The sequence below is a fragment of the Rattus rattus genome, chromosome 2 (assembly GCF_011064425.1).
Source record: "Rattus rattus isolate New Zealand chromosome 2, Rrattus_CSIRO_v1, whole genome shotgun sequence".
Lineage (NCBI taxonomy): Eukaryota > Metazoa > Chordata > Mammalia > Rodentia > Muridae > Rattus > Rattus rattus.
In genome coordinates, this window is record NC_046155.1 from 62,516,146 (window position 1) to 62,638,041 (window position 121,896).

The 121,896-nt window shown below is 50.6% G+C and overlaps 2 protein-coding genes across 3 annotated transcripts; both read right to left on the reverse strand.

The window, feature by feature from the left end:
* Positions 1-64,839: 64,839 nt before the first annotated feature.
* On the reverse strand, positions 64,840-84,349 carry Pwwp2b (PWWP domain containing 2B). Of its 2 annotated transcripts, none has more exons than XM_032892359.1 (3): positions 83,864-84,349; positions 75,943-77,641; positions 64,840-66,205 (listed from the first exon to the last, which is right to left on the reverse strand). In XM_032892359.1, exons 1-2 carry the CDS (start codon positions 83,986-83,988, stop codon positions 75,961-75,963), a joined length of 1,806 nt encoding a protein of 601 aa, XP_032748250.1. In that variant the 5' UTR covers positions 83,989-84,349; the 3' UTR covers positions 64,840-66,205; positions 75,943-75,960. The 2 variants fall into 2 exon arrangements, with proteins under 2 accessions (XP_032748250.1, XP_032748251.1); XM_032892360.1 differs by having other exon boundaries at positions 76,248-77,641; positions 83,864-84,348.
* Positions 84,350-90,482: 6,133 nt separating this feature from the next.
* On the reverse strand, positions 90,483-121,150 carry Lrrc27 (leucine rich repeat containing 27). The gene is made up of 11 exons (XM_032892361.1): positions 120,982-121,150; positions 119,177-119,434; positions 115,775-115,905; positions 112,241-112,299; positions 109,212-109,364; positions 106,545-106,908; positions 104,834-104,980; positions 102,767-102,860; positions 96,176-96,294; positions 94,773-94,896; positions 90,483-90,801 (listed from the first exon to the last, which is right to left on the reverse strand). Exons 2-11 carry the CDS (start codon positions 119,384-119,386, stop codon positions 90,655-90,657), a joined length of 1,548 nt encoding a protein of 515 aa, XP_032748252.1. The 5' UTR covers positions 119,387-119,434; positions 120,982-121,150; the 3' UTR covers positions 90,483-90,654.
* Between the last annotated feature and the right edge of the window lie 746 nt (positions 121,151-121,896).

The following is a 121,896-nucleotide window of genomic DNA, read 5'->3' on the forward strand; positions in this document are numbered from 1 at the left end:
TTAGGAGGTTTGGTCTTGTTGGAAGAGATATGTCACTGGGGCGGGCTTTGAGGTTTCCAAAGACTCAGGCCACTCTCAGTGTGCCCTCTCTCTCTGCCCTCTGCTGTGGATCTGCTAAGCTCTTACATACTGCTCCAGCGCCATGCCTGACTGCCTCCATGCTCCCCACAGCGATGGTCAAGAACTCTCTCTGGAGCCCCATTAAACTCTTCTATAAGTTGCCTTTGTCATGGTATCTTACAGCTATAGAAAAGTAACCAGGACAATGATAGTCATCACATCTAGTCTGAGGAAATAGCCACAAAGCACCACGTACCTCTGACAGGGCTTGCCACGGGCACTTCCTGACGCTCAATGTATGCTCCATGTTAAAATGTTCAGTTGTCCAGTACCATCCTTTGTAGAAGTTGTTTTAGGATTTAATTGCTATGAAGAGTCACCATGACCACAGCAACTCCTATAAAGGACAGCATTTCATTGGGGCTGGCTTACAGTTCAGAGATTATTGTCATGGTGAGGAAACATGGTAGCATGCAGGTAGACATGTGCTGAAGAGGTAGCTGAGAGTTTTGAATCCACAGGCATCAGGAATAAACAGTGAGCCAGTAGGCCTGGCTTGAGCTTGTGAAACCTCAAAGCCCACCCTACAATGACACACTTCCTCCAACAAGGTCATACTTCCCAATAGGGCTAGTCCCTGTGAGCCTATGGGGGCCATTTTTATTCCAACCATCACAGTGGTTTCCAGGTTGCAATTAGCCCTGAATTCTCTCTGTTCTCCAGTTTGCATCTGTCACTTTGCCTCTCCTGATTGGAGGTCTATTGTGGGGGATGTGTTTCTACTTGGACTAATTAAGGACTACATAGATATGTTTTACTGTGTAATAATCTGACTCTCAATGGTGACTTTGGGACAATAGCACTTTCCTCCTATCTATGGGTCAACTATGAGACACTGACCCTCTAATAGTCTTAGTCTGCCCGGTAGACTTAGACTTTTCAAAACCTACTTTAATAAGGGTTCACAAATGCTTCAACCCCCTTCCTAGTCCACCATCCAAAGGTAGGGGGAAAAGATGGTAAATAGGACAGGGGGATGTGGACCTATTTAGAAGTAGTTCTTTGGGGCGATTCCAGTCTCCCTGTCAGGATACCCCCAGTCCAGTTCAAAGGACGCCACCAAACATGAAACACAATTCAGCAGAAACAGCCAGGCCTCTGCCAAATCAGCATAAGTCAGCGGAAGCAGCCGGAACCAGCCAGAAAGTCAAGAGAAGTTCTCTGTCGTGCCTCTCTCAACAAAGCGAAGATCAGCAAAGACGCGAGACCAACGAAGCACTGCGCGGCTATCTATGCAAACACCCTGTCACTGTCTGTTGGGTCCCACTTAAACTCTCTCCAAGCATCATGTGTCCTCTCAAGGGTCTTGCTTCAGGAAAATACCACACGAGTCTGCATCACCTGACACAACCAGAAATTTCCACTTCACTGTCCTTAGTTCCGGGACCCCATCTGAGGAAGCGGCAGCCTCCCTCCTTGGCATAGGGGCAGGGAACCATCACGTGTAGCATCCCTGGGGACCTCTGCTTGGAACTAACCCAATCCCCTGGCTGATGTGAATCATTCTTGTCACTGGGCTATGACGTGGTTTTTGTGCCAGGATGACAGACTAATTCTTAGGTAGCCCCATGCCAGGACTGCATTCTGGGGTTGTGGACAAAGGGCAGAGCCTGCAGCACAGCACGGCTGTCTACTGGGGCTGTGGTAGCAACTACCATTTATTCAATGTAGTCATGGGATTTTGCATGGCCATGCACCTATCCCTGTTGTAAAGTGTGTGTTCCCTGAAGATGAACTTTAGGGGCCATGGATGGTTCTGCCTCCACCACTCGTGACAGTTCCCTGCGAGATAATCATTCTTCTGCCGTTGACACTCTTCTATGCTTCTCCGCTGACACTGGTTTGTAGCCGTGAGCACTCCTCTCTCCTCCACTTTGAGAGCACAGGCTTCTCCCATAGGGGCCTGGATTTCTTCCTTACCTGGGATTCAAAGGCTGGCTCTCGAGTTTGGTCTTCTCAGGTTGAACCTGTCTTGCAAACAAACTGAGAGGGGTGAGTACTAGAAAAGCAGGCTCAAGGGTGTCCTCTACACCACTGGGAGTGACATTATGTATGGAGAAACAATCCAGTGCAGGGACTCTCATTTTTCACTTGTTTGCAGAATTGTAAATGCATACAGTAGAACTATTAAAAACAGATGTGGACAACATTAAGTATTTTTTTTTCTGTGAAAGGAGTCACAGAATCATCCCAGTGGAATGTCATTTGTGACATATATAAAATAAAAGGGCCTCTTCCTTCACATGTGTTGTGTGTCAGGAAATGCAGAGAATATGATGAGAACCAAGACTTCTGGAAGTGGCTGGATTCTTCAAACAGACCACCCTTCCCTGGGCACTGACAGCCGGGACAGCTTAACATCTGGACACAGATCTGGAGATGGGTAGGCAGATAGCTACAGGACTCAGGGACCACCCAGGAGCAAGCAACCATGGCGTGAGTGTGTGTATGTGTGTGTGTGTGTGTGTATGTGTGTGTGTGTGTGTGTGTGCATCCTGTTGGCACCAGGATCATTGCCTTACCTCTTGTTATCACCATGCGAGGAAGCCCCATTTAAGCACATTCTATGTCCACCTGTGACCTGAGTTCTGTAAGTCGTGGCAAATGGCAACTCCATCCACATTGGCCAAGAAAGAGAACAAACGGCTGAAGGCCGTGACTCTCATTTGGATGTAAGGGGCCTCCGTTCTGTGGGATGAGGAGGCCAAGAAGGATGCCACTGTGAGGCTGGTTGCAACTCCACACCACACAGCACAGCAGGTTTCTACTCAGCACGGTTTTCTCACGGGAGTTTATCTTCTATCTCAAAGAGGCCATGCCAATCAAGCTTGTATTTTCCCTTGTGTGGGTGTGGGTGGGGCAGAGTCCTCCTCTTCTCTAGTAGCCATACCAAAAGCTCTCCTATGATCCATGCAGATGGGGCTTCCCAGCTCTCTCATTCTACCCTTGGGCTGGTATCCTAACAAGGGTCCCATTGATTCACCAGATGTGCCACCCTGGTTTGGCCATTGGCATTCTTTGAGAGTCCCAGGAAGGCTTCCCTAGAACCTTCAGAAGGACCAAGGCCTTGTAACACCTTGATCTAAGCCTTCTGGCTTCTAGACCCATGATTTAGTAAGTCTAATAAGTGTTATCCTAATGCCCTCAGACTGTGTCTGCCATGTAGGCTGGGGACATTGATGTACAGTTTCACAGGATGTTGGCCTGAAGTTCAGTGAGTCTTTCTGGAGACTTTGTGACAGAGGAAGAAGAAAACAAAGGCTTCGGCTCCTATAGCATCATGCAACCCACTTGGGGTTGCCCTATCTGAATGCTCAGGGTCAAATTTGCAGGACTCTAAGACAATGGGGGTTCACAGGGACAGATAGCTACTTCCAGCTGAGAGGATTCTACCTAATCAACTTTTGAATGTCTTGGGCCCCACTGTTACCCTCAAATCTCCTCATGAAGTTGGGCCTGCCCCAGTATAGGTCTGTTTGATGCTAGATCCTCTACAGCTCTACGAGGATTTAATATGTGTGTTAGCCTTTGTCACTGCTGTGACTAAAATATCTGACATAAGCAATGTAATTATGTTGGCTCACAGATCTGGAGGGCTTACTTAGCCCATGGTCATTTGCTTCTGTGAGCGTGGGCAGGTCATCACAGCACTGGGAGTAGGTGGTGATTCTCTACCTCTTGGCAAACAGGAATCAGAAAGAAGACATACAGGAATGTGCTGGGTAATATATAGCTCTCCAGGACACAATATTAGTGACCTAACTCCTTCAGTGGGGCCCCAACTCCTAAAGTTCCCACCATGTCCCAAAATAGAACCACCAGCGTGGACCAAGTAGTTAATATATGAACATGAAGGGAACAATTTCTGGTAACCCTAATGATATATTTAGTGGAGGGCTGCTGTAACTGAAGTATGTCAAGTGAGCAGGACAGCTATGTCCATGCCCTGAGTATTGCAGCCCTTTCCTAGTCCCCGACTTCTCCTTGAGATGCTTTAGATAAGCTATAAGGCCCTGGGACCAGCTTTGATACCCAAGGGTCAAAGGAGGGCAGAGCGTGCTTTGGGGGACACCTCTCCAGATCTTTTCCTGCTCCTCCAGAGCTGCATGACCACAGCAGAGGATTGTGTTAAGAGATCTGAGAAGCTGGACAAGGGAGGCTTTGGGATGGTGGAGTTGCCAGAGCTCAAAACCCTGGAGGAAAAGAGCAGAATACAAATGGATCTCAGTAAGTTTCCTCAACATCTCCCATGCAATGAGGGCTGGTAGGCTGCGCCTGCAGGGTGGGTAGCTGGTGGGCACTCCTATTTCCACAACTTGGCCTGGAGGACAGAACCCTCTCCTGCTTTACCTTTGGGCCCACTGGTCTCCTTAAGAGGTGCTATGGGAGACAGGTGCGTGACCTGCTTTCTGGTTCCCTCATTTTCGTCTCACCCTTCACTGCCCAGCTTCAGGGTGCAGAATACTCGTATTCCCAGCTCCATGGGTGTGGTCTGGGGATCACCTCACACCCTTATCTCTACTTTTGGGTCCAGAAACTGAGTGGGCTGCCAAGGAGGCTCCATCAGCTCCTTGTTAAAGAAGCAAGAAGCAAGACATCTCCAGCCCCAGTTGCCACTTTGGCAGAGGGAAGCATGCCAGGAACTGTACAAATTAGGCCTAAATATAGCCAGGGCCTTGGTATGTGGTGTGCTCCCAAGATGTAGGTAGCAATGAGCAGACTGCTCTCCCATGACCTCCTCCCAAGATGCCTTTCAGTTAGTGAGGGTGTGCCCTCAATGTGGCCTTGGTCCCTTGGCAGCCTGCACAGCCTACATTTTTGCTTCTCTACTTCACAGTGCTCTGGGTATGGGGAGCTGGATAGGCCTGTCCTGCAGCCCACAGAAATCCAGATGTCTTTTGGTGGCTTCTGTCTGGAGGCCTCTGTAAAGTGGGTGATCCTTACTTCTAAGCCTTCTAAGTCTTTCTGCTGGTGCCCCAGAGGACTCGAGATCAGGACAGGGCAGGGGGAAATCTCTCTGTAACTGTGCAATAGTCTATTACTGCTATCTGAGGGGACCACTGAGTCAAGAGGCAAGGATGGGCAAAGAAAGAGCTTTATTAGCAACAAGCCAACATCTGGGAAGACTGCAGCTTCGCTGCTGCTCAAAGGGATTTACATCTGGTGTTTGTTGTAGTTGAACTTTGGCCAGCACTCTTCCAAATGTGACCCTTTACCATGATGATGACAGGAGGGTTTTAGGAAGGGAGGGTCTATATGTTCCTACAGAACTTCAGTGTGTAGTTAATCTGTAAAAGACAGACTTCAGGGTCTGAGGTGAGGCCAAGCCAGAAAAAGAACTTGCTTTGCAATCATGAAGGCCAGAACCAATCCCAAGAACCCATGAGTGGTGCTTTGAATAAGATGTCCCCCGCAGTCTCTTTTGAATGCCTGGTCCCAGTTCATGGTGCTGTTTGGGGAGGTTTTGGAAGAACAGCATTGGTGGAGGAAGTGTGTCATTGAGGAGTGGGCTCTGAGAGTAAAAAGCCTTCCCATATCAAGTTCTCTCTCTCTCCCTCTCTCTCCCTCTCCCTCCCTCTCTCTTCCTCTCTCTCTCTCTCTCTCTCTCTCTCTCTCTCCCTCTCTCCCTCTCTCTCCCTCTCTCTCCCTCCCTCTCTCTCTCCTCTCTCCTCTCTCTCTCTCTCTCTCTCTCTCTCTCTCTCTCTCTCTTTCCCTCCCTCTCTCTCCCCTCCCCCCCCTCACCCTCTCCTCCCCTCTCTCCTCCCCTCCCTTCCCTTCCTTCCCTCCCTCTCTCCCCTCCTCCTCCCCTCCCTCCCCCTCCCCCTCCCCCTTCCCTCTCCCCTCTCTGCTTTGTGCTTTGGCTCAAAAGTGAAATTGCAGTCCTGCTCCAGCTGCCATGTCTGCCTGCTGCCTCTGCTCTGCCATTATGGACTCAGCCCTCTGGAACCATAAGCCAAAATAAACTCCACACATTGCCTGAGTCATGATGTTTTAGCACAGGTACAGAGAAGTAGTTAATACACCATGTAAGAAAAAGGCAGTGTTGGTGTCATGTACTTGTAACCGCAGAGCTGGGGAAGTAGAGATGGGCAGATCCTTAGGGTTGTTGGCCAGCCAACCTAGTCTAACTGGTTAGCTACAGTCTAGTGGGAGATACTGTATCAGAAAAAAGTGAACAGCACCTGTAACAACAAAGTTGTCAATTGTCTTCTGGTTTCCACATGCCTGTGTTCCCTCTCTCTCCCTCCCCCTCTCCCTCTTCCTCTCTCTCTCTTTTTCCTTCTTCCTCTCCCTTTCCCCTTTCCTCCTCCTCCTCCTTCCTCCTCTCTCCCCTTCCCCTTCTCGCTCTCTGTTTCCCTTCTTCCCTCCCTCCCTCCTTCCTGTCTCTGTCTCTGTCTGTCTTTCTCTGTCTCTCTCTCTGTGTGTCTTCCCACCTCCTGTCTCTGTCTCTGTCTCTCGCTCTTGTGCAATCACACACATCAATAGACAAATAGGGGGTAGCTAGTCCCACTGAAGCAGCACAGGCAGGAATGAGGAGAAACTTCTGAGAATTGTATAGAAGAGAACTCCATGTGCAATCACTCCCAGCCATCTCTGTGGGCACACGTCAGCCACAGGAGCAGGATGGCCTCAAAATGTAGGGACCCAGGTGAGTTTCTTGCAGCTCATGAAGCTTCATGAAGCTTCATAAATCTATGGGTCCAGTGGGGGTCAGGATTCCTATGTGGCCTTTGTTCCTCTTCCTGGAGCCCTCAGCCACTAGGGGGAGAAGGTAAACCATGCAGGACCGGAACCACTGAAGCATTGTGCTGATACTCCAGGCTGAAAAAGAATGGGCTCCAAGTAGGCTGAAGGCCATAGATAAAAGAGGACACAAAAGGGAGCCTAGGGGAGCTTGGTGTCAGCTCCAATTCTCCAAAAGGCTGGGTATAGCCTTGGGGAGTATGTCCCAAGGTACAGGGTTTTCAGGGTGACTGGAGGTGGAGCAACCATTAGGGTATGACATGAGGAGATGCTGGACGCAGCTCAAAGGATCAAGCAGAGAAAGATGACAAGAACAGGACACTAGTGAGGGCTGGCCATCAACCTGAGGGCCATCAAGAAGGACCCTGCACCATCTTCTAGTGTACACTCACATCCTCAACCCTCGGTGCCTCAAACAGAAGTGTGACTGGATAGGAACGGAGGTACCCATCCCCACAAGGCAGTGGATGCACGGTAGTGAGGGTCTCTGAGTGTCCTCAGGCTGCCACTCTACCCATCTCTCTGTTCTGTGCGTGTCAGGTGGGACGAGCTCATCCTTGGATGACAAGAGGGAGTGATGGCAGCCTCGCTCCAAGGCCTTTCCAGCTAAGCACCTAAGCAGCCACTCTGACTAATACTGGGTTAAGCCCCGGATTTGGGAACTTATCATGAGCAGGGTGGCTGACAGTCGTAAAGGTTGCTGCTGATTAATTCTTACCCAGCAAAATGCCACAGGCTGTCAGACACCAGCTCCTCTGCCTGCAGTCGTAAATAGCTTATTGATCACCAGCAGGAGCTCACAGAAATCTAAAGAGCATCCTCAAAGGGCCAGACCATAGGAGCAGCAGGCAGCCAGGATGGGAGCAATAGTATCCCAGCTCAGACTCCTGGGCTGAGGAGGAGACTCAGGTGCTCCATTCTGGGACCTGGATTCCCAGGACACAGTCTAAGTGGAGGTAGGTATAACAGGGGAAATGGGATACTTTGAACCCAGGTGATTGATCTGTGATTGATGCCACAGGTCAGCAAACATGGTGCTCCTCTCAGAGCCAGGCTCTCAGTTGCACCTGGAAGAGAGACTTCCCTTTCCTAGTTTTTAAGAAGGACATAGGCCAGCAGCATCTACATGAGGAAGGCCGACAGGTGTTGGGACGGCCAGGGGGCTGAGCCATATTCAGATTAAGTGTGAAAGCAAAGGCTATAAGTGACCCCTATGCGGTGGGTCAGGCCTCTGTCTCCAGATGATCAATCAGGAGACGCACGAGCGTGCACACAACACATTCCCATACCGCAACATGCATGCTCGTGGGACACATTCACATATGCCAGTACACACAGGCACACAATGTATTCTCACACCTATCCTACACATACACAGTCACACTTGTTCACACGTATGTGTACATGTAGCTATACAAGTATGTAATATCCATACACACGCATGTGCCCAAAAGAAACTTACCTGGAACCAGAGAAAAGATTCTCTTTCATGTGAGACAGAGGATATAACAATAAAAATGATGATGAAAAATGAGATATTTTCTAGTAGAGAAATATTTTTTTAAAGGGCTGCTTTGTGATTTCATTAAAGATCAAGAAAAACTGGACTCGGGGCACAAAAAGGGTAAACAAAATGTTATAAAATTTTTTGTTGGTTTTTGTTGTTGTTGTTGTTGTTTTCTGTGTGTGTGTGTGTGTGTGTGTGTGTGTGTGTGTGTGTGTGTGTTTCAGAGAGTCTGTCTACAAGTCAGGTAAGGATGAAGAGTTTGACAGGAGAGATTACAGAGACTCAAGTACTCTGGAGGAAGGACATCTGTAGGGATGTGGAATTGAGGAGTCTATTCCTGGTCTCCAGTGTTGGCAGCTGAGAAATGACACCAGAGGGAAGACATTAGAGAAAGGCACACATTGAAAACTGACATACTTATAGCAGGTCTTGAAATAAATAAAGTACGGAAATGGCTTAAACAATTGGTTATTAAAAATAATTTAATATAAAAAAGCAGTTCTTAAAAACAAGTCGAACATGTGCTACACTGTCGCATTTGCTCATCTCAAAGGGGAGAGGACAGCCTGAGGGACGGTGCATGCCTGCCATCCTGGCGGTCAGCAGGCCAGCCCAGGAAAACTGAGAGTTCAAGTCCCACCTGAACTGTCTGGTAAGAACCGCCCCCAAGGGGAGGAGCCAATCTTCTAGGAAAAGATCATTTTTCTATAACCCTCTCAAGGAGAAACCTGAAATGTTAGCAGACAAGAACTGTGGAATGACCAAATAATTACTTCCACACACCGTACCAAAGCAAAGTTCTATGAGCTGAACGTTTAAAACTTCGAAAGAACAAACAGTTCTAAGTGTCAAAGACAATTGGTGAAAATCTTCCCATGGAAGTATTTGAGTCCAAATATAAACTCAATACTAAAAACTGACAAAATTTAATTTTAAATGACAATACAACCTCATTTGTGAACTCGGATATAAGAATTCAAATTCTTTTTTTTTTTCTTTTTTTTTTTTTTTTTTTTTTCGGAGCTGGGGACCCGAACCCAGGGCCTTGCGTTTGCTAGGCAAGCGCTCTACCACTGAGCTAAATCCCCAACCCCAAGAATTCAAATTCTTAATGCATTCGACCCAATCGCGATCTTAAATTAGCAATCCATCAAAGGAATGGACTTACTCCTTAAGGGCAATGATGAACTAATGTTATAAAATCTAACTTCATCATGTTAACAGGCTGAATGAGATATATGGTCATGTGATTATCAATAAATAAAGTCAAAGACATTCGATAGGTCAGTTAGCAGCAGGCCATGGTGGCCCACGCCTTTAGTCCCAGCACTGAGGAGGTCCATAGAGACAGGCAGATCACGGAGTTCATGGACAGCCTGGCTTACACAGTGACTTCTAAGACAGCCAAGACCACACAGTGAGATCCTGTCTCCAAAAACAAACAAGCAAACAAACAAGAAGTCAACAAAAGGCAAATTTTATTTTATTTTTTTTTACCATATGTAGAATCCGTTGTTGTTTTGATTTTTGAGACAGGGTCGCTCTCCACATAGCCCTGGCTGTCAAGGAACACTCTATGTAGACCAGGCTGGCCTTGAACTCAGAGAGATCAGCCTGCTTCTGTCTCCCAAGTGCTAGGATTAAAGGTGAGCCATCACACCCCACATGTTTAATTTATTATTATTATTATTATTATTATTATTATTACTGTTGTTATTATTGCTATTGCTATTGTTATTATTATACTCCTGTGCACCCAGGTGAGTGTGTGCACATGTGTGCCATGTCGGGCTTGCTCAGGTCAGAGAACAGCTTTCGGGAGGTGGCTCCTTCCTTTCACCTCCATGTGGGTTCTAGGGATAGAACTCAAATCTTCAGGCTCATCTGCCAAGCCCTTCGCCTCTGAGCCATGTCAAGGGCTCCCACTTGACTTGTTCGGAATTGAAGTTTTGCAATTCTGAAGACTTCAACTCTCCACTAAAATTTCCCATCTTCCCACTTAACTTGAACGTCTTTTCTTCAGCTTCAATAAGATATTTCTGTCGGTTGTGTTAAGAGTCTGATATCTAGACGTGTGCTGGCCCTACTTCTGTGTCTCTTTTCCCTTAACGATCGGTCATGATGACTCGTTCCTAATCACCTCTACCGCATCCGGTGATCATTTATAGTGTTTTACATTGTGAATGGAGAAACAGTGAGAGCCGGGTGGCATTATGCTTCCCAGTGAGAGTCCCCCTTGTTCTTAAGGAAAGGAGGGGTCGGGGTCCATCATATTAGAGCAATCAAGGGCAGAGCCTGATAGAAGCAGATGACTGTGTCTACAGCCTGTGTCAGCTCAAGGCCTTCTGAGATGAGGAGGAAGGGCTGCGGCGACCCATCTCTGCCTTACGGAGAGTCCCACAGCACGCTCTCCAGCTTCCCTCTCTGGTTTTGTTATCTGCGGATCTCTTGGCAGAGATAGGGATTTGGGACAACCAAGAAGCATCCTCCCCGACAGACAGACAGGTAGGAGATGTCCTTCTGCCCTGGGATATCTTACTAGGCCCCAACTTCCAGAGCAGTGACGCTTGCTAATGTCCTTAGGAAAGCCAGGACTGTACTGGAGCCTTAGGCTCCCAGGTTAGCGGTTCGGCTAGAGGAAGCACTGGGAGTTCTAGGGGTTTCTCTTTCTTGAAGAGAATCCTTGCTAAGCCAAACTGGCGCTTAGCTAGTACAGGAGGGTGAGTTATGGGTAAGTGGATGTTAGGTGGCAGTGGTGGTGACACTGTGGTGACGCATTAGGATAGGATCCTTTAACTTCTGCTGTGGGCATAGCTCTCGGGTACCTTGTGGGGTATTATTTTTACATTTCATATATATCTGGAAGCAGTGGCCAACCTTGTCTACTGTACCTTATTTTGCAGGGAAGTTCTGTGTGCTTCTTTACCTATCTGGTCACTCATTGATCCTCTGGCTCCCTCCTTAACATCAAACTTGTTTCTCCTTGGCTCTGCCTTTCCTGCTTGGTTCTCCTGGGTCTATGTTTCATGCCGCTTGCTTAGCTTAGCAAGGTGAAGAATTCTGGCTTAATTTATTTTTTTTTTTTTTACTTCAGGATTTTAAAGATTTTACAACTCCTAAGTTTTAGATCAATTTAAATTATAGTTTAGCGGTGCGTCCGGTGGTCAACAGGCTCTTGTGTTGACCTCATGCAGAGTAGGTTTGGTAATGGAAGGACTGAAGGAAAAGGGAAATTGGAAAGGAGGGAGGGCAGGCCTTTTCTTTCTTGACACCCGTGTCCCTACCAGACCACTTGGGATATGCTGGCCTTTGAGTACAGACTGCAGCCTACAAGAGAGTCTCCCTGAACAGTCCATACTGAGAAGCCCCTCTGCTTCCAGAGCTTCCCTGGCTCCCTCAGGGGAAGCTCCAGTGTCACCTCATGTTCTCACCCAACCTGGGGATCAATTCTGTGCCCCTGCCTTCTATAGGCCAGCCTATACTGAGGGGTAGCCCCTTACTATCTGCAATACAAGATGCCTTCCACCAGAATTCTGCTGTACAGGAATGTGCAGAGGCTATCTCTGTGGTAGTTATTTAGACAATTATGGGATAGTTCATTATGTCTTTCCCAAGTATTCATATAAATCAATTCGAGGAGGAATAGAGGACAATAAAAGAAAAAACGATGCTCCAAGGGGAAAGTATGTTCATAGACCCTGTAGCACCCAGCTGCATCCTCAACACTTGCTTTCTGAGTCTCAGCCTTACCACACAGCCCAGGTTGGCCTTGAACTCACAATCTTCTTGCTTCAGGCTCCCAAGTGCTGGGATTATCCTGCTCCACACAGCCTGATACAAACTTCAAAGCATAAGCCTAAAGAGGAATCATCAAAGAAAAATACGGATGCATTTAAGTGGTCGTGGCTTTTCACACAGAAAGACATTCAGAAACTCCTTCCGTAAATTAACAGCTAAGAGACAAAGAGGAGGGAGGATCTGTGACAGATGTAAAGCTCTGAAACCAAGAAAAAGACAAATGTCCCAGGGGAAAGCAGAAGGAACAGGAGGAGGCAACAGAAATGAAATGTCACTCTCTGGTCACAGAGCCACTAAGGTGAAACCAGTTATAGCTGGTCACAGTCCTCCCTTCCTCAGCTGAGCCTTCCTGAGCAGTTCTCTGGCCCTGCCAGTTGCCCCTTTGCTGAGGCCTCTTGGACTCTCCCGTTTGACTGTGCCCAGATTTTCCAAAAGACTCATTAACATAGTTTCCGAGGCAGACAGGCAGTTTCCCTTGGCGACAAACTCTGCAGAGCACAGGGACCTGCTGGAAGTCAGAACACGGGTGTATGTTTGCAGTAGGCTGCCCCGGGGCCTGGTGAGACTTGGACATCCTACAGCCCTCTGGATTCATCCTGGACTGAGCCTCTCCGCCTTGCAAGGATTCCCCTCTCTGGCACTGTGGCCTTCCTCACAGATGTCAGTTAATAGCTCTTTCTGCCTCAGGGCTTAGCAGTAGCCCTGCTTGTGCAGTTCAGTCGGGTTGCCCACTACCAACTCTGCACAATCGCACTTCATTCAGGCATTCTTCTCTATGCATGGGCGGGCAACAGGTTCGCTGGAAACCTGCCTGGCTCTCTCTGAAAGCCTGCGCCGTCGCAGTGGGAATCTGCGATGGTGGCTGATCTTGCCTGTCACAGTTTGGTCAGCAGGAGCATTAGAGTGGTTTCGGGGACTCTGCCAATTCCCATCACCCTCATGTATGAGGCAAGCGTGATTTAGCCGGGAGGAGGCTTGATCAGAAAATAGACTCAAGGAAGGTGTGTTAGTTAGGGTTTCTGTTGCTGTGAAGAGACACCATGATGCTCTTATAAAGGGAAACATTTAACTGGGGCTGGCTTATAGTTCAGAGATTTACTGCAAGATCGTTATGGTGGAAGCATGGCGGAAGCATGGCGGAAGCATGGCGGAAGCATGGCGGAAGCATGGCGGAAGCATGGCGGTACGCAGGCAGATATGGTAGCTGAGAGTTCTACATCCAGCTCTGAGGGTAGCAGGAAGAGAGAGTGATACTGGGCCAGGCTCGAGTTCCTGAAACTTCAAAGTGATTCACTTCCCCCAACAAGGCCACACCCCTGACAAGGTCACGCCTTCTAATAGTGCCACTCCCTATGGGGGCCATTTTCATTTAAACCACCACAGAAAGGCCACAAGGTCAAGGACAGGCCAGAGCTCAGAGCTAGTATATTGCTTTAGCTCTGAAAAGAAATTTTGAGGGGTTCTGTGGTTTTCTTTTATTTTGCAGATTTCCTATACCCTCAACAAGTCGGTGTTTCATTAAATAAGTCAGGAAACATTATCTCATGGGAAAACTTTAAAGCACAGCATGTTTCCATCTGAGCAAATGTCTAACAAACAAAGAAGTCAGAGATTAGCCTGACGTAGGCAGACTGAGGGAACTCTCTGCACCCCAGGGCTTGCTGATCCTAGGCCAGCAGGGGAGCTAACCTCACCTCAGGTGGGTAATAGGACAGATGTAGACAACTCCTGACTGAGAGGTCACAAATAGGAGTATCAGGACGCAGGACAAGGTGCCAAATCTGCAGAACTGTCTGAGACACTTGTGGTTCCAAGAGAGCCCCACCTGCCCAGCCACACTACCAGCCCTATTTGTGAGACAGGAAGAAGTCCAGGGGATACGGGGCTGGTCTGAGATCAGAAGGCTCCGAGAAGACCCGTCTTCACAAAGCTGCAAGGTTGTTGCCTCTTCCACACAGTGAAGCATCTGCACGAGGTGCCCTCCAGAGCTCCCTTCCCCTCATTGATTTTCTTCTCTTCCTCCTTCCCTTCTTTTGTCTTAGACACACCACAGGATAGGTGTCACAGATGACCATGGGCACGCTTGTGTGGGGGATGAAATGTGAACACCAGTGCTTTCAGGACAGACCAAAAGGGCCCATTTTTCCCTGGGAGTCCTGGGGCGAGACTTAAGCATTGTTAAGGTAATATAAATACCGCTATCACTGTTCCTGTTGATATGAGATCTTTGTTGTACACACTCCCCTCCATGTTTATTTTTCCTCTAAATAAACTTTAGGAGTCAGGGGATGGGGTCTAACTAGTCCTTTCTTAGTGCCCTTGCCGACGTGAGCAGAGGACTATCAGCCAAGTGGCCAGCTAGACTGCCCCCATGCCGCCCCAGATGTTTTGAATACTGCCGGGAGGAAGCCACTCAGTAATTGCAGCTGCCAGAGCACAATGCCAGTTCCTGAAGGCTCAGCCCCAGCTACAACCATTTCCAGCATTTTACCATCACAAGCCTCAGAAAACTCCAGATGCCTCTTCAGCCTTTTCCACCCAGACCAACAAGGGAGCACTGTTGGTTAATTTTATGTCAACGTGACACGAGCTAGATTCATTTGGGAAGAGAGACTCTCAATTGATAAAATATCTCTACAAAGCCTGCCTGTAGTCAAGTCTTTACTGTGTTTTTCTTCATTAGCCATTGATGTGTGTGAGACCAGCTCACTGAGAGCAGTGCCACTCCTAAGAAAATAGTCCTGGGTGATATTTAAAAAAATAAAAATAAAAAAAGCAGTCTTCGAGCCAGTAAGCATCATTCTTCCAAGGCCTTTACATCAGTTCCTGCCTCCAGGTTCCAGCCTTGAGTTCCTGCCCTGACTTCCTCTGGTGATGCATTGTAAAAAGGAAGAAAAATAAGCCCTCCACTCTTGTGGTAGTTTGAATGAAAATGGCCACCATCGATTGATAGGGAGTGGTACTATTTGAAAGGATTGGGACCTGTGGCCTTGTTGAAGCACATGTGGCCTTGTTACAGGAAGTGTGTCACTGGGGGTGGGCTTTGAGGTTTTAAAGGCTTAAACCAGGCCCAATGGCCCACTCTCTCTCCCTGCTGCCTGTGGATCCAGATGTAGAACTCTCAGCCACCTCCTCTGCACCATATCTGCCTGTGCCACCGTGCTTCTCATCTTGATGGCAATGGACTAAACCTCTGAAGGTAAGCCAGCCCCAATTAAACGCCTTCCCTTGTAAGAGCTGCCATGGTCGCAGCAACTCTTCACAGCAGTAGTAATGTTAACTAAGACAGAAATTGGTACCAGGAGTAGGCTGTTGTTGTGACAGACCTGACTGTGTGCTTTGGGGAGGATTGTGGTGACGTTTGAACACTAGACTGTAACAACCATTGAGTTCTCAGAGACCAGTGGGCTGTTCTGTGGGAGCTTGAAAGAGAAGCACATTGAAAACAATGCAGATAGTGGACGTCTGCTGTCTGAAGTTGTAGAAGGAAATAAAGGCTCTACTGGGGCCATTTGAGGGGGAATTTGAATTAATTATCTGGGGGTCTGGTAAGCTAGAGCTGTGATTAACAAGAGACCAGAATCGCTAAGGTGAAATCTGCTTTTCAGGGATAATTGATGCTGGTTAGCTGGAGCTAAGAGGTTAGCGTTGATTAAGAAGACACAGGCATCACTGAGAATATTTTGGAAACATTTCCTCAGGATTAGCACACAGAAGCTGTGGTCCAAAAGGGCTCAAGTTGGTTGGTACTTTGTGCTAGCAGCTGAACTTGGTAACGTGTAAGAGTTTCTCAGGTATAATTTTGAAGGCAAAAAGGGCTGTTGCAAGAAGCTGAGACTTGGCATAATGAGAGGCCAGGAGAGGTCACTGGTAAAGGTGCAGCATCAGTTACAATAGAAACGCCGGGATTTAAAAGGTCGTAGAAGTTGAAGCTTTACACCATGTAGCAGGGGCAGGGTTCCTGAAGAGAGTCCAGGGAAGGCTACTAGTGAAAGTGCGGCCCACTTGCAATGGAGACGTCAGCATTTTGGAGATACCAATACCATGGGATGACCACCAAAGACAGCTGTGAAGAACCAGCGTGAACCTGTGAAACAAGCTATGTATGCTGTAGATGCCAGAGAGGTGGAGCTGACCAGGTTGTTTGGAGCCCAGAAGACTTATTTTTCCTTGTTTTGAAACAGGGTCTCACTATGTAGGCTTGACTGTCCAGGAGTTTACTCTGCTGACCTGGTTGACCTTAAACCTGCCTCAGCTTCCAGAGTACTAGAATTTAAAGTATGTATCACCACATCCAACAACTATTTGAATTGTTAAACAACACTGAGAATTTAAAAGGTCATAGCATTTTACATTGTGATATTAATATTAACATATCTTGGGGACAAATGAAAAAGGAAAGGTTATGGCTTAATAGTGATGTGTTTGCATGTCAGGATGAATAGAAGTCAACTGTGTTGGCTAGTTTTATGTCAACTGGACAGAGTCTAGGTTCACTTTGAAAGAGGGACTCTTGGTTAAGAAAAATACTGTCAAAAATCTGCCTGTAGGCAAGCCTTTAGTGCATTTTCTTGATTAATTGATTAATTGGACCCATCTTACTAGGGCAGTACCACTTCTGGGCAGGTGGTTTTGGGTGGTATAAGAAAGCAGGCTGAGCAAGTCATGAAATGCAAGCCAGTAAGCACAGTTTCCCCATGGCCTCTACTCTCTTGCATCCAGGTTCCTCTCTTGAGCTCTTGCCCTGACTTCCTTTAATGATTGACTGTGATGTAGAAGTGTAAGGAAAACAATCTCTTCCCGTACCAAGTTGCTATTGGTCATTGTGTTTTATCAAAGCAACAGAAACCCTAAGACAAGTACTAACTTACCTTGGTGATCCAGCAGAAGCTTTATGACTAATGTAATCACAGTCCTTCATTGTCATAATGGACTACTATGATTGGTATAAGAGCAGTTTCTCATTTTGCATGAGGAGTTGTGTCCTTCATTTGCATAAGGGACTGATATGGATTGGTGTAGGCATGGTTTCTTATTTGAATGAGGGGCTATCATATGATTGGTGTGAATGGAGCCCTTCATTTGCATAAGGGACTACTGTAATTGGAATAAGTGCAGTTCTTTATTTGCATGAGGGACTGTGCCCTGATTGGTATAAACTTCATCCTTGGCTTGTGCTTGCTGTGATTGGAGTAGACACCCTTTCCACACCCCCTTTCTGTTTATAATAAACAAATGTTTGGCTCACTTTGTGAGCCAGCTTAAGGACACCCTCTTATGCTGCACTCTGGTGCTGCAATAGTAAGCCCTCCCACCCCCCAAGAAACAAAGCTTCTCTCAGCTTCTCATTTCTTGCCTACTTTTGATCTCTATCATTAACAGAATGGGCTGAGCTGGTAACATGAGGAAAGGAAGGTGTCAGTACAGGTGGGATAGCAATGGGGACAATGGCAATGGAAGGGCATCTAAAGACTTCTAGAGAGCAGCTAGGGCAGAAGTGACAGAGACAACAAAGGCTTTGAGAAGACAAAACTGTGGGCCCTGGTCACAGCGAGCTCCAGGATCTCTGTTACATGACTTTTTCTGGGTCACAATAGACCAAAGAAAAAGATTGTGTCCGTGTCCCACTCAGTGAACTAATAACTTTATTAGGGTAATTTAATGGAGCACTAGAAACTCAAAAGCAGCTGAATCACTGAGAAATTCCATGGGCAGTTAATGGACAGAAAGTCAGCTATGCCTCTAGAAGTGCCCCAGTCAATCTTATTTAGTAACAACCAGGGTGGAGGAGCCTTCATAGTGGAGGCCGTGTGGTTCTCATGAGCTTTGTGAGTGCTGTAAGGCCTGTAAGTCTCTGGACCTCCGTCCGCATCCCTTCCAGGAGAGTTAACTCTCTCCTTCAGGTTTCATGTGGGTCATCATAGTTGCTCTTCTTCAAGACAGAGATGAAGGAAACAGCTTCACTTCAGTCTCAGACCCTCGAGGCCATGGAGCTGTAACAGGACCCTAATAAGGACTGAGAAGTACTATACTCGCTTCTGTCAAGGGCTGAGGATTCCAACACTCTCAGCCTGAAAGCTGTGGCACTTACCACTGAAGGACTGAGGATCCCAGCACCTGAGATTTGTGTGAAATCCCTAACATTCGAAGGTATAGCTTGCTACTGCTTGCTGTTGTCTGCTACTGCTGCCCACTACTGCTGGAAACCAAGGATGGACGTAGCTGCCAAACGCTGGGGCCACTGGTAGTCAAAGCCCAAAGTGACAAGCCTTTTGCATGGCTTTCTGAAGCCTGGAACCATAGGAACGGAGCTCTCAGAGCTTAGAGCTTTAATGCTCTGGATCTGCCAATTCACCCCCAACCTCTTGGGCATACGATAGGACAGGCTTCCTGGAAATAGTGTCTCCTCACCTATCCACCCACAATTCCTAGCTAGGTGGAGCAAAGGGATGCCAATCATCTTGTTAGTAATACCTTTGCTGAGATAGTCAGCTGTCTTCACCACCCATGCCAAGCCCTGCACCCCAGGGTAGCACTCATCATGGACCTCAAGTCCTGCTCTTGGGCTCTGCACCCCAATGAGACCCAGGTACCTCCTGCAACAGTCATTCTCCCTGCTTTGGAAGTTTTCTTGGCATGTTGCCTCTCCTGTCTGGATCTCCCCTGGTTAGGCACCTCTTTGCAAAATAGGCTCTTTTTGCCATGAGCCCAAGAAATGGGAGAGGGTTTTGTTCCCAAGGACCCCATACCCTATATATTAATTCATGGCCATCCCAGTAGGGTATTCCCACATTTAAAGACTTGAGTGTATGCAGGCTGCTGCAGATCACCTTCCTGGGGAGAGGCCAGTGCGGCCCTGTTCTTCTCTTGCTCCCAGCCAGGAAACTACTTGGCGTGGAAGCCACAGGCAAGCTAGACTGCTGCTGTCCAGCCTTGGCGGGCAAGTGTCTTCCTGGGCCGCTGGGAGCACGATAATGAGATGTTGTGTAATTGCATTGCTCTCCTCTGTGGGCAGCGTGCTCAGCCTTCCCATTTAATTGTGAGTGTATTTCCAGAAGTGTATCTGGGGCACGGTGGCCTGCGGGGAGGGCTGGGCTGTGGGAGGGGCTGGCCCCCAGGGTCTTTCCCCACTTTCAGCAAGTTTGTCTAAGCCTGAATGTAGCAGACGTGGGCCAGGCAGAGATCAGCTTTTGGAGACTCAGTGTGGAATAGGTAACCAGCCCAGCGATGAGCCTCCGACAGGACTACCCCTTCCTTCCAAAGCCAGAGGAGCAGCAGGTCAGAAGTCTCACCTCCCTGCTCGCCTCGGTTCTGAGGCAAATCAGTGAGGGCTGGATCTATCAGGTTGTCGCCTGGGGTTGGTCAGGCTGTGTCCCTGCCTTGTCTCTACTTGAAAGAAGCTCTGAGTTCAGGGACTGATACAGGCCTCTGACAGGCTAGAGGTGGGTTTGAATACCTGAAGATAGGTGAGCAGCAAAGGAGTGTCTCTGCCTAACATACCAATGTCCCACGGAGCTGGACTGCCCTCTGGTTCTGTGACCCTAAGTACACTTGGAGGAGCTGATGTGAACTGCACAAAGCCCCAGTCGGGCCTGTCTGGATGTGTGCAGAGAGTGAAGGATCTTGTCCAGGACATGCAGTGGAGTCTATGCAGAACTGGGCAGGGTAGGGATGGAATGTCTGCATTACTCAAAGGCGATGGCTCTATGGTGAAGTCAAGTGTGTTCTCTCCCTGTGCACTCATTCCATTCCTGTTGGGGAAAGTGCCCTCTGTCCTTTGAGTACCCCACCACTATATAGACCACCAGTTGGCATGGGGCAGTGACTAGCAAAAGCCGTACCTCTGGGATAGGGCTCTTCCACCCTTGCTCTTGAGTCTTCAAGGCGAGGCTTTCTAGGATGGTCTCTACTGTCTAGGGACAGCCCCTTACCTGGAAGGAAGGAGAATAGATATGACTTGACAGAGCTAAATCTGGTGCCAAAGCCAAGCCCCTGGATGGCATTTCTAAGAGGAGCTGATGAGGTAGTCACCCTGGTGATGGGCGCAGTGGCCTCAGTTAGCCAGGAGTCAATTGGAAGGTCTTTTATAACAGTAGGTGCTGGCTTAGTATATACTCCAACCTTCATTCACAAATTTTATGCCTTAGCACTGTTTTTTATCTCTAATTAAATATGGGAGGTGGGAACCTCCAGTTCTCTAGTGAGAGGCCTTAGAGGTCTTAGTTAGATCCTTGTGTGGAGTCAAGAGAGACTTTAAGGCCAGACAAGGCACTCTGAGCAGAAAATTGGGGGGGGGGTTCCTGAGTTGGGGTACAGCATGAGCATCGTCTCTATAACCTGAGTAGTGACCTGCTGAGGCTTTAGGCGGTCTGATGCTCAAATAGGAAAGATGTTTGCTGAAGGAGAGGGCGGCTTGGATCTAACTTTTGTCACTGCAGTACACCCCAACTCACCCGCTGTGGTCCCCCTTAGGACCCTACTACCTAACCTACCCTTTCTCGGATTGGGTCTCCTGAAGTAGGGGGTTGGTAGGCATGGTCCTGTGACCCCTAAGTCTCAGGTCACCTCTTCCCACCTCTCAAAAGACACCTGCACAGTCAGGCCTAACCACTGCCTGGATACAGCCCCCACATCCTTCCTGTGTGGTCCAGCAGCCTTGACTTCTCCAAATGAGGATGAAGTGGGGAAAGCACGCCTGACCTCATACAGGCTTTCTCAGGGTCACAGAAAGGAATCCTCACCTGCACACTGGGAGGCTTCAGCATGGACAGCTCAGGTTTATTTGTAACACTAGCTGGGGCAGCTTCCTGCTGCCATGGATGACAAGGACGCCCTGAATTAGCTAGGCCCCTCCGACATCACTGGCACAGCTCACGTGATCCCTGCTTCGCCTCATGTGGATAGCAGCATCCAGTAACTAGGGCTTATGATCTTCAGGGTCACCTACAGGGAGTCCCACTAGGCCTTTCTCTTATCCTGAGTACACAAACGAGGATGCCGAGGGGGGATCTGTGGGGCTGCTTGTTCTTAGCTGGAACAGTGCAGCTGAGAGAAGCTGGATTGTTCTTGCTGACACTGAGCAGAGCTTAGAGGCCACGCAGGGGCTGTGATTCTAGGGGTGGACAATGCTGGCATGAGTCTGGAGACTTTAAAGGCACAGGACTTCCATTGGCAATGAGCCTCCTGAGAGAGTGTCCTGGACATGAGGCCATTAATGAGCCTTGCAGATGGAGAGTGAAGGGTGATGTAAGAGGGGAGGGGCGCTTACTGCATGGTGGTCTGAGGACAGTGCCTGAGACAAAGGGCAGGGCAGGATGCTGCCGCCATTGCACTCGGTATCTGCTCTGACAGAAAGAAGCCTGGGAACCCGCAGGGCCTTTACAGCTCTATTTGCTGGCTTGCTTATTTTGAAACTGTTGCTTATTGTAGACTAGACTGGCATCGAACTCACAGACATCCACCTGCCTCTGCATCCCGAGTGCTGGGATTGAAGGCTTATACCACCACACCCAGCCCCAAGATCTGCTTCTGCTTAACTTAGCCTCATTGCACGCCCCCAAAGCCTTTTGGTCTGATAGGAATGGGTAGGCTGTAGGAGCACATAGAGAGTCTCTACAACCAAGAGCATGCTGTCTTACGCCTATAATCCTAGCACTTGGGTGGCAGAGCCAGGAAGATCCCAAGTTCCAGGCAGCCTGGGCTATATATAGCAAGTTCTAGGCCAGCCTGGGCTATATAGCAAGTTCTAGGTCAGCCTAAACTACATACAAAGACCTGACTCAAAAACACAGGGAGAGGAGTGGGCATGGTAGCACATGCCTTTAACTCCAGGCTTGGGGAGATACGCAAATTTCTTTGCGTTTGAAGCTAGCCTGGCCTATATAGAGAGTTTCAGGATATCCCAGGCTATAACATGAAACCCTGTCTCAAAAGCAGCATTCACATATCATAGAGAGAGGCACGGGATTGGGGGGGGGGGATAGGGATAGGGAGAGGGTGGAAGGAAGGAAGGAAGGAAGGAAGGAAGGAAGGAAGAAAGGAAGAAAGGAAGAAAGGAAGGAGAGGCTCTGCTCTGATCTAAACCATGTCTGGCAAGGGACTGGGGACTGAGGCTCCCAGGTTTCTACATATAGCCTTTCCAGGCCAAGCCTGTACACAGGGACCTGGGCTGGTGCCAGGAAGGAGGCAGCTTAAAGTCCTGGGCTAGTGGTTCCCTGTGCTGCCATGGGTGGAGATTCTCTGGGCTTAGGATCCTCATGGTCTCTTTCATTTCTCAGAGGAAGAGCAAGGAGGTCCTGAGAGGTCAGTATGGCTCGGAGCCCCAGCCAGCAAGTTGGTGTGACTTAGGTCCTGCCTGGGGAGTGGGAGGGGCCTGCCTTGGCCTGCAGAGCATCTTGGAAGCTTCTGGGCTGGGGCAGGCCCAGGCTCCTTTAGACTCCTGGCCAGAGAAGAAAACCAGATGGGCTGACTCAGGCCAAGCCTGGCCGCTTCCTTTCCCACCACTAGGGCCAACAGAGAGTGCTCTCCTAAGACAGTGACCTCAGCAGTCATACCGACTCCAGGAGGCCTGTGCCCAGGGACTGAAGTAGGGACATACATCCCATCCATCCTGTTATGGAGGTGGGGATAACCCTCTAAGCCTCAGGTCCCCTGATGTAGCAGTGGGCTTTCTGAGACACAGGCTGAGAGGGAGGAGCCAGGAGACCAAGGCCAGCTTAATCATTTCGAGGAGCTAGTTGACTAGACTATGGCGATTGGTTTCCCTTTCTTCCCCGGCAGTATTGACCTAATGGTCTGGATTAAGTCACAGATTAAAAGTTCCTCTAACTGGTTGCCCCAAGACTGTCCCAGACCCACTTGTGTGTGTTCCCTGGTTCTGCTTTCCCGTGACTGGTTGTTCCCACACCCTTCAGGCAGAGTAGACAGTGCAGAGTTTCTTTGGACATTTGCTGGAGGACAAGGGCCATTCCTGGGCCAACCTCAAGATGGCTCTGTTCCGTACAGTGAGGCCAGCTCCCCTCCTTCTGGGAGTTTCCAGGCTTGGAAGAACATGCTGGCTTTCAACTCGGCCAGAGAACATGAGGAGTTGGCTGGGGCTGCAACAGTCCTTCCAAAAACGTAGGCAGGGCTGGGCAGGGCAGCCCAGTGTGGCTCCTTGGTGGCCTCCAGGAGGATGCAGGAGTATCAGGAGTGTCATTTTTCCAAACATGGACAATGCCAGACCTGTCAGGTCCACATCAGCCCTGTCAAGCCTGCACCTGGGCCTCTCACACCTGAAGAAAGGTGCTGCCTCTCTGATAATCTGTTGTCCCACAGACCTTGGGAGTATGGGGACAATATAAACTGCCCTGAAGGAGACACTGTACTCTTGTTCCAGTGGAGGTAGGCTATGGAGCTGGGGTGTCCCTGGGACTGTAGAGGACTCTAGAAGCACCAGTCTGTGGGTCAGGTTCTCCAGACTATGCCTACCTGCTTGTAAATGCCCACAAGCCCACTCTGGTCACTTGGGTGTCCTTACCCTTATGGTGCATAGCCAACAGGACCAGAATTTTGTTATTTAAGCAGGAGAAGGATGTTGGGGGAAGAGACAGCCAACAGATCCCCTCTACAGCCAAGGCTGGGGAGATGAGCAAAAGGAAGAAGATAAAGGGAACAAGACAGACTGGAGCACAGGGCTACCAAACTGGTGACCAGGGAATCCCACCGGGTATCACATGGTGTGTGGTGCTGGTTGCTTTGCTGAGGTGATAGGGTCCTGGGAGATGTGTCTTTGACAGCACTTAGCTTAAGGCTGTCAGCCATGAGAGGTCCAGGGTTAGTAGCCCCTGCAGTTCTTTCTGGCTACTACCAGAGAGGGGGCCAGTGACCAATACTTGTCCCATTGCCTACCACTGGAATATGACCTGGACATTCTTGATAACTTCACACCTGTCAGGGGAAAGCCCCAGAAGTAACTAGGCAAAAGCCAAACAAACAAAACCTAGTACTGTCATTCATTCTTGACAACCCCATACTTATCAGGGGAAAGCCACAGAAGTAACTAGGCAAAACAAAAAACAAAAAAAAATCTAGCACTGTCAGTATTTAGAATCCTCTCAGGACCAGGACACTCTCCCAAGGACAGGATATCTTCCTCAGGGCCAGAATACCCTCTCAGGGATAAGACATCTCCCAGGGTTAGGATATCTTCTTAGAGACATGACGAAACCACCCCAGGGTATAGTGCTTACATTCCTGTCTCCAGCCAGGTCTCTAGATGCTCTCAGTCCCACTGTCTTTCCCAAGACCCCTCTCTAGTGATAGACAACAAAGTAGGGAGGGAGGAGGAGACCGAGAGAAGGGAGCAGCTTCCCTTCCCCTGTGGAATAGTGTATGCCTAACATGCTTCCCCAGATAGGTCTAACACAAAAAGAGGAATCCTAGGTTGTCACACATAGCAGCCCTCCATTAGGGAGCTTCCTGAGCCATGGTCCCCAGTAGGAGCCTTGAACAGTGCTGACTCATGATACTTCCTGCTCAGCTTACCCTGGTACTAGGTCAAGAAATGGTTCAGACTTTGCCCATGAATTCTAGTATCTACCCAAGGGTGCCAATGCCTATTCTCAAGAGGGCACCAGGCTGTTTCCCAGGCCCTTAAGTCCCCGCCAGTCAGTGACTCCTCAAGTGCCACTGGCCACTCAGAATGTTCACCATTGGTGGGAGGAACCCCACTGACTGCTTATGTCATTTTACGCTATTGTATCCTGGAGACCCAGCCTGCTCCCAGGCACTAGGAGGTATTTAGTGAGAGCTACTCCTTTGTTTTGACAATTCCTTCCCTGGAGAGATGTAACAGCATCAACCTTCTCCTCATAAGGTCCCAATGACAAACCAAAGTTCACCCTGGGGAGCCAATCAGTTTATTGGGATTACTTAAGAGTAGGGATGAGGGCTTACTGGCCAGAGTGTGGATAACCCTAAAGAGATGCATCAGAAAATCAGTCCCCAGCATAAATGATGACTTCCCCATAGCCACATAAATAAAGGCCCTTTCAGATAGCTTTCTCCAGCCTGTATGCTCTACTGCCTCCCAGCTATTAGGCTAGAAGGAGCACGGAGTCTCAGGTAAGGGTCCACTTACCCTCCCCACACCCTCCTTTCATGAGGAAATATCAGCAATCAACTAGTGGGGTTGTGGCAGTCTCTTGTAAGCAAGGAAACACCTGATGAATGGTAGTGGCTGTTTTGCTGGGAGGATAGCATTCGACAGCACCCTCCTGTCCTCACAAGTGCCCATGTTCACTGCCTACATACATCTGCACAGGTGCCCATCACCCCACCTGTACAGGTGCCTATTCCCCTGACTACACAGGTGTCCATTTTCCTGTATGCACCTGGCTTCCCCACATGCACAGGTGTCATACTCTTCCTCTTTCCTCTTCTCCTGAGTCTTCTTTTCTCCTTCATAGGTTCTTCTCTGGCTGAATCTTATTCCTGCTCCGTTGGTTCTGTTTTGTCCCAAAGCCTTCCCACTATTACTTCCTTATTTGGGGAGCTCATACCCACAGCACAGCCTTCTGAGAATCTTTGGGTCTCCTACCAGGTCTCCACACTGGAACGTGGCTCCTGAGGCCCGTGGAGCTCAATCATGCTCTGACTAATTTAGAAACAACCTAATGAACCTAATTCTCAGCTCTCCCCGGAGAAGCACTGCCATCTGTCCTGGTTTTGGAGGCTGCCTCCCCATCCCTTTAGAAAAAGCTAAGTAACCTGATTTCACCTATCCTAAAGAAGGCATGGGATGTATACACTCAAGGACCATGCAGGGGAGTGAGGGCCACAGGGTGAACTGTGTGAGACAGCTGTACCTGGGCAGGGGTCAAGAGGCAGGGCCATGCAAGACTTTCTACAGCAAAAAGAGGAAAGTGATTCAGAGTTTTTGAGGTCCTCGGGCCAAAAGATCCACTCTACCCACATGCATTGCCACAAGAGTCCAGAAGCCAGTTTGGTGTGAGGTGCTCCATCCATCCACCCACCCATCCACCTAGTCATCTTACATCTACCCATCCACCCATCTATCTACCCAACCATCTGTTCATATCTGTTCACTCATACGTACATTCCATATATACATCCGCCCTTACACCCATCCATCCATCACCCATTCTGTCTATCCATCCATCTACCCACCCATCCATCCATCCATCTTCCTACTCATCCATCCATCCACCTGGTATCATTCAGCTCTCTCACAAGCAGCAAAACAATTGCTAGAGACTGAGGTAGCTGGGGAGCCTGGAGAGGGGAGAAGGCATGGCTGCCACCAGGAAGTAAGGAGGGAGACAAGAGAGCTAACCAGAAATGGGGACCAAAAATGGAGAATCCAGTGGGACAGGGAGAAGAAAAGTCAGTGGGATAAGAGGAGAAGCTGAGTGCTGAACTGGCCTTGGGTATGGACCCAGATCCTAGAGTCATTGGCCTTTCAGTGAAACAATTGTACTTCCTATCTGTGGATCAAGGAGAGACACATGGAACCCTGTATGTTTAAGGCCAGCAGAACCTCTCAAGTGTGGAGGGCCAGGGCTCTAGGAGCCATTATTTCTCTTAGCACTCTTAGGTGCACCTCCTAGGTTCAAAGTGGGAGACATAAGAGAGCTACAGCTGTGGTCAAGTACAGCTCAGGGACCCCTCACTGGCCCCAGGGAAGGTAGAGTCCATTTAGATCCACAGTCCAGCCAGCCAAGGGAAAAGGCATCAGAAGTTAGCCTTGCGTCTCTCCTCTGAAGGCAGGCACAGCCACTGTCCCAAATATGTAGCTCTCACTTCAAGTGAGCTCTCATGCCACCTGGGAGGACCCTATGGACATTCACTCTCACTTTTTTGTTTTGTTTTGTTTTGTTTTGTTTTGTTTTGTTTGGGACATGATTTCTTTGTGTATAGCCATGGCTGTCCTGGAATTCGAACTCAAGAGACCTGCCTGCCTCTGCCTTTACCTCGGCTTCCTGAACTCTGGGATGAAGGGTGAGTGCCACCACTGCCCAGCCATTGATTTCACTTCTGAAGACACTATGCAAGAGGAGGGACATGGGTTGGTGAGACGCCTCAGAGGGCACTTGCTGCCAAACCAGGTAACCTGAGTTAGATCGCTGGGACCCACATGATGGGAAGAGAAAACAGACTCCCACAAGTTATTCTCTGACTTGCGAGTGTGTGTGTGTGTGTGTGTGTGTGTGTGTGTGTGTGTGTGTGTGTGTGTGTTTGTGTGTGTGTGTGTTTTCAAAATATTTAGGACCCAGGTCCATCTTTAGTCCCAGCACTCTGGAGGTAGAAACAGGCAGATCTCTAAGGTTTCAGGCCAGCTGGAACAGTGTATTGAGACCTTGTCTTTAAAGAAGAGTGGGGGGACTGGGTGTGGTGGCTCGCACTTGGAAAACAGAGGTGAGTGGATCTCTATGAGTTCAAGGCCAGCCTGGTCTACATAGTGAATTTCTTGACAGACAAAACTATGTAAGGAGATCCTGTCTCAAAAAATAAAAAAAAGGGAGATAGAGAGATAGCTCAGCGGTTAAGAGCACTAATTGCTCTTCCAGAGGTCCTGAGTTCAAATCCCAGCAACCACATGGTGGCTCACAACCATCTGTAATGGGGTCCAATGCGCTCTTCTGGTGTGTCTGAAGACAGTAACAGTGTACTCACATAAAATACATATAAAAAACATAATAATAAAAAAATCAAATCAAAACAACAAAACTCCAAAAGGAATAGATAGGTGATAGATATCTAGAATAGATAGATAGAGATGATAGATAGATAGATAGATAGATAGATAGATAGATAGATAATAGACAGACAGACAGACAGCAGACAGCAGACAGCAGACCGGAGCACTAAGCAGGCTGCACATTGCCAGCCTGTGGTCATCGGTCACTATGTATTTCCGAGATCAGACGGTCTCTTTGTGGTCACATGGGCAACAGCAAGGGGGCTGAGGACAATGGGACATAGCTTTGCGGCTGCACCACTCTGAGCCAAACCAAGCCGGTATAAAGAGCACACACAGCCTGTCAGTTCCAGGACTGCCTCAGAGAGTGTCGGAACCCAACACTTAGCTCATTCCCAGTTCTGTGACTACAGAAGCACCTGCCCTCGGGTGAGAAATGTCTGGGAGAAAGTTTCTGGGGTTACCCCAGGTCATGCATACATTTGACTGTAAACTTCAGAGTACCAGTCATGAGTTTCTGCGGGCTTGCTGCCAGAGGGGGCTTTTTGGAGCTGCAGCCTGTGCTGCTGCTGGTTCAGGGCCAGTTCCTTAGAGCATCAGGTATTCTGGAGCTGCTCACACAAGTGTGGGGTGCCCTCTGCTGGCAGAGATGAACATGGCAGTAGCCTGAGACGGCAAGGCTTTAGAACACTGCCTCAGCAGGGGCTTGGCTGGGCTAAACTAGGATTGAGGCTGCTAACTCCGTGAGCTGGGGGCATTCTCTGTGACCCACTGGAGTGTCTGTCTTGGTCTAATGATGTCATTTAGACCTGCCATCTCAAGCTACTCCTCTGGGCACTCCAACACCACCATCGCCCCATCTGTTGGCTCTGGGCTCATGTATCTAAGGTGGGTTACAGAAGGGCAAGCTTTTCAGGAGCTCCTTGGCATTTCCCCTGAGAAGAATCTTGGCATTCATGGTTGAGTCAACCATGCGATTCTGATCTCACCCCACTTATCACCAGCCTGTGCCCACAGCCCACAGGCAGTCAGGGACGTATACACAGTAGGAGCTACATTCCCCATTTGTTCACGAGCAATGATGTTCTGAGCTGCCAATCAGTGGGTCCTCTGGACTAGCTAAATCACAGACTGACCCAGGCACTAGCATATGCTGGATGGATGCTCAGGCTACCTAGGGTCAAGGAGTCTCTGCTTCCTGAGGCTTCGCCTGGGCAAGTCCTTATGTGAGTTCCCATCATTCCCTGCAGCTGAAGCTAGAGACTGTATTTGTAGCTAATTCATAGCTCATTCTTGCAGACTTCTGTCGCCTATGACAGGTCTCATTGGACTCTTCTGGGTTTGGATGGTCCCTCCTTCCCGAGTGGGCAGTGTCCTTGCTCAGACGCTACGAATAGCTAGACATTCCTCAGGTTGTCCTCTGTGGAGGCTCAGAACAGATAAAGGGGGAAGTGACAAACAAGGCCATGTTAAAAGGCCACCACTGAAACCTTGTCTGCAAGGACTGCAGAGCACTGCCACCTCCTCCCTATCCCTGTCCAAAAACGAGTGGCTGAGCCTGGGGGAGAAACTGGAGCTGGGGCCCAGCAGGGGATGCAGCCCGAGCAAGGTTACAGGTGAGGCCTTCAGCCTGAGATGGGCAGCATCCTGCTTGCTACCAGGTAGCACATCCAGCTTTCTCCTGTGTAATGGTTAGTGTTAATTGTTAATTTGATACAATGTAGAAGCCACTGGGAGGAGAGTTTTAGTAAGAAGTTAACCCGTAGGTATGGGCATGCCTGTGAGAGATTTTCTTTTTTGAACTGAGTCAATTGAAGAGGGAAGACTATGGTGGTATGAATGAGAATGGCCCCCATAGGCCCCTAGGGAGCGGATGCTATTTGGAGGCATAACCTTGTTGGAGTAGTCTGGCCTTGTTGGAGGAAATTGGTTGGGCTTTGTGATTTCTAATGTTCAAGCCAGACCCACTCTCTTTTCCTGCTGCCTGCAGACCCAATTATAGAACTCCCAGCTACCTCTCCAGCCTGTGTCTGCCTGTTCTGCCATGCTACCTTGCTGAGACCTAAGCAATGCTCTCTTCTAACCATGACCTACCCTAACAATCAGACACAGCAGCCTGGTGTGCTTGGCTAAGCCCCTTGGCTGAGAGGAACCTATCATTGCCCAGACACTGGGGGGTCCCTGAGGCTATCTGGTTCATGTCCTCATGAAATGCTTTTGTTATCTGACTACAGGGAGTATGCCTGACAGTGGTTCTGTGCTAGGGAGTGAAAGGTGAGGGTTGACCTTACAGATCTGCTCCCTGGTCACGAGAGGGGCCTTTGCACTTAGAGGCTAACAGTTTCCAATCCGTTGTGCTGATAAGATAGCCTGACAAAAGCAACTTGTGGGAGCAAGGGTTTATTTGGTTCCCAATTCTAGGTTACAGTTCATCAAGTCTGTGAATGTCACAGCAGCAAACACTTGACAGAGCTGGTCGCCTTACATCAGCAGTCAGAAGACAGTAATAGGTGCGTGTGTGCGTGCGTGCATGCGTGTGTGCTAGAACCCAGCTTCCTAGCACCTTTGTGTATATTCCAGGACCCTGTCCACGAAATGGTGCTGTCCACATTCAAGTTAGGTCCTTGTCTTAGTTAGGGGTTTCTATTGCTGTGAAGAAAAACCATGATTTGCTCTTCCAGAGGTCCTGAGTTCAATTCCCAGCAACCAAATGGTGGCTCACAACCATCTGTATTGGGATCCAATGCTCTCTTCTGGTGTGTCTGAAGACAGCTACAGTGTACTCACATAAAATAAAATAAATCATGGCAACTCTTTTTTTTAATTGTCTTCAGAGTTCTATAAAGCAATGGGATTTGAACTCAGGACCTCTGGGAGAGCAACCAGTGCTCTTAACCACTGAGCCATCTCTCCAGCCCCATGGCAACTCTTTTTAAAGGAAAACAAAGGTTTTGTACTGGGCATGGTAGCACATGCCTTTAGTCCTAACACTTAAAAGGTAGAGGCAGATGGATCTCTGAATTTGAGACTAGCTTGGTCTACATAATAAGTTCTGGAATACAGTGAACGTGATTGTTGGGGGGAGGGTGGTAATGGGGGGAGGATGGGGAGGGGAACACCCATAAAGAAGGGGAGGGGGAGGGGTTAGGGGGATGTTGGCCCGGAAACCGGGAAAGGGAATAACACTCGAAATGTAAATAAGAAATACTCAAGTTAATAAAAAAAAATTAAAAAAAAAAGTTCTGGGATAGTCAAAGCTACAAAGTGAGACCCTGTCTCAAAAACAAAAATGGGGGTGGAGTGAGGTGAAGTTGTGGGGGGTGGGGGTGCTGGAGCTTACTCTTTATCTTGGACAAAGTATGCGTCTGTTTCCCTTCAGTCACAAGGATACCCCCACCTTCCTACTAAGGGTTACTAGAAAGTCCAACCCACTTATTTGAGCTTGAAACAAAAGAGGCAAGATAGGGGCTTATCAGTCTCTACCCATGCCCACAGATAAATCACTTAAGGGACAGGGCCCTGTGAAAGCACTGACCAGTCCACCCGTGGGCCAAGAAGCTGAGGAGCTCAGCAGACTAGGGCTATAGACAGGCACAGTAACAGAGGCCCTAGCTCTGACATGGGCGCTCAGGGCCACAGGACCCTGGAACAAATGACAGGAGGCACTTGGGACCCAGTTGGCAGTGGGCTGGACCTGGATCCTGGACAGCTTCCTTAGTACAGGGTCTTGGTACAGAAAGCCGCCACCATGACTTGTCTGAGCAGGCTGGGCACTTCACGTGGCTCATCCATGTGCACTGCCACCTCTGAGCCTGGCTGTCACCCTGCCAAGCATCAGGGTTGCTATGGAAATGAAGATGTCACCTCGTTCCTCTCTCAGGACCTGCACACCCTGTGCCAGGGACTCAATGTGAGATGTTTGCTACAACTCAGCTTCTTTGTAAACACCCTCATCCCCTGGATGACTGCATTGACCTAGGATGTCCTGGCATCAGAGCCAAGGGCTGCAGCCCCAGAGGTAGCCCATCTGCCCTAGCTCCCTCCCTGGAAGTGTGATCCCTCATAGTCATGCCCTCATGACTATGTCACTCCAGTTCTGCGTTCCAAGGGAGGCCCCAGGACTGTTCTCTGGGACTCTGCATCTAGGAGGAGGTACCCCCACAGGACTGTATGGGCTAGAGCTAGGCCACTCCTAGTGAGTCTGCACAGCTAGGAGAGACACGGAAGCCTCAGCAGCCATGGTGCTACCACTCCCCAGGCCCCACCCTGTAGCACAATGGAGTCGCTCTGAATTATCCTGGTGGAGCACCCTGGAAACCAGGGCTAGAGAACTGACCCACCACCATCACCCAAGCATCTAACACTCCATATCCATCTGGCCTCTGGCATTGTGTCTCTGCCTATGCCCATGTCCTTGAGATTCTATGCCGTCTTAGTCTTTGAGGTTGACACTCTCTGCTTTATAAAGGTTCTTAAGCTCAGCCCGAAAAGTTCCAAAATATGTACATTTATCATGAAATCAAATCCACATGCAGCCCCTACACCTTTGCCTGGCTCTTGCCTCATAACACTGGTCACAGGCTGTCCCTTCTGTTTGTCCATGGCTCCTCTACCTGGTGCCTCTCCAACTTCACCCACTGCTGTCCAGAACCTTACCTCAGGGGTTGTTCAGGACAACTTTATCCCTTTTCTAAACCAAGCAGATACGTGTGCACCCTTGTCGGTGCCCACTTTTCTTAGATATTTAATCCGAGAAGAAGCGATTGTATTCCTCTCGGACCTGCCAGCCCTGAGCCTAGATTCCCCTCTCTGGATCTATGCAATGCTGTGAACTGTCAGCAGGTGGCGCCACTGTACTGTTGGGTCCCTTCCTGAGGCAGGCTAAGGGAAGACCACCCAAGGTGGCACAGCCTCCTCCTGCCGGTGGCCCAACCCTGGGAAGTTCTGAAGGCTGAAATGCTCCTGAGGTGGGGAGCAGCTGAGAGTTATTCAGGACTCTGCTGTTTTGAGGCGGTACCTAGAGATAGTGTTAATACCATCCTGGGGGCACCAAAGGGGGAAAGGAGGCAGAACAGGTTTGTTGTGGCCTGCTCAAAATCTAGTTTCTTAAAGTGACCCAGCAGAACCCAAGATTCTAGCTCTCCCTACCCTCCATGCCACACTCCAAATCTCAGTCCCAAGTAGACTGGCCATAGGCAGTACAGAGAGCACTGGACGTTTTCCCTGAGGATTCTGCCCTCCTCCTTAGTGGTTTTGCTTAGGGGGCATTAGGGGAGGTGTGGGAAACATCCAAGTTCTTAGACGGAAGCCCCAGTCCTCAGACCAGCTAGGCTGAGGGAATCAAGGGGTGGGAATCAGCCTTGGGCACGAGTGGCCAGGCCTGTTGGGGTCAAGGGGACATGTTAAGCTGCTATCACCAGAATGGTCAGTCAGGGCCATCAAACCTCTAGCCCCTTCTTCCTGCTACATGGCTTTCCAGAGGCCTTCAATTTTGGAAGCCAGAGCTTCATGCAGATCAAGGCCAGGGAATCTGCCTCTCTTTGGAAGATTCCTGGGAATATGGAGGGGGTGTGTGCCTGGCTACTGCAGGCAGCTGGGTATAGGGGTTGTTGGGTGGTATAAGGGAGCCAGGTTCAGTGTGAACAAGGGGCGCGTGAGGAGACTGCAAAATGTCTTCATCTTTCTGCAAGAAGCCAGCAGATGGTGCCCACCCCTTCAGGCTCTGCTGACCACGTAGAGACTACAGAGTTAGGTAGTCTCCTGTGTCAGGCAAGCCAACCCCTGTGCCTCTGGGGATCCGCCCTTTGGGCTCTAAACTGAGTCTTCCTCCCCATCCCCAGGGTCAAGGCAGTCCTGGTAGCCACCGCCAGGAGACTCCGGGAAGCAGTGTTCTGCAGGGCCCTTCCCTCCCTTGCTGCTGACTGATGGGGCTCCTGGATTTCTGCGAAGGGTTGCAGCTCATTGCGTCCCAGCATACTCCCGAGTGTCACCTGCCAGGAGCTGGGTACCCCTGTGAATGTGGGTCAGATTCTGTTAAGTGGACCTACTGTGCCTCTACTCTCTCCATAGCCCCCTTTTGGGAGGGGGGCATCCCAGCTCCAGGTGGGCCACACCTCCCCAGATTCCCTGAGCATGCCTGCTACATATCAGTGCATTCTCTTATGACCATGAAAAGGGCAGCTTGTCACCCACATGTGCTGACTGGAAGTCAAAGTCAGATGTGAATATTTCATGGATGGTAACATAAATAATGCACTTAAGCGGAAGGATAATGTAAATATTTTATACATTGGAGTGCAGTTGAATTTAAAAAAATAAAAACCAGTCCATGTTATTGACATAGCCTGCAGGTCACATGGGAGGCAGTGGTAGCCTGGGGCATTTCTCAGGCACAGGTCTGTGTTGAGGGTACACATCTGTACTTTCTGCTCTCCTGGGGTTACGGTTCAGTCCCTACCTGCTGCCTCCCCCATCCCCACCCCGATTCCACTGTGCTCAAAGGCCCACAGGATCTGCATTCTGGTGTCTCATGTACTTGAGGCCTCAGCAGCTGGCCCTCTGAATGGAGATGGCTCCTCGCAGCCATGCTAGGAAAGGCCCAGGTAAAGCAATGGAGTCCCCTAGACCAACACTCCGGGCCCCTTGCTGTAAGGGAGCAAGTAGAGGCCCGATGCCCAGAAGACAAAGCAAACACTCCAGGGCTGACGGCCTATCCCTTTCTGGCCTGTTTCATTTTTCTCTCCTAAAAAGGCATTTAAAAAAATATTTTTAGAGTTTTTGAATAATGTACATTTTAGTTTATTAACATCTGTAATAGAAGCCTAAGACACACCCCTTAGTACCAGAAGAATTTGGGCAAGGCCTAGGGCAGACAGTTCTTTCCACTTGAGTGGAGCTTAGAGGAAGAACACAGCAGCCACATCTGGGAAGGGAATCTCATTCTGCTTCTCTCTGGGCTTTCCTTGCTGTGTTTGAGGGCTCTTTAGACCAGTGTCTGAGGGCTAGCTTTCCTAATGACCACCTCCCTCAACTACCACCACCCTGCCCCTTAGAGCAGGAGCCAGTGTTGCTGCTAATGTATTTTAATTAGGATTTTTGACAGGCCATTTGTTTCCTGCCTTTGCCTGAGCAGACCCTTAGGCTTCTCCGGTTGCACCCCCTCTAAAACGTGAAGGGCTATAGAGGTAGCTCTTGCAAGGCAGTCCAGGGTCCTGAGAATGGGTGGGTGGGTGCCAGGTGAGCCTCCCCAACATCCCTATGTTGAGAGCAAGAGTGGTCCTAAGTCACTGCAGCCTCCCTGGGCTACATTCCTGAAACTCAGACTAAAGCCACCTGTTCATACAGGCCCAAACCGGCTTTTCCGGCTGCCTACCTCTCAGCTTCTGCCAGCTTCTAGCCTCTGGCCTCTGGTATGTAGGAGGCCAGGAGGAGGTTGCTGTGGGGCCTAGCACTGGACTTGGAGAGAAACTGGAAACGTGCTTCTTGTCTGAGGTTTGTGTAAGAACAGGAACCTACAAACCCTCCAATGCCTGGGCCTTCCAGGCCAGGAGATGGAAGTGTTGATTCAGAAGGGGGGAGGGGAGAGGGTGGGGAGGACAAGGAGGGAATGGGAGGAGTGCAGAACTGGCACTCACCGAGGCCGCGCATGTATACTTAGCCCTCTGCCTCTCATATCTCCTGCAGGGAAAGGTGCCAGAGGGGTAGAACCCAGCGGCTCATGCTAAGGCTACATCCAATACCAGCCCAAGGCTCCCAGAAGCTCAGGCCTAAGCCTGGATCTGCGACATAGATGATAGGTAGGGACAGCCAAGTTCCTCAGTGTCCTGTGGGGTCCCAGTAGCCATCCCTGAGGCTTGGGGTCTGGACTACCGTCATTCTGGCAAAACCAGTAACAACCCACTAGAAAAATGCTAGAGTCAGACTCACTGGCGCCTGCTTCCAAGCTCAGGAGGGTCTTTCAAGAGGTACCTGGAAGATTCCCACAGCGAGCTCCCAGGGCTAGGCTGTGCTTCTGAGGGGACATTACTCAGGGTTCAGGTGCCTCTCCCCAGAACACCTCATCATCTTGTCTATTAATGATCCAGAGTCCCTGAGGAGCAACCTGGATGGCCTTGCTCAGAAGGCAGTAGAGAATCCAGTCTCCCTCCCCCTGTATTCTCTCCCCATCTCTTCCCCTACCCTCCTGACTGCTCTCCTTCCTCCTCCTCTGCCAGCTCCTCCCCCTGCCTACACTTCCTGTCTCTTCCCAGTGAGTCAGCAGAGAGCTGACAGCCCACTGCAATCCCTCTCTAGCTATCCTTCTCTTCCAGAATGTTCCATGCTTAAGGCCTCCTCTGCACTCAGTCAGGTGTGGACCCTGACTACCCTGACCCTGACCCTGCTTTATCTACGGAGGCAGACCAAGTTCTTTTTTACCCTTGGCCTGCCTTCTACTGCTGCTGGATCCAAGGGTGACTGGGCTTTACCTGAGTACTTTGGAGGGTCCTTCTTCCCATGGGCCGTCATATCAGGGGGCTGTGTTGGGAGGGGCTTGATGCTCATAGGTGGGGGTAGGGGACTAGGATGCTGCAGTCAAAGCCAGGGTTTACCATAAGCTCATCAGTTAGTGGCTTCTACCTTGGGCCCCTCCGGAGAAGTTTCTAGAATCCCAGGCCTCTTCTACAGAGTACAGGTGTCTGTGGCCCACAACTGAGGCTGTAGTCCCTCATTCTGGGCCTGGACCCACCATATTGTATTTTACCCAAAAGGTCGGCCCTAGGAAGGCTGCAGCCAATGCATTAAGGTTAATTCCTGGTGTATGCGTGAGGTATCCCCAGATGACTCTAAGACACCGTGACCAGCCTCTTGCTCTCAGCCTTTCATGAGATCACCCAGGCTTCTGGGATATGGACAGAGGCTAGAGCGGCTGTGTTTACTCAGCTAAAACATTGTGTCCAGGAAGCACTGACAGCCAGTGGGGGAGGGACGTTTCAGGTCCCTTTGACCACTCTCCCTCTCCCCAAGTCTCAGCCATGGATATTTGAGGTAGAGACAACGGCTTTCTTTGTGGCAGTCAAGTAGGCTCCTCATTGACTCCTGCTGCAGTGCTGATAATGGCGGGGTTGTAGGGCAAGTAATACCATACAGTAATATGGTAGTAAGTGGCTAAGAGGATAGAGGGCTAGCTGGGAGAGGGACAGGAGGCAAGGAATGCATGGGGCATGAGGAGTGAGAGGAACTTGGGGCCTTGGGCCTAGAAGCTGTGACAGAGCCAGGCCTCTCTTGCCTCTTGGGGGATAACCAGGACTAACCACTCAGCTCAGCTCAGGGACTTCGAGGCTCCAGAGCTCCACTACTGATTCGGCTGGGCTCCCAACAGCTCATAAATATTCATTAAAAAATTAAAGCTCCATTAAAGAGCTAACTGGTTGCTGGTACTCGCAAATTATTTTTTGTGCAAAAAGGATTGAGGAGGCCCCTTCTGGTGTTGGCAATCTTAGGCCCTGAGTACCCAAGACTATCCGATGAGAATGGGAAACCCAGAGACATACAGATCAAATGCTAAGAGCTGAGGACCTTTTGCTCCAGGCTTTAGAAGCCAGAGCTCTGTGGCTCTAGGTACTCAAGCCATAGGCTCATCATTCTGGGCATTAAGCACTAGCCCCCCTGCACTTGGCATCCATTGTCATTCTAGGCTTCTGTGGTGGTTTGAATATCCCGCTCTTAGGAGGTGTGGGTTGGAGTAGGTATGGCCTTGTTTGAGAAAGTGTATCATTGTGGGCATGGGCTTTAAGACCCTCATACTAGCTCCCTGGAAGCCAGTCTTCTCCTGTCTGCCTTTGGGTGAAATTGTAGAATCCTCAGCTCCTCCAGTCTTACATCTGCCAGGACGCTGCCACGCTCCCATTTTGATGATAATGGACTGAACCTCTGAACCTGTAAGCCAGCCCCACTTAAATGTCCCTTTTTAAGAGTTGCCTTGGTCATGGTGTCTGTTCACAGCAATAAACCCTAACCAAGAGAGCTACCATAACCAGAGAGCAGTATCTACAGGCAGCGTTTGCCAGTGTTGCAGCTCCTGCCTGGAAAGGGTGTTAAGTTGTTCAGTTCCTACAGTGACTAGCAGCTTGGAGTAGCCTGGGGTAGCTATACCTATGGCTTGGCATTTCCAGGCTCTGAAACCTTTGTCATTTTCACCACTTCTACTCCTTGCCCTGGGCCACTCTTTGGCCTTCTTGCCACCTCTGCTGCCACGCAACTGCCACCTTCACCCACTGTCATTCCTACCGTCTCTGCTTTGTTACTTGCTCAGCCTGTTCTACAAGTGGCGGTGATCGAAAGTGGGCAAGAAAAGACTGCTTTAGAGAAAGCTTTCAAAGGATCTAATGTTGCAATACGCAGGGCAGCCTAGGAGAATGCCTTGGTGCTGGCTGGGGCAGTAAGCTGAACAGAAAGGGGTGCAGGGATCTTATGCAAATTAAATATTATGTTTACATAGTATTTGCAGTCCTATTGCTGGGCCAGAAGGAAAATGGATTCTAGAGTTTACTGAGGCTTGTAACAAGCAAAAGTCTAGAACAAGCTCTTTGGAATAGTTTTGACCAGATGACTACCTTCTTGGACTGTTGTGGTGCTTTTTGGGGATAAGTAGCTGGGGTTGCAGTACAACTTCCTTGGGTATCTATGAAGCATTCAGAGCATCTAGTGAGAGCTGTCTCCATGGCTGTCAAAGAGGGACTGCTTGTCTGACTGTTTTCAGCTCAAAACAGCCAGGTCCTAGGTGAAAGACCAATAACTTTTAGTTATGTTTTTAACACCACCAAAGTCCCTATATCTTAGCTTTAAAGGAAAAATATTAAACATTAAAAGGGGTGCTTGAGAGCTGGGGCTGTAACTCAGTAGAGCCATGACCTAATAGGCACACAGCTCTGGGTTAAGTTCCCAGCACTACACAAAATTGGGTATGGTGGCTCATACCTATAAAACTGATAAGGAGAGGTAAATGTAGCTCCATGAGAGTTCAAGGCTGGGGTTGGGGATTTAGCTCAGTGGTAGAGCGCTTGCCTAGCAAGCACAAGGCCCTGGGTTCAGTCCCCAGCTGGGGGGGGGGGTGTCCAAGGTTATCCTCTGATGCACAGAGTTCAAGGCCAGCCCGAACTCTGTGAGACACTATCTCAAAAACAAAACGAAACAGCAACAAAAGAGTGGGTGTGTGCTTAGTCACCAGGAAGCAACACTGTTTGAGAAGGATTAGGAAGTGTGGAGCGGCTGTGGCCTTTTTGGAGGAGCTGTGTCACTGGGGTTAGGCTGGGCTTTGAGGTTTCAAAAAAAGCTCCCCATGCCTCTCCTTCCCTCTCTCTCTCTCTCTCTCTCTCTCTCTCTCTCTCTCTCTCTCTCTCTCTCTCTCTCTCTCTGCTTCCAGACCAGGATATAGCTTTCAGATACTGTTCCAGCACAATGCTTGCCACCATGTTCCCTATGATAATGAGCCCTCTGAAACTGTAAGCCAGCCGCCAATTAAATGCTTTCTTTTATAAGAGTTGCCTTGGTCGTGGTGTCTCTTCCCAGTAATAGAACATGGTGCTCACAATAAAAATCCATCATTAATGTCAGTATTTTTATGGTATTTTTAACAGTGCTCTGCTCTTTGCTAAGAACTCATTGGAAGAGTTGAACCATTATATCTGTCTCACTAGGATAATGTCCTCTCTCCTTGGTGGCTCCCCTTGAGTGCCCATGTGAATTTGAGATCGGCGCCTAGGACTTTGTGGAGAAATGCCACAGAAACAAACGAACCCTGAAGAAATGGGCTGCAGGTGAACATGCCAGCCCTGCTGGACAAGCATCCTGGGAGCAGCTGTGCAGCCTTGCACCATCCCCCAAGTCTCTCTTAGGACTCCAGAGCAGTTCTGGGCCTTCCTTATCTCTTTAAACATCTTATCTTACGTACAACTGCGAGACAAGGCCCTTCCTGTCCCAGACTACCCTGTCCTAGCATACATTCCAGTCCCTTTCTGACGTCCCTACTCTCTGCCTCCTCCAGCTCTGCTGTTCTTGCCAGCACTGAAGGGCATGTCTGGATAGAGCCTCGGCAGCTCATCTCTAGAGACATTTATTTGGTTGTAACAGTTATAACAGTTCTTTTGGGTTAAAAATGTACATGTGTGCATGTGTGTGTGTGAGTATGTTCGTACACACACGTGCGTACACACACACACACACACACACACACACACACACACACGAGTATGCGCGTGTTATGCCTGCACACTTTCCTGAGGAGTCTTGATCAGGGTGAACTAGAATAGTTTCTACATGTGCCAGGCATCAAGGGTGGCTCAGGTCACGTTTTCCACTGGTGCTTTGTGATTGCTTTATAAGAAAGAGGCTTGGGTTCTTTTTTTAAATAAGAAAATAGGTCTTATAAAGAAACCTAGAACGAGGAAGAATGGGGTTTATGTTTCATTTTAAATTCGCCTTCTTCCCTAAGCTTCTGACAGCATTTGATGGTTTCCTTGGTTTTTGCTTTTGACATGTAGTCTAGGCTAGCCTCACGGTCGTGCTCCTCCTTCCTCAGCCTCCTTAATGCTGGGAATGAAGGCAGGCACCGATGTGCCCAGATTAGTGCCCCGTTTAAGTTATTCCAATGAACGTTCTCACCTCCAGGCCACAGTTTCTAGATGTCACTCTCTCATTCCCTTGCCTGTGCTTTCTGTGACCCCTGAGATTTAGTCGTCTGCTGCTTGACATTGTCCGGATTCAGCTTCGCTGGCACTACAGTGGGCATCGATAGTCACACCCAGCCACCAAGGTGTGAACAGGGAGCAGGAACAACATAATCCAGGGAGGGGAGAGAAATAGAAATGAATTCGGTCTCTAATTTAAAGTGGGGTGCCCGAGCCAGGCACTGGTGGTGGTCCCAGCACTCGGGAGGAAGAGACGGAGGCAGGCAGACCTCTGAGTTTGAAGGCAGCCTGGTGTATAGAGAGAGTCCTGGGACAGCCAGGGCTACACAGAAGAAAACAAACAAACAAACACAAACAAAAAACCCTGTTTCCAGAATAAAACAAAACTCAGGAATGAAGTGGAGTACCCGTAGATAACAAGAGAACTGGGGTCACAGAGTGAGCCCAGAGCCAGGTTCTGCAGCTCTGCAGTTGAGCATGCACTGCTCAGAGGTAGACGCTGCTGCTGCTGAGGCCCAGGGGCATCTCAGCCGTTCTCCCCTTAACTTTCCGTGCTATTTGGGTTCTCATACTACTGTATCTTGAGCCTTCACTGCCTCCTCGGTGACTGTGTGGTAAAGTCTGGGTCTTCAGCTTGGCGCTCCAGTGAGATGGGGGAGTTTTTGGAGAAGGGACCTGCTAGATGTAGAGTGGGGGAGTGTGTCTTTGAAGGGGCTATTAGCATGCTAGTCCCTTCCTCTCACTCTCGTTCTTAGCACCTATAGAGTAGGCAGGGGTCTCTACCACACACACCAGGTATAATGTTCTCTGCTCACAAAGCCACAGAGCTAACTCACTGTGAACTGAAGCCCCTGACCAGAGTAAACCTTTCCTCCCTTCATGGCCTCCCGAGTTTTGACTAACCAAGTACTAGCTAGCACATTTTGGTTTGTTTCTGTTTTTTGAGGAAAAATTAATATTAGATCATGAAACTTTCTTTCCTTTCAGCACTCATACCACAGACTGACAGAGCAACACCCTGGGGGCATTCCTGACACCCTACACTTGCTGTTTCCACTGTACCCTAGCCTGAAGTATTCTCTGGGGATAGGATGTCTTCAGGGATACAAAGGTACCTGGTACAGATGCTCGCTTGGAGTTGGAGCTGGCACTGAGCATCACTGAGCAGCCAGTATGAGGACCATGAAGGGTGGAGATGGCAGAGGACGGAGAGGAGTCCTAAGAGCAAGGACCAACACTTCGGGAGGGTCCAAAGAGCATGGAGTGGATGTTCCAGAGAAGACAGTAAGCCTGGATCCACAGAGGGGCAGGCACAGCATCCAGGCCTCTTAGCTACTCTCATGTCACCGTGTGCTGTAGCTAAGCCTGCTTCTTCCTCCAAACCCCATGCTCCCAGCAATAAAACTCAGACATAAAATATCTTGGGCATATAGCTAGGCTCTACTCTGACTAGATCATAACGAAAACAACCCAATTATTTTAACCTATATTCTGCCATGTAGCTGGTTACCCGTGCTCAGGTGCCCTGTGTCCATCTCTTCACCCTTTCAGTGACACTGTCACCTGCTCTCCCAGAATTCTTCCTCCTCCCGGATGTCCCACTTCTATTTCCTGCCTAAGCCACAGGCTATAGGCTTTTTAATTGACCTGTGATGTATCCATACAATACGCAAAATATTCTCTCTACAACTGTGACTGAAGTGTCTATAGGAATGAGTTAAAGGGGGAAAGCCTTAATCTGGAATGTGGTTTCTCAGGGTTCATTCAGCCCCGTGCACTTGGGCAGTCCATTGTGGTGGTGGGAGTGTGTGTACAGGAGAAGGTTGTTTACCCCAAGGCAGACATGAAACAAAGGATGGGAGAAATTATAGCTGATCAGGGGCCAGCTATAATTTCAAAGGCATAGCCCCCAGTAATTTGTTTCCCCCAATTAGGTCTACCTACTAAAGTTTGTAGGAACTCTCAAAACAGCACCATCAGCTGGGAATCCAGCGTTCCAAGTGTTCAGCACACAAGCCAGACAGTGCTCTTCTGGAACCTCTTGTCTAGAATAGAGTGGTGGGTTCTTCAGCAATCGGAGCTTTCAGTGGGTGTCTGACTGTGCCACCTGCCAAGGAGAGCAGCATTGTGGGATTCAGCCGAGCCGTCCCTGTGCTGTGATGACAGTCTCACCCCATCAAGGCCACAACAACTGGACAGGCATGGAGGAGCCTGTGTGGGAGGAGGCAGTCTTGGCTGTGGTGCTGGTTGGCTGATCACAGTCTCTCAGGATTGTTGCGGGGGAAGAGCCTGTTCTAGACCTTGAGCTCAGTAACTGTAACAGCAGTGTGAACAGTGCAGAAGTCGCTGCAGTTTGCTCTGTATGGGCGAGGCTGGGAGGGGCAGCCCTGAGTTTCCTCTGGATGGATCCTGTGTCTGCTCGCTATGTGGGGCTAGGGGTGGTATATTAGTCAGGGATTTTGGGGAGAACAGAATTTATAGGCTGGCATCAAGCTAGTCCAACAATGGCTGTCTATCAGCAGAAGGTCCAAGAATCTAGAAGTTGTACAGGCTCAGTGGGACTTCAGTAGAATCCTCATTAAGTAGCCTCTAATGCCAGTAAAGGAATGGACATGCTATAGAGAGCAAGCAAACAGAGAGCAAGCTTCCTTCTTCCACGTCTTTTATATAAGGGCCAGTAGAAGGTGTAGCCCAGATCAAAGGTGGATCTTTCCACCTCAAAGATCCAGGTTAGAAGTGGGTCTCCCCATTTTAAATGCTTTAATCAAGAAAAAATTCCTCACAGGTGTGCCCGGCTACTTGGGTTTTAATTTATGCCAGATTGAGTCAAGTTGACATCCAAGAATAACCATCACAAGGAGTGGAGTTACAGATATTCTGGGTGTCTGGGAAAGGGGAGTGTTTCTCCAAGATCATGTTGCACAGACCAACGAACAATTAGAGAGCCAGCCTGGCTCTTAGTCCCAGCCCCTAGCCTATCCCCAACAGAAATTCTAGGGACAAAGTCCAGCTCTTCTTAGGTCGTGAAGCAAGGGTCTTAAGACCTAGCATGTGGCAGGTGAAGAAGGACTAGGTGTCTGTCTACCAATTCCATAGGATCATCATGTCCAGAAAACCAGGACCCCTTCCCTTCCTGCATCTGGGTCCTACCCAGAGCCCTATCCTTTATCATCCCCTCCCAACTCTCCTCTTGTTAACTTCTTGCATCTCTGATAGACTCTTTTCCACTTTGCTTTGCATCTGACCTCTGGTCTCTTGGCAAGACTAGCAGGTCTTTATGGGGAGAGACAGCACCACACAGGAAGTCGCCACCTCAATACTGACATACCCAGTGTCACCTAGAGCATAAAGTGTGTGTTGGGCTGATCAAACAACATGGTGCCCAGGAGAGATGGGTGTGCTCCTCATCTTGCTGGAAGCTATCTTGCCTCTCCTTTGTATTATTGAGCCCTGAAAATGGGTAGAGTAAGAGTGCATACTCCCCATTCCATTGTCCCCAGAGAGCAAAAGCTCATGGGTACCCTTTGTGTTACCATATATGATGGTTTGTATATACTTGGCCCAGGGAGTGGCACTATTAGAAGGTTCAGCCCTATAGGAGTAGGTGCGTCACTGTGAGTTTGGGCTATAAGACCCTCATCCTAGCTGCCTGGAAGTCAGTCTTCTGCTAGCAGCCTTCAGATGAAGATGTAGAAACCTCAGCTCCTCCTGCACCATGCCTGCCTGGATGCTGCCATGTTCCTGCCTTGATGATAATGGACTGAACCTCTGAACCTGCAAGCCAGCCCCAATTAAATGTTGTCTTTATAAGAGTTGCCTTGGTCATGGTGTCTGTTCATAGCAGTACAACCCTGACTAAGACAGGACCACAGGATGAGAATGAATGAATAACCATTGAACATGCTCCTAATAGAACCCAACAAGCCAAGTGTGGACTCAGGACCATTGCAGGTCAAGAAGCCCCACAAACGTGTTCTCTGACCTTACCTACTGTCCTAGCCATGGGACCCATAACCCTACCTGGTCTTTCCAACTCTCTGGGCCCCAAAGTGCTCTGGGGACCAACTAGGAAGCTGCAGTGGATGGACTAGACAGCACCTTCCCATGGCCTGAACGTCTACCCAAGTCCTTCGCCCATTTTTAAGACATTGGTTGAGTTTGAGGAGTTTCCATGCAGTCTGAGTTGTTTGCTTGGAAGTCTAAGATGCATGAGAAACTGTAAAGTGATTGTTCACAACCAGCTTCTGCAGATTGTGCCTGCAGACCTCACTGCCACCTACAGTCTGAGGATACCAGCTTCCTTCTTGGTTCCTGATGCCGGGTCAGGCTAGCACTCAAACAAGCAATGAAGAAAATCTAAGGCTTCTAAGGGTCAAAGTGACTCAAAAGTTACTAAGCTGTCCTGACAGCAGAACCCAAGGCCTGAGTTAGTCAAACCACCACATACCCCCTCAACCTCTAAGCTTCCTAAAATAAATAATTTTGTCCCAAAGTAGAATAAATATACAAAGGCATCCTATAAATAAATAAGAAAATGTAAGCATCAGTTTTTTTGGTTTTGTTTTTTAATGGACGGGCGAGGAGGAGACAGTCAAATGGCTCAGTCAACACCAGGCCTTATTTCCTAAGTAGCCACAGCTGTGCACAGTGAGGTACTTAACCAAGTCTTGTGGGAAAAGAATGATGTACAGCCTCCTGCAAACAGAACTTGTCTTCTGCCTGCTACCATACTGCCAGTTACCAGCCGGAGAGCATCAAAGTCCAGTGACATGGAACCGAGGCCACACTGTTGCCAGCAAGCTCTGACCAGGACAGGGCATGTCCTGCTTGACCATGTACTTGCACATGTGTCCTTCCCCTGAACCTCCTCTCATATTGGCTGTCCTGCTGTCAGACCCTCATGGTGGTCTGAGCCCTTCCTCTAGTCCTGCCATCCTCTACCCTTGCTGTTCTGGAACTCACTCTGTAGAGCAGGCTGGCCTTGAACTCATAGCAATCCACTTGCCTCTGCCTCCCGAGTGCTGGGATTAAAGGTGTGCACCACCATTGTTCAGCTCCCTTTACCTTTCTTTCATTTGTGTGTCTCCCAGCTGTTTCTCAGGGCTGGCTTCTTGGAGAGTCGATACCCGGATATGCACATGTATGTGAACATTTGTGGCGCACATACACACTTATGCACATCCTGCCCTGGGCAGAAGCAGGGCTGGTGGAGAATGTGTGCATAGGAAGGAATGGTCTGCATAGGAAGCGCAGGCAAATTCTCAAAGCCTGGCCCCTGCCTCCCTGGAACCCGAGACTCCCTGGATGAGAGGGTGTCCAAGGAAAGAGCCACAGCCTGGAATAAACTGTTCACCGGGAGACCACTTAAAAAATGGGATTGCTTTGAATATTTTATTCAAAAATGAAAGCCATCTAAATTTCCAGCCACTGAAGTTGGATTATGTAACTCTCTGCACCCACACAGTGGAATGTCAAGGTCACTCAAAAGGACCAGGGTAAGTATCAGCTACTGTGGGAAGATGCCTCCCATGTGGCATTTGGGGATAGAGTGGGCTGAGAGAGAGATACCAACGCACACACAACAGTTGGCTCCTTAAACTAATTCACACCTCTTTTGCAATGGGCCAAAGTCTCAGGGAACTCAAGTCACGTGCCAGCACCTGGTGGCCACTAAGTAAGGGAGCTCGAAGCCTCCACTCTGCTCCCCTGCTCCTGAAAGAGAAGGAAGGAGGGGGAGTGGCGAGGCTTAAAAGGACAAGCACTAGGCGTGGGAGGATCAGGGAAATCGTTTTTACTTAACTGACATTTCCCTGTGATTTTTCCCACTGAGCGTATGTCACTCTTAATGTTCCAGAAGAGGAAGGGAAATGTCATGGCTCTCGTTGCAACACCATGTCTGCTATCTCCTTTGTGCTTGGGAGAGAACATTCCCTGCAAGTGTATCTTCCCAGAGCATCTATGTGTCCTAGCTCTCCACGTGCTACTTTACGCTGGAGCCTTAGAAATGACTTCACCTGGAGCCAGGAAGTACCTAGGACACCCTCTCTGAGGGACACACTCCAGCAGTGTGTGCCATCGGTGGATGACTTAGTACAAAATAACCCAATGGCCCACTGGGACCTACTTAGTGTAAGGTCGGCCTAAATAGTCCTGTTTGTGTAAACAAACCTCAATGCTTGAAGTAAAATGATGTTGTATTCAGATATGTTTCAGCTACCACACACACACACACACACACACACACACACACACACACACACACACACACACACACACACACACACACACACACACATACACACACACACACACACACACACACACACACACACACACACACACACACACACACACACACACACACACACACACACACACACACACACACACACACACACACACACACACACACACACACACACACACACACACACACACACACACACACACACACACACACACACACACACACACACACACACACACACACACACACACACACACACACACACACACACACACACACACACACACACACACACACACACACACACACACACACACCCTGTGTGTCCCCAAAAGATGTATGCCAAAGTGATTAACTGATTTAATCTCTAGTGAGTTGGATGCAGATAATTTTACTTTTCTTTTTCTTTTTTCTTTTTTCTTTTTTTCGGAGCTGGGGACCGAACTCAGGGCCTTGCGCTTCCTAGGCAAGCGCTCTACCACTGAGCTAAATCCCCAACCCCAATTTTACTTTTTTTTTAGAATGTTTCCTTATATTTCTTGCTTTTTAAAAAGGATTTATTTTTACTTATATATAAGTGTGTGTGTCTGTGTGTGTGTGTGTGTGTGTGTGTGTGTGTGTGTGTGTGTGTGTGCTAGATTAGGTCCCTGAAGCTTGGAGTTACAGGTAGCTATTAGCCATTGTGATGGTTTGTATATGCTTGGCCCAGGGAGTGGCACTATTAGGAGGTGTGGCCTTGTTGGAGTGGGTGTGTCACTGTGAATGTGGTTTTTAATACCCTCCTCCTAGCTGCCTGGAAGTCTTCTCTTGTCTTCCTTTGGATGAAGATGCAGAACTCTCCACTCTTCCAGCCGCACATGTGTCTGTCTGGATGCTGCCATGCTCCTGCCTTGATGATAATGGACTGAACCTCTGAACCTGTAAGCCAGCCCCTATTAAATGTTGTTCTTTATGAGTTGATTTGGTCATGGTGTCTTCACAGCAGTAAAACCCTAACTAAGACAGCCACTCAATATGGGGCCTGGGAACTAAGCTCAGGACCTCTAAAGAGCAGAAAGTGCTGTTAAGTGCCCATAGTTTATAATGAGAACAGAGCAACCCAAGGAAAGTGAAGGAAAGGCTGGTGTTGCTGAAGACCAGCTTGGGCCTGCACTTCTGGGAACAGGGTGCTTCATGGCTGCAATCACTGACTGTAAAGGTTAGCTTGACAGGATCGAGAATCCTGTGGGAAACTATCCTCTGGAAACACCTGTGAGAGATTATCTAGATTGCCTGCCTCTGAGCGTGACTATAAAGAAATGGCCTAGGTTATGTCAATTGAGGCGAGGAGCCCCACCTTCACTGTGGGCAAAACCATTCCATGGGCTGCCGTCCTACCCTACAGGAAAGGGGAGCATTGAGCTGAGCATTCCCATGAGTCTGCTTCTCATCTGTGGATACCATGTGACCAGTGGCCTCACATTCCTGCTGCCATTACATCTCCGCCATGATGGACTGTTCCTTCAAACGGTAACTGAAACAAACGCTTCCTCCCTTCCGAAGCGCTGGAGGAATTTAAGACAGGAACTTCTGTCACGGCAATGAGTAAATTGATACACTGAAGGATGCTCCGGGCTCCAGGACGAGGTCTGGCATTTCCTGTGTGGCTCCAGGCAGAACTGATACTGAGACAAGCAAGCTAGCTGCACACCCAGAGCTCCAGCACTACACACAGAGCTCATTACCCATTAGGGCACGATGTCTCTCTGCAGGAGGAGTCTGGTGTATGGATAAGGTGAGTAGAGGTCACAGGTCCATCCTAAACTTCTCTACCCTGTCCTGCTGGCTGGTACACCCTAATGTCCCTGTGGTGCTCAGAGAGGGGCAACTGGGTGTCTGGTCCTATACTTGGGGCTCCCTGGATACCACCCACCTGCTCCGTCCCCGGGCTATGGCTGAGACATGGCACACTCTGACTTGTAGAGCAAGCAAGGGTTTCAGGAACAAACAGGATGTCTGCTGGCCTTGGTCCCCCTCAAAAGGCTGCCCTGACCCTAGCTGCTCCTTTAGGGTTGAATTAGGATAACATTCTTACCCATTTTCTCTGTTCTTAGAGGACCTGGACACGTGGTCTGTACTTTGAGGTGAGAGGTAAGTAGAGGAGCATTAAAGGTTGCGACAGACCCTCGGCTCCTGTGGGCTGTTCACTGGGATCCAAACCCCTGAGGGCCATTGCTCTCTGTCACAGTCCAGGCTAAATAAAAGGGCTCCTGGATCCTTGCTTTTGATTTGCATGCCATGGAGTCTCCTGCCCAGGCCATGTTTAGCAACTGCCCAATGTCAGCTGGCTGAGTAGATGCTCTAGTGCTCGGGAAGCCCTGATAGGGAAGAGCTAGTTTTGGAAGCAGCACCTAACCCCTCTCAGTGGATCTCTGAGGTCTGCCTGGCTTTGCTGTTGGGCCTTACTAGGCCTTCCCTCTTAAAGGGGCTCTGCAGTGCTCTCTAGACTAGCATTTGGCTAAATCCTGAGCACGGCGATCCCAGGAAATGAACCCTCCTGGTTTCTGCTGCAGATTGACTAATAGTGTCCTCTAAATCCACATTACAGCTTAACCCCTCAGGAAGAACGGGAGGACATTCTGTAGAGGCTGAATGCGTTCCTCACTGCATGAGGACCCAGTGAGACCATGCTCTTTGGAACCAATAGCAGCCTCACCAGACTCCAGGTCAGCTGAGGCTCAACTGTAAACTTCCCAGGTTAGAGAAAAAATAGTTCTAGGGGCTGGAGCAATGGTTCAGTGGCCAAGAGCATGCACTGTTCTTCCTGAGGATCTGAGTTCAATTCCCAGCATTCACAGCAGGTGCCTGTAACCCCAGCTCCAGGGGGCTCTGACACCTCTGACTTACGTGGGCACTTGCATTCATGTGCTTAATACCCATAAACACACATACACATGATTAAAATAACAAAAATAAATCTGGAAAAATCTACTGTTCATCAGTTTTCAGTTCTAATGTTTACCACAAAAGCCTGCTCAGGTTGGCATGGAGGGGGCAGCCATTCCACCCACCCCTGGCTACACATGATCAGGCCTACCTCCTGTTTACTCAAGGTGCCCACGCTGGGACATGGTCCAGACACTGCTCTAGCCCCCCTACCCTACGGGGTACCACCAGGTATCCATTTCAAGAGAAGCCTCTTCTTTCCAGCAGACACAACCTTTAGTATATCCTGTGTCTATCAGGTATCCAGGATGTCCAGACGCAGTGCACAGAGATCAGGCTTTGGAACATAAAGATCTCTAGAGCAATGGTGGGAATGTTCAATAAGTCCCTGGGGTGATATTCCCGGAGACAGGGTTCCCTCATGGAAGCTAGAAGCTGGAGGCAGGGTCCTGGCTGAGCTCAGCAGGAGGATCCTCCCTGCTCTGTCCTCTAAGTTCTGTCTGGAGCAAGTAGGCAGCAGACAGGTGCAGGGGTTTACGAAGGGCACCAGACACTCATGTTACCCACATGTCCCTACCCCTAGCCAGATGGCCGCACAGAATAAGAGCAGTTTATACTTGTCAATGTTGAGTTGACTTCCATTTTGTCTGTAGTCCAATATTCACTTAAAGGAGAAAATGGGTGTTGTTTTAAATGTTATGCATTTAAGTCTACCCCCACCCATCTTTTTGAGACAGGCTCTCTCCCTTTGGAGCCCAGGCCCTTGTGGAACTCCCTCTGTAGTCCAGGCTAGGCACAATTCTGCCTCTGCCTTTTGACTGCTGGGGTTACTAGTGTGTGTCACCACACCCAGCTTAACTATGCAAATCCTGCATGCTGTAGTCCTTCCCTTTGCTCCCAAAGCAGACATACGCCGATCAACAAAGAGGAAATGCTATATATTGAATCAAACATTCAGATTTACCTCAGGGTGATGTGAAAATAGGGTGGTGGGGGAGGGGAGAACGGGCTGGCAGTGGGAGGAGCGAGGGCCGATGGGACTGATCTTGCCCTGCCTGCTGTTCTCCCCGCTTGCCACTCTTTCTGGCTGGGGTCCAGCCTTCTACTAGCTGGGGGCAGGGAATGCATTTCCTTCTCCGCTGGGCCCACATGTGCTGACTGGACAAAGGGCTGCATGTGACTCCGTCTGTGGAGATACCCTAAAACCCTCACAGCGGCCCAGGCTAGGCCCAAGTGTGATCTGTGGGAGGAGACCATTGGTAGCAGTGAAGGCTGGGGTCCCTGAGCTTCTGTTTTCCCTTCTGTCTTCCACCATGTGCCTGGAGTGCCAGGTACTTGCTCAGCTCTTTTTCCTGGGGCCTGGCCTACAGAGATCTTGGCACCACTGCCTTCCCTAGCTGAGCCTAGGACAGAGATGTTTACCAGACACCTGGATACGGGGTCTTTCAACAGTGAGGGATGCTTGGCTTTGCTCGGTCAGCTTTTGCCCCTCTGCAGCCTCCTCTTCCAAGGACCCTCTCGGTGGCTCTGTCACTGTCTATACCATAGTCCCTGCTTGTGATGCTTGACCCCATCTGGATCCTGGTCTTTTCCCACCCATTCCCCAGGCTGTCTGAGGACTGGCTCTGGGCTCACTCACACTGTCCTACCTTTTCAGTGTTCACATTTTCTAGTGCAGAGGATGTGACTGGGGAGGAGAAAGAGGAGACCTGTCTCCCTGAGGCAGTATCAGCTGCAACCTCCTCTCCCTCCCTCCTCCCGCCTCCCTCCTCCCAGGCCCCACACTGATTCCAGCTCAGGCATCCTAGAAGGAGCCTCCCCCAGGAAGTCCTCCCTGGCGGTGGCTCCTCCTTCATGCCTACACTGTCCCTGCATCCTGTTCTCACCGAGGGAGGTGGCACTCAGGGAGAGGGGCTGGTCTGAAGACACTATTGTTTCTTGCTGCCAGCTCGCAAGCCCTGGAGAGTGGTAGGACCCTCTCAGCCAGGTCTGGGCTTGCCTTTAGTGACCCTGCGCTGTGGGCCTCCGTTGTTGTTTGCTGAAGGCTCGGGGGCAGGAATGGTGCGTTGCTGGGTGGATAGAAAGCTTGGCTCTGGGCCCAAGAGGCTGTTGTCAGGAAGTCTCAGGCCTGCAGAGAGAACATAAGAGTACCTCAGAAGCCAGTACCCTGTGTATACGTACACAGCTGCTCAAATACATGCATACACACAGATGCACACACACACACACACACACACACACACACAGGTACATACACCCACATGGCTTTACAGGCATACTGAAGCCCCAGTACACACACGCTCACATGCAGAGGCTTGCAGCACACAGACCCAAGACCCTGAGGCATGCGCCCGATGAAGACCCCCAAGTACAGAACTCAGTGTGGGAATTCTTCACCCACCATATCACACACTCACACGAAGATTCTTGTGGACACACTCTCCTCTTCTCGTCGCACAGACACACACCTTCCCTCTGGAGCATCCCAGCCTTCACCCACCGCAGCAGCCCCAAGGGACACAGGCGTGTAGGTCTGGCAGCTAGCTGCAGTTTCCTAGGAAACGCTGTCACCGCCATGTCATCAGAGAGCCTGGGGAGGCCTGGGGAGGCCTGGGGAGGCCTGGGGCATGTGCTGAATAAGCCCAGCACCTATCTGGAGCTTGAGCTCAGGAGGGTGTGCCAGATGAAGAGGGGATACTCACTCAAGGACAAGCGTCACTCCGTTAAGCCCCTGTGCTAGAACCTGAAGGAGAAGAAAGCTGGCGTGGGTACCTTTTTTATATCTCCTTGTCTCCTCTCAGGTCTGCAAAGCCCACAGAGTGCTTTTGTTCATGGACATGTGTTTTCCTGGAGATACAAAATGCCATGAGAATGAGGAGCCGTAGAAAGGGAACCCTAGAGGCCAGCTTTCCCAGAGGAAACAGGATGACAGTGGAGCTGTGAGACTCCGTACAGACAGAGAGGAACAAAAGCCTCGCTGAGGGCCCTGACCACAGCCTCTTTCTCAGTTTTGCCCCTGAACAACCTTGAGTGTTGGTTCATATGTTGATGGAGCAGAGGTAGGGCCAGGAAGATGAGAGAGAAACTTAGGAATCTTGACAGGATGCCCACTCTATCCCCCACGGCTTCCAGAGCATGTCAGGGGCTGTCATTGGGGCTCTCTGTGGAGCATAGGGGTGGCGCCTGGGAGGCCTGGACACTGGGGCAGAGTGGAATGGTCAGAATGCTAATCATGGCAGGCTGGAGTGGATGTGTGGCAGACCCCGCCCTTCCCACCAGAGGAGTCTTTGATCATCTCTAGGGCATCCTTAGGCCAAGAGCTGTGGATAGACTGTGAGTCACCAGAAATGGGGGCATTTATCTGCAGAATCCCACCTCTCTTTCTTTCTTGCACTAGCGGCCAACCCCTGGCTCTGCTGGCCCTGAGTTCCAGGTTCTGCAGGAGGCAGGGAGTGTATGTGCTCCTTGGAGGGAAGAGGTTAAAGCTACAAGAGTAGAAAAGGCAGGATGGATGGACAGGGTAGGAGAGGACAGAAGACCTGGGAAGGCAGAAAGTAGAGGCCCTGGGCAGCTTCACACTCTGAGACAACACCAAGATCAAGGCTGCCCAGTGCAGGCAGGCCTCTCTCTCAAGACCACCTGCCTTGTCTCACTCCTTCTTTTCTCGGGGTCTGTACGTCCATTCACACAGCACACACACTTCCCTAGGTGGGGGATTCCATCAACAGGAGCCAGCCCCAGGCCCCACCCACCTCATCTACCCGGCTTGCCCACAGTAATGACAGTGACTATAGCAATCGTGCTGGTGTGAAGGTCGTGGTCCTGATGGTGTGAGGACGAAGGCATGGTGATGGTTAGTTAGGTTATGATGGTGGTTGAGTTGAAGATGATGGTAGGTAGCAAAGGTGACAGTGACGATGATGGTGGTGGTAAAGTTGAAAGCTCTAATGGAGACGGTGAAGGGGATGACGGTGTGGATGACAGAGGTGATGGTGGCGAGGATGATGAAGGTGTTAATGATGGTTCTGATGATAGTGGTGAAGATGAAGATAGTGATGATGTTGATGATGGTGGTACACCTCCGACCGACTTCTTAGGCCCCCAGCACGCAGCCACCAGTGACCCTCGTTGCTTGCTGGATGCCCGGGGTCCCTGGGGTCAATCTCTCCTGAGCTCTCAGCCACTGACTCTGACTCATGGGAAGACAGTGAAATGTAACCATCCTGTCTGCTGTGTGAGGAGGCATGAATCACACACCCCTCCCCCATTTCCACGGAGCTTAATCAGCTTCTCCTAAGCAATCTGCTTTCTCTCAGGGCAGATGACTGGAGTCCCAGCCACTGCGCAGACGTCACAAGCCCACCTGCTGCTAATGAAGGTACAGCTTCAAAACAGCTTGTTGGTAGGTTTTCTTTCGGTTTGTTGTTGTTTTGTTTATTATTTTTGTTTGTTTGTTTGGTTTGGTTTTGGGGGGACTTTTTGGGGGGTTTTTTTTGTCTTTTTGTTTTTTGGGGGGACAGGGTTTCTCTGTGTAGCCCTGGCTATCGTTGACCTCCTTCTGTAGAACATGCTGGCCTCAAACTCAGATACCTACCTGCCTCTGTCTCCTGAGTCCTGGGATTAAAGTTGTGTGTCTTCACCACCCAGCCACGTGTTTGATTTTTAAAACACATTTTTTAAAAATCCCTGTTAGCATTTTTTTTCCTGATTTGAAATATTCCACGTCTGTAGAGTAGAGACGTCATTCCTAAGGACTAGGAACTTGGACCAAAAAAAAAAAAATCTAACTTTTCTATGCTCACCGATTTCTGACTCAAACAACCATTTCCTTCTCTTGAGAATATTAGCAGCCATGGGACTTCATTTCTAGGGGAACATATGTGTTCACCTCACTTCACAGTTGTCTGGAGAATGTTACGGGTTGCCTGCCCTCACTCCAGCCTCAGGGCCGCAGGGATGGCTCTGTTGCAATGGCATTTTATATCCGGTGCACCCTGGAGCACACAAATTCCTTTTCCCCATACCTGTGCTGTCGATGTCTTGGTAAATGTGCTACTATAACTGCAGCCCTTTGTGGCCTTGCGTGTCTGTTCTCCTGGAGCAGTGGGTTGCAGAATTTGTGTACAAAGGCTTCTACAGGAGGCTGCAGTGGGAGACCTGGCAGTGTGAATTGACTATGGCCAAACCCATAGAATATGCAGCCCCAAGAGCCCACTCTTATGTGGCATGGGGAGGTCTGTTGGTCGCATTGCCCACTCTGGCTCAGCCAGACAAGTCACCCCACGGCCAGAAGTGAAGGGCAGAGGAACCACAGACAATATGCGGGACTCTCCAACTATGAGTTGACTTTCTGTAAATCAAAATCTACTCTAAGAAGTCACGTGTCTTTCCTTCTCTCTTTCTTTGCATTTATTAATTGTGAAATCAAAAGAGCCAATGCCTGCCAAAGCACCCAGCCACCCACATCACCTGGGAGCAATGCAAGAGTCTGGGAAAGAGGCTGTGGGTCAGGCCAGCAACTCTGCCACCAGTTGGCTTGCAGGCCTGCGCCTGCCAGAACAGGGTTGCTCTGTGTCTCTCCGTTCGAGGAGTAGGGCTGGAAACCACAGGGCCTCTGCCGATGGGAAGTCATTACCAGTTAAAACCACGGCATAGTGAATGCACGGAAGGAACTGTCACGCTACCCAACCCCACGTGCGCGTGCAGAATCAGCCGGCAGCCCTGCTCTTTGACACACCTGCCGTGCTCCATCCCCAGCCCCGGGGATCTAAAATTACTTCCTAGCATCAGTGTTTCCCATTCTGAGTGTACACGTGCTCCAGTTTCAGCCACTGCAATCACAGTAATTAAACCAAAAAGCTCAACTCTGGGAAGAGGCAAGGTATTTCCAATTTTGGCATTGATAACATAATTTAACATCTGTTCAACATTCTAGCCCGTGTGCTAGAGGGGGCTGGGGGAGTATAACACTTTTCAACTCCCAGTAAACGCTAATCCAACCACAAAACCCCAGAGAGGGCAATACATTTTCCTGTGAGAGATCAGCTGTGCGGGGGGGCTGTGGAAGCAGAGCTTGATGGGTTTTGTTTTTTTTTTCCTTCCATATTTTAGAATCCCAGAACCAAACGCAGCTCAACAATCAGGCTAAGTGATTAGTCTGCTTTAGCGCTGATCTGATTGAAGCTAGACTTTAGCACATTAAACATTTTGGAGGAAAACATGCAATATGTGAGGAGGGCGCTGCCAAGCCGAGAAGAGGCCTGTCGTTTGTAGGAACGCTGCCAGTTAGCAGGCGCTCTAGGGAACCGCATGTAAGACAGGAGACTTGCGACCAGTCAGTCGCCAGGCTGAGAGCAGCGCCCACCGTGCCCACCTTCTGCAGGACCCAAAACACATGTGATCAAATTCCAGGAGAGAGAAGACGCCTCAGGGTCCGGGTGGACTGTGCTGAGTACAGTAGATACCATGTGCTCCGACTGCCAGCCTCAGATCCACTGCTGAGGCCGGGAGTGTGTGGATCGACCTGAAGCTTCAGGCACAGGAGGAGGCTCAGGGCCAGGGAGGCCATGACTCTGAATCAGGAGTTCCTTCCTGTGAGCTACTCCAGTGGTTCTCGCCATCGTGAACCCAGAACAGGGTGAAGTGGGCTCCTGCCTCACCCCTTGGGCTAAGGCATGCTGGACACAAGTCTGCAGCAGGGACATCTGGAGTATCTGGCTGGGTCCCCCACCAGGGTTACCCTCCCTAGTGACTACTCTTAGCAGCTAGTCTGGTGGCATGGGCTGGATGACTCCAAGTCTGAACAGGAGAGAGGAAGCCCAGGTGAGGCCTTGGAGCTAAAGTACACACAGTCTTTCCCTTCTCTTGACAGAGCTGTGTGTGTGTGTGTGTGTGTGTGTGTGTGTGTGTGTGTGTGTGTGTGTGTGTGTGTGTGTGTGTGTGTGTGTGTGTGTTTGGGAGTCCCAGTGGCTCACCTGTTACTGTAAGTCACTGTTATGGAACCTACTAGAAAATGACCCCAATCTGTGACCCACGGGACCCGTAGACCATATACAAACCTGTGTCTACACAGAAACCAGAGCGCCAGTGTTCTCGGCAGTTTTACTCACAGTGGTGCAATGGATGGGCTATTGGGTCAGAAAAATGGAGTGTTGTGAAGGTGTGTCAGAGACAAAGGGCTTTCCCAGCTTTTGCATGGCTGGGTTCAATTCCCATCGCTTCAGAAAAACACCAACCCAAGATAGCAAAAATATTACTGTGAAATGTGGCTCACCCGTGAATGCATACTGCTAACATGAACACACTTCGAGAAAGAAGCACCAGATCACATACACTGTGACTTCCAGGACACAGGGCATGGGTGTCCAGGATAGAATGGCTCCTCAGGCAAAAGTCAGAGTGCTGGTCATGAGGGGTCTGCGTGTAACGCAGTTAAAAGGTGTGGCTTTCCCTTCAGAGGATATGATGCTACCCTCAAATAGGTTATAGTGTCTGTCTGTGAACACACTAATAAAACCCACTCATTGTACCAGCCTCTCAACAAGTCTCTCAATGGTCAGGGTGGGCCTCTGTGATGAGTGGGTAGCAGGAAAGATTCAGACTTGACAAGGTCCATCCAGGCTAATGTCCTCACTGCCTGTGCCTGGTGCTGGGTTCTGGCCTTCCTATTCCATACAAGACTGAAGAAGGTGGACGTGCTTTCCGTGGCTTCCCAGGGACCTTCTAGGGGAGCTGTATGACTCATCTGTCCCAAAGTAGGCCCTGCTGTGTGTGCATCCTGCTCTGTGCATCTCAAACTCTCTCCCGTGCAAGGATGTAACCCTTCTGGGAGGTTGTCTGGGGACATGGGGAGCCAGTCCTATGCTCCAGAAACCCCGGACATCCCAGGCCCCTCTGCCCTAACCCCTCCCCTTTCCTACCACCCGTGACTGCCCCCACCACTACCACCATGCGCCTTGCTAACATGTCTCCCTTATAGTCCAATCACCACATGACCCGAGTTCTATGGCAGCTACCTACCTCTCTGTCTTAGTCAGGGTTTCTATTTCTGCACAAACATCCCAACCAAGAAGGACACTGGGGAGGATTTATTCTGGGTTTATTCTGCTTACACTTCCACATTGCTTCTCACCACCAAAGGAAGTCAGGACTGGAACTCAAGCAGGTCAGGAAGCAGGAGCTGATGCAGAGGCCATGGAGGGACATTTCTTACTGGCCTGCTTCCCCTGGCTTGCTCAGCTTGCTTTCTCATAGAACCCAAGATCACCAGCCCAGGGATGGCACCACCCACAATGGGTTGGGTCCTTCCCCCTTGAGAAAATACCGTAAAGCTGGATCTCATGGAGGCATTTCCTCAACTGAGGCTCCTTTCTCTGTGATAACTGCAGCTTTGTCAAGTTGACACATAAAACCAGCCAGTGCACTCTCTGTCCTAGTGTCCACAGACCTCTATGGTCCCAACTTCTAATTCCACCTACGCCCTGCAGACTAGGCCCTATGCTGCGACTGCTCCTCCCTACTCTCTTCAGATTGCCACTCCAGTTCCCCAGACACCACAGTCCCCTCTAGCTGTGGACAATGATTCTGTTCTTCTATGGGCTTCACAGAGCCCCACTTTCAGGGTCCATCTCTGCATTGGCCAGGAAGGTCAGGAATCCCACTCTTTCTGCTACCTTCTAGAACCGCAAGGAAAGAAGCCCTCCCTGTGCCCTACGGTGACCAGGGCCTGCCCGCCCTAGGAAGAGCTTCTGTAGATCCCAGTGCAAAGCCCAAGGCAGTGTCAGGCAGGGCAGGAGCTAAAAATAAACCAGCTGGGGCAGAGGCTGGTTGGCGCCTCCAGAGTGGGCAGACAGGAAGAGAGCCTGGGCTGAGGACAGCAGTAGCCATAGTCCTAGGAGGAGCAGGAGGGGCTGGCCACCGACTCTTACTTGAATCCACAGGGGCTGTGGGGGGAGGAAGTCAGTCCTGGATCATACCTGTGGGCAGCTCCCCACTCCAGCCACAGCCCCTCCTTCTGGCTGGGCATTGGTCAGCTCTGGAAGCTTCTTTGGGTTTCTGGGGCACAAACCAGCTTAACTTTCCTGAACAGATGATGAACCCTCTCAGCCAGGGACAGACATCAGCCATTCAGACAGCCCATCCCTGCCTCTGTGTGTGTGTGTGTGTGTGTGTGTGTGTGTGTGTGTGTGTGTGTGTGTGTGTGTGTGTGTGTGTGTGTGTGTGTGTGTGTGTGGTGTGGTGTGTGTGTGTGTGTGTGTGTGTGTGTGTGTGTGTGTGTGTGTGTGTGTGTGTGTGTGTGTGTGTGTGTGTGTGTGTGTGTGTGTGTGTGTGTGTGTGTGTGTGTGTGTGTGTGTGTGTGTGTGTGGTGTGGTGTGGGTGTGTGTGTGTGTGTGCTGTGTGTGTGTGTGGTGTGTGTGTGTGTGGTGGTGTGTGGTGTGTGGTGTGTGTGTGTGTGTATGTGTGTGTATGTGTGTGTGTGGTGTGTGTGGTGTGTGTGTGTGTGAGTGTGTGTGTGGTGTGAGTGTGTGTGTGGGTGTGTGTGTGTGTGTGTGTGTGTCCCTCTCCTCTTCCTGGCTCACTCCTTCGTGGCAGACAGGGTCAGGGGAGGGGAGGCTCCCATAGGGGTTAATCCATCCAGTCCATTGCTCCTTCTACAGGGTCCAGAGGGACAAGGTGCCACCAAACACCAGGCACGCAGGGGGGATCTCAGGACATGGGGAGACACGGGGAACATGGAAGGGAGAGACAGGCAGATCTTGATGGCAGCAGGCCAAGTCTGAAGAGCAAACATCTGCGAATGCCAGAAAGACTCTCTGGGAGGAGAGCAAAGCACATATGGGAGGAGCCTATAGACTTTTATCTTCTTTCACTAATGTTATACCCACCAACAGTGGTTACTTCAGAATAAGAGAAAAAAGAGACCTAGCAGAGACCACACAAGGGTGTGGCAGCACCAGGCAGCATCTGGAGGTGTCCAGTCTAGGGGCCTTCTACTCAGTGGACAGAGACCAGGAGCTAGTTGGGAGACCTAAGCCCTTGTAGTCCAAGGCTCCAGGCTTGATGTGGGACCCATGACGTAACCATGGGTCCAGGCCTTATCTCTTCCTACCTCCTCCTTCTTCCCTAGCTATGAGAGGGACCTATGCTTCCAGGCCAGGTGTGTGTGTGTGTGTGTGTGTGTGTGTGTGTGTGTGTGTGTGTGTGTGTGTACAAGAGTAGCACCTCTCTCCTGGGGTCAAAAGTTCTGCTCTCCAGGCCTCTGCCCAGCCTCATTCTGCCCCACATTGCTAGACCACAGTCCTAGCAGCCCACAGCCTCCAGGGCCATTTGAGCAAGAAGTTAAGGACACTCCCTGGTTGTATCCTGCAGATGCAGGGGGAGTAGAAGCTTGGTAGGAGTGGAGGAAGGAGTAGTAGTTTAGGCAAGGATTGGGGTTGGGAAGGCAAGTGACAGAACAGAGTCCCTTGTGCATGCTTGGGACTCTATTCATTGGGACTCTGTCCACACATCCTCCATGTCATTCCCCATCCAGGCTGTTCAGTATCAGAACAGTGACGGCTGGCCTCAGCACATGGCAACTGATGGCCAACCCTGATGAAGAGAGGACATGTCCCCACTGCTCACATGAAGGATGCTGGACGGTTAATCAGTGGAACGGAGCCTGTTCTTAGGGTATAACTACCCTGGGAAGGAATCACATCAGCACTCCAACCTGGCTAGCACCCCACTTGTATAGCCTCCTGCCTGCCCACATGCTTCTGAAGGTGAAGGCCTCAGAGCTTCTCTGATGGCGCTCTGTTCTAGGGGGACAAGCTCTTGCCTGCTGGAGTCCATGGACATGGGAAGTGGCTCAGCAGCAGCGCTCTCTGTCGAATGTCTCCAGATTCACACTGGACACCCTCAACCCCCCCTCCACCCTGGTACTTCTACTAGTGCCTGGGACCCAACTGTTGGCTCTTGTCACCTCCTTGGGATCTCCCTCCCCAAGAAGGGTAGCCCTTCTGTGTATTAATTATATGGAAGTGTTGGCAGCAGGACCTGGAGGCCAGTCGGACCTCTCATCTGAAGCCAGTGCAGAGCATGACACCCAGGACTGCTGAGTAGTAAAAGCCCCAGGAGTGGCCTCCCCACCACTGAGTAGACAGAAGCCTACTGTGGGAAGTGCTCCAGGTCTCCTTGTGGGGAACTGGGGAATGAGCCTTTGTAACAGGATTCCTCCAAGGGTAACTCAGGAGGATGGGGAAGAGGGGCACCCTGAGAGTTGCTAAGAGTCACCTTCTGGGAACCTGTCCATTGGCATCAGCCCAGGGGTAAGGTTGGGCCTTTTACCCCCATTCCACAGCCCAGCCTCCAGTGTGCTATCCCATGAAATCAGACTGAGAAGAAAGGATGGCTAATGTACTTTTTTTGTTGGTTTTTGTTTTGTTTTCGGGGACAGTTTCTTGGTGTAGCCCTGGCTGTCCTAGAACTCACTTTGTAGACCAGACTAGCCCTGAACTCGGAGATCCACATCCTTCTGCTTCCCAAGAACTGGGATTAAAGGTGTGCACCACCACTGCCCAGCTAGTGTACTTCTTAAAAAGACAGTCTTGATGACTTAAAGCTAACTTCGATTCTCATTAGAGCTAAAGTGTCATCTATGCCCCAGAATAACTCAGGACAGGTGCTGTCCCCAGGCTGGGGGTAGATGACAGGTAACACAGACTTCAGGACTCTAGGATCAACTGTCTTAACCACCCTTCCTCAAAGCTTTGGTGCCCTGGGCCTCAGCCCATCAACAAGCTGGAAAGGGCACTGACCTTACATGGACAAGCAAGAGGTCCCAACTTAGGGCAAGGAACTGAGAGGGATCACATTGCATCCAAGTTCTAGGAACTAGGCAGCCAAAGAGACTGACCCAGCCATCAGAATGAGTACCCAGTAACTCCTTGGACTCTCTAGGAAGTGCTACCAAGGGACATGGCAGGGACTTTTATGGTCTTGAAGTCTGGGAAATGTCAGACACGCAAGAGTCCCTTTTATTTTAGTGACAGGGCTCCCTAGTGCTCCGGGGTGTTAGATGTCAGATGTCCACAAAGGATGTGCTCCATACCTGTGCCGGCTAGTTTTATGTCAACTTGTCACCAGCCAGAGTCATTGGAGAGGAGGGAGTCTCAATTAAGAAAATCCCTCCATGGGGTTGGGGATTTAGCTCAGTGGTAGAGCGCTTGCCTAGCAAGCACAAGGCCCTGGGTTCGGTCCCCACCTCAAAAAAAATAAAAAAAAAAAAAAAAAAAACCAAAACCAAAACAAACAAAAAAACGAAAATCCCTCCATAAGATTGGGCTGTAGGCAAGTCTGTAGGACAGTTTCTTAGTGATTGACGCGGGAGTCCCATTGTGGTGGTGCCATCCATGGTCCTGGATGCTGTAAGAAAGCAATGAATGAAATCTCTCCCCTCAGGGCTCAGGCAACCCCATGGAAAAGGAGGCAGGCGGGGTCAGAGCCAGGAGTGATCGGAGGTCCTGAGACATCGGGTCCCTCCAAGTCAATGTGAGTGAGCAAAGCTCTGATGAACTCAGACACTGAAGCAGGGGCCTGTGCCAGATCCTGTGTTCCTGTTATGGTTCCTGATTTGATAGGATTCCTGAATGTACACAAGTGGGTCTCTGATTCTCGTGCCTCCTCTTGGCCTCTTTTCCTTTTGTTGGTTTCTCTTATCCAACTTCAGTGTGATCATTTTCCTTATATCCTTATATTTTATATTTTAAAAAACAAATGAATGAAATCCTAGCTACTAGGGTAAAGGTTAATGACTAAACTGTCATTTAGACCTGCTGGGAGAGGGAAGTTCAGTTTTCTCCAATGGAATGACACTGGGTGTATCCAGTGCAGGCCTTGTGTTCAGTGGTTGACCAGCATACAATGGTTGTATCCACAGTTTTTTTTTGTGATATTAATTACAGGTTTTTTTTGGAGGGGGTGGCATTTTGTTTTCTTGGTTTTGATGTTATATCGAGTTTCTGTTTCTTTTTTCAGAAAGAGAGTTGGGTGGAAAAGGATGAAGAAGGGATCTGGAAGAACGTGGGGAGAGGGGAAGAATATGATCAAAATATATTTAGAGTTAAATAATTTAATTAAATAGTTTAAATAAGTTATAAATAAATAAATAAATAAATAAATAAATAAATAAATAAATAAATGGCTGAGTAATCCAGAGGGAGCAAGCCAATAAGCAGCACCCCTCCATGTTGCTACATCAGCTCCTGCCTCCAGGTTCCTGCCCTGTCTGAGTTCCTGTCCTGATTTCCTTCAGGACTACAATGTGGAAGTGTAAGCCAAATAAACCCTTTCCTTCCCAACTTGCTTTTGGTCATGGTGTTTCATTACAGCAACCCTAACACCAGGACATCGCCTTTCATGGTCAAGCATAGGTCCGTTGACTACTACAGAGGTTAAAGAATTCTGGAGACTCCCCTCCCCACCAACACCTGGAGAACACCTTGCCATTGAGGTCTCTCAGCTCTCTAGCATAAGGTGCCCGAGGCTGACCCTTCGGAGACCCAGCAGGCGGCTTGCTTGTTTGCAGAGCCCTCTTCACGGGTGTAGACTGCATCTGACCCCATCAACCAAGACCCAGAACTGAGGTTCTGAGAGTTGTGTTCACACTGCTCTGATATAGAACTCGTGTTTTCACAGACACCAATCTATGCCACCATCGCTGGCCTAAAGGCCTATCAGAAGCTCTGGACCAGTAAAGGTTGTATGTGACTGAGAGCTGCCCAGTGGAAGGTGCTTCTGGGCCTAAGCTCTCCCAACAGAGACACGGAGGCCCAGAACAGCACCTTCCCAACAGGCTGGCTAAACAGGAGGCCTGGAGCCAGAATGCATAGGGAGCTCCTTTTTGTCTCTCCCGCCTCAGGCTCTACTGGCCTCAGCCAGGACCTGCCATTCAGCAATGTGTGCGGTATAAATAGTTATGGGCAGAGGGCAGGACCAGCCCCCTCTGAGCTGCTGCTGGGATCGCCAGGTACAGAGCTCACACATCATGCTGGCCTGTTTCTTCAGTAAAGCCTGGGACAAATGCCAGTGGCTGCTCCTGGACTGATTTTTTTTTTTTTTTTTTTTTTTTTTTTTTTTGAGACAGGATTTCATTGCATAGCACTGGCTGGCCCAGCCCTCACTCTAAGATCCTTCTGCCTCTGCCTAGCACAGCTGGCCCTGGCCTAAAGCTCTTAAGACTCGCAGTGCATTCCACAGGCAATGCACAGATGTAGTCTACTAGGTTCTGTTTGCTTCAGGATAAGATCTCTACTCTTCTGCCCAGCAGAGCAGGCCTCCCGAAGACGAAAACCTCTGTCACAGGCCGCTAATGGCAGGGTCCACTTGGCTCAAAGCTAATTGGAAGCATGAATTCCCCCAGTTCAGCTTTTCCTGGGGAACCCCTGAAAGGAAGTGCAGCAACTCACGACCTGGCATCACGTGACCACTGTGCGACTGCAGGGCCCCTGGTTGTCCGGAGGCCAAAACTCACTCTTTCCAGACTGTAGGACAGAGGTGGGGAGACTACATCCAGGAAACAAACAGTTATGGGTGGCTCCTCCATTTTCCTCTCCCAGCCTCAGAACAGGGGTGGTGGGGGCACAAAGGCAAGGCTGGATGTTCTCAGTCCTCCAAAGTCCCCTGTCATGCAAGGTCCCCACTTCCAAGTGTGCACTTAAAAGGTTCTTAGGCCAGATGCTGGGGTACTGGGTGGGGGAGAGACCTGTTGCTCTAGCCATGAGCTGACACACAAGGATGCCCAGAAGCTCCCATTCACCAAGACACATCCCTCCTGACACAACGGTCTCCAGGATGGTTGGGAGAGTCCCTGAAAATGGAGAGATGGTATGTGTGTAGGGTCTTACAGGGTCTGGTGTCACATCTTCCTGTAAGGCTTGAATGTGAAGAAGGCTTTGCTGCCACAAAAAGCTGGGAAACAAGCAGGGTGTGGTAGTGTACACCTTTAATCCCAACACTCTGGAAGGCAGAGGAAGCCAGATCTCTGTGAATCCAAGGCCAGCCTGGTCTACAAAAGGAGTTCCAGGACAGCCAGGGCTGTTATGCAGAGAAACCCTGTCTCAAAAAACCCACAGAAAACAAAACAAAAAAAATATTTTAAAAAGTTGGTTGAACATTCTCCCACCTCCAAATCACAGATCCAGACTCACAGGATACCATTAGAACAGCCCTTGGGCTAGTCAGTGACGGATCTGCACCATTCTCCTTCCTGGGCCTGCAGAAGTCCTAAGAGGTAACCAGTGCTCTCGTATTGCCCACATGTTCCTCCTGAGGGCTATGGCACCCTCAAAACTCACAAGTATTTTCTGTCAAAATCAGGAACAAGAAAAGCCACTGCCACCATTTCAGGACATCCCTTAGCTCTAATTGAGCCCAGGGAGAAAATGGAGACAGGAGGCTCCATTGGAGGAAACAACCAAACCATTCAGGTCCAAGCCTCTGCCTGAGGGATTTAGGGTGGACCGGAAAAACCAAGAGCAAGGCCTGAGGCAGGTGACTGAAACCACCACGTAAAGCAAAGAGTGACCTTGCTTCAGACTTGCATCCTGTCAGGTGACAGTGAGTGAGCAACTCAAGGGGCGCAGTGCCACCTTGACAGGGGTGGCTAGGGTCCTTCTCCACCCCGTTAGAGGATTGTAGCCTCTCTCACAGGTCAGGCAGGTGCAGCTTTGAGCTCTTCAGGCAAGAGCCTCAACACCCACTCCAGTTTATTTCTTCTCATGCTTAAACAAAGGAGCAGAGACAGTTTTCTTTTCTTTCTGTTTTCTTTTTGGTCTTGGAAGTAACAGAGGGGAAAGGAATGTGGCCTCACAGGGCAGAGCCGGTATCTCCTAACCTGAGGCCTGTTTTCACTTCTGCCCTCCCTCTCCCCTTCCTAGTCCTGGTGACGTAGCAGCATCTCAGATCAAGGTGGCCCCGCAGGCCAGGGCTGGGAGCCAGGGACCCATGCTTTGAGTGGAATGTGGAAGAGAAGCAACTAGGTTTCTGGCTCAAGTGCACAGAGACCCTGTACCCAAGGGCTGGAGGAGAACCCCATACGTGCAATTTGGTTTCCTCAAGCCTGAAGGGTGGCTCTTGCTGAATAACGGGGGCCAGGTCCAGGAGGATGTCCTGTAGCGAGGCCCAGCACCCAGACCAGGAGTTTCACAGGCTGGGCAGAAGGCCCTGTTTCTGTCTGAGGATGCCTAAGCCTCACAGCCACTAGCACACAAAGCAGCGAACGTGTCACCAAGCTCCAGGACACTTCTGGGCTGGGAACGCTGAAGCCTGAACAGATACATTCAGCTGAGAGGAGCCAGGTGTCCTAAGCTGGGTCCCTCCCCATGCACACCGGCTCCTCTGGAGTCAGGCCAGCCACTGTGCCCAGCAGGTTTCTGCACACAGCCAGCCAGACACACATGGGCCCCTTGGACAGAAGTCAGAAGTTCCAGGACAGCAGCTGCACCCTCACTGTCGGTGACCTTGGGAGAAGAAGAAAGGGTAGAGGTTACCAAGGAGTCAGTTGTAGAGAACCCTAGAGCAAGTATCAAGACAGAGCACTTCTGGGCTTGTATCACTGTCCCTTCAGCCTTCTCCTTTGGGTGCTACGGCTTTGCAGAGGTCCCAGAGGCTGATCTGCCTCCCCACCAGCTCTCACCAGGCCAGTGAACCACACTTTCCTTGTTCCCACAACTTCTCCTATCCATGTCTCACCGTGCCAGACAAAGGTAAAGGATCTTCTAGATGGTGGGAGGCTTTGGAACACAGGATCAGCCAAGACCAGTAGGAGGCCCAAACACTAGGAAGTCTGCAAGGGAAGACTGCTGCTCTAGTAATGGGCTCACTACAAGGGGATCCTCGAGTCTTTCAATCACCAGAACACATTCTCTGCCTCCGGGGTAAGGTAGGGCAGACCTTGAAAATAGATGATGATGATGTGTGTTTCTGTGTGGATGGATGGATAGGGGGTGTGGAATCAGCCCCAGGCTGATAGAGCCTTTCTACAGCTCCAAGCCTAGCCATGTTACTACCCAGTTAGCATAGATACCTGTAAGCACTGTGGTAAGCTGAGGTGTTTTGGAGAAATGTCTTAAGCTAAAACGGATGGCTAACATGTCCGAGGCATTAAAGAACTTCTCTTCAGAGCTGCAGATAGGCAAGTAGCAGGACTAGAAAATGAATCAGACAGGAAGTAGGGACACTGCCAACTCCGAAGAGCGGATTCCTGTATGTTCTGCATGACAGGCTCCATTTATTCCCGCAAACCTCAAATCTCATTCCCAGCTAAGTCTGTCTGTACGTGTGGACGGGGAAGAATGTTCAGAGAACACAGAACCTCCGTCCAGGAAACAACGCTAGGGAATGGCTAACCCGAGAGACAGAATCTGCAAATCGGGAGCTGGAGAGACACCTCGGCACGGGCACGTCAAATGCTTGCTGTGCTAATTCGAGGACTAGAGTTCGGATCCCCAGCACCCGGATGGGTGTGGCAACCACCAGTGATCCCGACGCAGAAGCATGAAGGGGATCCTCTGCTTGTGTACATGTATGTGCAGCACATTTGTGTGTGTGATTCCATGTAGACGGTGAGCAATTGCAGCAGGTCAGCCATCACAGAATCAGAGGGACCTTGTTCTCCCAACCCCTGAAGGCCCTTGAGAATCAAAGGAGGATTCATCAAGACACATATGTTAGAAAGCCCCATGCAAACAGGTTCTGGGGCAAGAGCCTCACACATCATCCCAGCAGCGACGTACAGTTGACCTATAAATATAGACACAATCTTCTTGGTGCCCAGCGTTCTAACCCAGTCTGGTCCTACAGGTTGACCTACATCCAGGCTGGAACACATCTGAGAGAGCTACCCTGGCTAGGGAGTTCCAGATCTCTGAATGGCCTTGGGGTGCCTCTAAGGTCTGGCTAGGCTCTGTGCAGATGTAACAGGTGTACTTGCAGCAGTGTGCACGCATGAGCGTGTGTGTGTATGTGTGTGTGTGTGTGTGTGTGTGTGTGTGTGTGTGTGTGCGCGCGCACGTACGCACATGCATGTGCAGCAGTGGGGTTGGGTGGGGTGGGGGTGAGGAGTGGAGGGAGGGAGAACACCACTGAAAACCACATCTCCTGTCCCTTCTAATGAATGCTTTAAGGTTTGAAAGAGAAAAAACAAACTGAACCCTGGGAAACAAAGCTAAGTCTCTCTAGCCACTGTGGCCTGACCTTTGGAAATGTCCTCAAACATCCTATAGAGACCTTCGTTGGGGAAAAGAACGAGCTTTGAGAGGAGACTCTCAAGGGCTCCTGGCCTCGAGCCTCTTTTTGTCCTACAACTGGGGCCTTCAAAGAAGCCCTTCCTCTCCCACTCTCAGGGAGCTGGCCCCTTACCAGCACCGCAGGGCGGCAAGCTTAGCTGCTCTGGGTTGCTGACAGGCTAGAACACCAGGCCTCTCCAGAAACCCACATCCTGCAGGGTATCAGGCTCATCCCAGCTCAGCCCAGCCCACCCTGCAGCCTGGGCTACCTCAGCCTTCTCCAGAGCTAAGACAGCTAGAAGGATTGATCACCCTTCAGTTCCCCCAAAAAGGGACAGGAACAACCTGCTGTTTGATGCTACTCAGCCCTCGGGGTGTGTGTGTGTGTGTGTGTGTGTATGAGCGAGCCTGCTTGTGCTAAAATCAGAGGGACAAGCCTCTAGATTAGGATGCTGACTCCAGGAGGAGTCAGGAGGGACCATGAGGGATGCTAAGCAGGGGAACCACAGAAATGCTTACAGCAGTACAAAACACAGCTCAATTAAAAAAAAAGTCTAGTAATGACCACGAATGAAATGAACCTGTATTACCATGATTGTGTCACAACTTGACTCAGAGAGGAACTGTCCTCAAGGCCTTTGAATCACAGGAACATGGAGACCCTAGACTGTTGATTTCTATCACTGGGGCAGCCTTGGTGGCCAACCCTCTTGGTGGAGGCTATTAGTGGTCTTATATCCCCAAACTATCATATTGTAATGAAGTGAAAAAATCATATGTGTAACATGCATTACTAAAAACAATTCAGTTTTGCATATATAATTAATAATTATTATAATACCATTAAGCTTTGCTATAAAGAGAAAAGAACAGAACAGAAAAGAAAAAGCAGTTCCCAGTGTTGACACCAGAAGCAATACACAGTTCAGAAACAAGAGCAGGCTGGAGCATGGGGCAGCCTGGTCCCAGGCCTGGGCTCTAAGGAACTGTGAGGGCCTTGGGCCTGACCAGAAAATAGATATTACCAGAGTGAGATGATGGGTGTGGCACGAGGCAGGAATGCTACCGGATGCTGTGGTCACTGAAGGTCTGGGGCTGATTGGGGTAAGTGACTTAGGGGTGGACAATCTGAGCAAGGGGAACTCTTGCTAGAGGTCATGGGGCACGATAAGGAGCACTGTGCAGTTAGGAAACACTTTGTGATGGAGCTGGTTGTTCAGCCAGGACATGCTGGATAAACACTGAGGCCAGGGAAGAGCACACACACAACTAGGAATGGATGATATGGTCGGTTCACCAGTGATGAGGTGAGCCTGGGGACCAGCATCAAGTAGTGGAGACTGGAAACATTCTCCACAGGGAGAAGCTTATGTGACAGCTTCAAATCATCCCCCAAGTGAGGAAAGAGTGACTTCTTGATGAATAGTCCAAGGAGGAGTCTATCAGATGAAGCCCAAAGCAGGTGGGGTCAGGGACCACCATGCAGAGATGGGGTTGTGGAGACAATGGCCATGACCACTAGAAAACAGGCAGTATTTGGTCCAAAAGGTTCAGATAGGCAGGGTTATCCAGAGGTTTTGTAAAGGGCCCATGATGCACCCAGATACCTTAACACTTGGGAATGCCACTTACCTCCCCCAAACTGTCTGGTCTGCCTGCCTGCTTGCCTGTCTTCAGGCTCCCAACATGATACCCAGTGGCAGTGGCAGGGACAGGCCACTGGGAGTCAGTGGGTGGGAAGGCCTGGGCCCCTGTAAAAGGCCCAGAATTATAGGCCTTAGTTTCCTTCTGGAACAAAATAATTACAACCTTCCCAGAGGACCTGAGTTCCCTGAAAGCAATTCAGAAGTCAGCTGACAGCCCAGGGGGAGCAGAAGTGCTAGAAGAAAGAGTAGGTTTGGTGCGTTCTACTAAGGGATGCTGTTCAAAGGCTGGATGGGGGAGACACTGTGGTGTTGGGGGCGATGCACGGTGCACTCGGAGTCTAGAGGCATGTTCTCCTCTCCCCTCAGCCGGCACAGTGTGCTAGCATCTGCAATAGACTGACTCCCGATCAATATCTGCTTTTCCAGGAGAAATGAGTATCATGAAGCAGGAAGGTGAGGGGCCATCGTGTTCCTCAAACTGGCTGTCTCGCTGTCTTCACAGATGGATCTTTCTGCAACAACAGTTTCTTCCCTCATAGGACAGACCCTTCCAGATGCTACTGTACTATTAGGCTGATGATGTGGGGGCACAAAGGCAGCGGTTCCTGCTGCCTTTGTGGACCCTGGGCCAGTCTATCCTTAAAGCTGTCTCCCCTCTGCTACATGAGAGGCTGACACAGACAGTGTGCACAGGTAGTCTCATGAACAATAAACTAGGAATGTTGACTGAGCGGAATGTAGAGGAACTTTAATTCAGAACATGGCTGCTCTGGCAAGAGATCACATCCAAAGACCTTCTAGGTCTGTGAGATCTAGCCAGAGTACAGACATGCCTTTAATCCCAAGCGACAGAGGCAAGTAGGTCCGAGTTCAAAGCTAGCCTATTCTAGCAAGTGTCCGGTAAAAACCAACCAACCGACCAACCAACCAACCACTTCAGGTCCAGGAGTGCTGGTACACTCCTTTAATCCCAACACTCAGGAGACAGGAATGCAGATCTCGAGTTCTAGCCAATTCTGTTCAGTCAGTTCATGGAATTCAGAGGCAGTCTTACTGGGAGGGTTTTACAGAGACAGGCTAAAGAGGGAACAAGCTCCACACAGGTGAAAGCAGAACAAGCCAGAGAACGGGAAGGAGTCGGAAGATTAGAACAGATCGCTGGGGGTAGTTTAAAGCCAAGCAGGACAGTTCAGTGAGAAGCTGAGAGAAGTCAGATTGAATCGGTCGGCCCGGAGAGGAGTTTGATCCAGAACAGCTGAGTTAACCAGCCAGGCAGTCAAAGTTCAAAAAGAACTAGAAAGGGTGAGCGTACTCAGCAGTAAGTCTCAGAAATGCTGAAAATGTTCTAGGCCTAGAATAGACTGTATGGAGGCTAGAAGCTTCCAGGACTAGGCTTAGGTTAGCAGACAGAGGGAGTGAGCCTCCAATCACATCAGGAGAATAAAAAATACTTTTACAGGAGCATGACTGAGAGGTGAGTAGCAACCCCATATACTTAGACCTCTGGAACCTGATCATGTCAGCTTCTACTGCATACTTCCACAGATATAAGCCAATTAGATATTTCTGAGATGATTACACTGAACTCTACGATGGACCCCCAGAGCCATTATGGGTCCCGGTCAGAAACGCATATGATACCATACTGAGGAAGAGGAAAGCTCCAAGATTATGAAGGCAGACTTGAGGGCTGTCGGTGCAGCCAGGAGCACCGGAAAGGAGCTCGAGAGCTGGTTACCCTCTCTCTCCAGCTTTCTGAGGGAGCCCAGCTGGGCTTAGCTTTCAGACCTCTGACTCTAAAAGAGATGTTTGTAGGCCCTGCTTTGCGGCAGTTTGTTGCCATGGCCACAGGACAAACTGACTCTAGGGAGGATGACAGATCAGCAAAGGGGAACATCCACGGCATGGGTGTGCTGTACTGTCTGGCAACCCTTTACAGCTTTCAGCCCAACATTCCGGCCACTTGAGGTTGGGGGCCAAATGCTCCCACGTCTGAGGCCCGTGATGTCTCAGTAGACACCGAGGGGTTGGGTCCTGGGATGACATCCCATCTTCTTTTAGGGAAGTGTCATAACTTTCAGTCCACACAGCACCCAAACACTGTGCTGGCCACCTGGCGACCCTGTGCTTCTGTCCCCAGATTGCCCTGGCACTTGGGAAAACAAAAAAGAGGCGCCATCAACCAGAACAGGCATGTGGTACACATCTCGGCCAATCCCCAGGCAGAACCTGGCAACCATCAACCCAGTACCTCTTTTTTTTTTTTTTTGGTTCTTTTTTTCGGAGCTGGGGACCGAACCCAGGGCCTTGCGCTTCCTAGGCAAGTGCTCTACCCCTGAGCTAAATCCCCAACCCCAACCCAGTACCTCTTATCTTTATGTGGTACTGTGGTACACGGTAGGCAAAGCCCCATCCAACTGCTGTCAGCCCTGAAGCTCCCTCTCTAATCGTATATGGCTTCCTGTCCCCAAGGATAGACTATTCTCTCCTGGACCCTCTTCCTGCTTACATGGTGCTGCTCTTGTCACCCTCCCCTCATACACCTTCCCCGGCCCTGAGGCTCTGAATAGAGCCTTGCCAGTTATAGTAAGGTTTTCTCCCTCTCTCCCACAGTACTGTTCCCACCAAATGTCACCTCTAGCCTGTGGTACCGGGGCTCTGTGCTTTCCGCTAGAACCACTTATAAGCCAGGCCTCTGGTTTCACCTCAAGTAGCCCGCCAGGGCCACTGTGAGGTTAGTATTGTGGGGCAGGAAGAGGTAGCACCCTCTTGTCTCAAGAGTCAACAGCACACATCGCCCAGCCTCCCTAGCTTGTTTTAGCACAAACGACTGGACCTGCTCACTGTTCTGCGTCCTGTACTGCAAGCACCCTTGTTTCTAGGGGCAGGCCAGAGTCTGCCTAGAACTGCCTCCCACAAACTCCTGTGCCCCATTTAGATCTCAGCTCAAGTCACCTTCTCCAGGAAGCCCTTCCCAGGTAACAGTGTGGGTCTGGGTTCCCACCAAATGATCGGTTTCAAATCCCTGTCACTTCCTTTCTGGAGCATGCCTGTGTGATTATGACATGCTAATTTGGGACCTGTGACTCAGAGATGTCTCCAAGATTCTCCCTACCCTGCTAGCCCATATCCAGTTGAGTATTTGGAGGAAGATGGGTCACAGACACAGTAGCCAGAGGAGGAAGGTAGAACCAGGGATTAGAGAGGAACCTGAAGTCACACCAACCCTTTGCGGTCTTTGCTGGATCTGGCTCGGGGAGCACCCACTCCTACGTAGGAAAAATTGGGTGGTCAGCTCCTGCGGGGCTCCAGGCATGGGCTGGAGCAGAAGAAACCTGCCTTGACCAACCAGGGATATAAGCTCAGCTTCCACACAGAGCTTTTTGCCCCCAGCCAGTAAACTCACACAGAGCCCCTGGGTAAATAAAACCCTGGAGCCTACCTGGTGAAGTAAAGGCAGCTGCCTACAAGTTCATTCCTAAGTCCATAACGTTGCGGTACCCCTCACACATCCACAAGACAGGTGCCACTGTCACCCTGTGACAGACAAGGAAACTGGGATCTCTGTGCTCGTATGTGCACTTATGAGTCGGGGCAGCCTAGCCTGTACATCTAAATCAGGACATACTTGGAGGAGTCATTGAGTCTGATACACAAGTGACATCACATTCCAGGGTCAGGGCACCTAGCTCCCCCACACCCCTGTCCAGTGTGGGGGGTGTCCACACCAAGCCCCATCAGCTGGTCCTTTAGCCATCCATCCAAGTGAGTAAAGGCTCTCTCAAGGACAATACTGAGTTCCATGCCTTTGGAAGGGAATATACCTGGCTTTCTGTGATGGCGCCCACCGGCACACAGGAGAGGGGCACCCTCCTCCCCCAACCTTGATGGACTGCTCTTCCTGCCACAGCAGGCTTCAGGGTGAGGTATGGCCTGCCAGTGAGCTGGACCTGGATGCTGACCTCCTCCATCTTGCCTCCCCTACCTGAACTCAATCCCTGGGCAGCTTCCTGTCCTCAGTGTCCAGGCCAGCAATTGTGCCCTTCACTGCCTCTCCACCAGCATCTCAACAACTTCTGCTTAGAGGGCCAGATCCGCAGGTCTCCCTCCGGTGCTAGCTGGAAGGGATTAACTCTGACAGCACCAGGGGCACTGCAAAGCACACTGGTCCACCAGGGGACCCTAATTCACACAGCGGGAGGCCCCAGCTCCACCGCTGATGAGCACTTGACTTGCCTGGCTGGAACCTCGTCTTCGTGTTTATAAAGTCCTTACACAAAAGCAAAACACTGCCAGACAAGCACCGCTGAGCACTTGGCTGCTATAGGGAACCAGTGCCTCACAGAAGGCAAAGGGCTGCTGGGTGCATGCCGGTCCAGGCACAGCCCAGGACCAGGCACCAGGCAAACCAGTTGGGTGAGATTTTTTTCCCCTCTGCTTCCGGATAAGCAAGGCCTGCCCAGAATCTACAAGGCTGCATTCTCCAAGGTGCAGCTAAGGCCTGGCTGGGCTTTGGGTAGATGTCTCCAGTCCCCATCTCTGTCTATATAGCCGGTAGGAATCGAAAGTCAGTTTGGAAGGACCAGGCTAGGCTCATCTTTCACCAGAAGCTGGGCTTCTGCCACGTAATTGGGACATGTGATAGGGGCTTTCAGCCTTCATCCATACTGTCTCCAGCCAAGCCAGTGCCATGGTCAGCTACCAAAGAGAGGGCCAAAGCAAGGAAGAGCATGGTGAGGGAGGACCCAGCAAGGCAGAGCCTGGTGCAGAGTGCTCCAAGACCGGGTGTGGCTACAGCTGAGGTTCTGTGAGGGCCAGGACACCGCAGGGGCACTCAGGGCACATCACCTGGCCCTTCTCTGTTTTAGCCTGATGGATGATGCCCTGCCCTAGGATAGCGGAGGCCAGAGGTCGCTGCTATAGTCCCCATGTCTGTTTTGTACCTGCCTCCTCCTACACAAAGGTCCCCCAACTGAGAATAGGTTTGGTTGTTAGGCATAACCAGGGACCAGTGGAGAGGGTAGAGCGCAGCCTGAAAGCTAGCTCCAAAGCCTGCCTCCCAATACTGCTTCCTCTCCTGGGAATGCAACTGACAGAGCAGTGAACAGGCTTGAGAGGTATCCCACATCCCAGACTCTTCTTCCTGAACAGACATCAGTTGGTCCTGCTAAGGACCGAAAGACTAAGGAAAGGCTATAGGCCAAGAAACCATGATGCCAAAACGGTGGAGTGAGCAAGTGGCCTGGGCAGACAGGTCACTGAGGGAACTAACACCAAGTCAGGGGGTCTAGCTGGAGGTAGATGCAGGGCTCTTGTCTTCTGAGTATAATCACCTGACATGACCTCCACATGGAATTAGCATTAAGCCAAGGATTAAGAAAGAAAACCAAGAGGCTGCCTGGGGCCAAGAAGAGAGCCCTAGACCTCAGTAAGAGTCTTCACCATGACAATCAAAGCTGGAAGTGGCTATCAGATGTGAGGATGCCCAGGGAGAAGTGCAGGTAGGTTGTGTCCCTCATGTTTCCAGACACTCCTCATGGTAACCACAGGGCCTCCAGAGATTCCCCCAACTTCATGAGATGACACCCAGCGATGCCCCACAAGCCTGAACAATGACATTTCCTCACTACGCATGCTGCAAAGTCCAGACCCTATACAGATCATTTGAGGATTGACCATTAAACTACAGCATTCTCCTAAGAGCTCACGACACTGTACCTACCACCCAGAACTGGGTGCACCTGGCCACATTGAGAACCACTCAGGAACCATCACACTTACAGAGGAGGAGGGACAGGGCATGCTGAGTGGAACAGACAGCTCAAGGCACTAAGGCCAGCTCCACTGGAGGGTCAGGACGCTCTCCTTGCCTTGCCTTGCCTTCCTCCTTCCTGCCAGTCAGACTCCTGGCCCACTTAAGCAGGAGGTATAAGGCCACTAGTGTTTGGGGAGAGAGTAAAAGAAGTTCCCTCTTTCCTCAGAGCGACTGAAGATGAAAGCCTGCCTTTTATCCTTCTGCTCTCCCTTTACCCCAGCCAGAGTCCGGCAAACGGCATCCCTTTCTCAAAAATCCTAGCAGAAGACTCATGGGCCTTCCTTTGACAACTGGCTGCAAAACTCAAACACAAACAAACATCCACTAATCGGGCCCTTGAAAGCATCTCTCTTGAGCTATGTATGTGAGCTCCAGAGACAGCATCAGTGAGGGCAGCAGTGTTAGGACAGCCCCCCAGGCCCAGTGTCTGGCTCCCTAGCCTCTGGATGTTGAACACAACATGGTGGTTGCTTTGGGAACAGCAGGCGCCTACTGAACACAAGACTCACCTGCTCCCGGAACCAAAGTTACATTTCAAACTGGGTCAAGAGCTCCCTTATTTCTGGGGCCACATGTTGTGTGGCATTTGCAGCCTCAGTTATAGCTTTCCGATACATCCCCTTCTTCTTACGGTTAAATCTCAGTTTGAAAAATTCAGAGAAAGGGGACAGTTTCGAAATAGACAAGAATGATGTAGTTGGAGACCCAAACCATGAGACTTTCGCTTCTTGCCAAGAGGGCTCTCCATCCTCCTTCTGGCCAAGGCTGATGTCAAGGACACGTGCTGGCCACCAAGGAAAACCATGAATCTTACCCCACACAATGTCCCCTACAGCCACCGTCCTTCCGTCTTCAGTCACACACTGTGAGACGCTCTGCGTGTGCAGCCTGACCGTGAGGGGAGGGACTGTCTGGCGAGTGTCAGCAGAAGACGAAGGAACAGAGGCACTGTCGCCAGATGACAGGTCTCCCGTGTCTGGAGATGTCACTTCTGAACCAGATGATTTTAATTCATCCAGGCTGTCGGTGCTGCTGCACACAGATTCACTGGTACAGTCTGCTCTCCTCCCAGGGCAGTCGACAAGAAAAGCCAAGCCATCACGGCCATGTTTACCTTGGGGAAATCTCTTGAGGTCATCGTCCTCACCAGAACTTCCAGAAGACAAGTCCTCTAGCCCATGGGTAGAGCCATCAGCAAAGAGAGCAGGGGAGCTGGCCAGGGGGCCTTGTGGGCATCCATTCAGCTCCTCTACCAGCTCAGCCCTGTACAGAGGCTCGTGCTCTCCATTCCCCAGCCGGTGGGGCTTCAGGCGGATTTTGGGAGGTGGCAGGTCTGAGACAGGAGGCACTGGACGAGTCAGCTTCAGCTTGGGGATGGAGGCTGAAGGCCCGCTGGATGGTCGGTCTCCACCACCCTTGGTCTCCCCATCCCTCGATACCTCTGAGTCCTGGCTGCCATTCTGTAGAGACTGTTGGGGGCAGAAGGGCTCCACGGAGCCATGCACTCTGGATGGGATCTTGACCACCTCACCCTTACCCTGTGGGGTGCTGTAGGAGATCTTGATGACTGGGCTCCTCGGGACACGCTCTCCGGCAACCCTGTCCTCTTCCCGCTTCTCCCTCTTGTTTCTCCTCGGTGCGGCCATGGCTATGACGGCACTGTCTTCTGGTTCCTCTGGCTTTCGGTATTCACTGTCAGGGCCACTGCCTAGCCTCCGGCGGGGTTTGGGGGTGTTCAGGGGGCCAGGACTGGCATCCTGAGGACTCACAGTACTCTTACATTTCTCACATAGTACTTGACGTGGCCGCAGGCGGATTGTGCTAAGAATGAGTCTGCCCGGATCCCGGTTTCGGGAAAGTCGCCGACGGGTCCGCTTGATGGCCCTGGGTGGGGGCTGCGGCACCCACTGCTGGTAAGTGTTCCTCAGCCACAGTGGGTGGGGGAAGGGGGCACCCTCAAAGTAAGGTGGAAAGGGAGGCAGGTTCCCGGCAGGCACAGGTGGTATGAGAGGTGGGGGCGGCTCAGGCACAGCTGTCTTGGGAGGTTGATCCTTCTCAGGGTCTTGGTGGTGAGGAGGCAGAGGTCCTGTCTCCAGCTGCATCACTTCTCCAGTTCCCTCCTCAGGAACCTGGCCATGACAGCTGATGGCAGAGGAGTTGTCAGCCAGAGGCAGCAGAGTAGATGGAGACAGGCCAAAGAGACCAGACCTGGTAGAAGAGAACAAAATCAGAGTGAGGATAATGAGGATTCCAGCTACGCCCAGCGCCTGTCACCTAACCAGCTCTAGGCCTGGAAGACCGTTTGCAGAAATTAAGTCCAGTTCTTCGTCCCAGTCCCATGCTCCCAGAAATAAGACTCAGACTCAACATACATTTACAAATACCTAGTCCTTAGAGCTAGGCTCTTCTTTGACCAGATCACACCTTGTTATAACCCATTTACTCTAATCTGCATTCTGCCACATGGCTGATTACCTGTGATCAGGTACCACACATCTGTCTCTTCACAACTTCCGGGGCAAATCCTCTCCCTGCACTTCACGCCACCCCAGAATCCTTTCTGCCTCCTGATGTCCCATCTCTTATTTCCTGCCTAAGCCATTGGCCATCAGATTTATTATTGAAGGTGCCACACCCGTACAGACCTAAGACATTTGCTCGACAGCCATCTGGATCTAGGTCCAGAGTGGTGGATTGACATTCAACAGGTACCCAGGCCCCGCATGTCCTGTGACATGTGGCTTGAGGGCTTCTTCTTGGTCAGAGTATTAGAGTCTGAGTCTATGCCACAAGAAAGAGGGCTTGAGGCTGGAATGCTTCTAGAGGACTGTGAAGACATCTGCATCCCGAGACAGGGCGTGGTCGGAAAGGGAGTCCACCTGCCCCATAGCCAGTAGCTGCAGAACCCAGGTCTCTGTTCATGTGCTTCACTTTTTCTTCCCTTTCTTTAAGAGAAGAGGGGACTCCGCTTGCTGGGATCCTTCCCTCCTCCCCCCACCCCCTTACACCGCACCCCACACACACACCCCACAAGCCTCTTGGCCCTGAACAATGTCTTAAGGAGCCCCCTGGTCCCAGATGCCTACTATGCATCCTGTGTGCAGGACCGGAGCCACATGTGGCCAGATGCAGCCAGAGCCACAGCTGCCCTGAGGCTAGAGACACCAAAGCAGAGCCTTTGGGGTGCTGTGACCTCCCAAACTCTCACCACTGGCCTCTACTTCCATGGCCTCTAGAAGAGGATTATTAGCCAGCCTGTCACCTCTGGACCCCACCCTCAGAAAACACCACAGGGTCCCAAATGAGGGTGTGGGCAGAAAGGGGGAGCTGGAATACCTGCCCCAGGGAGCAGCCTGTGATATAGCGGCAACTAGGTCCTGGGAAACATGTTCTGCCCAGACAGGACCAAAGGCAGAGAAGGCCCCAGGAGAGCAGGAAGGAACGGCAAGTGGCTGGTTTGGGAGGCAGGGCAGACAAAGGACCAGGGGTGGAGAGCTGCTGTTCAGAGCACACCTGTCTGGCAGCTTCCACAGTTACCTAGAGCATAAAATGGGGGTTCCCTCTAGCCACCTCCTCTTCTGCTCATCTCTGCAGCCCCCTTGTGCTGAAGGTGCTATTAGCAGAGAGCACTCTGAGCGTCTGCTTGCTTTAGCCCCAGAGGCCTAGGGCAGACTCTGCAGGCTGAGGACAGATACTGACTGGCTGTAAACCCAGGTCCTTTCCCAGAGTCCCTGGGCTGGATTCTCCTCAGAAATGGCACGGCCCAGGGAGCATGCAGCCACTCTTCCTTCCTGGAGCTGCTGCCTTGCCCCTGCTTTGGCCACACCCAAGGCCTGCCTAGTGGGTAAACAGAACAGCTCACCCCAGGCCAAGGCAGGCTGGCTGATGACCTTCCCCTAGGATGGCTGAGGCCAACTGATAGATTTTGGGAGGCCATGGCCACCAGGGGTCTGCTTTGGTGTTTCTAGTCTGTAGGCAGCAAAGGCTGTGGCTGTGATTTGAGCTCCCTCAACCCTGTAGCAGTCCACAGAATGACAAGCAGTGACACTTCCTCTTCACAGAAAGGATGAGGTGAAGGGACTTGCAGACATGTCCCAGTTGGGGCAGTCCTGTGTGTGATGTTGGGATCCACTGCCTCCAGGTATGGAGATGGCCATGGCACAGGGAAAAGCAAGTGGACACACTGTGATCTGGCCTGGGGTACATAGGGGATGTGGATCCTAAGGCTTAGAACCCTCAATAAAACCAGGCTGTGGCCCAAGCTGCTCAGTCTCAAGGACAGAGGCTCACAGGAAATGCTATAGATCTTGGCAGTGACAGGAACCTGTTAGGGTTCACAACAGACTAAGTGCCTGCTGACTGGGTGCAGCCTTGGGATAGAGGGTAGGTATACAGGGATGGGACCTGGAGATTGAGAAATGACTACCCAGGGCAGGAACCAATATCTTTATGAAGCGTAGCCTTGAACCTCTGATTTCAGGAAAAGATGGGAACACTGAGCAGGGTTGAGAAGCCCAGGAAGCTATAAAGAGGGGGCCATATCCAAATATAAAAGCAGTAGAGACTCAAAGGGGACAGAGATATAGGGCTCCCAGGAACAATGAGACTCTCTCTCCTGTTCTGCATGATGAGGATGCAGTCCTGGGGACATATGGCCTGGCCCAAAGTCCACGGCAAGACACCAGGAGCCAAATCATGTCCCTGGGGACTCACCTGCAGGGATGCCTCAGCAACTCACCCAGAGTAGCCTGGCTAAGGCCAGCCCAGGGACAGGAAGAATACAGTTCTGGCTGCTTGCCAGAGCTCTGGGCTGCCCCTCCTTGCAGCTGCCTCCATCTGGCTTCCCAGATCCACAGGCAGACCCAGGATTCATGAGGCTGTTGGCACCCGAGTGGCACCCTCCCGCCCCTACTATGTCCGTCTGGGACCTTCCTCCCCCAGCTTGTGGTGGCAGAGGCTATCCCACCACTGCCTGAGGGTTGAGTCAACAGGCTCCTGGATCAGAGGCATGCGGATGTGCAAAGCTGGGCGGGAGTGTGCGGAAGCTTCTCTACATAGCTATGTTGCCAGGAGTCTGCAGCCCCAGGAAGGCCCAAGTCCAAACACCCAAGGCCCCACCTCGGGTTGTACACCAGGGCTTGCTTACTTTAGAAAGTCCCTGCAGCCTTTCTGTGGCCCAGCAAACAGCCATTGAGTAGTAGGGCTAGAGAACTGGATAGGGCCAGAAGAAGAAAGGTCTTGCAGGAAACAGTGGGCTGCTGGGGACTGCTAAGTGTACAGAGGCCTCCAGGGGCCACCTCTGCTTCGGGAGTCAGGTGAGGAGGTTTTCAGGACAAGTCACAGCCTGGATACCACAGCAATCCCTTCACCAGAGCATACAATTGGACCTGCACTGCATCCTTGGGCACAGACCCCAGATTTCCAGAGGAGAAGAGGTGGTCGCTGCACCCTGCATTAATTAGCATCAACATCATCCCTAAGCCCTAGGGCTCTCCTAGAAGCTCAGACCAGGCCCACCTCTCCCCTATGTCTTCCTTGTTCACTTTGCCAACATCTCTGTGATACAGTCCCCATGACCAGCCTGCCAGCCAGGTCCCCAGTACACCAGCTGTGATGCACAAGGTACCCGAAGTCCTCCAGTTCCTTCAGGGCAGAGAGGATGTCTGAGCATTATGGTTACCTCTGTGCCTACCACATAATCTCAGGGATGCCTATCAGCACCTGAGCCTCCACGCTGGCTCACATATTCCAGGACAGAACTTGGTGCTCTTTAGCCTGGTGACAGGCAGTGACTGTGGTCTTGGCCAAAAAGGATGTCGTCACACTGACCGTCCCAGCAGGTAGGCTCAGCGGTTGTGTGGTACAGCTTAAGAATCAATGGCTCAGATTAGAAGTTCAGAATCAGTGGATCTTTGCTGTCTTGCAGACTACCTGTCGCTAGGGTTACCTCACCTGAGGTGCTCAACAAGGGACATAACCAAAGGACATAACCCTGCAGAATAGTGTCAGCCCCGCCCTTTCATGCATGACTTGGGTCAGCACACTTTGGAAGGGATCCTCCATGTAAGCAAGGATCATAAAGATCATAAAGCAGCTTGTCAGAGGCTGAGCCCACTCCCTGGCACGGTGCAGTGAAAATACAGGCATGCATAGGTACCCAGAGCAGCACAGAACTTGCTTCAGGCTGCTCCACAGCCAGGCAGCAGATTCAAGATGTAAGTGGGAGGAGGTACTTGGGATTGTACCGGGTGGCTCGTGAGCAAGACCCCCTCTGAGCTCCCCATCCATCTGCAGACAAGGGAAAAGAGTAAACATCTTTCAGTCTAACTTCATGATGAGCACCAGTGGTGGGTGGCTGGATCCAGACTCAGACCCTTCCTCCAGCAGTCTATGTGAATGGGGCCATCCAGGTCACACTTCCCATCTAGCAAGAAGGATGCACAGTGATCAGGAACCATAAAGGACAATCAGGCCACGAGGCCTGTATCCAAACTATGGGAGCTCTGATGCCTATAAACTGCAGCACCACCTCAGGAATGCTGACCTGCTTGCTGCTTTGAGCCCCAAAGGCTCCCCTGAGGTGGGAGGAAATAGGACTTGGGAGCTCTTCCTTGGCTCACATCCAAGGACTGAGCCTCCATAGGAGCAAGGATAGGTACTGGGCCCAGAGGAGAAACTGGTACCTGGGAGGGCAGGTCAGCATGTGGACCCCATAAGGCTGAGAGCTGACACTGCAACCAAAACCACCCAGACAGCTCCTGAGCTGTGCTCAGTTCTGCCTGAGAAGCAGGGCTGTAAACATTAGCTTTGCAACTCATAATACTATGGATAGTACACAGGAAACAGAAACAAGAGGTGCCCTGCAGGAAAGATCAGGGGTGGGGAAGGAGAAACAGTTTCAAGGCCAAGCCTTGGAAGGCTGGAGGGGCAAGGAAGGGCCGCTTTATCTTCAGATTCCCTGCAAGGGCACAGAAGCAACCAACGCCACTGCAGAGAAGAGAGAGAAGAGCTGTGACCACTGGCCAAGCTCCTGCCTCCGAGGGGCTCTGGTTATAGTAGACTGTGGGGGCACAGACACACAAACATCCCATAGCTGCTGGTTCCCAAGTTCAGGATCCCATCAGTTAGCTTCTATCCATGAAGGGTGTATACATCTGCAAGCCAGGTTAGCCGACGGCCTCGGGGCAGAGATCCCACTATCTGTAGACACAGCCACAAGATAGGACTACCTCAGCTTATCTTATCTTGAGCACCGGAGCCGGAGAGCTGGGAAAATGCGGGTCCTCTGCTGCACTCTCTAGGGAGAGGCCCGAGCAGGCTGCACAGGTAGAGCAGGGGTGCAGCCCTGCAGGCTCAGGACTGAGCCAGACCTGACAAGGGAGGACAGGGCAGACATCAGCAGGGTGGGGGAGGGCTTGCACTGGAAGCTTTCAGGTGGCTGGCTATTCTGCAGCCCCTGAACGTCACCCCATTTTAGGCACTCCCTGTACTAACCAACAAGAGAGGGGCACCAGTCACACGGGAGGCCATATGTTAAGTCACATGACTTGTTCATAAATGGCTTCTGGCACATCTAATGAAGACATAATGTCAGCAGGGTAACTGTCAAAGGAGGAAGGGTTCTGCTCTGTGGTGGGAACGCAGGAAAAATCTGGGCTTTAGGAAGGGAAAAAGTTGGGTCTTTGAAAGCAGAGCCTTTTTCTGTTCCTAATTCCAGAATAAAGCTTGGCTGGGGCAGAAGAGTCACAGGCTGATTAATGCCTAATCATTTATCCGGCAGTGACAGCGCAGTGCCATGTGATTCTGGGTTCAGGTGGCTGCTCTGCGCTGCAGAAGCCCCTGCAAAGGCTGTACAGGTGGTCCCAGGAGCCAAGCCCGATGCGCCCCTCCAGTAGAGGCATTGGCCCTATAACTTGTATCTTCCACTCCCCCGCAAGGCGCCTCGCCCACAGCAGTGTTTCTACACCCCGCAGTCGTCGCAGCTGGTCTCCACCAGCCACTACTACAAGCCTTGGGCTTCCCCCCTCTTGTGACAGGTGAGGCCACGGCATAACTGACCCCCTCAAACGAATCGCAATTCTGCAAACAGTCGAATTCAACAGTGCGTCTGAACAAAGAAAAGTGCGTTAATTATGGCAGATGTGAGGAGTTTCAGGCAAGGCTTCCTGTGCGTCCCGGGCAGGACCCGCAGCCCCTCTGCGGGGCTGCACACTCTCCTGCCCCGAAAGTCACCGCGACTTTGGGAGAGAGCCACTTTCGCACCCAGACCGGCGGCCAGCTGGCGCGCCTCGAAACCCCGGCCCAGCAGAAACTGAAAGCGGACGCGGGCTTTGCTGCTCCTCCCGAAGCCAGCATCGGAACCTTGAATCGGTGAAGGAGTGTCCCGGGGGATTCCGAGGAGTCCCGGGCCCGCGACCCTGCCCCGCTCACTTTTTCGTGCAATCCAGCAGGATCCCGGCGAAGCTGCGCTCGCCACAGCTCACGGTGACCACCAGCGCGCCGTTGACGACCTGTTCCACCCGCACCGGCAACCGGCAGCCGGCCCGCGGCTCCATGCTCCCGCCGCCTCCGGAGGCCGCCCCGCCCGCCACCGCCGCCGCCGCCGCCGCCGGGTCAGCCCCGCGTGACGCCGCCTGACGTCACAAAGCTCTCTGAGCCGGCCGCCACCGCGGAGCTGGGCTGGGGCGCGCGACCGCGGGCTGCGCTCCCGGGAGCCAGAGGGCGTGGGGCGGTCCGCCCGCAGCGTGCGCCCCACAGCCGGCTCTTAGAGCTGGGCTGGCAACGCATTGCGGGGCCCCACCGGGCGGAGAAAAGGGTTCGTTAATCTTGACGCCACGCTGGCTAGGAATGCCCCCTAGGCGGCCTTGCCAGGAACCGAGGGGTAGCGGAGATACTCCCCGGGCCCATGCCCTTCCCCCCACTCTGCTGCTCTGGGTCCCACCCCGGGCCCCACCTCCTTCCTGATCCTGTCCCGGGGCCACTCCCTGAGCCCGGCGCAGCCTGGGGCCCTTCCCCCAAGTACTCTGGGGTCCCATGTCTACCGGTCTATACTAGAGTACCCCGGCAGCGTCTCCTACGCACGGCTCCTATGTCCACTTGGTACTTGGGAAAGTCTGTGGGCGCGTGTACTTGAAGCGAGTCAGGCCTGGCAGAAGAGACTCGGGGTGCCGAGGGACACCAGTGGGACCCTTACAAGAGGCCTAGTGTCACTGTCACCACACGGGCGACCTGGCTCTGGGCTACCCAGGTGTGCTCCGCGTCTCCTAGGTGACTAGAGCTCCTGTCCGTTTGAGGACCTCCTAAAGCGCGGGGCTGGCTAGCACTAGTGTTGGGAGGATTATTCTATCCAGAGCTCTAGGACTAGTCTCTTGCGTCTCCTGGGACTAGGCTCTGCAGCATGCCTCGCCTAGTGTACAGTATGAAGAGCCACCTCCCATGAGCAAGAGCCAGGCTCCGGGGCGTGTGCAACCGGGCCTGCGAGGGCAGCCTGGCCATGAGTGGGAGGTGGTGGCGCCCGGCGGACGCCTGACCACCACCCTAGACCTCCTCCGGCTTCCGCAAGCACTTGCACTCTGGATCCGGATTCAGAACCCGTAACTGACTACCTCCAAGGGTCGGTCACGTTGCGAACCGGGCCTCTAAGCCTGACTTGCATCGCCTTGACCCTGCATTGGTGGCACCAGAAGGGCAGGGAGGTACTGACCACGGGTCTACTGGGTCAGCTTGGGAATGGAGTTCTTGCCCTGCTGGGACTTGCTTCGGGGCTGCTACCACTGACGCCGTTAAGGACAGCCCTGGCCGCCCAGGCGCCACTTTACCTCGCCTTAAGGCGACACCAGAGCAGATGAGAAAGTCTGGGCGGAGTCTGACTGAGGGGCAGTCCCCCTCCCACAAGCGTCTGTTTTCCCCCATGCCTTCTCTCCAGAGCTGGGTGCTGCAGATTTTGGAGCAAAAAAACCGGTGGCTACAGGAACCATTCCCAGCTCAGTTCCAGGTGGAGGGCTGGTGGGAGGCTGCCCACTCGCTCAGCCCAGATACTAAGCATCTGTGCCTGAGTACTGGGAATGCCTGTTAAGGACAGACTTCAGCAGGACACTCCCCAGCCCCAATTACAAGCTGGGGACATCTATAATCTGAGCAACTGGGGCTGTGAGGGAAAGTATGGTCGAAAAAGACACTTGAGAAAGCAGATGCCCTTGTTGAGGGACTCCCGGTTGTAGAAGCAAGGCTCCCACGTGGGGGGCATGGACAGAGGGACGCCAGTGAAAATCGCCAGCTTATTGTGTGGATAAGGAACTTGCTTTTATTAACTCCCAGATGTCAGCAAGAAGGGCAGTTTGGTCGTGGTAAGGGACAGTGACTAGGAGGTCTGGAAGTCCAAGGGACACGGCGGGAACCTGGGGTTCAGTGGCAGGAAGCTCCTGGGTTGCTGATGGAGAGTAGAGAGGAGCCAGAGGCCACCTGTGCTGCTTATCCCGTCTGCCTGCCAGGTTTGTGCTGTGCTTTTTAATGTGTATTTGGAAGCCATTTTTCAAAACCTGTTCTCAGTTTGGTAGAATGTTTTAACAGCCAGCAAGGAGATGGATTTACAATTTAAACACAAGCCTTTCAGGGCCTTGTCCCAGCCCCACCCACCTGGGCAGGGAAAGTGGCCAGCCACAAGCTGCTTTCCCTTTGGAGCCTGGACTAGGCTTCAGGATCCACCTTCTACAGCTGTCTGGGTCCCTCTTGTCGATGGCTCTGTACCTGCCTCCATTTTACAGATGACCTCCTCCCTGGAAGGCCCTGGCAGAGAAGTATCCTCCTGAGGCTCACAGACTTTCTACATAGTTCTAGTGAGGAGGCTCAGGCCTGCCAACCCATGACTGTGAAGGGTGCTACCACAGCCACAGGCCTGGCCCAGGGTTGCCTGGCCGACAACTGGTTAACTGGTGATGCACAACACACACACACACACACACACACACACACACACACACACACACACACACACAGAGACACAGAGACATACAGATAGAGACACAGAGAGAGACAGACAGAGACAGAGACAAAGAGACAGAGAGACAGAGAGACAGAGAGACAGAGACAGAGAGAGGTATATACAGGCGTGCACACATGCACTCATGAAGGCCGGCACACCTTGGCCTGACTCTTCCTTTTCTAAACTTACCAAGTCCTGCTGCCTAAGCCGTCCACTCCACAAGGCTTGGCTTTGTCAGAGCTGGGCTTCTGAGATAGAATCAAAGGGCCTGGTCTGGGTGGAGACCAGAATAAGGTCAGTGCTATGCAGGCCCTGGAGCTGGGTTCACTAAGCACTGTAGAGTAGGGCACTGAAGTACACCAGGGCTCCCTGAAGTAGGAAGGGTGGGGGTGGGGCTGTGGCTGGGCCTGGCTTACTTGAATGTCTTCCATGGCAAGGCTCATATAGTCAGTCTTTGTATCTAAACATACTGGATCTCCACAGGTCAGAGTGCTTTGGGAAATTGGACTGCCTCCCTTCTGGCCATCCTGCAAGGGCTCCTCTGACGAGATCTATACCTAGACATGAGGATAACTGTGACATTCTCTCACTAAGAAATGTCTCAAGACTAGGAAGAGAACTTTCCAGAAAAACACTGGCCAAGGGTATGGACTCTGGACTCTGGTTAAGATTGTAGTGTTCTGTGTGACCTTGGAGAGGGTGGGGGTGGGGGTGGGGGTGGAGAAGGGGCTGCAGCCGTAGAGCAGGGGCTGGAAACACAGCCCGAGGCTGCCACTCAGCCTGAGATCAGAGATGCATTTTACTATGGATCTGAGTTGGGGAGATTTTAACATCTAAGTGGTGGGCGAGGTGTGGGAAGGGAGAGACACTCAGGAAAAGGCAGACACAGAACCAAGCAGGCCTGTGGCCCACTTAAGAGAGCCACACTCAAGCGTTCTTACAGTAATAGGAATTTGGTGGCGTCTGAAGTTATGTCTCAGGGGCTGCTACGGAACCTTTCCTTCCTCAGTACATAAGAACAAGCTGGCTCGGGGTTGGGGATTTAGCTCAGTGGTAGAGCGCTTGCCTAGGAAGCGCAAGGCCCTGGGTTTGATCCCCCAGCTCCGAAAAAAAAAAAAGAAAAAAAAAAAAAAAAAAAAAGAACAAGCTGGCTCCTGGTGTGCACTGGATAGGCTAACAGCAGAAAAGGTAACACTCTAGGTCACAGGAGTAATGTGGAAGTTGAGTACTTAATGTAAAAGTTTTATGGTTGTCTTTGCGAGGTTTCACCCAAAATTTAAAGTTTCTATCCAGATAGAGTGAGGCCATATTTGAAGGTCATAGACACAAGAGTCTTGTTATTTTAACATTCTTGGGACCTTCTTGGGATTTAAAGTATCATATGAAGGGGAAGGTAAGAGGGCTTGCAAAAGCATAGCTATTTTATGATTTAAAAAAATTAGCTGGGAGATGGAAGGAACAATTATCTCTGTGGTAAGAATGCACACTACAGGGCTGGAGAGATGGCTCAGTGGTTAAGAGCACTAACTGATTTCCAGAGGTCCTGAGTTCAAATCCCGGCAACCACCTGGTGGCTCACAACCATTTGTAATGGGATCTGATGCACTCTTATGGTGTGTCTGAGGACAGTGACAGTGTACTTATATACATTAAATAAATCAAAAAAAGGGGGGATACTTATATACATTAAATAAATCAATAAAAGGGGGGGAAGGAGAAAAGAAAGAAAAAACAGGCAGCCAGGAATGGATGCACATGCTTAAAAAAACAAAAACAAACAAACAAAAACCACACTATACCAGCCTGGAGAACCTCCTGAATTGCAGCTTATAGACCTCTGCTGCTTGTTTTGTTTTTCTGAGTTCTAACCCAAAACAGCATTTGTTTACCTCTCTCTTCCTCCTTTCTGGTTTAAGACAGGGTTTAACTTACTCTTTAGATCAGGGTTGGCTTAGAACTCAGAGATCCACCTGCCTTTGCCTCTGGAGTACACCATCACTCAGCGTCCTCTTTTAATTATAAAATTTAAACCTCTCAGTGTGTGTGGGTGCGCCAGTGTGCCATGGCACCCTGATGGCCACAAGACAAGTAGTGTAAGTTGGTTCTTCCCTACCATGTGGGCTATGGAGACTAAAGTCAGGTCATCAGGCTCGGCCATCCCTGGCCTCCGTCTCTCTCCTATGTCTTTTTTGAAGTCAGCCAAGCTCAGAAGCTGGCTTGCCCTAACCCACAGGGCATTCTTATCCTTCTCTGAAGGTCCACCCCACCCCCATGTAGCTGCTCACAGCTGATTATACTAATGTTAAAACAATGTCTCATGGGCCAGGAAGATGGTTTTGCCATTAAAGGTACATGTTGCCAAGCCTCATGCCCTGAACTCCATTCCCAACGAACCCACAAGATGGAAACAAAGGACTCCCCAAATAACGCACACATATGCGCACCACACACACATGTACATACATATGTACATATACATGCACATACACAGGTACACATGTACACATACATACACACACACTTTTAAAGGAATGGCTTTCTTCCTACCCTTTTCCTTTGTCCCAGCTTTCCTGCCTTGTTTTTCTCTCAAATAAAATGGTCCTCGAGCTTCCTTCCAAATCTGTTTTCTAAAATTACTTTTGTTTGTGTATGTGTGTTGTCTACATGTATGTGTGTGTATCATGTAAGTGCTTTGTGCCCACAGAGACCAGAAGGGGGTGTTGGGTCCCCTTGCCTGGAATTAGATGATTGTGAGCTGCTGTGTGGTACTCTAGAACAGCCAGTGCTCTTGTCCACAATGCCATTGCTCTAACCCTTCAAATACGTTCTCAAATTCTTTTGTTTACAAGACTAATAAATTCAAAAGGGGACTCCATGTTCCCTGGTTATGTGCTCAGAAAAACACATCGGCAGAGTAGAAGCCAGGAGAGGAGTGAGCATCGTCTGACCCAAATCTACCAGGAGAGGGGTTATACCCATTCAAACATCCAACATGCACCAGAAGACAGGGACTATCCCGCCTAGACACCCTGACCCATTCAAACATCCAACATGCACCAGAAGACAGGGACTATCCCGCCTAGACACCCTGACCCATTCAAACATCCAACATGCACCAGAAGACAGGGACTATCCCACCTAGACACCCTGACCCATTCAAACATCCAACATGCACCAGAAGACAGGGACTATCCCACCTAGACACCCTGACCCATTCAAACATCCAACATGCATCAGAAGACAGGGACTATTCCGCCTAGACACCCTGACCCATTCAAACATCCAACATGCATCAGAAGACAGGGACTATCCCGCCTAGACACCCTGACCCATTCAAACATCCAACATCCACCAGAAGACAGGGACTATTCCGCCTAGACACCCTGACCCATTCAAACATCCAACATCCACCAGAAGACAGGGATTATTCCGCCTAGACACCCTGAATTTCCCAGGGTGAGAGGCTAATGCAGCTCAGATACTTCAAATCCAGGAGAGGAGTGTTATCTTAGACCATCCCCAGAATCTACAGTGAGGGAGAAGTTGCATAGATACTCCAAGGATCTAGAAGCCAGGGGCCCAGTCAGGATCAGGTCAAGTCTTAACCAGAATTTACACAAGAGGAAACAGAAAGCCCGAATAGTTCTCTGTCTGTCCCCAACATCTAAAGAAAAAGCTTTGCATTTATAGTCACACAGAGCTGCCCCAATTGTCCATGCAGCCCCTGGATTAGTGTCAGAAGGATTATGGGGGTGAGGTGGGGTGGCACCAAGAGATTTAAAAGTTGGGGGTAGGGTAGGGGTGGGCAGTTGCCCAGGGATCCTATAGGGCAGAGGCATGTCTGGGGCTAGGTGTCACTGTCCCTGTGCAAACAAAGGGCCAAACCAAAGGACGTTGGTCTGAACAGGATAACATGCTCCACTGAACAAAGATGGAGCTGCAGAAGTCAGGGCAGCAGCCTCCCCACCCCATGGATCAATGGAAATTAGGACACCCTTGTGGCTTGGCTGAAGGCCCCTGTCGACCCGATTGGTGGAAACAGCGACAGAAGAGAAGAGTTTGGCTTGCTTACAGCATTCTTCCTTTTAATGCAGCTAAACCTTGTATAGCCTCAGAAAGGAGTCAAGTCTATTAAAAGCCACAGCCTGTGGAGCGGCTGAAGACCCACTAGTCGCTGTCCCAGCCAGTCCCCACACCGCTGTGGGAGGTACTTGTCATCCCTGCTGACAACACCACTTTCCTAGTATTTTGTGTTAAAAAATATATTCTGAGGCCGTGATGCTGGTGGGTGAAGTGAAAGGTTTCCAGAGAAAGGGGGAAAAGAATGGTCTTTGTTCAAGGTCATCTCCAGTTTCAGTCTCCTTAACTCCTCCTGAAGTTTCTTAGTCTTTGGGGAGAAGAAGAAGAGGTGTAAGTTAGACCAGTCAGGACAGATGAGCCCCCACCTCGGTGCATATGGGGTGTGTGCAGGGAACACTCAGGATACCTTTTCCCCAGACACCCACAGGCTGTATCTTAGTGCAGTCTCCTCAGTGGTGTGAAGGGGTCACACCAACTGGACATGTGGTAGCTCTTGTACCATCCTTCCAGAGAGTTAGCAATCGCGTGAGCCACTTGCCACAGTGTCCCCCTGGCATGCCCCCCAAGACTCCTGTGCAGGCAGCAATATGAATGAGGGAAAAGAGAGGCCCACTGAGGCTGGTACTACCGCGGCTTGTGGGTGGGATATCACCCTAAACATAATCCCAGCCAAGGCTTCTAACTGCCCAGGAACAGAGCCAGCCAGCCAGAGAGGGCCAAGGAAGGAAACTGCCCAGCCTGGAGTCAGGTCCGTGCTTTGTGCTCTGTGTTCCCCAGCCCTTCTGTCAGACATGAAAATGTAAACCCAAGGAAGAAGCCTGGTGGTCCCAGGTGAGCAGTGTTATCAGTAACCAAGCTCTTCTCACCTCTGCCTGCCCAGTGTCTCTCTGCTGTGGCCAGCTGCCTGGTCCTTAGGTGGAAACCTTAGCCCATCCCTCCACCCCTCCTGCTGATGTCCTCCAGCCCAGCCCCACCGTCCTGGCCCAGCCCCTAGAGAACGTCCCCACCCTGCAGACGCCTCAGCCCAGCTGAGGGTGTGCCCATGCTCAGCTCTTTGGTCCACACCACACCAGTCAGCATTGCTGTTGGCTGGTTAGTATCTGCCTCGTGGAGCCTCGCTTTAGACTTTGCTGTTCCCTTTGTGCCTGTTACTTGGTGTTTCCAAACTGGACACCTCTCCTAAGCTTCTGCTTCTCTACAAACCTGCTTCTCTCTCATAGCCAGATGCTCTGGTCCTCTGATCCCCTGGCAAGCAAGGTCTCCTGTTTTTGTTTTTTTCTCTCTCTCTCTCTCTCTCTCTCTCTCTCTCTCTCTCTCTCTCTTTCTCCCTTCCTCCCTCCCTCCCTCCCCTTCCTTCCCTCCCTCCTCCCCCGCCCTCCTTCTTGCTCTGCTTATCCCTCTCAGACAACCTCCATGGGTAGAATTTATTCCAAGCCCTCTAGAGAGGCTGGGCAGGAAATAACGTTTTTGCAGGCCCGAGTATCCTCCATAGCATTTGTGCTCGGCTGACCTCATCCTCCATGGTCAATCTGGCAGTAGGATCATTGAGAGCTTGATCAGGACATCAAGCTCCCAACGTGTGGACTACCCTTTCTCTAACTGAGCGTTTTTCTCTTTTGAGACAGGGTGTCGTGCAGGCCCACTCTAGCTTGGGCCCCACTACATAGCCAAGTGTGACCTGGGACTCCTTATCCTCCTCCCTTGATTCCTGGGATGGTAAGCATGTGCCAGCATGTCTTGTGTGCTGCAGAGCAACCTCAGGGTTTCACACATGCTAGGGAAGCTAATTTTTTATTTTTAAATGTTCCCTTCACTTACTCCGGCATCTCCTGGACTGTGCTAGCACATGTTGGACCTCCTGGACCAATCTTCTAGTTGTCTTAAAATCTTGTTTCAACTCTGTTGTCCATATCCCTTTTCTTTACATTGTGCTTCCTGGGGCATTTATTTAATTTCACCTCCAGGCACTTGCTATGTTTCTATCGATGCCCGGGAATTAATGCTATTATCATTACTGTTATTATCATTATTGTCTACTTCTAACATTTTAGATGCATCTGTTTTATGTGTATGAGCTTTTTCCTACATATATGTATGTGCACCACATGAGTGCCTGATGCCAAGGGAGGTCAAAGATTGCACTGGGCCCTCTGGGACTGGAGTTAAACATGGTTGTAAGCTGTCATGTGGGTGCTGGGAACTGGATTTAGATCCTCCAGAAGAGCAGTGCTCCAGCCCTACTGTGCGTCTCTTAAATTTGGTGTCTGCTTATTCCTTTTGGCTTTCCTGTGGGCTTGCGGAGGCCTCTCCTGAGGGCCGAGTGCAGGCTGGTTCCCCATTCATCAGGATGAGATCCCATCACCACCAGACCTCACAGGTGTTGCTGGGCACCCGCTGGCCACTCTGTATTGGGTTGGTTCTAGGGAACACCTGTGTAGCCTGTCAGGTGAGAGGGTGGAGAGCAAAGAAGGCTCTTCCTGCCTTGACAGAGGCAACCCATCCAGCTGGTGGAAAGCAGAGGCTTTGTGACAGTGGCAGCTGGGTAGCCATGTAGTTGTAGCTCCCTTTTTACGTCCCTAAGACCTCAGGATGCCAGGGTAGCTCCCCCACATCTACCTGCTCACTAAGGGCAAACCCCCAGGTACTCTCCCCAACTAGGGTGACAGGTCCTTCCTAGAGCTCAGGCAGGCATCATATAACCATTGTCACCACACCTGATCCCCCAGGAAGGACAGGTTCTGCTGTGTGGGACAGTGGAGACAGTGGTGACTGTTCAGGGGACAGACTCTCAACTTTTACCCACTGTCCCTAGGTTTGAATTTTTTTTTTAAACTTTTGTATTAGTTCCTTTGAGAGTTCTGCCCATCATGTTTTAATCATTTTTCTCACCTCTTCCAAGTCTTTCCAGATCTACACCCCCTACCCACCTAACTTTGTGCTCCCTCCCACCTTAAAATTCATTAAGACCAATTTGTGCTTCCAATAGTCTTGGATGTGTGGCTCACCGAGGCGTGAGATTGACCAAGGACCACACTATCACCCGGGGCAGACCCCTAGGGCATCCTCCCTCTCGCACCTATCCTTTGCCAATAGCCTCTATGCTAGGCGTGGGACTTGGAACCAAATCCATGTTGGAATTTGGTCTAGGTTTGCATTCTTGTGTCCCAGGGTTCTAGGGAATAAGTCTCACAACTGGTTGGTGTGTGTCCCCCTGCCGCCCCCCCCCCCTTGCAGGCAGGCTCTTAAGACTCTATCTCCAGGGACTTTCTTCTTATAAAACTTTGCTGGCCTCAGTATGTGTGCTAGGGTACAGGCTCAGTTGTTATGCCAAAGGTCAGATAACAGTGACTGAAAGCCAGGGCGTACGGCTTCTTAGGGAAGCCAGAGCTCAGTGCTGCAGACTCACTGCAAATGTTACTGGGGATCCATGGATTTCACCTCAAAGCTGTCTTGCCTCTACTGTACCTGTCTAGAAGGGTAGCTCCAGTTTTGTTTATTTTCTGGCTGTGGAGGATCAGTGACTAATCTGGCTGAAAATGTGATGTGCTGACCTGGAAGGCTCAACCTCACGGTGGGGTTGAGGCCAGGATTTGCTTTCGTCTATCTAGATAAAACAGACATAGAGCCACAGAGAGGCTGTCAAGAAAGCCTGGTCTTGAGCTAATGCCAGACTGACCTGGAACTAAGCAATGGTGGAGCTGTGGGCACCCAGGTACCACTATCACAAAACCTCTGCTTCCTTCCACCAGCTTCCTGTCAGCACAGGAAGGGCCTCTGCTCTGTGCTTCGCTCACAAGCTGATGATGTCAGTCACTATGTAGGAATATGGTTAAACTCCAAGAGTCTGGGAAGGGCTTAGGGACACAGTTTGCCGTGTTTAGGAGCTTAGGACCACGGTCATACAGACTGTCGATTTGACACAGTCTTCTCTTTCTAGACAACAGCAACGAGCCCTTTCCAAACAGCTCCCTTTCACAGGGCTTCAGCTCATCGACGGGGTGTGAGGCCTTAAACAATGACTTCACACACTCGTGGAGTGGACCAGTTCCAGACCTGATGCCCGTCCCTGACCTCAAAGGCCCTAAGCTATCATGTTCATGCCATTGTGTCTGGTGTGGCTGAGGACTCAAAATGTGGCCAGGCTGTTTTCTGGAGCTGCCGCTGCACCCACTACAGACAGGGCAGGCAACCCATATGGTTAGAGGATATCTGCTCAGCAGTGGTGTAGAGAGTTCCCTCCATTTGTGACACATTCCCACGCAGGCAGCAGACACTCACGGTTTCCAGGTCCTGGTTGGCCGTCTTAATGTCTTGCATTGGGTTGGTACCCAGGAAACTGCGAGCACGGATCTGCTGTGTGTGCCGCCTTATCTTGTCCTCCAGCTCTGCAAATGGTGAGGCACTGGAACACAGACACTTGCTGTTTGGGATGCTGGCCTTAGGCTAGAAGCTCCCATTACAACCAGAGAAAGTACCTTTTCCCTGTAGCCCACTAGGCATCCTGAGGCACCAGGTAGCTATGGCTCCTTGTCTCCCACTAGAGATGCTGGGCTTGAGGAAACATATTTTTACCCACAGGGCCACTCTGCTTTAAACACCCTCAAGTTGGGGCTGGAGAGCAAGCTCAGAGGTTAAGAGCACGGTGGATCTTACATAGGACTGAGGTTCAGTTCCCAGCAGCCTTGTGGTGGTTAACAACCACCTAGATTCAGTGACAAAAGATATGACACCCTCTTCTGCTCTCCCAGGCTCACATACATGGTACACAGACACACGTGCAGGCAAGACACCCATACACATAAACATAAATCTTTAAGTACCCTCAAGTCCATGTGTGGCTTTGCCTACCTAGAAGCCTGTTCTATGCAAGTGGAGGACAGCGTTTCTTTTCATAGGTGAACAGATTTACTGGATTTACCAAACCTTTAGACAGAGCAGAACATCTCACTGACCTGAGATTCTAAACACATCTCTATCTCTGTTAACTGTCACTCTAAGGTTACTATTTCTTGACTGTAAATGCCATGATTTAGAGTGGCAGAAAGAGGTCAGGAACCGCTCTGGCTAAATGCAGGGGACCCCTTCCCATTCCCTTCCTGCGCGGTTCATTCTCTGCCACCTGCGCTGGACACTGCATTGTTTCTCCAGGGTCCCAGCGGCTTGGCTCAGATCTCTCCCCTTCCCTGTTGGTCTTTCATTGGCACCTAGCTTCCCCAAAGCTAACCCGAGCTCTAGATGGATCTGCCAGCTGGTCAACTGCCATGCCACCATTCCTGTTATATCCCCCACAGAGACTCTGATACTAGGACATCAAATCCTAAGGTACCATGAACTGGCCTTCTCTTGTGTTTTCCTGTCTTTCTTTTGGCAGAAGGCACACCCAGCATACCACTATGGGAAGGTTAGGTGTAGCCTTGAGAGCAGAAAGGTCAGAGCTGGGGGTGAGACAAGTGGTCAGGCACTGGAATAGCTGGGGCAGGACCGCGGGGGGCGGGGGGTGTGCCTATAGGAGTATCCCTATAGGGGGAGTCATCTAAGTCTTCCTGATCATCTGGCAGGGTGATAGAATTCCAAGGGCAGGGACCATGTCTTTCCAGATTGCTCTCTGTGCTGAGTGTTCACATAAGGCTGGACACTCAGAGGCACTGAGCTGGGGAGCAGAATACACAACTGTCACCAACCTTATTTCTATACGCTTTTGTGCTATCCCCTCTCTTCTGGGCTTTACTTTCCCAAATGGACTCGCTGGCATTTTCTCATAGTCTGTCAGATCTGTGGCAAAGGGAATCCTCGATGCCATCTAAAAGAAACCGCAACAAGGTGTTTCCATCAACGGGCGGGCAGGAAGGCTACTCTTCCCACAGGCCCACTTGCCAGGCTCACAAACCTTCCCTTCCCCCTGCTAGGCCACCCGGGGACAACATAGAGGGGACATTCTCTACAGATGCCCCCGCATCTCTCAAAGGCCCCAACAACGCAGGCTGGAGTTCAGGCAGTGCCCATCGAGGGATGCTGGGTATGTTCAAGGTTGCCACAGTTGACCCAGGATACCCTGAGAGTCTATTACATGACAGAAAACACACTACAGTTAACAAGACCCAAGTCATTCATACAGGTGGGAATTAGTTTTAAAATCACAACGTTTCAAGCTAATATGTAAGTGCTGATGCAAACTGAGTATATCAAGTATAGGCCTTAAACTTGGCCAGCCCGCAGGGTAGCGTTGCAGGCCATGGGTCTAGACATTGCAGGTGGGACAGGTGTCTCAGTTGTTCCCTTTGATAGAAGAGCAGCTGCATTCCAAGGGATACCAGGGCATGTCCAGATATGCCTTTTGGTACAGCCACCCCCCAAAATCCTTGGCCCTTAAGGCCAGGTAGTGCTAGATCTTTCAACAGCCTGGAGTGCCCTCAGTATTTCCAGGACATTCCTCAGCCATTTTGCCATGTTGCCACAGCAGCCCTTGCCTCTGATTTCAATGAATTGTGAGAGCAGAGCATGGGGAGACGGGCCCAGCCCAGAGCAGGGACTTCTATGCTCTTTGAAATATTAATGGGTTACTTGGAATCATGGAAAGAGTCCACCCCTCACAGCCCCCTAGGCACACTTATTTCTAGCCAGCCTGATGCCACTCAGGATTTATGGCTGCCCACACCTTATTTGGCTTTCCTTACCCACTGTGGTCCATGTAGACACTGAACTGATCTCCCTTCAGCAGCCCTGCCTTCTGCCCTGTAGCCTGGGTCAACTGTCTCCTGACTGCTGTGGCCTTCCTCCAGGGCCTGTCCTCAAGTCCCAGACACACCAAATCCAGGCTAGTCTCCAAATTCTCCTCTGATTATGACCCAAGAGATCTCCCGTCTGCTCTCAGCTTCTCGTGCCCATCCAGTGCCTGTATCTTCCTTGCTCTGCTCAGTCTCAAGAGCCAAGCAAGGCTCAGCTCTAATCCTGACTCCTTCAAGAACTGAGCTGTCCCGTTCCCTTTTAATATTGGGAGGCGAGGGGACTTCATCTTGTTTGGTTTAGGACCCTGAGACAAGGGACTGAGGTGCATATTTTACATATCAAAGCAGACCTGGCCTCCAGGTTCTCCCAGCAAGCCTCAGTCCCTACCTGGCATATCCTGCCTCAACTCTGAACTTTCCAGCCTAGGGACAGGGTTCGAGCCCCCTCCCCACTTCCCCTCTTTCTCCTCATCTCTCTCTATCTCTGTGCATGTGTCCTTTCTATCTTTCTCTTCCCTCCCCCCCCTCTTTCCCCATGGTGATTTCCCTGGCCTCAGTCCTTGGGGCCAATGAACTCAACCGAGAGCAGTTACCTAATAAACCTCCCTTTAATATAATCTAATCTGGCTTGAATTGGCTCATTTCATCGGCAGAGAAATAACTTAACACATCTCCGTGATTAAAGAAACAGAAGTTGAGACTAGAGACATTTCTATCTTTCTATCTTCCTCCCAGGTCTCCTGCTGTAATGGCCAGCTTCCTGCACAGCCATTAGATGGCACCTCAAGCTGTTTCTGCAGCTCCAGGCAAGCCCATGCGCCCCAATAGGACCTGCTAGTAAGGGCAGCAAGGACCACGTGACCAGAGCTGCTCACTCAGCTGCCTCCAGGGGGTGCTGTGGGGAACTAACCCAGCCCCAGATTCAGGACTTTAGGTGTGTGTGCATGCATCTGCAAGGCGCCCGGTACGCGAATGGGGAGGCAGGTTGAGAGACTCCAAGGCTGGCTTAGTAGAGTGAGAGTGAGTGGAAGAGGAGGAAGGGATGAGTTTCCTGCCAGGGCTCCTGCTATGCACTATCTCCCTGCAAGGGTGGACTTTGAACTCAGCCAGACCCTGCCTCCCTATCAGATCTGCAGCTTCCCTTCCGAGCAGAAGATTTCCAGGGCTGGAATCTTAACTGCCAGCACGTGCAGTTCAAACCCAGCATGCCTGACACTCGGAAGGGCCTGGAACCCAGGAAGATACAGTGAGGGGACAAGAGCTACCACACCCTTCTTTTACAGCCACCCCCACCCCGGAAATGCACAGGGCTGGGACACATCGGAATTTTGCATGCCTGCTGACTGTGACAGCTGCCTCACCTCGGGAGACCAAAAGTCTTTCAAAGAAATTCCAACAGAAAGAAATGTATGATGTTAAGTCCAGGTGATTTTTTTTTCTCATTAAAGTCAGAGACTTTACTTGTTTTAAAAAAAAAAAAAGGCATGTTTGTGAGGGGCTTAATCTACATGAGTTTACTATTACAGAAAAATATAGGCAAGAAAAAGTCATCCAAATACCTTATTCTCCAAGAACAACAACAACAAAAATCTAAGTGCATGAAAATTGAGCAACCTTTTAGGTCCAGGGAGCGTTGGTGGCTGGGGAAGCTTCTCATCGGCTTTACAAGAGAGTGTCAAACCCTCAATTGCTAAGGAGGCCTAGGGAAAACAGGCTCAAAGGTCACAGGCAAGGCTTCACAACAACATGGAGAAGAGAAATGTCAGCTTTTCTGAATAGGGTGGTAGACCTGGATGAGTCTCACCAGTGTCCAACCTCAGAAGTCTTTTTACCAGGCTGCACCTGCACAGGATACGACCTACACACTCATGGGTCACAAGAAGCAAGGGAAAGGCAAGTGGGCTCAGTCTGGATTTCCCCAGTTTCCCCACTCGTACGTGGTGACTACTCAGGCTTGGCGCACAATGCTCAAGGCTGGAGCATCAGCTCCACCCAGCAGCCTCTAGCCATGCTCGGCACCCTAGCGCCCTCTAGTGACCTCTTGCCCAACTGCAGGAGCCCATACAGGTTGAGAACTCTTCCAAGGCTGGCACAGGGATGCACCTTCTACTGTGAGTCCCAACTGCGTGTGTGTTTCTGCAGATGACAAAATACACCACCAAACCTCTTTGCTCATTGCTTCCTATTAGACTGCTGTCATCTCTGAAGAATGAACCCGACAGAGTCTCCAAAGACACTATCTTGTTTGTTTTTTGAGATGAGGTCTCATGTGGCCTCAAACTCCATCGTCAGCTGATTCTCCTGTCCCTGCCTCCCGAGTGCTGGGATTACATTACAAGACCATGCCCAGTTTCTGTGGTGCTGGGCCTCTCATCCAGGGCTTTGTGAGTGCTAGGAAAGCCCTCGCCACCTGAGAGATATCCTCCGTCTGCTTGTCCTGTTACTGAGATGATCTTCCAGGAGGCTGCTGGGGCTGTACTCACAGACTGCTTACAGTGCAGGATTCTTAGCTGGACCAGTGAAGTAGCTCATGTACGATGAGCTCATACCTCTGGCCATTTGGGTTTTCTCTTGGGAACTTGCCTGTCACATCCTCTCCCCATTTCTCTCTTAATCTTTGGTTTCTTTTTAAAAGGGTTTTTTTTTTTTTTTACTTTATGTATACTGAATTCTTTGCCTGCATGCCTGTATGTGTACCATGTGTGTGCCTAGTGCCCAAGGGGACTAGAAGAGGTCACTGGTTCCCTTGGAAGTGGAGATGGTTATGAGCTACCAGATGGGTACTTGGAACTGAACCCAGGTTGCAACAGCAGCAAGCGTTTGTAACCACTAAGTAATCTTTCCAGCCCTCTTTGGTCAGTCCCTCCCTCCTTTCTTCTTTCTTTCTTTCTTTCTTTCTTTCCTTCTTTTCTTTCCTTTCCTTTCCTTTTTCTTTTCTTTTCTTTTTTTTTTTTTTTTTTTTTTTAGACAGAGTTTCCCTGTGTTGCCCTGGGAACTCACTCTGGAGACCAGGCTGGCCTCCCCAGTGCTGGGATTAAATCAGTGTACCACCACTGTCTGACTGATAAAATTATTTTTAATTTTTTATACGCATGAAGAGAGGCTGGGGACTATAGAAAGAATGATGGACAGGAAAGAGAACAAGGAAAACACACTCCTCTCTGACATCACACAGTGCAGAAGGCAGTACCACGGTAGACCAGAACAGAGCAGCCTTCAGGATGAACAGAGGGACCAAGGCTAGCTTTCAGCATGTTTTCCCTGAAAGCCTCTGTGGTCCTCACTATATCATTTAGGAAGATCCTGGTTCAGGGTCCAGGATGGCTTTAAAGAACTACTCTTGAGAAAGGCTTCCTGGGTAAGAAGTGTCCGTGACATGAGGTCCTGTTTGAGCTGGAGGAGCCCAAATCTTTTGAACTTCTATCCCAGGAGATGGCAGTGCTGTGTCTCTACCAGCCATGAGCAGTGGACCCACATCACCCAGGGACCCTACCTGCATCAGAATTTGAAATCCCTACCCTGTACTTTCTGTCACTCTCCTATGACGTTCCTCTTTCTTCCTTTCTTTTTCTTGTTTCTTAAGATAACGAACCATTGTTTGAGTTGGATGAACAATGGCAGCCTGCCCTACCCAGCCATCAGCTGCCCAGCCCCCACTGCTGATGAGCCACACCAGACATCAGCGACAACAATGGGTTCTGCTTAGACATCAGCAAAGGTCTCTGCTTCAGGAAAGTTGCACTGGAAGTCAGTGACAAAGGGGCGTGGCAGGTGGTCAGCAAGGCCCTGCTACAGATTTGGTGATGACGGTCCTGGTAGAGATAAGAACGAGTCTGGAGGCCTAGATCATTCATGGAGGGGAGGCCAGTGTGACTGCAAGGGATAAACATGCTATCCCGAAAGGGATCAAGGCTCGTGTCTTACTTTTCTTTTGCTGTGAAGAGATACTATGACCAAGGCGACTTATAAAAGGAAAAGTTTACTACCGAATACTAAATTTGCTTCCTTACGGTTTCAGTGAGTTAGTCCGGGGCCACCATGGCAAGGAGCCTGGCAGCAGGCGGCAGGCATGGCATTGGAACAGTAACTGGGAGCTTACACACTAAGACAACCATGAAGCAGAGCGGGGGGTGGGGGTGGGGTGGGGAGAGGGGATGAGGGAGGGAGGAAGGGAGGGAGGGAGGGAGAGAGAGAGAGAGAGAGAGAGAGAGAGAGAGAGAGAGAGAGAGAGAGAGCGAGAGCGAGCGCTAGCTAACTGGGACTGGCATAGCTTTTGAAACTTCAAAGCCCAGCTCTGATGACACTTCCTTCAACAAGGCCTAGTCTTTCCCAAAGGGTTCTACCAAGTGTGGACCATGCATTAAGACACACGAGCCTGTGGAGGCCATTTTCATTCAAACTACAACAGCTGGGTACATGTGAACGGGTGGCCAGCTGCTCAGAGAAAGATACTTCGTTGCTTTGTGGTATCCACATTCCTAATACAAGTCTCCCTCTCACTAAACCCCAGGACACCGTGAGACACAGGTCCAGCCAGAGCATACCAGGCAGCAAGAATGCTGGTTGACAAGGGGACCCGGCCAGACCAGGGTGCCTGGGTCTTCATATCGCAGCGCCAGGCATGACTATTCTGAGCGCTGCTCTGTGATCTGAGGAGAGAGCGACATCAAAGGAAGAGAGAGGAGGGATGCACAGGACTCTGAGCAGACATTGGAACTTTACTGTAGATTCTAAAACTAGGTGTGTGTGTGTGTGTGTGTGTGTGTGTGTGTGTGTGTGTGTGTGTTTAGGATTTGAACTGTGCCCACTGACCTCACAGAGTGGTTAGAACACACCATGGCCTTGGGACCTTCCTCAGTTACTGACTTAACCAATGGCTTGCTTGACATGGGAAACCATTTTTGTGTTTTGACACAGGGTTTCTCTGTGTAGCCCTAGTTGTCCTGAAACCCGCCCTGTAGACCAGGTGGCCTCGAACTGACAAAGATCTTCCTGTCTCTGCTCCCAAATGCAAGGGTTCATGTGTGCAACACCACCGCCTGGCCAGAGAATTTTTTAGAAAAAGTTTGAGGAGACATTTGTAAACAAGCTGAGCAGCACACTGCCTGTCCAGACACGACTGCAGAGGATACCAGGTACATCCTGGAACAGCAGCCAGCTCCCTGGTGCTGATTGCCTGCTGTGCCCTACAGGACTAGGATCTGCAAGGAGTGCTGTACAGACACCCTGTGAGACACAGCCTCATGAGGACCCTGGGGTCGAGGGTAAGTTGCAAGGCCTCTGTTCTTTACATCCCAAAGTGGCTGTCATGTGGGCACGCACTTGAGAGAATGATGCCCACAGACACATCTCAACCTACTGCTTTGAGTCCTTCAGATGGAGCCAGTAGTCAGTGGGCAGAGGGCAGCTTCAAAAACCAGGGCAGCTGCAGTGCTCACAGGGTGGGGCTGTGTGCAGCGCCAACTGACTTAGAGGAATAGTCTGGACATTGTGTGTGAGCTCACCCTGCTCACGCATGGGACCAAAGGCAGCTCACCTGCCACGTACCGTATTCCTATGTAGAGGTTGGAATTTACTGAACTCCCTCCTGTGCCTCATCAGCTGGGTCTGCTCTCTCCAGTCCTGCAGAGCTCTCTTGTCTCTGGAGAAGAAGCACGGTCACATTAAAGTCACAAGCTGCAAGTTACTTCAAGCAGAGCTGGCAAAATGTGCTGTCATTTTGGCTTCACTAACCCTTCTTCTATCTATCTCTCCAGAGCGAGAGACCTGTAGCCTTTTCCTCCTCTCCCCTCTCCTTCAGCTGGGCTTCTTCCACAACACTTCGAGCAGAGACTGGGGTAGGCAGATCCCAACTGAAAACCCCTGGATGCAGGTTGCACTCCATGCTGCAGGCTGATACCTTGCTGTGGCAGCTGGGCTCTCCACGTCCCTCTGCCCAGGGAGGAATGAGCTAGGGCATGGATACTGTGTCACAGGCTGCAGACCCTGCTGTGGGTCATAGCAGCTTCTCAGATACTTGATAAAGCACATCTTCCATCTCACTTGATCCCTGGGGGCCAAGGGAGCTTCTAGGGATACAGAATGTTCGCAGTGTCTAGAGTGGTAGGGATGGAATGAAGCCTTGCTACATTAAAGCCACCTCTGCTCCAGTGGCTGCTACCCTAAATCCTGTTCCAGATCAGCCTCTTCTTGTCCTCTTCAGAGAGAGACATCTGTGCACTAGCTCGTGCAGTTCCTGCCTTGGTTTGGACCTCCCCATCTCTCTTTCCACCCTGAACTCCATTGCCTTAGAATTTCCAGGGCCCTCTGGGTTCCAACATGGCGTATAGAGCTGGGTCCTCCTCTATACCTCCTGCCAGGTGTCCTGCCACCAGCCTAGATGGTCCGAGTCCCCAGCCCCCAGTGCTCAGACATGCTCCAAATCTTCCACTTAGCTCCTGGATGAGGGACTCCATTCATCAGCCACCTCTCCATCATAAGAAACAGAAGGGATTTGCTCACCTGTGAGGAAGCTCTTAATTCAGAAAGTGAGGGCGCCCGCCCCCCATAGCTGCTCAGCAAGGGAGCGCAACACAGGAGTAGGACAATGGAGAGAAGTCACAGGTTCTTTGTATACAAGGATGTTCTCAACCAAAGTGGACAACCCATTGTGGAAGAGGACAACCGACTCCAGGGTGATGCCATGAATGTTGCTTGTGAGCAATGTGTCCCCAGTTAGGGCCCAGACAAACAGAGGCAGACTTCCTGACTGTGGCCTCAGGAGGTTTATTTATAGGCAGGCTTCAGAGGGGAGGAGTGGGAGGTTTCAGGGACATGTGCCTGATGTGGCCAGGATCCCAGATCCTGACGGGACAGGGAAGGGACAGTCAGAAAAACTAAAACTAAACGGGAGAGAAGACGAAGTCAAAGGCAGCATGTGGGATATGACTAGGAAGGTCACAGAAGCTAAGGACATAGAGAGTCTGTCCTTGCTTTAACCAGCGCTTGCATATTCACCGGGATCCCCCACTGGCCAAACCCAACCATGAGGCTCGGGGCCCTGTGGTACTGTGGATGTGGTCCACTCTGGCTGGCTGGAGGGTGTCCATAACAGGACTCAGCTGGGTTGTCAGCAGAGCTATAGGGCAGAGGAGAATAGTTGTTGAGAATGGCGGGGGTGACAAGCTGGCCACCGGAACTCAAGGGCAGGGAGTGTGTCAGTGTGCCACCAACATGAGAAGCTCACAGGTGGCCAGTCACTTCTAACAATAGTCCTTAGATATGATGACAGGCCCTGGTGATGGGCAGGGGAGGAGAAAGATACTTGGCCTGTGGGCAGACACTTGGAAAATGTAGGCAGGCCTGGGGGGGAAGGCAGGGGACAATAAACTTCTCAAAGGATACCCCCGACTACCATGCTGTGCAAGTCCAACTAGGAGTCTCTGAATGGCTGAGCAAGGGCCTGGGCATCTCTGAGAACTGTAAACCATGTGAAATGTGCAACCCAGGGCTTCCAAATGAGGAAGCTGACCCAGTCTGGCCAGGAGAACTGAAGCCATCAGATCCCTGGTGAGGCTGGTGACAAAACCACACCGACATGCTTGACCACTGGGAGGTCTCCCAGCTCAGGCGCACCTTCTCCGCTGCTCTAGCATTCGCTCCTTCTCCTGGAGCTCCTGAAACGCCATCTTGTGAGTGTCATCCATCCTCTTCGTATGAACTGTGTTTTGGTATGTTGAAGAGAGGTTGGGCAAGATGCCTCTGAAGGAGGTAGACCTCTTTCTAAAATCACAAAGTGTTTATAGCTGAAAATGTAGCTGTGTGATGGCAGTCAGGCTCGCCGGGGAGACGATGGTGAATACATGCAGATTTAAAAGAAGATCACAGAGTTAAAGGGTTACATTGTAAGGCCTTGTCTCAAGAGACAAAAAGCAAAGCCAAGACCCCAGCTCCTGCCGTAATACATAGCAGGAAAGCTTAAAGCAGGCCTGGTGGTCCGGTCACACTGAAATAGTCACTGTTCCCAACTACAGCAATCCACAGGAAGCTTCAGTACTGATCTGTGTCCTAGAGGACAGAGTCCTCTAGGTGTCCATCAGTTACTGAGCTGAAGTCCATAGGAAAGGGCAGCCTTAAACCATTCCCAGGAGGTGGCACAGTGTCAGCGGGGGGAGGGGGGAACCAGAGGGAGTGTGGTCACACACTCAGTGTTCCAACCTCTCAAGCCACATCAGTCTCTGGTATCTATGTCCGCCAGAGAGACAAACTTAAGTACGTTTAGAGAGTGGCCCACGATTGCCGGAATAAACTGGCAGTATTATTCATTACAGTGAGCATAAGGGGGAGGCGAGAGGGTTCCACACAGCCGAGTGGAGTGTTTGCTCTCATTGCCTGTGACTCAGAGTGAGAACATTTCAGTAGCCCCAGGCCACCAAGACCACAGGCCATGGTGCAGGGCGCCAAGTCATTTTGGCTGTAATGTGGATGTATGCTTTGAGATTTAGATGAACGCCCAAGCCCAGGAACTGCAGAGCTGGCTCAGTAGCTGAAGTGACCGCTGCACAAGTGTGAGGACCCGAGTCTGCTCTCCAGGCACTTGTGTAGAAACCAAGTGCGGTGGCATGCACCTGCCACCCCGGCAATGTGGGGCGGGGAGCGGGGAGGCAAAGACAGATGGCCAGACAGACTAACAGAAATAGAAATGTTCAGTGAGAGAGCCTGACTGGAAGATCAAGATGCAGAGTAAGACATGTGAAGTCATCCTCTAGCCTCCACGTGTGCACATACAGGCAAAGATACCCTCACGTATGTATATGCACACTCACAATAACATTTACACCATTCAAAACCACAGCATAGTTAAAGAGCTAGCTGTTCTCTCCAAGCAGGTCTCTGCCTGCCACCTGACCCCCACAGCTTCTGTGGATATCTTCCCAAACGTCCAGAGAGTTTTAAACCACTGGCTACTGTCACTTCTAAGAGTCTGTCACCCCAAGAAGCCCATTGTTGTTCCCGGAGATATGATGACATATCCGTGGAGGGTGTGCGAGCCGGACTAACACATTCTCATTCTCTCTGCATGCAGCACCACACGGTTACCACACACATCAGCTGCATGCACAGGCACTGTGCGCCACCCATGAGCTGGATTTCAGCTACATGCCCTACTCTGCTACGGGTGTTCAGGGATACTGGTCTGCTCTGCTCCTATACTCAGGGCTGGACCACTGCACCCCAAACAATGGTTTTAGCACAGGCAAGCACATTAGGAAGTAGACACTGTGCTTCAGAGGATCATGGACTAACAGCTCTGTGGGTCAGGAAGTCTGCCTCAGCACGGCCTCACCTGAGTGTGGGCCATGGCTTCCTGCACTTTTTTTCCTTGGCATTTATTGCTGCCTTGAGATTCGGTGGCAGCTCAACAGCCAAGAGCTTGTTCTCTTGGACCTCCGCCTGCTCATTTTCCACAATCTCCTGCCTCAGCTTCCAGAAGCGCCTGATCTCCTCCTTACTGGGCCAGATCTCAGAGGAGGAACTGGATTTGCGGAGCTCACTCAGGTCCAGCCTGTCCATAGGTGGGAAGAAGTCAGCTTTCTCCTTCACCACTGCTGCCTCCTGGTCCAGGACATTAAGCCAGTTCTCACTGGACAAGTCTTTATGGGGCAGAGGGAGCATCGGGTACAGAAGGTCACTCTTAACTGTTGGGACTTCTGGAGGAATAAAAAGACATTTCAGTATTTGTGGGGTCAATCTTCACTGGATTTAGAATCACCCGGGAGACCCCTGGGGCCTGTGAGAATGTTTTCAGAGAGGCTTGACGGAGATGGGAAGGCCCACCCGCAGTGTAGGTGGCCCTACGTTAAGAGCTGGGGACCCAGACAGAGGAGCTCCAAAGTTATCTTTCTGCCTCCCAGACACTGGCACATTGTAACCAGCTATTTCAAGTGCCTGCAGCCATGACTTCCCCAGATGGACTGTCTCTCCTCAAATCCTGAGCCAACAACATAAGCCTTCCTTCCTTAAATTACTACTAGTGGGCATTTTGTCACCCAACATGAGACTATGCCGACAGCAGTGGCTGGTAAGTCAGTGTCACTCTCTCAGCATCAGCTAGCTGGCAGGCCCAGAGCCTTTGTTTCTTTGCTCGGATGTCTGGAAGGTGAGAGGGTGTCCACTCAGGTCTGCACTAGTGGGACCCCACAGGCTGCCACAGACCTACAGCAGCTACTGGGTGGGGGATGGAACATGTCAAAAGCCCTGAGCTCCTCCCGCCTTCTCTACCTACCCTATCTTTTAGCCCCTGTGCATGAGACATCCTTGCCACCCGTCTGGCATGTCTGCTCCCCTCCCTCAAGATATCTCAAATCTTTATTTCAATGAGAAGCTAGCCCAATGCTCTGCTGACGTTTAGTTCTGGGTGAGCTATTGAGAAAAAAACCAAAACAAAAAAACCCCCAAAAAACCAAGTCCAAGGACTGCTGAGGTAGGGTGGCACCCACCCAGTGGAGACACAGGCTGCAGATTTGCTCTCGGGCTGACAAAGGCTTGGCAGCATGAGCCAGGAGGTGCAGGACTGGACAGGAGCCAAGGTGCTGGGTCAAGCAGAGTGACCCCTCCACTGTCCAGTGTCTTCTGGTCTTAGGTGCTAAACACCTTGACCACTCTTGACTACCATTGATCCCCTCCTTGTACTTACATAAAACACATCAGAACAGGAGTGACTTCCAGCCCCAAACTCTACCCCAGAGCCAGGGTGTCACATTGACTTCTGTCATCTGTCATGGCATGTGGACCTGAACCCCCACAGCTGTCTCTGTGACACTCTTGTATTATTTCCTGGTGCCAGACCCAGTGTCTTCCTGAAAGTGTGGTGTATTTAACTTCCTATGCTTTTAGTCTCCTCCACCCTGGAGTAGAGCTTTTCCTTCTCCTCTTTCTTGGCATCCTCACTTCTGAATGAACAGAATGCTCTTTCACTGGGGTCTGACATACATGTCCTCTAGTATTCTGCACCACTTGGCCCAGGAGCTGCCCCAGACCTGCTCCAGACCCCCGAGTGCAGTAGCTGATGCTTCCAGACTCTCACACCTGCCTCTCGGGATTCCATAATTCCACGCTTGCACCTGCTCCTGCCAGGCATGCAGTGCTGTCTACCCTGCCTTTCCTCTCTTATCCTGTCCTCGTCAAGCTGTTCTTCAGGGACTGAGGGTGCCATCATAACCTTTCAGAGGCTTGCTATGTGCGGCTTTCCCCTAAATCCTGTGCCTTTGCACAGGCAGTTGAAGGCAATGGAGTTAGATGCCACCCAAAGAGGAGCCCTCAGCCAGGTCCCCATGCAGGTACAGGAACCCTTGAGGCCTAGACTACACACTAGGGTGCCAGGGGCTTGCTAAAGTACCGCTCCCTGCTCACCTTCCCTGCTGCCCAGCGCCACTCCCTCTAATGTTTCTGAGGCGCCTCTAAAACCACCCACAGGCTCTTGAATCCCTGACTCAGAGCTGGGGCCTGACACAAGCTAAGGCCCTTAATGAATGAGATTGCTTTAAAACACAGCAACCTGGGACACTCATGGTGGACGATCAAGGCAAATACTGGTACACCATTCCCGTCCCCTTCCTCCTCTCTGGCTGCTCAATATGTTGAAAAAACGGGGCAGTATAAGTATCTGACCACAGGGGGACAACATGTTTGTTAAGCTAGTTCTTGGTACCTAGGCAGGAACAGGATGTGTTCTGTGGAGCTGTTTAAAAAGTTGTCTGGAGGAGCACAAGGCCCTCTCAGAGCAGCTGCTTGCTAGCAGCTTGGTGGCAAAGACTGCTCCACTTGCCTTATCCCATGAACTTTTACCATATCTACCCAGACAGGTGTGTACAGCTCAAAGTGGACTTGAGCTGGGGCAAGACACGGTGTTTGGGGGCAGTGTATGGGGCTAGCCTTTGCCGTGTGAGCCCCACAGAGACCAGAGAAGCCATGCTCCCAGTTCTCGTCTAGTAATAGAAAATTCTCTACAAACCTGGAAGCGACTTGTCTCCAGGGAAGGCATTCTCCACTGAGCAGATGCGGAGGAAGGTGAGGATGGATACCAAGCCTTTCTGCACAATCAGGTAAGGAGGGAATTCCAGAGGGCAGTGTCTCAGGTTCAGTGCAGTCAATGTAGTGACCTGCCCTGGGGTGGAGAGGAAGTTTCAGTCCTCTGCCCCCTTTTTGGAGAGGGACACAGAAGGGAGAGGAAAGCGGATGGACTTGGGGAGCTCCTGAGTTCAAGATCGTCGGCCACAGGGGGAGTTCATGGCCAGCTTGGTTTACAAAAGACTCAAAAGAGGAGGAGGAGGAAGAGGAGGAGGCGGGAAAGATGGGGATGTGGGCAGTGAGAATTGACAGTTATTATTCATTTGTTTATTGTTTCTGTGGAGACAGGTTCTCACCCTACTGTTGCCCCAACTGGCCTGGGATTCACTGTGTAACCCAGGCTCTCCTCAGACACACAGCAATCCTCCTGTCTCAGGTCCCAAGTGCTGGGATTACAGGCATGAGTCACCAAACCTGGTTGGATCGATAATGTCTTAAGGATTCACTTCCCACCCCAGTCTCAAGGCCAGATGAAAACCAAGCCATCTTCTGTATTTGCTCGTGTGAATGACAAACTACATCATGGTCTCTCCTTCCTCCCACGTTCACTCATTTGGCCACCTTCTCCCACATTCCCACTTCTGGACAGGCTTCATGGTCAACCGACAATGTCAAGAAGACCCAGGGAAGATCTTCTTCCAAAGATAGCTGTCCATCTTCTTTAAAATGCACAGTGCCTCAGTGACACAATGGCCTGAAGTCACTCCTGTCCTCGTGCCTTGCCTGCTGCTTCCCCTCCTCCCGTCCAGCTGCTCGAGCCTCCTGCACGTTAGTAACTGGGTGGGCTGCATACAGTTGGCTTCTGTGCTTTTATCTGGCCAGAGCGTCTCTGCCTTTTAAATGGCAAAGCACCGCTCACCACAGGAATCCAGTGGAGAACCCCTAGTTTTGTATAAGCTAAGGAACATGTGCTAATCTTCCGTAATTAACTGGGCTGATGTGGAACCACCCAGGTGTCTCCCAGAGGCTTAACTGAGGGGAAGGGGAACCTGCCCTGAACCTGGGGAGGCACCATCCCATGGATTAGAGACCTCCACTGAAAAGGCAAAAAAGTAGAAATGGATGAGCAGCAGCATTCCCTGTTCTCTGCTTCCTGACCCAACCCAACCTGCATACTCCTGTCACAGTGCACTCTGCCGAGCCTGCTTTACCATGGGCCAGCCTGTCACAGTGCACCCTGCTGTGCCTGCTTTACCGTGGGCCAGCCTGTCACAGTGCACCCTGCCACGCCTGCTTTACCATGGGCCAGCCTGTCACAGTGCACCCTGCCACCCCTGCTTTACCATGGGCCAGCCTGTCACAGTGCACCCTGCCGTGCCTTCTTTACCATGGGCCAGCCTGTCACAGTGCACCCTGCCACACCTGCTTTACCATGGGCCAGCCTGTCACAGTGCACCCTGCCACACCTGCTTTACCATGGGCCAGCCTGTCACAGTGCACCCTGCCGCGCCTGCTTTACCATGGGCCAGCCTGTCACAGTGCACCCTGCCACGCCTGCTTTACCATGGGCCAGCCTGTCACAGTGCACCCTGCCACGCCTGCTTTACCATGGGCCAGCCTGTCACAGTGCACTCTGCCACACCTGCTTTACCATGGGTCATCCTGTCACAGTGCACCCTGCCGTGTCTTCTTTACCATGGGCCAGCCTGTCACAGTGCACCCTGCCACACTGCTTTACCATGGGTCATCCTGTCACAGTGCACCCTGCCGTGTCTTCTTTACCATGGGCCAGCCTGTCACAGTGCACCCTGCCACACCTGCTTTACCATGGGTCATCCTGTCACAGTGCACCCTGCCGTGTCTTCTTTACCATGGGCCAGCCTGTCACAGTGCACCCTGCCACCCCTGCTTTACCATGGGTCATCCTGTCACAGTGCACCCTGCCGTGTCTTCTTTACCAAAAGCCAAAACAAATCCTCCTGCCTTCAAGCTGTTCTTGTCAGGTATTTGGTCACAGCAGAGAAGAAAACAACTTAAGCGTGGCCCAAGGGTGAATTACGTCAGAAAACACCGTTGTGCTGAGTGACAAGCTGGACCCCATGAGTGGAGTGAAGGCATCGTCTAGGATAAAGTGCAGTTCAAGTGTATGTTAGAAAAGAGGGGCGGAAGCCAAAACCCAAGCTTCCAACTCAACAAAGTTGAAAAAGGAACAAGCAAAGCAACCCTAAATAGACCAAGATAAGGGAGAGCAGAAACTAATGCTGTAGAGGAGAACATGACCGGCCTCATCTGCAGCAGAGAAACTGCACACGAGGGAGTGAATGGTCCCCCGCACCCACTCGGGAACTGAGATTAAATCCAGAGGAGGGCACTGAAACAAAGCAGTTGGGACTCAAGGGTGAACTGGTCCCCCAGGAAGGCAAAGCCATGTGATGGCTGCATGCAGAGTTGTATGGCCAGGTTCTGTTAGGCTGTGACCACATGCAAAGCTCAATCTGGTCTTGGCACAGACAACACATGTAACTGTTAACTCCTCTACCTGAGAACAGGCCTGAGATCTATAAGGAACTTGGAGACAGCCCTCTGGACATGCCCTAGGGTGGCAGTATTGTGGTAAGGTTAAATGAAGTCGAAAGACCCCACCACCACCACTGTGGGCAGCGCCATTCCCAGGGCTGGGATCCTGCACTGTAGAAAATGGAGAAAGTGGGGTGAACACCAGAATTCACCACTTTCTGACACTTTCAGGTTCCTGCCTGCTGTGAACCTTTGAACTGTGAGCCTTTTCTCGAGTAAGCTGTTTTGGTCAGAGCGTTTTATCACGGTGACTGGAAGAGTAACGAATAGACTGCGAGAGGGACTTTGAACACCTTGCTGCCTTATCCTTTTGGCCATGCCTCTCAACTTCATCGCAAGCCCTTGGAACTTCAACGCATTTAAAGCCACCTTCCATTTTATTGCTGTGGTACTCACCTAGCTCAACAGGTAACGCTCTGATAGGATTTCTTTCTAAAAGCAAAGTTTTCAAATGTCTTCAAGAGAAAGAAAAAATAAACAATTTAGAAAACAGAAGATTAAATGACAGTCTATAAAATATGCCAAAACTCCTCATTTTCCTTTTCTTGTGTCCTAGATGTCCTAACACAGTCCTACACCAGCACCATCAGCAAACACCTCAGAGTCTGAGGGCAAAAGGAGTGTGGCACCTGTTCTGTTCTGTCTTTCAGATTTAATTCTTACAAACCTGCTATTAATTTGTTACTCTCTCCCCTTTTACTTCTCAAGGACCCTCAGCCAAAATCTGGCACAAGCTCTGAGACAGCCTGTTCCTGCTCTGTGCTGTTCATTTGAAGATAGCTAGGCTTTGTCTCAAGGCCAGGGCTAGCAAAGCACAGAACTCTAGGCCTGAGCTACACCCAGAGACTCTGAACTACGCAGAAACCATTGTTTTCTCTGTATTGATGGGCACAGTGTGACCCCACCTGTGGAACCTGAGGCAGAGAGGAGACTGCTGGATGGAGAACACTGTAGCCTCAGTGCCCAGGAGGGAGGCTCACCCTGGCTTACTTACTTCAGCATCTACTTTAGCTTCGCTGTGATGCTACTTTCTGAGGAATTCCATTAGTTGTTGGAGACAAAGTTTCACTCTATACAATGGCTGGTGTAGACTTTGCTATGCAGATTAGAGTGATCTAAACCTGTCAACAATCCTCCTGCCTCCACCTCTCCAGGGTTAAGATTAGGGATGCAAGCCATGTCTTCCTTTATTTGAAATAACGAATAAACTCCTCTCTCTCTCTCTCTCTCTCTCTCTCTCTCTCTCTCTCTCTCTCTCTCTCTCTCTTTTGACAAAATTACTGTTGAAAGAAAATTAGGGGTTGGTGATTTAGCTCAGTGGTAGAGTGCTTGCCTAGCAAGCGCGAGGCCCTGGGTTCGAGGTCCTCAGCTCCAGGGGAAAAAAAGGAAAAAGAAAATTATGTGTGTGCATGTTTTTTAGGGCCTACATGTATGTACATGTACCATATGCCCATGGAGGCCAGAAGAGCGTATCAGATCCCATGAAACTGGAGTTACTGAGTCAAGAACTGTCCACGAGGGCCTTTACAGAGAGCCTAGTCTGCTCCCCAGAAAGCCCTTTCAACCGCTGACCTATTTCTTCCGCCCCAAGAAACTCAACGTGATGTGCCCAGGGGTCGATTACTGCAACCTTCCTGACCCAGCTCATGGGCTCTGCTGTACGGCCTTCAATCTGCTCATAAGGGAACGGCCAGCGAGGACATGCCAGCTCTGTGGGAGCAGCTGACTGTGACTCAAGAGACTGAGCAATGTGCCGTGGGCTTCTCCGGCACCAGAGCCAGAGCCATTGCAGTCCATTTGGCTTGGCTTCTTTTGGAAGAATCTTTATTTGATACTTAACATTCACCAAATGTTAAGCTGAATGCAGGCAGGACGGTCTCTGCTTTATATAGCAATACCCATGTGATGAAGAGCCTGTGTCAGGCTGGGTGTTCCGACAGTACCAGGCTGTCCTCACTGGTCACGTCGGTGCCATCTTTAATTGCAAACACATCTGCCAGCTTGTAGTCTCAGGAGAACGAATCAGCAGGCCTGTCTTAATCCCTGTGCCCATGCTCAAACATCCACGCATGGTGAGGGCGGGGAGGGGGGCTCTGATGATACTATTTTTTAATTATTTTTTTTAACTCTAAAGCCTTTAATGAGCCCATAATTACTTAAAATTTCTAATTAATATGTTTCAGCCCTTCAGCAAGTGGATTCAATTTTAATGACATAATGGGTGTAAAATCAGAGGCTCAATTATAACTTAAGCAACACAAAGCAGCTGGCTTCGCCTATCAAATATCCGAGGATTCCCGATCTGGGGATGGAGCACCTCTTTGGGGTCGAAACAGGAAGTGGGCCCCTCAGCATCAGAGTTTATGTGACCTTAACCCTCCAGGACAACAACTACTTGCCAGACCCACTGTTAACAATAAAATGTTTTGTGGATGAAAACACTCAGATATCCCGCATAGAAGATGGTTCCCTTGTGAGGAAGAAAGCCACTCTACACAAGATACGGGCCCAGAGGACCAGGTGGCCTGGAGAGGCAGCCATGACTGGGTGGAAACAGCCCAGAGATCCACTCAAGAGATCCATCCCCGAGGTTTCACCAACAGCTAGCTGGCCAGACACATGCCCTCCCCTTGTCAGTCCATCCACAGCTTGCCCTGCAGGACTCAAGGTCCCTATAGCACCAGAGGAGGGTTCCCGGAGTATCCCCTGGCTCAGACACAGCAAAAGCAAGCTGCTTCCTGCTGAGCTGGACGCTGAAGGCGAGGACCTTTGCTTTCACCATCATCTGTGCCGAGTGCTTGCTTTTTTTTTTTTTTTTTCTCATTTTTATTTACATTTTCCCAAACAGTATAACCTCTGCAAACCTTAGGCTGTTACACAGTGGACTCGTGATACCACCGCTGGAACACCCCCTACCCAGGATCTGGGGTCACCCCTGGATGACTCTTGTTTTCTGGCCTCATGATGCCAATCCCAATAGCTCTGAGATCCCCTGAGGCCCAGCTGAGGTCAGCTCGGCCAAGCCTCCTGCGTGGACCTCTTCCCTGGCTGCCTGCCAACTCTTCCTGCTTCTACCCTTTGCCCTACAGCTTCCTTCCTTAGGCAGCGATCTGGGGCCAAGCCTAATTCTAACCCTCCCACGTTTGGTTAGTTCTTTCAAAAGAAGTTTCAAAGTTGAGAACACAGATCCCAAACCCCAGAGGCCTTCGTCAGCTTTGCCTACCATGTCCCTGACACCTGGTAAGCCCCCAGTTGCTTCGGGAACTTTTCTCTGCCATTTTCCCTCTGTCCCAGCCAATGAGGTGATGGGGGTCTGAAGGTCAGAGCTAATGCTGGTACAGGGGGACATGTGGCATGGAGAGAGAACCCAAGAAAGGAGATGGTGAGCCTGCAGATGGGGTAGGGGATGGAAGTCTGGGTGTCGAGGGTGGGCTAGACTGGGCTCTGCAACTGGGAGTTCCAGGAAATCCTGGGAAGCCAAGGGGCAGGAATGTGGTAGGACAGTCCACACTGCTTGCTTAGAGATTTCTAGCTTTCTAAAGGCGGGCAAAACTCTTCCCCAATAGTCGGGGGGGGGGGATTCCCCACAGCCCACGGCGATATATGGTGGGCTTTTCATATACGCAGTGAACTTTTGACCTTAGCCTCCCACAGCAGGGTCAGGTGGAATCAGCTGCCCTAGAAAATGTCAAAGGGCCCATCATGACATGGTTGGCTGCACCTGAGAAGGCTGTCTAAACCATCTGGACTTGGATAGCTGACCATACACCTCTGGGCTCTGTCTGAACCATGTGGACTTTTTACATTTTGAGATGACAGCTCATTATGTAGACCAAGTTGGCCTCACACACTCAGACATCTGCCTGCCTCTGCCTCTTAAGTGCCCAGCCCAGATCAAGACAATCTAATTGCACATCTAAGGACACTTACTTGTGAGAGCCAATCCCAGGTGGAAGAACCCTGATCTTGTTGTAACGGAGGTCCAGCCATGTCAGGTTGGGCAGCAGCTGGAAGAAATCCTGTGGAATCTCGCTGAGCAAATTCCTCTGCAGGTGTAATTGCTTCCACAGAAGGAGAACAGAGGGCAATTTGTCAGCCAGTGAAATTTAAAACCGTCTCCAAAAGGACTAAAACAACCACAGCTACACATCAAACCAAACATAGAGTAGTCTCAAGAACCAGAGAGATTTAAAACCTAAAACTGTTTTCCTTTTTTCTGGCCACACCCAATACCACACCCAGCAAACCCAGTGAACAAGCAGAAGAGCCAGGTCTGAATGATTCCCAGTTGGCAGTGAGGGGAAAGCTACAGGGAACACAGACACATTCTGCTGTGACTTGATTTGTGATGACACAGAAAGAGGCCACCACACAGGCAAGAACATGATACATGTGGCTTGATCTGAGTCCTGTGAAGTGTTGCCCTGACTTGACCAGGGTAATATTCTACGACCCCTCAGTGGATGCTTGAAACCACAGACAGCACTGGGACAATCTGATTTCCTGTCTGTGTGCTCCCAGGATGAAGTGTAGCTGCTGAAGCCAGCACAGCGAGAGGTTAACAATAACCAACGACGCAATAGAATGGTCAAAAAAATACATACATGTTATTAAAACAGAGTTTGTTTCTGAAATTTTCTACTGAGCACTCCTGGATAAGGGGAAAAGCTACATATGTGTGTGTGTGTGTATGTGTGAATATACTATATATATCTGTGTGTATGCATGTATGTGTGTATACTATCTATATGTGTATGTGCATTTATGTGTGTATCCACACATACATGTACATTATATATATGAAATGCACAATACTATATTTAGAATCATATATAATGTATATGTTAGAGATTTTACTATTATTTTGTGTTGCATGTGTGCATGGTGAGCATGCATGCATCAGCACACGTGTAAACATCAAAGGGCAACTTCGTGGATCCAGCTCTTTCCTCCCACCTTTACATGGGTTCTGGGGATGGAACTCAGGTTACCAGGCTTACTTGGCAAGCACTTATGCCTACCTAGCCATCTTGCTGGCCAGAAGTGTGTTATTTCATAGTCTCGGTGTAGCTGGATTATAGTATGTTTAACATGCTTCCATGATGTTGCTGCTATATGCTGTCAAAGCATCATTTTGCACGTTTACACTCGTGTTCACACTTGCCATGGGGGCAGCATCAGATGTCAGGGATGCTGACCTTAAAGCAAAACTTCCTGAGTTTAAATCTAGGTTTTGAAAACTCTTAGCTGTGTGATCTTAAGTAAGCTCCTGCACCTCTCTGTTCTTGGGTGTCCTTGCCTGTAGAGTGGGGCCAATGGGGCTTCCCTGGCAGGATCACACAGTAAGTGTGAGTGTATCAGCCATTAGATCACACAGTAGGTGTGAGTGTATCAGCCATTACAATTGTGCTGCCTTCCTACTCCAGCAGCCATGGGCAGCTTCCCCTGTCAGAGTGACACTGCTCCCAACTCTATAGATCCCATCTTCCTGATATAAATGACTTCCAGGTTCTTGAAGAATGTTGATTGCAATAATGGTGTTTTGTAAGCATGAAAATAGAACATCAGTTTGGAGACCATCAGTCCCTGCCTGCTGGCAGCCGGCATGGTCTTTTGAGATTAGAATGGCAGGCAGCTGGCATGCATGGTAGGACACGTGCCCTTGACTGGATGCTTATGAATACTTCCACATACACAGAGTACACGCCCCACATAGAACATGAGAATGCATGTCTCCTGCACATACGTTCCTCAGGCACATAAGAATACACATGCACATACATACACATGTGTCTCTAGACATGTGAGGATACATTCCCCCTTCCCACATGTGTACATGCTTTCTTCAGTCATATGGTGGCAGATGTCCCCTCCAACACATGAGGAGACACATCCTTATACATGCATATGTGTCTCTGGGCACATGACACGCACATGCAAGACCCCATCATGGCCCTGCTTGGCTTTTCAGAGTGGAGGCTTTAACCTGCTCAGGCATGCTCTTTCCTCTCTGTGTAAGCTAATCCTGACACTCGGACTGGAAACCAGGGTTCCTTCTGAACACGGGAAAATGAACCTAAGAGAGGGTAACACGCCATCTCCCCCAGCGAGCCCGGCAAATCTGGCTCCGCGCTGTCTGGAGTCACCAAAGCACATTCTGCTGTGCCCTTCCTCCAGATCCCAGCGTGAACAGGGTTTCTTTGTATGTCTTCTGAGCATCAATGTCCCTAGCATGGAATTTATACCTTTGGGGACTGATGGCTGCACTGTTGCAAAATGAAGCCCATGACCCCTAATGGTCTAATAGCTCTGGGTAGTTATTTCCTCACAGACTTTTTGGCATAGTAATACATTCATAGCAATGCCTGTTTTCTCAGATAGTTAGGAGTCTGGGTTAGACCTGAAGGACTTTGGAATTTCCTCCTTCCTCTTTGAGTAAAGGCAATGGGTACTGCACAGTCTCCTTGACTGGACTCCTGAGAATAGAGAGCTTCACTCCTTAGTGACACCTGAATAACTGTAGCGGGAGGAGGTGGGCCCTGTAATGAAGAATGCACTCCCAGAGGTGATGATAACCAGCCAGGCAAGGCCACGGGGACTGTTGACTCTGAGGCCAGTTTGGGCCACACAGCAAGACCTCATCTACAAAAAAGGGCAAGAGCGCCTGCTCCTCTCAGGCCTTGGAGAAGACGTAGGCAGAGTGAATGGACAGCTTGCCTGAGTGCTGTGATGTCTCTGATGAGGTCATTACGTATTTGACTGTCTTCTTACAATGCACCGCAGTACTATTTCTAGGTTCCAGATGAAGCTGAATGCAACTTAAGGACACTCAGTGCCACCAGGGCAGTGCCAGCACTGCTGGGGCATCCTCTATCCTGTCTGCCATCAATGCTGCTTGCTCCAGAAAGTACAGGGACAAGGCAACATTACTAGGGAGTGCCCTGAAGGCCAGTCTGACACAAGGAGAGCAGTGTGTAACATCACGAAAATGAGAGAAAGTTTCCAACTGTTTTCAGAGTGTTTGGGGAGTTCAGAAGGACATGTGTTTTAAATCAGAGACCCAGGGTGTTTGGGCACTGATCTCCACCCAGTTTTCTCAGGGAGAAACACAACCCACGGGTTGGAGAAGGCTGCCCCATCCTGATACCTAGCCCTCTCTGTTGCCTGGCACCGCATCTCAATTGCTTTGTTGTGGTCGGCCAGTGAAAGGCCAGTTAACCCCTTGCTCCTTCTAGAATTCACCTCTCCTAGCACAAGGAACAAAGGGCCAAGCCGATTCTGCTTCTGGCTGCAGACACACGTGCATCATACCCTCCCAGGATCTGGACTTACTTGAAGGTTGGGAATTTTAAAGAACTTTCCCAAATGGCGCAGGCCTTTTTGACTCAGGTCTAAAGTTGGTGAGGAAGAATAGATGACCCCTTCAAAATCCACTTGATTATTGTCTCTGGAAAAGGAATCAGGGAGGCTCTTGGCGGTGGCAGCAGCATCCTTGGGATCTTTAGCAGCCTTCTCGGCTTGTGGGCTGGTGTCCTCCTCCATTTGATGCCTTCCAGTGGCCACTGCTCATCCTTCTTGGTATGGAGTCACCTGGAGACAAGGGAGGTCAGTGTGTGTCCGAGCAACCAGAAGTCACACGGGGCCGGGGGGGGGGTTGGGGTTGGGGTGGGGTGGGCAGAATAGCTAGGGCATGTCTGTAGGAGCTCGAGTTGCTAAAAAATCAACAGTACCATGAATTTAGCTTTTAAACTTGTAAATACGGGAACATAAGAAGGTACTGGTTAAATTCTTTGTTCCTCGCACTGTATCACGAAGTTTGAGGAAGAAAATGATGATTGTGATTTGAGAAGTGGGGCTCAAGAAGCCCAGATTGGCCTCCGACTCTCTGTGGTAAGCTTCTAATTCCTGGTCTTCCTGCACCCAAGGTGCTGAGATCACAAGCAAGCAGCTATCTGACTACAGTTTATCTTTAACTGGAAAATACCAGTAAAAACAAGCATCCAGCGTGAAAATAGAGGGGGAACTTTTTAAGTTTGCAAACCTCCTGCAAACTGGGGAGAGGCTTCTGGTAAGACAGTTTCCTATTTCCACCCTGCCAATTCCTCTGCTTCTTGTATCCAAGACTGGACAGGAAGCCAGCCCCCAGCTCCCACTCTGGCCCAGACTAGACCAAAGAGGTATCCAGGTGGGCACTGGTCAATGACAACCTTGCATCTTAGTTCAACGATCCTTTTGTTCAGCCAGAGTATACTTTCAAAGCCATCCAAGCAAAGAGGAAGGCTGGAATGCTTATAGGCTTAAGGACAGCTGTCAACTAGATTGGCACGCATGTCTCGTTTCACTCCCCTTTAAGGAGAAGGTAACTTTCCAGTTAAGGAGCTGGTCTCAAGGGTGTACAATTCATGGGGAGCCTAGGTCTGTTTTGGCAGGAGATATGCCACACAAACCCACAGCCCTGGGAGTGGGTCTCCCTAAGGTCTCCAAGCTTTTTACAGTCTGTGGTTCATTGTATCTTTTTTCTACATTTTGGAATTAGGGGGAAAGATTCTGCCTCCAACAGAAATTACATTGGTAGAAATTACATCGGTGGACATGACGTTGGTGGAAAATGTGTGGACAAGAGGGAGGCAGGGGACTAGTGATTCCCTTTCCACAATGCGCTGGGTTAGAGGGAGGTTCGACTTTTGGGTCTCAACTCCCATCTTCCCAGGTACGGCCACAGGGGGACCTAGTCATGGTCTCTCCCACCACCGTGTCATCAAAGGCCAATGTTCACAGGATCCTCAAGAGACCACTCACTTCACTGCCCGATGGGGCGGTCCCCTCAACCCCAGAGTCTACGCCCGCTAGTTTGTGACCCCGCCCCGCAACCTGGCGGGTCCCATCCAGTCCAGCCGGCCAGCGGTGATTGACGTAACAGTTATCCCACCCTCCAGCCTCGTTCCTCCTCCCCGCCCACCTGAGACTCCGCCCTAAAACGTCGGCTGCCCCGCCTCCGAGAGGCTCAGGCACCGCCTAACAAACGAGCGAGCTGCGCGGCACACACGGTCACCACGGAGACGCTGCTGCGGTACGGAGGCCGGAGGGCATCAAGCCGCGGGTCTTGGGTGGAATGGCTCCAATACGCGTGCGCTTACCGCCTCTTACGCTGGAGGTGGGCGACAAGGCCAAAAAGAAACGTTGTGAGGACGGGCTGGTGGATTCCGGGAGGGCTTGGGGACCCGAGGGAGGTCGAGCGATGCTTCTGCAGACCAGATCGTCTTCCAGAGCAATGGACCCTCGGGCTTCAGGCCTCCGGAGCTGACCGCTGCCCTCGGCGCCTGCGCAGAAGCAGTAGCTGCATTGCCTGGCTCTTGGCTTCCTAGGCTGGTGCAGGGTTTGCTGCAAAGAGGCGTCCCTTTTGTAGCGGGGCTTGGTTCTGCACAGACCCTCTCCGTGTCGAAACTTGGAGGCTACCCTTTCCCATGTAGAAACCTGCTGGGCAGGGCATTCTAGGAGGCAGGTCAACCAGGTCTGTATACCCTAAACCACATCATCCTCTAGAGAAAAGGGATCCCTCCCGAAAAGAGAGATTATTGGAGCATGGTAAACTGCCTTAATAGCCAGATCTGGTGGGGATAGAAGCCCTGCTGCGGATCCCAGAGGATCCTGAGCAATGAGGTGATATGGGTTACTCCTTTCTGGGGACCAGAAGTTGGGATCTTAGCAGGTTCCACAGTTTTTAGTGAGTAATGTGTCACACACAGAGCAACATGACACGCGATCATATCTAAGGGAAACAATCGGAAATGAACTAGCCTGGACATTGAATTGTACCCTTGGCTAGCGTGCCCATTGATATAATCTTGCTAAATATTTTTGAAGCAGCAAAGCAGGCCTGAACTGAAGGTATAAGAGGGAACTAACGTGGAGTCTAGATCTAAAACAAATTTGGTTTATTCGGAGCAGCAAGATGAGAATATTCTTAGAACGTAGGTAGGAGAGAGCCATTTCCACAAAGTTGTCTTGTATGAATGCAATAATAAATTTAAAATTTTCAATTCATTTACTAA

Excerpts from the sequence above, each read along its gene's own strand:
- Pwwp2b (XM_032892359.1), bottom strand. The coding sequence starts at position 83,988 with ATGGAGCCGCGGGCCGGCTGCCGGTTGCCGGTGCGGGTGGAACAGGTC. Across the intron at positions 77,642-83,863 it reads CTGCTGGATTGCACGAAAAA|GTCTGGTCTCTTTGGCCTGT; the intron begins GTGAGCGGGGCA and ends CTCTTCTACCAG.
- Lrrc27 (XM_032892361.1), bottom strand. The coding sequence starts at position 119,386 with ATGGAGGAGGACACCAGCCCACAAGCCGAGAAGGCTGCTAAAGATCCC. Across the intron at positions 112,300-115,774 it reads CCTGGGATTGGCTCTCACAA|ACATTTGAAAACTTTGCTTT; the intron begins GTAAGTGTCCTT and ends TTTCTCTTGAAG. Across the intron at positions 109,365-112,240 it reads AGCGTTACCTGTTGAGCTAG|GGCAGGTCACTACATTGACT; the intron begins GTGAGTACCACA and ends TCTCCACCCCAG.